The following is a 125449-nucleotide window of genomic DNA, read 5'->3' as shown; positions in this document are numbered from 1 at the left end:
ACTTACTTTGTATCTCAGCCAGAGAACGAGAGTGCTCCATGCTTTTTGCCTCAAGTTGTTGCCTTAGATCTGCAAATGCAAAGTTTGCTTTCCATCATCAAACAGCAAATTCTTATCACGTAAATTCAGAGATCAGAGAAAAGGACAACAACTAGACACTCACGAGTAATTGTTAAAGAAGTCGACAATTTATCGCCAGGCTTTTCCCTTTCTAGTCCTCTGAGTTGGTTGTATAGATCAGTGACTGTCAAAACTGAAGAGACAAACAAAAGGGATGGACTGGATGAAGTTTCAAAGAAATCGTGCAATGGTGAGTGTCAGAACCATGTTGTGTTATTATTTACTCAATCTGGAATTTGTCCGATTCTTCGCATTCAGCTCGGTGACGTGTTTCTGCAGCTCCTCCTTCGCATTGGCTAGCTTGTTTGTAAGCTCTGAGACAAAACAAAGAGTTACACACACACACAAAGAAACACGTTTGTAAGTTTAACTTGATATACTTACGGGCTGCGTGGGTGGGTTGCTTTGACAGCAGCCTCTGCAGGTACTCCACATGACTCTGCAGTATCAAGATTTTCAGCACTGAAGCACAGCACAAGCAAAAAGTCAAAACTGTAGTTTGCTACAAGAGCCAACTGTGATAAGACTGCAGAGAACACCTCTCAAGACTCACTCTCTCCTGTGTATTCTCCATCCCTGCTCTCTATTTCACTTAGAAGGCCATCTAGTCTGTCCTGCAATTCTGAAGAAAAAGCAAATAGTCCTTAATGTAGATTAGGTAATGTCGATAATGTAATGTTTTCTGTTTAAATAAGACTAACCTTCCACATCCCCAATTCTGGACCCATTGGAAGCTTTATTCTGAAGGTCCCACATCTCATCGAGCAGCTCAATGATTGTTAAAACTAAAACAAAAAAATTAAAAGGCAGTGAGACTTGCTACTCCTGAGCGTAATTGTCTCTCACACATTTTTGGTGTCAAGCTGGAATCAGCACAGAATCTCCTTGGTTTTATATTTGCTCCTATTCTGTAAACACCAGATTTTTGCATATTTTAGAAACTACAAATGAGTGAAAAAATGTCCGAGTTCATCTAGTTGTAATTAACCTTATTTTAAGTTGCAGTACCCTGTCTATTAAACATGAAAGCACAGAGTTAATGTGTGCTACACTACAGCTTTCAGCACAGTACATGATTTAATAACTCAGTGGCTCAAAGGGAATGTTTACCAGACATGTTCTACAAAGGAATGGTAATTTAAGGCATATTTCAGTGGTTATGAGCTATATTTAAAAACATGGTTGGGCGCCATGTTATTAATGTCAAAGAGAAATTCGGCATCTCTTAAGAAACAGTATAACAGAATGACTGAAATCATCACACGGTCACATCTACAAACTCACTTGTTCTTGGATTGGGAATCTGTCTCTCTATGTCTTCAGTCCTGGCGTTCAGCTCGTTTTGTTTAGTCTCAACTTCCTTCTGCAGCGCTACAGTTGGAGAGAAGCAGAAAGAACTGAGGAAAGTTGACACATCTAATAAATGTTGTCAAACCTGGTGCAAAGAGGAGATATACTTTCCTTTTTTTCACTTTCGTACAAAGTAACTTGTTTTAAAAAAACTGGGCAGCTGAATCACTGTGACAGAGCCTGACCTGAGATCTTTCTGGGGTCAGTTGAAGAAGAGATCTGTTCCCTCAAAGCCTTCAGCTCATCGTGCAGATTTATCACAATCAGAACTGACCCGGGGAAAAAAAAAAATCAAAGACTGTAAATATGACGCAGACTTTCAGAGTATAAAATAGAAGTGTTTTATGCTCCACTTCAACGTGACTCACTGATTGCTTCTTTATATTCTTCAGTTCGGTTCAGCTCTGCGATCTTCTGTTCGAACTCGGTCTTCACATCTGACAGAAACAGGCAATTCCAAATCAGAAATGAAACTGCAACGCGAGTCGTGGGACGTTCTAGCTGAAACCAGATTTCCAGCTCACCCTCATATGTTCCTTCACGTCCAGAACACTCCTTAGTCTTCAGTCGCAGCCTCCTCTGCAGATCTGTTGCAAGAGAACAAGTCTGGTTATGAAAACTCTTAAATCTGAAGTCATGCTAGGAAGAGTTCACAAAAACGTTGCTCATAAGAACTCACCTATTATTTCAGTCTGAGCTTTGGCATATTCCCTTTCTTTGGTTTGAAGCAGAGCGCCAAGAGCTGATGATCAGGACATATGTGCACGCAGAACATAATAGTAAAATAAATGAGAGGATGATTTTGTGATTATAATTACACCATATGATAAGAAGCTGCCATACATTTGTCTTTCCTTGGTGTACATATTTATCACCGGTCCGTAGGCTTTCACTTACTTGCCAGTCCATTAGCTACACCACTGAAAATAAATACATTCTGACATAAGAGTACTCCACTAAATCTCATGACTGTCGACTAGTGCAGGGGTTCCCAAACTTTTCCATGCTAAGGACCCCCCCCAAACAGCATTCGCTTCTGGCCGAGAACCCCCTTTGCAAACCCACATGTTACAAAATATGTAAAGAAACATCAACTTTTAGAATCTTTTTTTCATACTTCTATTCACTATATAATAATATAATAATGATTAAAAATAATTAGATTTTATTTTTTTATTTTGCAATTTTTTTTTCTTATCTTCCCTCCAATTGTCTGAGGCCCCCCTAGCGCCCCCTGGGGGCCCCCACTTTGAAAACCAATGACTAATGTCAGAAAGGTGTAGTTTGTTGTGCTGTTAAACTGGATTGAGTCAGTTATATAATGCAAATACCGAATACCATTACCTTCATGAAGCTAAGATTTAGTGCAGGACTGTTATATTAGAATGCATTCGTTTTCACTAGTGTCCCAAATAAACTGCTTTTGTGTGTAATCTTAACAATAGAATAAGTAGAGGGGGACTCACTGGTGGCTTGACCTGTTGGCCTGGTCTGGTATTGCTCTCTCACCTCCTCCATTATGGTGATGATTTTCATGACTGGTCAAGGGAGAAAGAAAAGACCTGTTGGCCGCGTGGAACTTCTGGAGGCAATGTATGCGATATTGTTTTCTTATTGTGCAGTAAATACACCATTTTAAATCTGTTGAGACTTTAAATCCTCTGGCAAGTATTGGGATCGGTCGGATTGTACTTTATGACTCACTCAGCTGGGCCTGGACATAATCTCCATCCTCCAGTCGCTGCTGTAAAACGACTTGCCGCTTCTTCACTTGCTCCAAAATAGCTCTTAGCTCTAGGAGAAAAAAGGGCAAAAAGGGGATAAAAATCTCTTAATGCATTTTTTCCCTTGCTTTGCTAAGAGAAGTACATATGTGACTTGACTTATTGACTTTAGGGACATGAAGTTTCATACAGTTATAGGGTCATTCACCTTTAAGTTGGGGATCAGTTGTCTTTTTGGAGTTCACAATTAATGACGCAAGATGATCCGCCTCGCTCTGCAGCCGCAATATTTCCCTGGCTGCAGAAAGAGGAAAGGGGTTGTGTAGATTACATATAAAAGACAGACGCAGCCCCAGTTACATCACTCATTTGTATCTGGACTACTATTCTGAAACCTGGCTGTCACAGTTTTCTGGGGGGTGGTGGTGGGGTGGCGGCAGATGTGACTAAATCTTGGTCGGATCTGATTATAACAGCTTGTGAATTACCCCTGCCCTGGTTTGTCCTCAAACATAGCTCTCTTTGACAAATAATATCTATTTGCGATGACTTATGAATTATCGATTTAATATCTCATGGAAAAAGATTTTGCTTTTCAGACCTGGTGGCTACCTATGCCTTTTATACAGTGTATAATCTATCAGAGACTGTCAAAACTGCATGCTGCTGAGGTGCCCACATACTAAGTTCTGAGTTATTCTCATCGTGAGCCAACTGCTGAATCTTCTTCTTAAGGAGCTCAACCTTTTGCCTCCATTGCCTCTGGATGTCTGAAAAAGAAACGAGAACGAATCAGTGCATCTCTAGATTTTCAGTGCAACACAATCCAGAGAAGAGAAGATCTGAGCTCTGAACACTAAGTACTCACCAGCAGTTCTGACTCTGTATTGTTCAATGTGGACTCTGATCATCCTCTGCATGATTGTAATCTTACTCTGCACAAACATGAGCTCCAGCACTGGAGGACAGGAAGTGTTGGGTCAGGAGCATTTGACATTGTCGACTATAAAGGAAATATTGGTAGACAGAGACGCTAGCGTACTTATTGCTGAGCTTGTGTTCCCACTGCCTTGCAGCAAACTGATCTTCTTGTTGAGTTCCTCTTGTAGAACTGCAGGAAATTAGTAGAAAAAAATAAATAAATGAGCAGAAAATGAACTATGAATACAGAAAGGAAACATTACAAGAGATATAACTGCAAAGGAATTAACTTAATAATTTGGCTTCACAGATACTTGATCAGTCTGGGACCCAGTGAATTTGGAGGCACATGGTACATGTCTAAGTAACATCCACATGAATGCCAGGTCCAAAAGTTTCCCAAAATTGAATTGTCACAAGATGGTCAATGTTATTTACTTCCAGAATGTTGTGGCTGATCACTGTAGTTCATTGTACTAAATTGTGTAATTTATAAATTGATCCTTTTATTTACTTTTTATTTTTAAGGAAATTATGTGTCATTTCTTCTGCGTTAATCATGGACAGGCTGTTTCCATATCTTCATATGCAGATAGTATTTCAGGCACAAAGACTGCACATTACCCTGAATTCTTCTTTCAGACTGAACACCAGTTTCTCCTCTCCTGGATTCTTCCTGCTGAACATCCCAGATCTTATTTTGCAGTGAGATTATCTGAAGAACTGAACACACACAAATAACAATCAACTAACCACTCTGTACTTCTTAGAGGCTTTCAATTTGCACGAATCCTAAAAGCACAGGCATCTCCTACTGTTTAAGGCAGTAATGTGCGTTTGAAAATACACATACTGAAGGTTGAGTTTGTGTGGCTTCTTTCAATTTGCTGCCTCTTCTCATTCAGTTCATTGATCTTCTCTTGCAGCACTCTCTGGAGCTCTGTGGGACACAAGTTTAGACATGAGACATCTGACAATATCAGACAAGCGGATCCAGGCGCAAAGATTTTTAGTTAAAAACACATACTGTATAATGTACACTACAGGCCAAATAAAAGTTGCCACCTGGATTTAACTTACTCCAACTTTATTGGAGAATTACTATGGACGATTATCTTTCAGCTGACGACAAGTTATTTAACCCCAACTGATGCAATGAGTAGCTTCTCATTTCTTAAACAACCATGTCGAAAGACACATCCTGTGGTCATGGAAAAGATGTTAGTCAGTTTGAGAAGGGTCAAATCACTGGCATGCATCAAGCAGAGAAAACATCTAAGGAGACTGAAGAAACTACTAAAATTGGGTTAAGAACTGTCCAACGCATTATTAAAAACTGGAAGAATAGTGGGGAACTATCGTCTTCGGAAAAAATGTGGTCGGAAGAAAACCCTGATTGATCGTGTTTGGCGATCACTTAAGCATTTGGTGAAATCAAATCAAAGAAAAACAACAGTAGAACTCAGGGCTATGTTTAATAGTGAAAGTAAGAGCATTTCTACACATACAATGAGAGGGGAACTGAAGGGATTGGGACTGAACAGCTGAGTAGCCTTAAGGAAAAAAGGCTTCAGTTTGCTAGGGAACATAAAGATTGGACTCTGGAGCAATGGAAGAAGGTCATGTGGTCTGATGAGTCCAGATTTACCCTGTTCCAGAGTGATGGGGGCATCAGGGTAAGAAGAGAGGCAGATGAAGTGATGCAACCACGGACGTAATTTGTGGGGGGGGCACAGGGGACATGTCCCCTGCACTTTTTCAAAAGGCCGTTTTGGTCCCCTGCACTTTTTACTGTCCAAAAACAATGTTACGCTATAGTAAACAGAGACTCGTCTAGCACTAGGACCAAGCGGAAAACGGCCGCTCAAGCTGAAGCCTGTTTCCCTTAGTTTAGACCCACCCCCAAGCTCTGTAGTGTGATTGGCCGTCCCCGCTGTCACTCCACCTTGCTTGCACACCGGTCTGCTAGTCTGCGGTCAGGAGTCCTTGTTAACCTGCTACTGTAAACTGGGCGTTTGTTCTGCCTGGGTCACGTCAGCTAGAAGGATTGTAATATCAGAGGTTTCATTTACATTAACGTTTGAATCGGTGTCCATGTGCGTATCTGCGTGCCGACATTTTATTCAATTTCTCCCCTGTGATGCCAGTCTGACCTGCCCGCCACTGGGTGGTGCTATGTAAATGAGCTCTGTTTACCAAATAATCCATAAATAAGTGTAAATTGGTGGTACTGAGTTGGAGTGACGTTGACTAACAAGGTGAAACACAGAATTGGGTGATAATGTTTTGCTACATGCTTTACAACCAGTCACACCAAAAAAAAAAGGAACATTACAACTTAAAAGTAGCTACAGAAAACTAGAAGAACTACTAGAAAACACAGAGAACTGAAAGATTAGAGTTTTCTTAAAAATACTTGTGTCCCCCACACTTCTGAAATCAAAATTTCGTCCTTGGATGCACCCATCGTGCCTAGTGTCTACTGTACAAGCCTGTGGGGGCAGTGCTATGATCTGGGGTTGGAGGACTTGTTGGTCTGTGCAGTTGCTCAGGTCTGGGTTCAGCAACATCATGTGCCCAAAGAATGAGGTCAGCTGACTACCTGAATATACTGAATGACCAGGTTATTCCATCAATGGATTTTTTCTTCCCTGATGGCACGGACATATCAATACATCAATACAAGATCTTGGTGAAAAATGAATGCAACACTGAAAGGGAATAAATCTGTAGAAGCTTATTGAAACAATGCCACAGTGAATCTGTAATCAAAGCTAAAGGTGATCCAACGAAATATTAGAATGTGTGACCTTTTTTTTGGCCAGACAGTGTATATTATTCTGAGAGTGATAGGACTGTGTCACGCCAAATTGTAAAGACTTTAGTCAGCAGATAAGAAGTAAATATCTCACCCATGATCTCAGCTGCAGATTCAGTAGAATTAGCATCAAGTTTGACCTTCTCCTGTAAACTCTTCACTTCCCTGGTGAGTGCCATGGTTTTCAGAACTACAAAGAAAGTTTGGATTGGTTCTAAACAAACGAATATCGCAGGCAATTTAAGTCCATTCGAAGTAAACTTACTGAGAAATGCTTCACTATCAAACGTGTCCAGCAGCTGTTTCATTTTGATCTGCAGCTGGCTTTGATACGCTGTCAAGAAATCACATGTACATGTTCATGCATGGTTGTGTAAATCATCTCCACATGTCAAACACATGAAGGGCAGGATTTACAAACTTACAGCCAGTAATAGCCGAGGCCGCGGAGTTGCATGTAGCAAGCTGCACTTTCAGCATTCGGACCTCCCCCCTCAACCCAAAAGCTTCTCCATCTGTAAGATAGAGTACAGATTACAGTATACCAGAGCAACATTAAACCTACCAGCACCGGTGGTACATGTCTTCATGTCCTCGAAGGATGTGAACTTACCCAGCTGGCTGTTACGAAGAGTTGCCTGCTGAAGCCGCTGGTTCAGCAGCGTCAATTGTTCTTTCATGCCTGAGAAAGAAAAGTATAAAGTGATATGGCATATCCTCAGCCATTAAACCAATGGTAATTTTTACACTGAAGCTACAGCTCGGTCCATACTTACCATCACAGGTTTTGATGTGAATTGTCTGTAATCGAACAAAAGATATTGCATTAGTAGGACTAAATGCAAAAATTTGATTTCTCTTGAGTCGTTTTATGTGTTAAAAGTAAGTGACAACAACAACAGGATGCACACAGAACAATGAAAAGTGCTCCTTACATACCGTTATATTCACATTTTTGGGATCAATTCCTTCTGGTAAGGTTATCTGAGGTAAATATTGCAGAAGACAGCATATATCACATTTAGTCTTGCTCATATTTCTATATGTCTCTATATGTTTGTCACATTGTTATTGGAACTCACCGGGAACTTTGAAAGGACCTGGTCCACCAAGGAATCTCCTCTGCTGGTGACTACCTGAGTGACTGAGAAAACACAGAATAATCATCACTGACAATCCCTTTTAGCGGAGGTTAAGTACATGAACAGTGCTCCTTACCGAGTCTGTTGTCAGCAGAATGAAAGACACAGGTGAGAAGGAGGGGAATCAGAACGAAGAAAGAGCCGTCAGCCATTGGGTTGCTTGTTTTGATCAAGAAACTTTCCTCTTCTATTGACGGTGATGCTGCTTCTTATAAACCACTGAACAATCAATATGGGACTGTTGTTGGCTTACCAGAAAAGGAGGAGCAAAGGAAGTATTAAGTAAACATTTACACGCTGTATAAACACCATGGTTAATTACTGGGAATGTAAATGAATAAATGTGAAACCAACACAAATATTATTTAACAATGTTAAATAACATTTGGTCTTTTGTAAAAAATCAAAATGTCCACCAAATAAGGATGAGGTTACATTACTTACGGTACTGCAGACATTTTTATTTACCTGCAGCAAACATTGTGGAGACACAACAATCAATCAGGTTCAGAGTACCAGCTGGCACTATTCAGTCTGGCAACTGCATCTCGAGGTCAACACTGGTTTGCATTAATGGATTCCCGGATACGATTTAGTATGGTGAAATCTGTATTTTATCTTCTCATGGCAGAAGCCCAGTAGTAAATGATTCAATTGAACTTCCAGTAACTAATGTTTCAGGACAAAAGTCTAAAACAGTAGGACAAGTGCCCAGTTTATTAAGGCTTTTACAGGCAGAAATGTGTGTTGACTGAAGCTGAGGGTAATAGTTTATTTAAATATCACAACTTTTCAAAATGTTTTTCTTAACTAAATATACATGAATTTATTTTGTAAAGCATAACCCAGGTGTTCATTTCAGTCTAAATTTTATTAAATGAGACCCAAAGTTTCAATGATAAACTCTGAACTTTGATCACCCCCACCTTCCACAGTCACTCCGTCCACGCTGCTGCAGACAAGTGCAGTGGAGTAGTGGTTACAGGTGCAGCTTGGGACTGAGGGGTCCCCGCCGTGTCCATGGCTGAGGTGCCCTGAGCAAACATCACTCTCAAATTGCTCCCCGGGCCTTAGAGGCTGCAGCACATGCTCCGACTGTAAACGCTGTAAACGTCGGACTCTGTCACTCTTGGACAAGGTGAATGCTGCTGTGAGGATCACATGTTGTTTTACTTTTCCAGCACATTCAACACCATCCAGCCCGTTACTGAGGGATAAGCTAACAGAGATGGGAGTGAACTCACACCTCACTTCCTGGATAGCGGACTATCTCACTGGGAGACCTCAGTATGTCAGATTGGGGAACTGTACGTCCGGAATTATTGTCAGCAGCACCGGAGCACCACAGGGGACTGTGCTCTCCCCTGTCCTATTCACCCTGTGCACCTCGGACTTCAAGCACAACACAGAGTCACGTCATGGCAGAAGTTTTCAGATGACACTGCAATTGTCGGTGATGGACAAGAGCAGGACTACAAGAATCTGGTGAACCACCTTCTGTTCAATACAGCTAAAACCAAAGAGATGGTAGTGGATTTTCAGAATTGCAGGCCCCACCTGCAGCCTGTAACCATCAACGCGGAGTGTGTAGAGGTGGTTCAGACCGATAAGTACCTGGGTCTACAGCTGGATCACAAACTGGACTGGTCAGTTAACATGGACTCAGTATACAAAAAAGGTCAGAGCCGTCTTTATTTCCTTAGGAGACCAAGATCTTTTAATATCTGCCGGAAGGTGCTGGACATGTTCTACCAGACTACCATTGCCAGTGCCCTCTTCTCCGCTGTGGTGTGCTGGGGAGGCAGCACTAAGAAGAAGGGCACCTCACGGATGAGCAACCTCATACAGAAGGCGGGCTCCGTGGTAGGGGAAGAGCAGGAGTCACTGACATCAGTGCCAGCGGCAGAGGCAAGGATCTTGAACAAACTCCGCTCCATCATGAACAATGTCCACGACCTCCACACGACACCATCGTCAGGCAGAGAAGCTAGTTCGGTGACAGGCTGCTGTCTCTGTCCTGCTCCATGGACAGGCTGAGGAGGTCGTTTGTCCCTCAGGCCATAAGACTCTACAACGCCTTCCTGTGAGGAACCAACTGGACTGTGGTCATTGCTGATACCACCGTACTTTTTTTTTACACAGCATTTTATATTCATATTATTATATAACTTAAATATCTTTATATCTGTTTATATCTGTAAGAAGGGTTAGCAGTTTATAATAAGGAATGACCTACATCTTTTTTTGACACTGTTATAGTTAATTTCTGAAAATGACTCATTCTTTTGTGATTAGTTAAGCCTTTTGGTTCATTCAACGTTCTGTTTTTACTACTAACAATTAAAAATAAGCAATACTTCAGAACAAGCCAATAGATTTTCATTTTTATTTCCTACAAACACTACTTGTATGTGGATACAATCTGTCAAAAATAACCTGTAATTAAACTCTGATCGCGACCTGGTTCAAATATTAAATACAAAGGTATAAAGTAGTGCACAAATGCTCGTCTTTCTCATCCTTCTTATTCTCTGTCCTTTAGAGAGTTGATAGTTTGGAGCTCTGCAGAAAACCTCTTGCCCAGATCTTTGTTGGCCTGCAGGAAGCCACCCAGGCTCTTCAACAGCTCAGTGTCCTAAGGAAGAGACAGAAAGTCATGTAACATATTTATTTTCATGTATTATGTGTACATCTGTACTTGTTCTTCCTACCTGTGTCTTTGTGTCATCATCCTCAGCAGTGTGCAGACACTCCTGCAACATCTCTTGTAGTAACTCAGCTTCCCATTGGCTGACTAACTCAGTGCTGGTCCCAGAATGACTGACAGAATCAGACGTTATTCCATCCAACAAGTCAGTACAATCCATTTGGTCTGCGCCATAGACACATATTGACAAATCAAGGGCCAGCATCTAGATAAAAAAAAATGTACACAAACTGTGACAAAAGAGCGCTTCCTGTCATCATGTCTGAGGCCCGATTCAGACATGATTCCTGGGTGACATTTTAATACCAGATAAGAACACACATACTTAGAGAGTTGTCTACTTGTGATCGGATCACGTGTGATAGTGGCAGGTGTAAACACGGCTAGAGAACACTAACTTGCTCACTTTGTCTATTTGTTGTCCAACTGTTGCCATCTCCGGTACGTGGCTGAACTGCTGCACAAAGTGTCTCACAGTGGACTGGAAGTGTCTCATCCATTCATCATTCACACGAAACTCACATGAATGCATCAACTCATTCCTGAATTGGATCACCTGGAAGCACACACACGTTACAGATTACCTGTAGGATTATTTTTACATACTACTGCCTTTAAAAAATTGTCATTAATTTGAATTAATTATCTGATTAAAAATGATGAATTTGGGATGGACAGATGGACGAAACTATTAGATCAACAATCAATTACATCTATACCTGCAAGGGCAATTTGAAGGTTGGAGAAAACTTCACAATACCACTCTGATAACTATTTCTTCAATAAGAAGCTATAGAAGGAAGGCGGTTAGCTCAGCTTAGCATAGGCCGTCTAAGGTTGTACAAAATTGACGTACCAGCACCTCTACTACTCACAAAGTCTGATAAAGGCTAATCTAGGGTCCATCTAGACTTCATATTTTCGAAAATGTCAAACTGATCTCCTAGGAACATAGAATAGGATTTACTCTCTTCCAGTTAAATAGTGAGGGGGATTTTACCAATCTATGTTCAGATATGCTGTTAAATGTTCCCATGTCATAGTCATCCACTTGACAGGCACACCCTGGACAGGTCTCCAGTCTATCGCAGGGCTAACACAGAGAGACAGACAATTCACACTCACATGCACACCTATGGTCAATTTAGAATCACCAATGAACCTGGGAGGAAACCAGAGTACCCGGAGACACACAGACACCCACGCAGACATCAACGTGAGCCACACCACTGTGCCACCCGTCTATGGAGGGTTACATGAGTGACAATTCAACAAGCAAATAATCTTCTGGCAGTCAGTCATTCTACATCTCCTGTCCCCTGAAATGGCTGTCATGGTTGATAAAGGTTTTCCAGAAGATGAATTTGTCTCAGGCAAATCTCACCAGCCTGCCTCTGTCTGAAAGAACCAAAGGTCAGGGTTTTAAGGTTTTCGAGTACCAGCCCATCCAGCCTTGTGATGGTCCACGTGAAGAAGTTATTGAGGAGGGTCCAAGACAACTAACTGGTTGCCTGCAATGTTCCTTTCTGTGTGTCAGGGAGCATCAGTGAACTCTGCACAGTTCATCTCATACCCTTCACCCACAATTTGTTTAAAGTAATGACTAAATAAATAAATAAAATCGACCATCTTGTGACAATACAATGTTTTGCTGGGAATCTTTTGGGCCTGGCATTCGTATGGATGACCATGCACCCCCACCCCATAGCAATGACACTCTTTGATGACAGCAGCCATCCCCAGCACGATGCAGCCTGACACAGACGCACACACAAATTGTTTCATTACTGATCACAAACCTATACAAAGGGAGCTACTTTTTTTTTTTACGTCTTCTTAAAAGGATTTGCACTTCCTTCATCCTGCATCAGAAACACATTTGAACCCAATTCACACTCTTAACTTTAGTCTATGCCTGATCTTAAACGGTATGAAACACACCCTCAGTCACCTCCTCCGTCTAGGTTTTTCGGGTGTGTTGCTGAGCATCGTGGTGAAGCCTGGTGCAGAGAGACCCGGTTTCCTGCTGGTGCTGGACGCCACGAAGCTGACGGAGCTCGCCAGGGCCAAGGTCAAAGCCATCATCCTGGTTACCTTGCACGGTACGTACAAACTGTGATTTCCACCTGGAACACAGCCAGACATCAGAAAAGAATTAATAAGGTCGACAATACATGGCCCAAGGGTATTAAAAGCATCCTTGAGGAGACGAGGTGGGATGCTAGCGAGGTGGCAGTATGATGGCTGCAAATGCTGAACTATAATGTAAGAAATTCTTCAAAAAGCTTAGGTGAAGACACAATACAAGTGCAGTCACAGGGATTTATAAGAGAGAGTGTTAAAAAGAAACTGAGGTTTGTAGCTAATATTGGATACAAGATTTGATAAAAACTGGGATTTTGGAGCTTTAACGGCTCTCTGGTTCTGTAGTAGGCTGTTTCTCTGAATGTTTGAGGAAACTTGAAGATCAGGTCTGACTTCAACTTTTTTTTCTCCAATACTGAGTTTCGTTTATCTTGTCTCCAAATTAGTTGTCTCCATTTCCACACTGTGATTCTTTGTGGGACCCCTGCAGTCACTTGTTGCCCAGCTACTAAACACAGTGAAATATACAAGGATGATCAAGTCATAGTACTATAATAAAAATGCATGGAAATTTGAAAAACAAAAAACAAAAACAACTATTTCAGTGTGTTGTTGTCATGGCTCTCAAGTCACACGCATTTTTAATAAGTTCACACGCTCACACATGACATGATAAAGAAGTGATAATACTTGCTGCACATCAGTAACATAACTGTTTAAAAAAAGCGACATATCAGCCAGTCAGAAAATAGTGTTTTTTTGTTGCCTGGTGAAATAGCAGCTTTTTTCGGTAGGCAGAAAAATAGACTTTTTAAAACTACATCACGAGCCAATAAACTCCTGTGTAGATCTCATGTTTTTAAAGACTGCTTCAAGTTCCGGTCAGGTGGGTGTAATACAGGAGCATTTAATAGACCGGGAAACTGATTAACGACAGCATTCTCTCACAGTATTTTTAACAAAATTTATTACTAAATGTAAAACACAGCTGTCGCCTAAGAGTAAAAAAACGGTATAGCTAATAAAGTTTGAGATCGTATCACACCTTCACATATTGTTTTAGTGATAATCAATTCACGATAACAGTAGGCTATATAAATAAAGAAATAAAATCTCTTCTCGCGTGACATTGTCTTAATTGATTGTTGACCGTCGCTGATTCGTCAGATTAACTGACTGCTGTGTTTTTTCTCTATTAGTTCAGATTCACGTTTGAAAAATAAAAAAATAAAAATGTTTCCGCCATGTTTGTGCGTTTGAGTGCGCATGCGTGGGAATTACGTTCTGTACGTTCTTTGTGACATCAAAGCCATTCCATTCTTTGATCTAGTCATGTGACGTCATATTGGATTTCCTTTAAATAGGATCTGGTCTAAAAAAACATTTGTAGTTTTGGTTCTTGATTTCCAGGCCACACGCACAGTGATTATCTAGAGCTACTGAAAATTAACTGTTTCCCAAGTTTTATTCAAACTTAGCAAAACCCCCACGTGAAAAAAAATCAGTAATGTCTTCAGTGGAGATATCCAACGTCCAGATGGACAGCCCTGTCATTATTACAACAGAGGATGTTCTGCCCATAGTAATTACACATTTTCAAAGAATCTCTCCAACACAGTGGAGCATGCTTGCTGAACAGACTTGTGACTCTGGCACGCAAGCTGCACTGACTGACATGATTGTGGAAATCATACAGAGTAGTTCTGCACTAGTGCTGAAAAACGTCCTTCCAGTCGTTCAGCAGCAGTGCATCGCTGAGAGGGATTCTCTGACCGACGTACCTGCAGCTGTAGAGACAATTAACCTAACCATGGGAGACTCCTTCTCTAACAGCTTTGCTATCGCTCTCAACGACCCACAGTTAAAATGTGAGGATGCTAAAGAGCTGACAGCTCTGGTTGAGAGCGAGGTTTCCCAGAAAGTAAAATCCGCTCTTTCTCTGGCCATCAACAGCTCTGCTGATGTCTCAGAGCCTGCTGTTTATGTCACTGGCTCCATAACAAGTATTGGCCGTCTAAATCAAATGGTATTTCACGCTACCACATGTCTGAAAAGACTTGCAGCCAGTCTGAAACATAAGTGCCTTGGAGCATGTCGGCAGTTAGCGACTTCATTATCAAGCTCAGCTTCTTTACCAAACCTGAAAACAACATCCCCAGAGCGATGTGACTCTCAGGAGGTACAGTCTCTGATCTCTTCCCCCTCAGTGAGAAAAGCTGTGAGTGAAATTCTCGTGAGAGTTTGCAGCGAGTCACCCAACTTGGCAGAGGAGACTGAGGATGGTCTGCATCCTTTTAGCACCTCTCTGGAGGCTCAAGCAGCAGCGAAAAAAATTGTCAGTGTTATACATGATGACCTGCATTATTGTGATTCTAATGAGAAAAGCAAACTATCCACACCTCATTTTAATACGGTGCTCCTGGTCAGTAAGCTAAAAAAGTTTTTCAGCTCACTGGAGTTTCTGTTAGGGCCCAGTCCTGATGCTACTCAACAGACAAAAAGACAGCAGTTTTCTAAGTTTGTCAGAAGACAGTTTGAGAAAATGATGGCAGAGCTGAAGGCTGCCTGTCAGAAATCTGACAATGATTTCCTTGTGAGTGTTGAGACTCCTGAACAAGACGTAGACGAACTTGAATATATTTTACCAGGATCTGTTCCAGAGTATCCAAAATCGACACCTTCTTCTTCTTCATCTTCTTCTTCTTCCATGCTGACACAGAGAAGAATGCTGAAAAAACAATCGTCTCTCGATTTTGACACTATCAAACTCGACATTGACAGTATGCTGGAAAAATTAAACCAGTCGCAAAAACCTGCGAAAAGAGCCAGCGGCACACAGGCAAACATGTACAGCAGGGAAATAAAGGAGTTTTCAAGGGAGCTGACTGATAAAATCTACGAACATCTGATGGTTGGCAGCACATATCAGCTCCCCTATGTTTCAGCGGGAAAGAAAATGTTTGACTCTGTACTCTCTATGTTCAGGAACAATCTTGATGACAATCAGTCGCGCTTTTCTCCTGACGTCCTGTATGCCATGACAGAGGACTCAGTGGAAAAGTTCTTGCAGCAGGTGCTATCCTGTAAGGAGAGGGAGAAAACGCACCAAGAAGCCCACATTGAGGAAATCTCTGATGCAATGGACAAAATAGAAAACCTTGTGAAAACAGTGCTGTCCCCTGTAGGGTCCTCTAAATCCAACAATGAGCAGGCACAAACTCCCCCTGATTTAGGACCTGAATCATACGAAGATGATTCAAAACATGTGGAATCAGTATCCAAGACTGTCAGGTCTCATGTTGACTCGTTACATCCGATCTCACAAAACGGGATTCAAAAGATCCTATCTCCTGACATAAGCATTCCACCTCCACCGACCATCCGTGACGCATTTTGTTTCAGACCCGAACAAACATCTGAAGGGTCAAGAGATGAACTTGCAGCAAAGGCTGTTGGTACTTCATCTGCAACTGAGAGCATGACAGACGACTTGATTTGTTGTCTTATCATGAGGATAATAATGAAATCCTCCAATAGAAGCAAGAGGGCCTTGAGGAAAGACACAGTCAACAGAATAATTGATCGGCTGACAGGCAAAGTGCTGGAGGAGATCAGCTCCACTGACACGAATGTCAGAATAAACAACAAGAACATGAAAAAACTCGCCAAAGCCATGGTGAGAGACCTTCGCAGAGAGTTTGGCTCTCCAGAAGAGCTGCTGTTTACTGCAATGTTAGACGATCCATCTTTTGACGACGCTGTTTGGAAGTATCTGCAAGTCCATCTCCATTTCCTAACCAGTCCGCCACCAAAGAAATCTAAACTTTGCAGATTCTTCTCAGCAGCGTGGAAAGCTTGCAAAAACTCACTGTTCGGCTGTTCCCTTCAAGGGTCGCCACAAGGAAACATCTAGTTCCATCTCACCCAGTCCTCTCTATCCTCTATCCTCTATCCTCTATCCTCTATCCTGAATCCTGAATCCTCTATCCTCTATCCTCTGTCCTCTATCCTCTATCCTCTATCCTCTATCCTCTGTCCTCTATCCTCTATCCTCTATCAACCATAAACCTCCTCTAATGTATTAATTCCTGATCCTATCCATCCTGGTCATACCCAGTGAAAACCTCAACATCTCCAGCACTTCCTCCTGTCTCTTCAACTACTATCTATCTATCTATCTATCTATCTATCTATCTATCTATCTATCTATCTATCTATCTATCTATCTATCTGCATTAAGAAAAAAACAAAAAACAAAACAACAACAAACAAAATAAATAAATAAACAAAAATACTGTCTGTCTGTCTGTCTATCTATCTATCTGTCTGTCTGTCTGCATTAAGAAAAAACAAAAAAGTAGCATTAACAAAAAACATACAAACAAAAAAATAAAACAATGAAAATACAAAACAAAACAAATATAATAAAAATAATAAAAACCAAAAAGCTCTCCACTCCCATGCCCAAAATAGATCTACTCTAGCCGTTTCCTCCGATGGGCCACAAGGATCCAGGATGACCGCGCCCACCCAGAACACTCTCTTTTCACCAGCCTTCCCTCTGTCTTTCCCCGTTGAGTCCAGAGTTACCTGTCTTCTGACCTGGATGATGTCATCTCTGAGCGCCGCAGGTTGTAAAAAACAGTAGTTCTCCTTTAAACACAGCTTCCTTCTTTTTCTCTGCAATGACAAAAACAACTGACTGTGGCCCCAGTAGCTACATATGAACAATGAAATTAAACGATTTGACTAAAAATTAGGGGTGGGACTCGATTAAAAAAATAAAAATAAAAAATCTAATTAATTAGAGGCTTTGTAATTAATTAATCTCGATTTATCACATTTTAATCGCATAACAATATTTGCCCATAAAAGCAAGATTTTTTAATTTAAATGGATTTTAGTAGATGACTGAATCAAATAATAGACACAGATATGTATACTATAAACTCAAGCTATTTTAATGTCTGGAAAAATACATTCAAAGAATTTGCCTTCCATCAGTCCGAGCAACGTGCTTTAATCCGATTCCTCCATTTTGAAAGCCGTTAGCCGAGTTCTGACGTGTGCATCAGTGTAATCGGTGCACCAGGAAATCGTGCACTGACACGTTGTTAAGAACGCAGACTGCGATTAGAGACAAGAGCCAATTAATAACGTCACTCGCCTCCAAGTGGTCAGGGGTGTGAATTGCAATCTGTCAAAATGACAGAAGGCTGTCAGATTTTTCCTTCGGTTAACGCAACCCCTGTTCCCCACTATCCTTCCAGTTTTTAATAATGAGTTAGACAGTTGTTAACCCAGTTTTAGTAGTTTCTTCAAGCTCCTTAGAAGTTTTCTCTACTTGATGCATGCCAATGATTTGACCCTTCTCAAACAGACTACCATCTTTTCCACGACCACGGGATGTGTCTTTTGACATGGTTGTTTAGAAATGAGAAGCTACTCTTTGCATCAGTTGCGGTTGAAGAACTTGTTGCCAGCTGAAACATAATCGCCCATGCAGTAATTCTCCAATAGGAAGGTCGTACTTATTTGCTTAGTTAAATGCAGCTGGCGGCTTTTTTTTAAGAGACAAGGACCTTGAACAAACTCCGCTCCATCATGAACAGTGTCCACCGCCCTCTACACGACACCATCGTCAGGCACAGAAGCTAGTTCGGTGACAGGCTGCTGTCTCTGTCCTGCTCCATGGACAGGTTGAGGAGGTCGTTTGTCCCTCAGGCCATAAGACTCTATAACGCCTTCCTGTGAGGAACCAACTGGACTGTGGTCATTGCTGATACTATTGTATATCAAAAAGTGTCATCTATTTGCACTGAGTTAGTGAGTTTACGTGTAGAATGCCTGTGAGTAAACAAAAGGACTTCCACTGTTTTGAATAGTATACAACCTCTGAGTATGTGAGAGGTGCTTGGAAATAAAATTATTCAGCTTTTCAGCAGAAATAAGCTCCAGCACTGGAGGACAGGAAGTGTTGGGTGGCAGTTTTTCCCACATGCTTATACGATTTACCACATTAACCTACTCACCTGAACCCTATTTTCTTATCTATATTCATATAATCCCCTTTATTTCTATCTGCCACTTGCCAGGTGGTTGTTGTTTTTCATTATTATTTGTGTTATTTAGTTTTTTTCCTATTCACAGTCTTTCCAGTCTGCGTGTGGACTCACAGTAAAGCTGTCTTGCAAGTAAAGTTTGTGCACTGATGCAGCTGGTGTGTTTAGTAACTATGTAAACTAACCTTGACATTAACACAAGTCTGACATTTTTAAACACAAGCTCAACCTCTTCTCACTGTGAAAACTAGGGGTTGAGGAAAGTGTGGATCATCCCACAGATACTTGATCAGTTTGATATCTAGTGAATTTGGAGGCCAGGTCAACACCTTGTGCTGTTCTTCATGTTCTTTGAGTAGTTCCTAAACCGTTTTCGTGTGTGTGTTTGTGTTAGGCTGCATCCTGCCGGACCATGATACAGACTAAAACATGTCACAATTCACCCTAGCAAGAGTAGCATGGAGTTCGGAGCTAATTCAGAGCTCTGTTTCAAGACTCCTTCATATCTGTCATCATACTGATATGGTAATATGGAAACAAGAATATGGTGTATGTAAGATAATATAAAATAAGGCTCAAATCCAAAACATCGGGCAAAACATTATGACCACTGACAGGAGCAGTAAATAACATTGACCATGTTGTGACAATCCAATGTTCTGCTGGGAAACTTTTGGACCTGGCATTCATGTGGATGTTACTTAGACATGTACCACCCACCTAGACCAGACCAGACACCCCCACCCCATAGCAATGACACTCCTTGATGGCAGCAGCCATCCCCAGCAGGATGCAGCCTGACACAGACACACACACAAAAACGGTTTAGGAACAACTCAAAAATACATGAAGAACAGCACAAGGTGTTGACCTGGCCTCCAAATTAACTAGATCCCAAACTGATCAAGTATCTGTGGGATGATCCACAGAGGCCCCTCCCCTCCACCCATAGGACCCAAAGGCCCCCACTAACAACATTCTGTTGCCAGACACCACACAGACACCTTTAGAAGGTCCATGTCCATTCTCTGATGTGTCACAACTGTTTTGGAGGCACAAGGGTGACCTACACAATATTAGGAAGGTGGTCATAATGTTATGCCTGATCGGTGTATATGCTGAACCAGAAAAGCTTTCAAATTAAATTACTTGATTAAAACAAAAAGAAGTACAGCCATAATCCGCTTATCTTCCCACAGATACATAGGGAATAATACCAAGGCTGTTTCCTAAGTACACATTCAAAGGAAGGAAAAATATATACACTACCGGTCAAAAGTTTTAGAACACCATAATTTTTCCAGTTATTTATTGCAATTCAAGTCGTGCAAGTCCAATGAATAGCTTGAAATGGTACAAAGGTACTGAACAGCTGACTGGAAGAAGGTATTATGGACGGATGAATCAAAATTTCAAATCTTCGGTTCATCATGCAGGATCTTTGTACGCCATCGAGTAGGTGAGAGGATGGTTCCACAGTGTATGACATCAACTGTCAGACATGGAGGAGGAAGTGTGATGGTCTGGGGCTGTTTTGCTGGATCCAGGGTCGGTGGCTTGTACAGAGTGAGAGGCACCCTGTGAGCTTGAAAACATGTGCCCAGCACAGTCTCCAGACTTAAACCCTGTCGAGCTGGTTTGGGATGAACTGGGCAGAAGAGTGAAAGCCAAGCAACCTACAAGTGCCACACATTTATGGGAACTTCTGCAACAGACTTGGGAAGAACTTTCTGAAGAATATTTGATTTCTATTGTAGAAAGAATGCCACGAGTGTGTTCAGCTGTTATATCTGCCAAAGGTGGCTACTTTGATGAGTCAAAAGTTTAGAATAGCCTACATTTTGGTCTATAAATTGAATCTATGATTTCTATTTCAACTCAAATTGCTTATTTGTTCTATGCTTTCATTTCAGAGTGCAATGAGACACTAAACTGAATAATTTTCAGTAAAAAAAATGGAAAAAAGTGTGGTGTTCTAAAACTTTTGACCGGTAGTGTATGCTATGACTGCAATAAACTCACAGCAGAAGCTTAAAGGATTAATTTGCTTCCAAAGAACTAAGGCTAGACCTGTCCAGGGTGCACCCCGCCTTGCGCCCGATGACAGCTGGGACAGGCTCCAGCATCCCCAGCGACCCTTCACAGGACAAGATGAATGAATGAATGAATGAACTAAGGCTAAGTGTGCCTTTCAGAAGTCTACGGCGCCATCGTGTGGTGCATTGCAGTTAAACCAAAGACCATCTCGCATCCATGATGCCGCCGTTCACTCATTGTGGCCTCTCGTTATAAAGACACTTGGCAACTAAACCACAACAACCTACAACTGTTTTAAAATAGGAATATTACCTATTAAGCAACTGGCACTATAGCGCATGCACGGCCATTTTAAGTAGCTTATATGCCGTTTACAGTGATATTTGGACGTTGAAAATTGAAAATAGCCACTTGACTGTTTAATCATATGACCCAACACCTTGCGTGAATGTAGCCTATGGAGAGCTCTGGTAAAATCGGCGACGTTAAAACGAAGGAGGAAGTCAGCGCAAGTAAATCCTGGGTCAATCCTGCTTTACCCGGCGTCTTCTCGCGATATTACGGCAGATGGGCGTTTCGGTAACCTTGTAACTGTTACGTTGTACATCGTAGAATCTCGGGGCTATCAAAACAGCAATAACAAGCAGCTGTGGCATCCTCGTCACCGACACAATTCCTTGTGCTCTTCTAAAGAAGGACCATCATCGGAACTGGACAAACCAGATCTAACGCCTCCTGTGCTACAAGGTAGCTGTTTATATTATATTATTAACAATATGTGTGTTTTAATCTTTGTAAAATTACTTTACTTTAAGTTTCATCATTATTATGTTTGTATTTCCTCTACCTATGTCATTTAATAATAGCCTCGCTGTGACGTCAATATTTTTACAGAAAGGGATTTGCATAAAGTCAGTTAACCTAGTTTCTTCAACAACTAAACGTATCACTGTAATATGATACGATGGCATGAGGCTGAATAGCAGTGACTAGACATAATGTAGTTATGTAAGATTTAAAAAAAAAAAAGAAAAAGAAAAATGTCACTCCCTCATACTTCCAGTGAACTCTGGACAGTGGGTGGTGACCATTCATTTATGTAACCGTGTTGCAATCTTTTGAAATTTTCCAGTTAACGTCTCATGATATTTAACCCACACAGAGGTTTCTTTCATGTGTTTTTAGCTCACATGGTTTATTTGATCTAGCTGCTTATTTCGTGTGGTGTTGATTCCTCTCCAGAGAAGATGTCCCTGTCTGGCTATGTGTGTGTAGTAACTGGTGCCTCCAGGGGAATTGGCAAGGGAATAGCTCTCCAGCTGTCTGAGGCAGGAGCTACTGTCTACATCACAGGACGCCAGGAGAAGACTCTGAATCAAACGGCTGCACAGGTGAAATTTAAAGTTATTGTATTAGTCTGTTGTTATTTAAAAAGCTAATTTGGCAAACATATTCGAGGATTCAGCTAGTCTTGGAAATTGAAATTCTTCCCTCTAGCCTTAGAATATGTGTGTTGTTGTAACCCAGTTTCAGTGTCATGTCTTTATCCTCAATGCAGGTGAAGGAGAGGGGAGGAAACTGCGTGCCAGTGATCTGTGATTCAACAAAAGATGAAGACATTGAAGGACTGTTTGAACGGATCAAGCGTGAACAGAACGGCAGACTGGATATACTGGTTAACAATGCCTATGCTGGAGTACAGGTTGGTGCCATTGCTACTCTGACTAAAGTCACTTGTCCTTGCCAGCCTGTCTGCCCAGGCCCTTATAATATACTGTATGTAGTGGAGACTAGGAAGAAATTTAATAAGTGTGTAGCCTGTAAACCAGATAAACTTCCCCAATCACACATTTTTTGTGGCATACAGTTGGTCTGGAACCCCTCTGTTAGGAACTGATTAAACGCCGGCAAAGATCTGCCAAGTTGTTTAGGCGGGTTTTATCTGGTAATGGACAGAAGAGTAGCAGCGATGTAGTGATACATGTCATTTGAGTGTCGTGGAGTTGAATTTGTGAACAACAAAATTACTCAGACTGGTTGTAGGACAATCCACTTCCATCCAGAGGTATTTTTTTTCTGTATCAGTCCAAAGACACCCCATATATATATAAAATGTTCATCATTTTATCATATTAGACATTTGTGTGAAAGTTTGTCATAATTAAAATATGACATGTTGAGTTAAACTCAACCTTGGCCTTTGACCAGTGAGAACTAAAGTCTGATCAGTTTCTACTTGATTCCAAGTGGAACAAATTTAAAGAAGCAAGAAAAAAGGAAGGATATATACATACTGTATGTATGAACAGACAACCTGGCACCACATTGCCTGTCCACGGGGCTCCGCAGCATGGAGGAAACATACTAAACTTATACAAATACAATTTATATGGAACTGATCAAGTGGAATTAACTGTAGTACATTTAGAGTAAAGCCGTGAATAAGGAAACCTATTTTTTTATTCCAGGCTATCTTCGAGAACATGGGCAAAAAGTTCTGGGAAGTCGATCCATCTATTTGGGATTCTATCAACAACACAGGCCTCAGGTACTGTATTCTTCCGTAATGACTAGTAAACTGAGTCACTGTCAGACAACTGTGTCATTGTATCTGATGACAGGTTTCTTGACGTCAGCTTGTGTTTCTTGTCTGTGTTTGTTTTTCCTCGTCTGGCAGGGGCCACTATTTTTGCTCAGTTTACGCGTCCCGGTTGATGGTGGATCAAGGTCGAGGTTTAATCGTGACCATTTCCTCGATGGGCGGGCTGCGGTATCTCTTCAATGTGCCTTATGGTGTTGGTAAAGCCGCAGTAAGTTGAATTCTCATTAAGTCCCACATTTATGTTGTTGAAACCCAGTACATGCACTAAATAATTACATCCAAATATTATACCGTCTGATAGCCTAGGGTATAATAGTGTATTTAAAACCTGGTTTGTTTCCAGTGTGACAGGCTGGCAGCAGACATGGCTGTTGAGCTGAAAAGGCGGGGAGTGGCTTCTGTCAGCCTGTGGCCAGGAGCAGTACAGACAGAGTTGGTATCTCAGTTTGTACAAGAGAAAGATACACCACAGGGCATCGATCCGAAGGTAGACTCTTTTTTTTTTTTCAACAGCAAATTATTCTTCGTGTTATCTAATTCAGTTGTATCCTAAATCTTTGTTTTCTATTGATCAGTTCAAAGATGCATTCGTCAATGGAGAAACCACAGAACTGAGCGGGAGGTGCATCGTCAACCTGGCAAAGGGTAGGATTGCAGAATTTGTCAGATAGTTACATGTAGATTGAAGCAACCGCTCCCATAATATGTCAGCCTGATACTATAATTGCCGAAAAGTACTCACTTGCCCAAATGAGTATTTTAAAAAAAAGCATTGTTCTGTTTTGGTTTCTCTTTTTGCCTGAAAGACAAAAATCTGATGTCACTGACTGGGAAAGTACTCATGACTTGTGACCTTGCACGGCGCTATGGGATACAAGACGTTGACGGTAAATCTGTATTTCCTTCACCTTTCTAAGGTTTTGGAGATAAATACGTTGGAAGTTGCCACTGTTTACAGTCAACCCTAATATTTTTCATATCTGTTTATTTCCAGGGCGGAGTGTAACTGATTACACTTCCCTGAAATTCCTTCTGACGCAAGTGCCATATCTCTCCTGGGTCTCAGTCGTAGTCCCATCATTCCTGCGAGTGCCTCGCTTTATGCTCACCCTGGCAAGCAGCCGCTTCTAAATGTGATCTGTCCTCACATACTGGTGGTTTAAGATCACAACCATTACTAGCAGGTGAAGGATGACAAGAATTTTGACTCATGATGACATTCCTGAATAAGTATTTTTTCTACTGCCCACACCCACATACACACACTAGGGGTTGTACAGACTAGTCGGTTTGTTGACTTCACTGCTGTTGACATGACGCTTTAAGCATCAAGTCGACTAGTCACTGATCACGTGACAATAACAACATAGACGATTCTGGGAAGACAGGTGAGGAGACCAGTGAGTCATATCAGTAAATGAGCTGCGGTTGATCAATTGTGTGGAAATACTTCTCCAAAGATGAAGCCCATACTACCGTGACATGCAAAATACTGCATAAACTGCATCACATCTTACACCACGCTGTGGAGTACTATTAAATGCTAATGATAATGCTGAGTTGCAGCCTGTTTTTATACAGGCTATACATATCTGCAGTGCACAGTATTAGTACATGAGCTGTCCGTTATCACCAAATGTATTCAGGTCAAGAATATATATTTGTTGCAAAGCATTACTTTCTACAGTGTTTTTATTTGTGATGTCGTCAGCGACTAGTCAGTGTCGACTTGACTTTCATCACATAACAGCCAACTTTTAAAAATCTGAAATCCTCTAGCGCACACACACACACACACACACACACACACACACACACACACACACACACACACACACACAAGTACTTAATGATTCTGTTTGAGGTAAATGAAGGATGCTCTCAACTGTTTTCTGAATTTAACATTAACACTACTATTACACAGTGTTACAAGTGTAATTTGCTATTATAACTACCTTATAAAAAAAATTCTTAAGCACTATACACCTAATATATATTTCAGAAACACTATTTTTTTGCACTAATTTGTGCATTTTTACATTTGTATTACATGTATGTACACATACATTATTACTACAACTGTATGTAGCCAAGAAAGTAACACATGGTTAATTAAAGGAATGTTAGTCTGTTGCTGTTTACATTTCTCACTGTTATTTTTGGAAAGAAGACGACTTATTGCTGCCCTCGACTGTGAGAAATAAACGACTCAAATGCATGTGCCTTATTTTTTTATCACTGATATAAATGCAGCATATGCCTCAATGACCCGCTGTATCACTTTCGATTGTACACTTTCATTTACTAGAAAATTTGAATGGTTTCGTTATAAACCACATCTAAACCTCCAACCACTGATGTGGGTTGCTAATTCATATAGTTGCTTTTAGAAATACTTAAGTGTCCTTAATGCAGTTTGAATTTATTTAATTGTTTAGATTTTTCATAATTTATTTTCTTAAATGTTCAATGAAATGTTCTGTTTTATTTCCCCGTGTTTTATTGACCATTGTGGAGCCTCCTCTATTCGACCAGGAATAAAACTCTCATGGAGGAACAGATTTTTTCTATTTGTTTGGCCTAAAAGTTCTACATTAGTTCTACATTCTACTTATTTGTGTTTGCTAAAATGACTATGTTCACGAATTGTTTTGATCTGGAGCTCTTAAGGTTTGATCCTGTGATTACATGGGGAAGTTCCTGAAATAGTATTTGACATTTAATCCTCTAAGAGTAGTGAGATAATGGGTTTTTTTTCTTCTTAATTTATCAAGACGGGGATTTTTGTTAAAAATCCTCTCAGATGTTTGTCGCCCCTGTGCAGGGGGAGCTGGTGGGTGGCTGAAAGTGTTTAGCCTACTGCTAAGGATTTATTATACAGGCGCTCCGTCCCTCCAATCCACGGCCTGCTCGCCCCAGACTGGCACACCCACCGCCCCGCCGTCACTGTGGGAGAGCTGGGGCCTTCTGGGCTTCCTGGTCCTCGGCTCCGCCTCGCCTCGATCTGGCCGGACAGGGGGAAAACACTTCTCAGTTAAAAGAACAAAAGCAACAACGGACCGACGGAGGGGGGACGATCTAACGGCGACGCGGATTCAGACCTGAATCCTCACGGACTGGAGATCTGTGCCACCTTCGGCAGGAATCAGCCGACGACTTGGAACTCCTCCGGCAGGCGACAAACTTGGTCGCTTCGCATCTTTGTATCCCGACGGTAATCCGTGGAGGCGCTTGGTAAATAAGACGAGGGTCAAACAAACAGACGGACGGTATTGTCTGCCCCCCCGGTCTCCCTCGAAACTTCGGCCATTAAAAAAAGCGTAGTGGTAGCGAGGAAACTCTGGCTTTCTTTGGTTTTCCTTTCGTTCAGACGGACCTCAGGGATAAAAGGCTGTTTGGACCTTTTCGGTAAGTTTATTTTTGTGTTTTCGCTGAAGCGTGTCTGGCTGCGAAGTGCGCCTGTGCGGTGTGGAGCGTTTTAGTTAGTACGCCATAATGGGGGGGAGACACTGGACAGCTATTGTGACTGGTACCGTGGACAACTTTTAGAGCTGCTCGTTACAAAGAACACAAAGACAAAACGTATCAACTCAGACCGTGTATCAAACTGAAACATCAAACCCACAGTGGGGGTTACCGCAGGGTCTCATCCCACTGGGTTCAGTGTGTCACCAATGACTAATAACACTGATTTCATAATAGTTAGCTCATGTTTGTGTCACACTTGAACCCTCAAGCGACCTAAATCCTCATCCCTGGCCCAACTTCCAACTAAATGCGCAACATTTCCTCTGTTCCAAATAAGGAATAGCTCCTCTAAAATAAAGAGAACATAGCAGCCATGAGGCTTTTCAACATACAACCTCAAACACCTGATCAGTGTGCTGAGGAGAAATACATCCAACACTGTCCATTAAGTTTGTCCGAGTCTCAGTTCCTTAAATGTAGCCTTCAAATAGATTACCTGTTGTGATATGTCGGAGTGACGGCCGAACACCTGTTGCTTGAGATCAAACTAATCTATATCGGTTTAGATTTTTCAATCCACTCCTCACAATGTAGGGTGTTTTATTGCTGTTTAACTGCCATGGGTTCTTAGGCTTGAGTATGACTAATGCATCTTATTTTCCCCGGCTACAGGGTTCTGTTGTGGTATCTGCCTTTGTGAAGAGGCTACACTTATCTTTCAGGACCAAGAACTTGGAAGTGGAACAAAGCCTGACTGGGAAGGGGTGAGAAAGTAGACTGTGATGGATTTCTCATGGATGCCCGTTCCTTCTGCTCCCACCCTTTGCGACCAATCCCCCAACTCGCGCAAAACAAAAGTCAGTCACCACACTTTTTGGGGGAGGGGAGGCCCAGTCTGGGCCGGGTATACAACTAGTTTCATTGAGAATTCAGAGTGAGGAGAGCAAAGTAGGGAGGGAGGGGAGGGGAGGGGGAGGAGGGGAGACAGCTGTCAGATAATTGACTTTGAGAATGAATGAGAACGGAAAGTTCCTAAAACATCAGAGTGTGTTAACTTCAGAAGAAACTGTCCTTCTCTTTGCAGTCACCTTATCTGTGATGTTAAAACGGTTGAGACAAGCAAAAAAAAAAACAACAACAACTAAATCACTGTTTTTGTTTCTCCTCTAGGGGAAGGAACCTATTTTGATAGCCCAGATGGCAACATACACTGAACATAATGGCAGGAATGGACTACTTGTGGGCCTCAAGGAGCCTTTACAAGGAAAGGTGACCAAGACAGAATGTGAAGCAAAGATTGAAGCTAAACGCTCCTCCAAAGATTTGTGCCATTCTGCCACCTCAGCTGAAAGTAACACAAGTGGCGGGCCAAGTTTCACCACCAACAACAACTCTGTCGTGTGTCTTCCTCTGGTGTCAGAGGGACTTAAACTGGTATGGACACAGTCTGATCAGACCCGTGAACTTGACTCAATCCCAGAGCTGGTCCAAGCTTTTAACTTATTTCCATACCCATCATCCCATGAGGTTAGTGCCCTAGCTCGGGCATGTGCCTTGCCCCTGGACAAAGTAAAGGTTTGGTTTATGGTGCAGAGAATCAAATATGGTATTAGCTGGTCCTCAGAGGAGATTGAGGAGACACGAAGGAAGCTGGCTGTTCCTGAGATCTGTGAAGACACTGCTGAAGCAAATGAAGAAGCCAACGTGAAGACCAAGAGCAAAAGTTTTGAGGAGCTGGTAATTGACGATAAGGAAACCGATGAAGAGGAGGGGGCTTTATCGAGCCTCATCCCCCAGAAGAAGAAACCAAAGTGTGAATCACCAGATTCATATAAACCAGCCAAAACCAGTGCACCGTGTTTCAGTTCCACCCTTCCACCTCCTCAGGATTCTTACTTCTACCGCCCACCAGCAGACCAACCTACTAGCACAGCAACTGATGTCTCCCTTGACCTTTCTGACTCGTCTTCACGACAGCACCGTCATGGACGCTACAAAAAGTCTAAAGTTCAGCTAGCTGCCCTTCGTAAAAGTTTTCTGAGGGAGAACTGGCCCGCTGAAGCAGAGCTTAGACGTTTGCAGGAAGAAACTGGGCTGAGCCGTAACGACATACGCAAATGGTTCAGTGACAGTCGTTATCAGTTAAGAGTTGGTCGAGGCAGCCTGGCAGCAGCCCAGTCCTATTCTCACCACAGTGTTGTAGTAAGTAAACATGATCCACAACCTCTTCCTCTAATTACCCAGAAGTCTCGTCAGCTAAATGGGGCAAAAGGCCTTGAGGGAGCACGCAGCAACGGGATTAGAAATGCACATTTCTTTCAGGCCTTTCTGACAAACAGCCTGGAAGCATTTGGGGACAGGGTCCCTGACACACAAGAGGGTGATGTTGTGGAGGAACTTTCTGGTGATGGGGACAGTTTTAAAGATGAGGAACAAAGTGAAGAAGTACCCTTACAACTGACCAAGACCTGCAAGATTGAGGTAGAACTCCCCCAGGAACCGCCAAGTATATTAAAATCCTCTCCCTATTCTTCCCCTTCCGGCAGTCCACCACTGACTGCCTCACCTAATAAACCACATTCAAACAAAACCAGCACATCAAAGAAGTCAGCCTACTCAGCCAAAACCAGTCCCTCACAAACACCTGTGAGCTTCTCAGGGGCTTCCACATCTATATCCACATCCACATCCTCTCCCCTCACTCCTGCAGGGCGACCAAGAAAAACCAAGGAGCAGTTGGATGTATTAAAGCAGCACTTCTTGCGCTGCCAGTGGCCCAAGAGTGAAGACTACACTGAACTTGTCAAGCTTACAGGTTTACCCCGGGCTGATGTTATTCAGTGGTTTGGTGACACGCGATATGCTGTCAAAAACGGCCAGCTACGCTGGGTGAAGGGGGTCCGTGACCAGTTCATGGCAGAGCTCGCTCTCCAGCAAAGTAGCAGCGGCGTAACAAATGGAGGGGGAACATCCACTCGGCCTGGTGGTAGCCGCAAAAGAAAAGCTCAAGCAAATGGTAGAAGTACAGATTCCCCTGATCTCCAGCCTTTGGCATCATATTACCTTTCAACAGGCACACTTCATGAAAAAGACCTTGACACTCTATGCAAGAAATCAAGAATGAGCTACCAGCAGGTGCGAGATTGGTTTGCAGCTCAGGATGTTGCGGAGACTGACCAAGAACATGGTGATACATCAGAACATTTCTAAAAGTTGGTGAGGGACATCTCAAATCTTTTGCACCAACAAGCATAATTATTACTTTGGTTTATATTGCTTTAACTGAGGCAGGTTTGTAACATCTAGTCTTCCTAGTTCAAGCCCAAAGTGAGGTTTGTGTTTTTTATATATGCTGCATTCCTTGCTTATCCTAATATATTTGGACTTGAATTATAATTGTTCTGCATGTGTTGCTCTAAATAGGACAGTAATTTGTACACTGGTATGCTATATTTTTTTAGCTTATTACTTTTGTCTAGATATCACTACTACAGATTTTTTTTTTAGTATGCTATTGTAGCAGTATAATTTAAACTGCTTGTACTTTTTTGGTACCTGGCTGATGAGCAGATGATTTACTGCTCCAGAAAAAAATGTCTACATTGAATTTGTTGACTGATCACTGTGTGTAATCATTCCTTTACAGCCAATAATTCTTTGTCATGAAATGCACACTGGACATCTTGCACTTTGGTTTTGGAGCCTGCTGCCATTATGTTGATTAAGTCCAATTATTTCACAAAACCTGCAACCTATTATCATGCTTTTCCTTTGAAAAGCGTAAAACGGAAAATGCAGTTACATCTAATATCTACAGCATTTCTGAAATACATTCCCTTGTTCCCTTTTAAACTTTGTGCTGTAATACTTGACTTACTATTTCAATAGCCATTTGCATTCAACTGCACCGCTGTAGCCATAAAGGTTAACAGTACTGAGAAGCAGCAACCACATCCATCATCTGACATTAAGAAGATGTGATTCAGTCAGTATTTTTGTCTCGTCTTAATAGGTATAGGGTGTGACTTCATGCTTTATAATATAGATAAACTAGGTTAAGATAACTGATGGAGGTCCACATATTGTATAAGTAGGATTCAAATCCAAAGAAAAAATACAATTATGTCTGTCAACTCACATTGTGAAATATAGCACAATTATACGTTGAGGTTATCAGTTCCTGTATTTATTAGTTATTTCCTACATTGCTGTGTTTTAAGAACTCCGCACTCTTAAAGTACTTTTCGTAGTTGGCCTACAGAGGTTAAAGTGGGCTTTTAATGGAGTGAGAGTTGAGTTACTTAGAAATGTCTGGACAAAGGTTAGCACGCTACAAATCTGACAAAGCAGTGTGCAGCTTTTTGTTCTGTCTTCCTGTTTAGTCATGAAAAGCTAATTCGAGTGTCATGCCGTGTGGAAATGTCCATAACGTAGTGTCTTCCTTTGCATATGTTTTCAATGTATTTTTTTTCTCTGTTTGAAAAACTTCTCATTTGCACATTTGTGTCACTGGAAACCAGTAAAAGATTTGCCTTTACAACCGTGTATGCACGCAGTTATTTTGGTGCGCTAGAAAGAACCCAGTTGTTAATGAGAGATTGTATTTATTTTTAACTTTTAACAAAAAAAGCAAGTGGGTGTGAAATGAATTTAAATGCTTTTCAGAGAAAACTGCTGAAATACATCTCCAGAATGAAGAGATAACCACAAAGCAGAACAACAACAAGCTATTTTCAGTTGAACAGTCATGAATATTAAACAATCTACAAGACAGGGTTCAGTTTTTGGGCAAAAATAAAACTCAAGTTGTATCTGCTGCAAGAATGCGGTCAACAGATCTAAGACTGCTGACTTCTTAACCGACAAACATGTCCTCAGAAGAGTAGGCGTCCCCTTAATTAGTGCCTGGGTGACTGTATTGATAATCCACTTAGAAACTGGAACTGGAAAGCATTAGAAGTCTGCGCTCTGAGGATGACAGAAAAGGACCAACTCAGTTGCGTGAGAAAATCTTCGCATGGAAAGTATTTACGAACAGGACAATTCTTCGCGGCAGAGGTTATTTGCAATGCATTCCTCACCTCGTAGGTGTATTTAAGGATGTTGGTGTTCCTTTTCAAAGCAGAAAGATTTTGACTGAGGTTAGGATGCATTCAGTTTTTAGTTTGATGAAGCAATGTAGCCCATTTAATCCCAGCAACCATGGCAGAGGTACAAGCTTGAGTTTACAGCTATACTTACTGTGTCCATGAAGAGAACTATGGCTAGAAATGGAGGTAGCTGACCCAGGAGTCTGAAAACAAACAGGTCAAAGTGTTTGGTTTCATGCAAGGACGGTTAAAAACAAATTAAAAATCTCTATAAATTTATATATACTCAGTTGTTAACAAGAAAATCTTTTCTTGATGTTTGAATATTCCAGTAATAATGTCAAGGATCCAGTGCATATTTTTGTGATTATGACATGACTGTATTCTTGACATTTAAAATAGTTTCACCAAAAATATTATTAGGCCCTATTTACAAAGTATTGGACCATATTTGTCAGCCTTCAATAGTGGACAGAGTTTGATCATTTGTGATGGGAGATGCCATCTTCAACAGAAAACTTAATCCACAGAGGAAGACAGCGAGTTGCAGATTATACTAACTTTCTGTGTCAGTTCAGTTTTCAGTGGCATTGCATTTGTCATTTAGGTCTAAAACAGTACATTGAGTGAATTTAGTGGAGACTTACAGTGAGAGACAGACTAGGACCCCTCTCTCTGACCCACCGCTGGGACTCTGTTGACCCTATATAACTGAGACCATATATTTAAGTGTTTATGTGATGTCAAGACTGCAGTCAACTAGAACACATGATAATAAAAGACAATATAATGCATACCTCATAGGCCTTGAGCGAGGCGTAACTGTTAAAAGAAAACATGCAGAGACGCATTATCAATATTAAATAAAAACTGTGAAAGTGACAACCAGTACTAAAAACTCACAATTCAACTTAAATCTCTGTGGTTACCTGGGGAGGTGACAGCCACAGGGAGTGACATCCTCTGAGTGCTGTGAGAGAGACAGAAAACTATGGATAATTTAAAGACTAATACGCAAAACTTTGTTATCAAACATGCAAATTGATTTTTACCCCTCAGTTTGAAACTGTCCAGGAGAAACCTGTGGCACAGAAAGTTAGATTTCTGTAAGAATATTTCTGGAAGAGTGAACCCATTTTTTTTTGTTTGTTTGTAGACTTAAGGTCACTTACCCTCCTCTGAGAAAGCGGCCTTTTTAAATCTTCAGTTTCTCTTTTCAGCTCCGACAGCTGCTTTTTTAATTCAGCATTCTCTCTTTTCAGCTCTGAGATTTGCCTTGTGTTATAACAGACACATGAAAAGAAAAGGCGCTCTCATCTGGCTGTTTATTTACTCAGCGGCAGAGGAGCGATGGCAGATATTGAAGTCACCTGTGACTCTGCTCAGAGACTTCCTTCAGACGCCTTTCCAGTTCTGTAGACCTATGCTTGAAGTGCGCCGTGACTTTCTCCATCTGCGCCCGCTGAAAAATTGCAATCTGAGGATCAGGAAGATGTCACTATTAAGCATTATTCCAGTCAAAATTAAATGTTCCATAAAACAGCTTAGGCTAATGGATAATAGCTCCCATTCCCAAAAGATGTACTCTGACATTTAACTTCCTGCGAAACATAAATATTAAAAAGAAAAGAGGGCTGATGTGAGTTAGTAATTTTGCTCAAATCACCCATGTTTACATCTTTGTATTCTTATACTGATATTCATTCACCTTCATTGTCCTTATTAAATAAATACATTAAAGCTTGATGTGCATGCTGCTGAGATGAGACACACCTGTGATATGTGTCCCAGCTGTGACTGGATGATCTTCACAGGCTCCTTGAAAAACACTTTTTCCCGGTGATTCATCTGAGGTAGAAATGTGTCCAATTTAAAGCACTGGCTGTGCAAGAAAGCTCGTCTTATGTTGGTTGTGTCAGACAGCAACCTGCAGTCAATACGTAAAGTGCACCAACCGTGTCTGTGATGGGCAGGTAACTGCAGCTGGACCCACATACACCACACTGCTCTAAGAAACGATCACAAATATTAAATAAAGTGATAAATAAAAAATAATTATGATTCCAGTCATAAAGTAAAAGCCAATTAACTAAGAGAGACTAAATAAATAAAGAATAATTCCCTCACTAGATTGAATGCAAGCTTCACAGCAGATGTGGCCACAGCTGGACACGGCAAACTTCAACCCTCTTTTTGTGAAGCACTGGTTACAATGGAACCAGTCCATCTTTGGCCCTCTGTGTTTCCCTGTATGCAAATTAACACAAAATGACAACACACACGATTAAGATTATTATTAAATATTAAACTTTATGTCCACAAGGATGTGCATAACTCACTGGTCTGTGCTGTACTATAGTCTTGAGAAATTTAATGGTTTTGAATAGTGTTTCAGTATATAGATGTTTATTTTTAGCAGCAATTTGGTAAAGGTCTTTTTGTGTTTTAACACAATGATCTCATACTCACAGCCCGAGTCATGAGGAATTGTTTTCCCAGTCCTGGCCAATCTACTCACAACTATCCAGCTTTAGGAATGTGTGTTTACATATGGTATTAAAATGCGTCTCCAAATGTGTCTCCAGTCAGCTCTTCAGATCCGATTTCAGTATGCAAATAAACACCGACATATCTGGAGGTGCAGTCGAGTATTGTAACGGCTGCTATGTCGAATGGATCACTACCGCCGTTTCAGAACCAAGAACAGCGCTGTTTTGTGTGTGTTTGTGTGTGCATCATGACACACACACACACACACACACATTAAGTTATTTATTGATCTCCACCCTGACATTAGTTATTTTAGAGACCTGTACAAAGCATAGATTATAACTCCGACCCTGGAAGTTTCCATGTGCACTGTAATTTCCTGTTATACAGGTAGATAAAGACATCAGTGATGAAGGAAATACACAAGGCTCCTTATACTGTACATCAACATGATTGCATTAATAATAGACCACATGCTGATATGTTACTTGATGCCAGCATCACACTTGTTTACTCATATTAAATACCTTCAATTATTTATTATTTAGTTAACATATTTTAAATGGCTCTTATTACTAATAAACAGACATCATTTATGGGGCTTTTTCCATTTCATTTATAACAGTGGTTGCGTGTTTTTCCCTTAATGAATGATGCAAATCTTCCCCTGTATAGAAGGTGGTCTTTAATGTGACTTGGGATTGTGTTCACCCACACTACCAAAGTAATGCGAACAAATGCAACCCAGACCACCTCCAAATGTGGTCAGAGATCGGATCCCTCCACTGCGACGTCTGTGTATCCTGGGTGTGTTAACATTCACACCTGTACTTTAAGTTGGTCACTTGTGATCAGATTTCCCATGGTGGATGTTAAATCAAGGTGTGAACGGGGCCGAGAGCAGAGTATCAAGACGTTTTCAGAGTCATATAAAGCTGCAGTCCGTTTTCATACTACTTAAGAAAAAACACACAAAATTGTTTCCTCCACAATGAGTTATTGCTCCCTATGATCAGCTTCATGCACACAACTAAGAGTTAAGGATGAAAACCAAGTTACACATTTAAAATGGAAAGTTAGCCATAAAACTGTTAGCTAGCTAGCTGAAATAGCAGAATTTTGTTTGGCTGGACAAAGTAGTGTAGACGTCGGTCACTGACCAAACAAACAAAACACCTGCAAAATCCATCATTACATTTTGTTTGTAAATTTTCTCGTCTTCCATTTTTGTTTTCTTGCCAACATTACCTGTGCTCTGGTCACAGAAGGTATCTCGAGCCGGCTCAACAGTTCCGCCTCGTGGGTCCCGTTCTCTCTTCTGATTGGTGGGCGGCGTTACGTAAGAGACGTCCGCTTTAACGCGCTCTCAAAATAACAGCGGTTAGATTTAAATTGAATAAAGTTTTAGAACCAATTTTTCCAGACATAACATTAAAATATATAAATTTGAAATGGAGGTTTGTACATTAATTTTCAGATTTAATCTAAAGAAAACTATTTTACAGGTCATGGGCTTCCACAACCCAAGGACACATTTGCACTACGGACCAAGATGTTTATAGCATCTTCATTTAATATTAATTTATTTATGCCAGTCTGAATTAATATGAATGGCATTGAGACATGTCAATCCTGAAGAAAGTTTGTGTCAGTGGGATTTGAGAAACAGTCTGGAAAGATTTAAAGGTCTCAATCTTTCAAACGGTTCCTCATAGAAACATCGGAAGTCCGTTTTTCCTTTTCCTCCTGCTGCTGAAGTCCCAGCCTATAGGAGGAATTGTTTTCACACAGTCTAACCACAAATATTCATAAACAGTCAAGTGAAACAGGCTTTGGTCACACCAATACTGAAACCAATTATTCGATCCTTCTAATGACATCTTCCAGGCGTGTGCACATCTGAGAACATAAACACTCGGATTCAGACTGATTTGGCTACATCTTTAATGGCCACAGATCTGAAATGCAAAGACAAGCAGGCAACTAAGCTCTTAGAAGCTTGCATAACCCAGAATAAAAACCCAAGTCAGATGAAGGAGCCAGTCCATTAGATGGATCCAGTCCTGTTTGGAACAAAGAGTTTTAAAGAGCAGTTGAGGAAACATTGTAGATTATATAGATTTCTACTTGAAGTCGTGTTTCTCGCCTTGATCTGATGACATTTCAGGAATCGGTGATGGTAAGTGGCCCGAGGACAGCTTTCTGCGCTCTATCGGTTCCTACAAAAACAAAAGGTTTTAGATCAGAACAATGAGATCCCTTTATCACAGCAGACATTGTGCAAATTCATACTTAATGCTGTACTCCTTATTTTCCTGGACCCGCAGCTGGATTCACAGCAGTTGCACAAACTGCTATAAGCAGGGTCGTCCAGAAGCTCCCAACTGATATGAGAGAATCAGCGATTAGAAGAGAGTCAAGTTCTGGTACTAGTTGGTCTAAAGGTTTGATTCTCTATATACAAAAATCTTTTGAAAATATACAAGTTCTATTTCTTTTACCCCTCATCTTCGACATAATGACAGGCCTTCTTAGTGTTGTCAAGACCATTGGGGTCCCAAGCCACAAGGTTGCAGTGGATAAATACCTGTTGGATGAACAATATTCCAGCATGGTCAGATGTTTGAGTCAGTTTCCTATACAATGTCTTACATATGAACATGAATTAGAGATGAAGGCTTATTTACTTCCGTTTGCTGGGCAAACCTAAAGGCTTGAAGGGACAGGTGGATCTCCGATGACTTTTGCCGTGGTTCAAATTTTGACTGTGACATCTTACTATCCACAAGACATCTGTAGAGAGGAACAGACATTTTACTGTACGGCAAATAGAAATCTGTAAACTGATGCGTGTAGCTGGTGTAACGAGTGTACCCCTTATTGGTGATGATGGGGTATATGTTGCTTTCGTGCAGCAGCTGAGGAGTACTGGAAGCAACGCATTCCTCAAGCAGCAGCAGCAGTGGCTGATGGGATTGCTGCTCCACGCTAGCCATGATGGGAATGAAGGAGCCCAGAGGAAAACTGGTGGATTCAGCAGGGCCTGAGAAGTCAGCTAGAACCACAAGTACAGATCAGTGAGCCCAGGAGTCACCGTGGGAACGCTGCCACTTCCACTGAAGTAATTATTTTGTCACTTACCGTTCATTATTCCAAAGTGGAACACTAGATCTTCTTGACCGTAAGTATTAAACACTGGGTCATAAATCAGAGGGTACCAATCTTTGGGTCTGCACAAAATAAGGCATAATCTCAGCAGCTGATACTCAAACACATCTGCAGATGTTTGATTCAAGATCCTTTTTGGTTTATTTTTGTTTAACAAGTCATAAAATAAACACCAACCTCTCATATTCACAGACAACTGGGAGAGCGTAGGGACGTATGACAGAATCAGGAGAGGAAATGTAGGTCAGATCGTTGGTGTAAATCAGCTGATTCCCAGAAACCTACAGGAAACAAGTGTATCACCAATGTGCGCGAACGTTGTTAACTCATAAGCACAGGTCTGGGTGACTCACCGTTCTCCTGAAGTCACAGTCATTGAGGTCCACGCTGAAAACAGCCTGAGTAGGCGTAAGGCTAGTGGGCAAGCAGCTACCCAGACGGAACAAGGAAGTGTCAGCCTCTGATTCGCTCTCCCTCCACACCAGCGTCACAAAATCAGGCCTGCAGTCCAGTTTCATGTCTAAGGAGACACAACATGAGGGACTCACATTCCTACTCCTGTTGTGTGCATGAAAGATATGCCATCTTAACATTAAAAACATCATTACCTGCACTTACTGACATCACTGCTGCCAAGATCAAACTCAGCAAACAACACAAAAAGAAAGCCATCATGACTGATCACGTGCTCCTAGCTCTGAGGGTGGTTTTATTCCCTCTGACTGGAGCACATCAATCAGGGAAAACTCTTTCACCTGGGCTGTGTCTACACCTACAGCTGCAGTGGAATTGCAGCAGGTCTAGAATTCCCTTATGGTGTGAATTGATTAGTGCATGGAAGGTGTAAATGATCAGTCACTTTACTGGTCTTCATGATCAAGAAATGACATTACGAAGCAGCACATTAAAAAGAAACATGTTTATGATTCATGACGTTCCAGAGTTCAACCTCCTCCTGTTATCGTACTACAGGCAGGAAATACAGATCTAAGTACTGTGAGAACAAGTACCACATGGAGTATGTCTCATTATAGCAAAATTACACATTTAGAAGACTAAGACTTCCTTGAACACATCATTCTAGTTACATTTGAAGTTATTAAGGATTGGTCATGACTCCAAGATGACGCTTAGCATAGATGTAAGAAAGACCTACACTGCCTGCCCCAAAAAAAGTCACCACCAAAAAAAAAAGGTCACACTCTCTAATATTTTGTTGGACCACTTTCAGCTTTGATTACAGCACACATTCTCTGTGGCATTGTTTCAGTAAGCTTCTGCAATGTCACCAGATTTATTTCCATCCAGTGTTGCATTAATTTTTCACCAAGATCTTGTACTGATGATGGGAGAGTCTGACCACTGTACAAAGCCTTCTCCAGCACATCCCAAAGATTCTCAATGGGGTTAAGGTCTGGACTCTGTGGTGGACAATCCATGTGTGAAAATGATGTCTCATGCTTCCTGAACCACTTTTTCACAATTTGAGTCCCATGAATCCTGGCATTGTCATCTTGGAATATCCCTGTGCCATCAGGGATCAGAAAAAATCAATTGATGGAATAACCTGGTCATTCAGTATATCCAGGTAGTCAGCTGACCTCATTCTTTGGGCACAACCCCAGATCATAGCACTGCCCCCACAGGCTTGTACAGTAGGCACTAGGCATGATGGGTGCATCAGAATTATTGTACGACTACATTTCTTCCTTGAGGACGATGGTTCCCCACCATCCTTCCAGATTTTAATAATGCGTTGGACAGCTCTTAACCCAATTTTAGTAGTTTCTTCAATTTCCTTAGATGTTATCTCTGAAATGATTTGACCCTTCTCAAACAGACTAACATCGTTTCCATGACCACGGGATGCATCTTTTGACATGGTTGTTTAAGAAATGAGAAGCTACTCATTGCATCAGTTGGGGTTAAATAACTTGTTGCCAGCTGAAAGATAATCTCCCATGCAGTAGTTATCCAATAGGAGGCTCGTACCTATTTGCTTAGTGAAATACAGGTGTCAACTTTTTTTTTGGCCAGGCTGTGTATGAGGGATTCAGTAAAAGAATAAATGACCATCTTAAAGGAGTGGTTTGGTTTCTTAAACCTCAGCTTTGACTGGTTAGTGTGGTTTTGGCATGAACAATGTGTGCACTAGAGTCTCACAGAGGTAGATCAGCAACACCTTTGTTCTGCAAGGTAAAATCTCAGTTTTTTTCCAATGGAGTCTGGTTACTTTGAAGGAACATAAATTACTATAATGGCATTGTCAGATATAGCCAATGGCCAGATGAAGTAGAGATAATATTCTTAATATAGCACACATTAAACCAATATAAGTTTTTAAAATATAGTTTGTCACTGATTAGCATCCTCATACAACCCTACAATTCTGTTCATTTAGGACCTGAATCCTTCAAATATTTTCTTATGTTCTTGAAGGCCATTTGAACTGATCCTTTAAATTTAAAAGCAGTCTTTTACAAGTCAACAGCCAACAAAATGTTACTAGTGACATGTATTTCAAGTCAGGCATCATGTGAAGACTTTATAAAAAAAAAATAAAAATAAAAAAAAAACGCATCTTTGATAATAAGTGGTTGCACCAGAAGTAAAGCAGCAGTATCAGGTGTAATTAGGTGTAATGTTTGAGAGGATACATTCTGTGGAGGTCACCAAACGTTTATTTAAAATGAGATTGATGTATAAAACTTGGGACAGTCACTGCTGAACACTAAAGAATCTGCCAACAAAAGCAGAGATAATGTCAAGTTTATTTCCCTGTCATGTATTTCAGAAAGGTTGAGGTCATCTGTTGTGCAGGAGTCTCCAATCGGCTTTCACTGTAGAAATAAAAACGTAGAAACTTAATCCTTTATGTCCATTCAATAGGTCAAATATGTAGACAAAATAGCGTTTACTTGAGTAGATCATTAAGCCTTCGAGTCGACTGCAGTAGCTGGCCACAGCGATGTGTTGTTGGCCCTCGAGTCAGATTGGTCTACTATGATGAGGGGTCCCAACACAGAAACATGACTCAGACTGTGAGATTCTGCAAAAGTGAACAAAATTCATGAAGACAAAATAAATAAAAATAAGCACAATCTTAAAATGTCCACATAAGCTGGCACAGAAATTGTACCCCATTGAGCTCCTCTTCTGGGCCGAGACTTGCAGGTTGAATCACAGCAGCTACAGAGGGAGCTCTGGAATGGGTCATCGAGTAGTTCCCATCTGGGACAAGAGCAATTTGTGATTATGATAAATTACTGTTGATAAAATACTTTATATACAGAATAAAGCCATGCCTGCATTATATTTTACCATTTCTAGACATAACTTTCTATATTTACTGGTGCAGTCAGTAGGCTGCAAGTTAAAATGGTTGAAATGGTTAATGTAAAATGTGGTGCAGTCAAAGTACAATTTTTGGAAATGCACTTCAACAAGAGTTACTTTAAGAGATTACATGAGGCTCTGGAACTATAACTTCTCCATTTAACAATGCTTTTACCAATTCAGTTTATGGACAGAACAATTACATGAACCCTTCCACTTAACTTTAGGAGTGTAGATATTTGCCATTTTACACCTTGGATAGAGTTAAGCTAACTAGTTCCCCATTTTTTATGCTAAGCTAACCACACCAGCCGCACCATACGTCGCACACAGTCGTTTTCATCTTTTCATCCAGCTCTGCAAGGTGACAAATGCATGCATTACAGTTTCACTGCTGAACTCTTCGCAACCATTACCTCTCATGTTCCTTCACATAATGACACGCTTTCTTTGTTTCATCAAGAACTTCAGGATCCCATGCAACAAGTTTACAGTGGATGTACACCTGAGGAGAACGAAAGATAAAATTAATATATATATATATATATATTCCAGAGCAGTCATTTTTTAAGCTCTTACCTCCCCTCCCAGACCAATCTTGAAAGACTGCAGGTAGAGGGTGATTGCAGATGAGTGGTACCGAGGGAGGAACATAGAGTTTCCCTTCCTGCTTCCCAAAAGACACCTTAAAGAAATTTAAATATTTGATTATGAATTAGATGTTTCTACCAGCACAATGACTGAAGATGAACATTATCTGAATCCTACCCTTTGTTGTTAATGACAGGGTAAACCTGGCTGCCAGGCTGCAGCTCTGCTGTGGTGGCTGCCACACATTCCTCCATGAGTAGCAGCAATGGCTGATGGGACTTCTGCTCCACTGATGCCCATATTGGCATGAACGAGCCCAGGGGGATGACATTTGTTTTCGCTATGCCCTTTAGTTGGTCTAAGAGGAAGAGAAAATGAGTCTTTGATTGTGCCAATTTGTCATTAGGCTGTGTGAGAACTTACCATCGAGAAGCGCCATGTGAAAAACCAGCCCACCACGACCATGGGAAACACTTGATCCAGGGTTCATGAAAGAGGGAACCCATCCCTCAGGTCTGAAATACAACAGTCAGTGTCTTCAGCTAACATTTCATTAAATAAATAAATGTAGCCATGAGGATATTCTACCTTTTATAAACACATTTAATGGGATACACAAAAGCTGCAGGTTTAGGCCTTGCCTGTGGCCTGTAACTCAGTTCATTTTGATAAATGAGGTGCTTTCCTTTAAGCTGTAGAAAAAGAAAATAGGCAATTAGAATCAATATGTGTCTGGAAGTCGTGTTAGTTAAATGTTGCAGGTACGTTACCAGTTTTTTAAATCTGCAGTCGGCAAACTTGTAGTTGAAATGTACTTCCCCTTCTCCAGTTGGCAGAACTTTAAACTGGGATGCCATGCAGTTTCCAAAGAAGAGTCGTGCCGCATGCGGCACCATCTCTGCGCTAATCCTCCATGTGATAGCTACTGAGCTTTTCCCACACTGTACTTTGATATCTGCAGACAAATTTGAGTGATTAGCTGTTAAAAAGACACCAAAGATTTGCAAATGTCTACATGCACGTTTGAAGAATACCTGCATTGGCAATGGTTGCTGCAAATACAGACAAGATTGTGACACCTAAGTAGAGATGAGTCACCATGACTGAATGATCCAGACACACTGGAGCTCATGGACTTTATAGACTTCCTCCCTAATTATCTGAATGATCAACATCTGTGTGAAAGCAGGCCATTGTTTCTCCAGAGTTACTACTCACGCCGCACTGGTTTTGTGTATTCTCATAACTTCTGTCATTTTCAAATGGAGAGATGAAGCATAATTAAACAGTTTTGATTTATGTGAACTTTTATTTATATATGTATATATTAACAAACATTTCTACTGTCTCACAATCAGATATAAATTTTGTGCTTTTGCCCCATTAGATTTTTTACTCATTACATTTGACAGAAACGATTTTTACTAACACCTGTGATACTGACACTGTGATATTGGGTAATGTCTAAATATTTCTGTCCACATTAAATCCGTAGTGAAGCAGCTGATTTGTTGCTTCTCAGAGCGGAACCATTCTGCTGGTGTGATGTGACGCCGTCACGTCCGGAATGTTAGCCTGCTACACAGGAAATAGCGTCAAGTTAGCTAGGCGAGCAGGTATTGGCTAAATTGCCTAGTGTTTTGTTCACTAAACAGTTTAAACGATTTATAGTAGCTTTATATTGTTTATTCAGCATGTTGATCAAAGTCAAGGTAAGGAATTTCTATATTTTTTTTTAATTCTGGCTTAAATTCCGTCAGAGGTGCTACATGTTTTCGCTGTTGTTGGTCAGCCCGCTAACATCACTGACCGGGTCCGCTCATGTATTTCGGGGCCTGTTGGTACGAAAAAAACCTAACTCACATGGAAGTTAATGTATGTTAAAACAGCTTTAGCATCTGCCGACTAAAGAGAAGGAGTCCGTTTTCTACTGACTTGTTTTTATGTGACTTAGACAAACACTCGTCGTCGCCAACCATTAGCTGTAACTTCAGTTCATGAATCAACTAAGCAGAAGCTTAGTTATTAGATTTCATTAGAATCAAATCTAATATTGACAATTGAGGAAAGTGCCCTGTAGACATATTATTCACCATGTGTCATCAGTATCATCGGCATCAGTATTTATTACTGCTAGTGATTTATCTGTCCGTTTGAGGGATAAATAGCGTCACAGTTTTGTGATTAAAAAAAAAGTCAAAATGGCTGCTTTTTTAGTTATTTAGTATTAGAGTAAAATTATTTGAGTTCTGGTTAATGGTGACACTCAAATTTGCTAATGTCTGATGTTTTACAGACAATCTGTAAATAATAATAATATATATATATATATATAAATACGGTGGCCCTAGTTATTCAATGCATGAAACTATATATATTTTTTAAATTTATTTTTAATCCAATTTTATTTTAAATGTGGCTGAGGCTAACTTTGGCCAAATTACAGCATTTTTTCAATTCTGCCATTGTAATACAGCTGGAATTGCCTTGCAGGTTTGCATTAACATGTGGATTTGCTTTGCAGTGCTTGTGTACTATAGACTACTGTGACATTTCAAACCCTCTTGCAAAGTCGGTGTTGTAATCACTTTCATATTCTGTTTCAGACTCTCACTGGAAAGGAAATAGAGATCGACATCGAGCCCACAGACAAGGTGACGGGTTCAAATGCATCGTCTCTGTAAAATGCTGTTCACCAAATGCAAACCTCAGTGCTGTTGACTCACCGGGCTCTGTGTTGTTTGAATCAAGGTGGAGCGAATCAAGGAAAGGGTGGAGGAGAAGGAAGGCATCCCGCCGCAGCAGCAAAGACTCATCTACAGTGGAAAACAGATGTGAGCGATCTCTCTGCGTAGTAGCCGGAAGGCAAGTCTCTAAGCCGCTCCTCTTAACCTTTGCGTCTTGTTTTGCCTCAGGAACGATGAGAAGACGGCAGCAGACTACAAGATCCAGGGAGGCTCGGTGCTCCACCTTGTGCTGGCGCTAAGAGGAGGATCAACACTCCACAGTTGCTGCATACACCTCTCCTCCTTGTCATGAGTCGCTGCTGTCATGGGGCCAGTGGAGTGCCAACGCTTTAGGTGTCTGTCACCGTCTCACCATGTAACAGCACAGAAATTTAGCACGCTCTTGGGCCGATGCAAACAAACCAACAACAACAAAAAAAAAAGAAAACCCAGAAACAACAGTAAAGGACATTCAAATTCCTTTGTAGATTATTTTTTTTCTTTTTGTAAACCCACATCGGCTTTCTGAGCTTGACCAGTTGATGCAGGCACCCATGCAGCACAACAGACAGTTTGAGAACACTGTGGTCTATTTTGCTTGTGAATAAATGTTTAAGTTGATTTAAGTGTCGTCCTGTAATGAAACACACACATATTTGAGCACAAAAACACAGCTGAGGATTCTGAAAACCAGTTTTTTTTTTTTTTTAATTAGAAAATGTCATGAGATTGAAGATTCAAAGACAATCGAAAACAGCTGATATGAATATTCCATCTGCTCTTTACATTTTAGTCAAGGTAGTGATATGAAACAGTCTTGATATCAATTTAGAGCACCGTTGCTGACCTCCAGTATCCAGAGTCAATGATTATGAGTTGTTAAATGAATACGGTAATGTGCTGTTTGTTTACAGCCTTTCTTCTACAACAAAGAGTTGTATTTTCCAGTAAATTTAAACTCCTAATTCTTTTTAACATTTAATATCTAAAATATACATCTTGTTGGCAGAATCATGCCTGTTTTTCCTCCTTCATTATACACAGTCTAAAGGAAATAAATAACCTGGGAGCATCTGTAAAACAACAGACAAAGAGATACTGGTCAGAAAACGTGTGCAAGTGTTGCTTTCATGGGAATGATAAAAACATGTTGAGTATAATTTACATTAAAATATTCTATGGCCTCCAAAGAGGGGATGAAAGGCACAGGGAAATGGATTAGGAGATGGACACTTTTTAGTTCAATGAGGCAGGGCAAAATGGAAATGCATGAATGCAGCACATGAGGTTGTGTTTCCAATTCTCCACGCTTCAAACTCAAATTCATTCATTCAGATAAGGTCAAGTGTATCAGATAAAATAATTTCCTAGTAGTAGTAGTGGCTCATCTGTTAGTGTCCAGCTCTTTTAGACAGTGTAAAGACAAATATCTTAAAAGGGAAATCACTGAGAGGAGTATACATGGAGTGCTGTGTGGAAGAGGTTGATCTGATGGCTGAGAGTGACTGACAGAGGCCACGAAGAGTGATGAACTGTGGAGTGAAACACTGAATACAATCAGCTGTTATACGCTGTAAACAAAACCTGAATGGTATCATTTATATGTACAGTTGTCACTGCACCCCCATCACTATTTATCACATTAATATTTCCATTCCACAAGAGGGTCAAAATAAGCAGCTCCATAAATGAGGCTGAGAAACAGCGGTTTGGTCTGAACAGAGGAGGGTGACAGTAGATGGACACAGCCGACGCCTGCTGATTCATCCGCAGACTTGTTGTTGTAATCCTGTCGGGCTGACTACCCGCTGTCAATGTCCGGGGAAAGAGTCGACCTGGACCATATCCTGAACAGCTGATCCCTGGCTGGTGTAAGAGACGCGGATCCTCATTTTCAGATTAACCTGAAAGAGGAGACAGGATTTAAATACACGCCACTAAACTGGGCTCTGCTTGATCCATGATTAGAGTAAGGACACGGGATCTGACACTTGAGATGTTTTTACAGTGAGGTTTTTCTGCTCGATGCGACATCTTGTGTTTGAGAGAGTCATTCTAATTTAGCATTCACATACAACATTTTCTGAATAAAGTCCAAAGGGCCGATGGCAGTTTTCTTGCTGATAAGATTTGATAAAAATCGACTTGTGCTTTACAAAAGGATCAGGAGGACATATCAATCAAACTGAGAGGGCTGGAGTAAACCACTGATAATCCGTTCAATAGGCAAATATTAGTCTAATCATTTCTCTCTGGGTATGGAAAAATCCACTCTGTGTATGTTTTCTCCATGTGGTTTTGAGGTTATGAGGTTATGAGGTTTCTGAGAGGGAAAAAAACACGGAGGTAGAATCAAGGCAAGAGACGTGCTCTGTCTTTCACACCTTTTTCTACTGAATGAATTCAGTGTTGTCAATAAAGCTGGAAAAACAACTTTTCAGCAGATTTAACGCTCCAAAGCAGGCAGAACCCTTTAGTCAATAAATTTCTATTCTTATTGATGCCATAGGGCAGCTAAATACAGATTTTATTGGATCATTAAATTTACTCTCCATGTTAGAATTATTTCAGGTTGAGGAAGTATTGTAAACAAAGCCAGTAATCGTGTCACTGTATGTCAGTACAGTGACGTTAGTAATCTTGAGGGTGTGGATCAAAAGGCTTATGTCAGAAGTGGGATTCGAACCCACGCCTCCAGAGGAGACTGCGACCTGAACGCAGCGCCTTAGACCGCTCGGCCATCCTGACGTCGGACACGTGCGACAGCCTTGACAAATTGCGTCATCTGAGCTGTGTGTGTGTTGCATTCTGCTATCCCACCTTGTTGGGGTTGTTGAGGACCACCATCTGGGTCACTTTAGCTGCCCCTCGAGCAGGAAGGGAGTCCCCGCTGGGGGCCTTCATGTGTAACTGGACGCTCTGGAAGGAGATAAAAAGAGGCTTTGAAGTTTGAAAGCCCTAAACCACACACACATGTTCGGTTCCATTTGCTGCACTGATGTTTCCCGACGAGGACACGGCAGGCGCTAAACCCGACACCTACCCACAGGACTGGAGCCGAGGTTTTAGAAATGTGGAAGTCATGTGTCAAATTCCACCACTGCAATGCAACCCCTTGAAGAAATGTCACTGAATAAATTAAGCGTTACACTGTTAATTCTTTCTATACATGTCCCCATATAGTTGTCAACTTCCTTTCTTCCTATAAATATTACCTTGGATGTCTAAATTTGGCCCCAACTGCTACAGTTCTTGTGAATAATTACTAAAACCTTCTTAATGTAATTTATTAATTATGACGCTGCCATAAAGAAGCACAAACAGGTGACATGTGGAAAAACGACAGATGCATACAAGGCTTTCAACCAATAATAAAAATGTTTTATTAGTCACAATATCTGATGTGTATTTTATATAAAACTACATTTGTAGAACAAATGTAAGTAAAGTGCCAGCCCTTCCCATCTGAATCTTGTGCGTGGATGACTAACAGTATGAACACAGAGGGTTTTATTAGTGGCCGTGATACGAACCTTGGGCACAGCAGCCTGCAGGGTGAAGCTGCTGATGTCTGAGTCTGTGGAGTTGGAGGCTGTGAGCGTGACCAACAGGCCTGTGTCTGACTGTTTCTCACAACTTAGCGTCATAGTCACGCCGCTCTTATCATACACCGTCACTGCGGGAGCTGAGGAGAACAGGGATGGTATAAAATGTTTCATTAATAAACAATAATGAGTAACTGAAGTTCAGTATAATCCACCTGTTATCTGGTCTTATTCTCATCTCTCTCTCTCTCTCTGGCACCTGTGGGTGCAGGTGTGAACGAACCTAAGACGTGCCGAAGGTGAAATGAGATCCGATCACTCAGACCCCATTTGGAGGTGGTCCAATTTGTCCTGGTCACAGACTGCTGCTTATGTCATGTCCTCTGCTTAAGCTGACTTTTACCCTACTAAGCTAATACGTCTAAATAATAACACAATAATAAATGAGTAAATATGAGTAGGCTATGTGTAGGTCATACCAATGGTGTTTACAGAGCACAGAACTGAGATCTGGTCACAAGTGGTAGGAAGAATTTGGAGACGCACTGTAACAGCAGGTGTGTGTGTGTTTTTGTGTGTATATCTGAGGGTCAGACCTGGCGTCAGCGGAGCGGGCTCTAAACCTCCCAACAGATCCAGTAGGTCTCCTCCAGCACCGCCTGTTGTACTGACGGGCAGGATAGGTTCTGTGTTGCCTAGTGCCGGGCTGGGCTGCGGAGGCTCCTCGGAACTACCCAGCAGGTCCAGGAGATCACACACCTGAGGGAAACCACAGAGAGCAGGGGAAAGTCAGCTCGTTCAACTTTCGAATGCATCCATTCCACAGAAACTGATCAAGTGTAAAGTGCTGCAACACAACAAACATAAGACTGTCAAAAAGAAGAAGACACCTTCTACAACATCAGTCTTCAGATCTTCACCCATATACACCTTGTGCACATCACTAACATCGTTAAACCAGTTAGCTTAACTAAAATTTAATTTTGATAAAAACCACATGCAGGGAAAAATACTAACAAAACTCTAATCAATGGAGAAGAAGTATCATTTGCATAACAACACAAGACCTGATATCTAAAAATAATAAAAAAGTCTTAGTGACCAAAAAATATGATCAGGTGATTTATTCAAGAGCTGGGATAAGCTCCAGTAGACCTCGCGACCCTTCACAGGAACAAGCGCTTACAGAAGATGAATGAATGAATAATTTATTCAAGAAGTCCTACTTGTGTCATGATACATGTTTTTTGTCATGCATTTTTTACCTGGTTAGCAGGCTGCGGAGGCAGCAGTGGCTCTCCCTGTTTTACTTTGGCAGGTTTGATCTCCTTGACGGTCTCCCCCGTAGATTCTCCGTTGGTATGACCCGGAGAGTTCTTTTCAATCACCGGCATCCTCTCCAGCACTGCTGCCCTGTGCAGATAACGACCATCTCAGTTTCTTTTTGGCTGGAGAAGCGTCTTCTAATTCATGCTATCACTGGAAAAATTCCCTTAACTGCTGTGATCACAAAATGTTTTAGGCAAAAAAAAAAAAACTAACACATTGCACAAAAAGAGGAGAAAAAAAACTTGGTTTCAGCATTCTCTTGTGTACCTCATGTGGTCATATTTTTTGAAGAGAGCATTGTATTCAACCGCTCTCTGCTGGAGCTCCACATCTATACAGCTGCCGTAGATGCTGACGGTGCTTCTGATCCGACTGTCAGGAGCAAAGTAATGAAGAGCAAGAGCATTAAAAAAAGCTGCAACTACTTAACTTATGTTAGTGAGGAGAATATCCTTAAAAATATCTGTTTATTCATGTCTCACAAATCTAAACATCCCTATCCGATCCATATCAATGCCTACATTTGAGACACACAAACATGTTGCAAACATCTAACACATGAACATGTAAGTCCTGAATAATAACATATCTTAGCTAGTAGGGAAGAATTAGTAGAAACTGTGGCTTGTTTATACACGTCAGATCCATGTGGTCACTGGGTGCTGTGAGTGTTTCTTACTCCACATTATCAGTGATGCGTGTGCTCAGTTTCATGGTGGCCGTGAGAGCGAAGCCTCTGGTCGCCGGGGAGGACATGTGAGACTGCAGAACGGTTTCCAAGGCATCCAGGACGTCGTCCTCGGAGACCTGATCAGGGCAAGAGTCAAACACAGCGACAGTTGTTTTATAAAACCAAGGACTAGAAAGGAAATAGTGGAAATGTATTCACTTAGCAGATAGAAAGTATTCTAGTTAAACAATCTTTCACATTTACTGTGATGAATCTACAAAAAATGTGTTTATTCAGTAGCAGTAGCAGCAATATTATTAAGATTTTAAACATTCCCATAAAACTTTGCCAACATCAATTTTTAAGTTCTCAGGCTGTCTCAGTCTCACTTTATTTTACTGTTGCAAAATGAGACTGTTGAGCAGACTGACCAACTATTACCTCATAAAAACCTGTTTCACATGTTCCATGACACTGGCAGCACCGTTTATAATACAGTTTCGGGCAACTACACTGCTTGCATGTGTTGCAACAGCACCATCTAGTGGGCTGAAATAGTAATGATTTTATTATTCAAATACTAAAAAGCTCACATTTGCAATTTATATATTGGTACTGGCATCTGTCAGTTGTTACAACATTGCCACACAAAAATGGTAATAGTATGCTGCCCTGGTTGTTCTCCTCCACCTGCACAGGAACTGACAATAGTACAACTACTTCTGTCTTTCAAATTGCTGTTCAGTTGATAAAGAAGATACATTACATTACATTACAATGAAAATATACAGCAGTGTTTGCTGTGCTCCGTGTACCTGCACAGGTTCAGTCTCCTGACACTCTCCTCTCAGCAGCAGGTCTCCATACTCTCCTATACACCAGCAGGCCACCTGGACCAGAGATTGCTGCACACACAAACACACTCAGTGTCCACACATTGCACTTTTAGTGAAAAGCAATCATGGAATAATATGTAAATGATACGTTTTTGGCTTGAAACATCACAGACAGTTTCCCCTGATTTCACAGGGAGTTAATTTGGTGGAAGAATGGAAACTGCACCATGCTGCAGATGAGTACGTTGCTGCTCATCTGACTTGGATCCAAAAATAAATCTGGGTGCATCAGCCAATTTCAAACTGAAAGCCTCGCTATTCTCACCAACTCTGTCTGGATCAGGACTGTCGCCAAGCTTTCTCTGCCAGGAAAGATATGTTTATTTCTAAAAAAAATTGTAGTTCAATGAGTCTGGAGCATAACTTTTCAAAGTACAATCTGTCTTTTTAGACAACAATAAATAACAGATACATTTGGATTTTCGTATCTAGACTGGATTATAATTGATGAATGACAAGAAGTGGGTATCAGGTTCAATTTTTTAAATTGTTTGGCTTTGATTTTGTTTTAAAGAAAACATAATCATTCTTTTTTTTTTTTTTGATTAGCTTAATTTGAAATTGCATCAGTGGAGTGAACTGGTCTGCTTTCACTCAAATCAGACTGAACTAAATATCACTGTTTTATTTGCTTTGTCCTGACAAATGCTACATGGGTAGTGACATTTTTTAAATGACAGTGGTTCTCAATATTTTAGGGTAAACCCGACAACAACTTCCCATGCCGACCAGCCCAGAGCTCTGCTCTTTTGAGACTGGAAACTACCCAGATACACACACAGACCTGAGAGATGTCTGTAAGCAGAGCCCGGTACAGCTTGTGGACGGTGTAACAGTGCAGCTCTGAGGTATTGGTGATTAGCTGAATCAGGTTGGGCACCGTTTCATCTCTCACGTCGCCCCCTGCCTGGCAGAGCGAGAATCACACACACACAGACACACACACACATGCACACACACCAAATTCCATTAGCCAAGTATTTGGGTCAGCCTACATTTTCTAGCAGACACAATGACCTCACTTCAGGGACATTTACATAACAATTCATATGCACCATAGAGGACATTTACTATAGGCTGGATTAACTTTTAAGTCACGCCACATTTGTCTGTCCTCCATCATTAAAGTAAGCATGTACAGCCGCTGGTATGTGCATTCACAGTGCATTTAAAAACGTTTTGTGAAGGAGGAACTCATACAAGGGTCAGCAGAGTGAGTGGCTGAGTCTGTATTTACCGTGGTGAGGACATGCAGGATGGTGTCAATGTGCCAGCGCTGAGAGGGTGCATACCTGACAGAGACAGAGACACACACAGCTAACTCAGTGGCCTGAAGGTGAGCAACACACACACAGACATTATTATTACACAGAAGTGTATCAAATCGTCAAATGATAAATAGTAGAAAAACAAACGGCTATTTAATGTCACAGTGCCAATAAAACAGACAGGAATAGAGTGGAGGCAGAGACACACAACACATGTGGCTACACACAGTAAAATTCAAGCAGAATCTTTTTTTGTTACAGCCTCAACACTTCAGAGGCTGTAACAAAAAATTGGGAATTGGGATGCACCCTTAATTTCCCAATTTCAGCATCTTTCTTTACTCCACCACTGATCCCAGCTTAGCACAAGACAGCACATTTAAGTGTATTCACATGCAAGAGTGTACAGTATGAGCGCTCGTATGCAAAGACACAGTATGCGTATACAATCCTGTATGTGTCGCCTGCATGCAGCATTTCACTCACCTTTCAGCAGCATTGAAGATGCCGTTGGCAGCTTGGGCCTTGAGCTCGGGGGGGCAGGAGGAGAGGAAGATGAGCAGTTCCTTCATCATGGAGCGGATGTTGGAGGCTGACACCAGAGCCAGGGAGAGGTCCAAGGCACGGCTAGATAGTTAGGAGAGGGAGACTAACGTTGCTAATTGTCTATACTGTACACACGCTGAGGCTACTGTGAGACGAGGTCAGTGTTCATATGTTTAGTCTCTATTTATGTGGACCTCAGACACATCTGAAAAATCTATCCACACGGATGAATAACATAAGACATTACTATTGTACTAATCAGTAGGGTGATTCACAATTTATGGAATGAAATGCAACTAATTTTACAGGTATGTGACAAAAATCTCCACCAGCAGAGAACAAAAAGATCAGCACAAACAAACCACAGGAGCTGCTGGAGCAACCGTTTCAAAATTAGATTGGTTTGAGTACGTGGATGATGAAATTAGAGTTAGCAAGCAAGTACAGACTTTCCTGCAGTAAAAGAGCTGAATCCTGCTGCTACGCAATCACAATGCAGAACCCTGATGTTGCAAGGTGTGTGGAAGTGGTCGCAACAGCCCAAACTTGTCGCCGTCCGAACGCTTCTATGCACAGCATTTTTTAAATTGAATGATATGAAGTCAGACCAAGTGATGATGAAAAATCTGTAAAGAATTAAACTATTTATTCCTTTATTTATTACTTACTGTGGGCCATCAGAAAAAAATAAATACACTGTTGTTGGATTAGATTTAGATTTTCCATTTCAGGATCATTTCTGACTTCCTTTTCAATTTAGGAGGGAAACATTTGTTTCATGAGAAACATACGAAAATGCCTGACATTGTAAAATCCTGACCCCAAAGTGTTACATTTACTGAATATCTGTGGAGTAACAGCTGGGCCTGTCAAAAGGAGGAGAGGTAAATAGTCACCGCTTGACAGAGGCGTCCTGGTCCTTCAGGCAGTCCACTATGGTTCCCCGGTGGCGCTGCACTGCATTATGGTCCGTCCCAACTATCTTCTGCAGAGAGGTCATGGCAATATACCTGCACACAGGACGGTAGAAAATAAGACATTTCATTACCATAATAAAGCTGTGAAGTTGAATTTACTGAGGTCTACACCAAGGTCAGTCAGACTGAGAGTGTAGTGAAGCAAAATAAATGACAACTATAAGATTCAGTGGCAGTGCTTCTGTACAAATGTCAGTTTTTCAACCTTCCAGGATAAATAATTTATCTTTCCGCTTGAAATAACTCATGGACTGATCAAGTATTTATGCGGGAGCAGGAGAGATGTTATCTAGTCGGGCAGGTCTCACAGGAATAAACCAGTTCTATTACAGTCACCCAGACACTCAGGGATTCAGGGAGCCGGTGAGTAAAATCCAGACAAACCTGTCTGCCTACGAGTTCCTGATGGAGACAAACTCAAAAAAATAGCAACACAGCAAAAAAAAGAAATAAAAAGAAAGGAGCCAGTAACAGGCCCTACTCCACCTGCTTAAAACTGCCCTGGCCTGAAATTTGAGAGATCATAATGATGACACAGACAATGGACTTCTGCTGTGGCTCTGGAGGAATGATTCAAAGGAAAGCAATTAGTCAGCTTAGACCGTTGGGTGGTTTCTGTTTGGCTGCAGTGAGCTCAGCCATGTGGAAAGGTAAAGGTGAAATGACCCTGAGAGATAAGAGAGGAGGGGTGGAGGGGTGGAGGGGTGGAGGGAGGAAAAGAGAAACAGGAATGTGGAAAGGGAAAGAGAAACAGCACTGACCGAATGTTCCTGTCGTTGTTGAGGAGAAATCTTCCCAGGATGTTCACAGCCAGAATCTGCAGCACAAGTATATCAAAACATAAGACAACAACATTCCCGATGTAAAGATGTGGTGGAAAGTAAGACTGGTCTCTCACCCTGAGGCCACTCTCTGACTTGATGTCTAATACAGTGAGAACAGTCTCATAGAGAACAGCATTGCCCACAGTCTTAGTGCTGTCCGTGTTGGTCGCCACCTGTGTGGCAAATCACGCACACACATTAGTACAGTGTATCAGTCACACAACAACATATACTGATTCATTTGGAGCAGATATCAAAACATCTGTGACGTTATAATAACTATGGTTACTGATAGATCACAGAGCTGTGATTCAGTCTTTTAATTCTGCTATTTTTAACATGCAGTCTGGTACATCCTTCCAGCGGAAAATACTCCGGCACACAGGAAGCGAAGTGCTCTGAATGTTCCATGTTGTTTGGAATAAAAACAAACATCTGTAATCTGTCCAGTCATTGCAGTGAGCAGCGGGAAAGAACAGAAAGAAGTGACAACTTCATCAACAGAAACTGAGAAGTAGGCAACGTTACAGCATCAGACTACTTTTTCTTTCCTAGGCTTAGAAAGAACGAACAAAAATCTAAATAAAAACATGTAATTATAAATGCTTTGTGGAACCTGAGCTAGGAGGTCGTTCATGGCGTCACTGGCCGCTTCGTTGTTGCGGCCGAGGATTCTCAGCAACCTCAAGATGCGTACCTGCGGGCAGGGGAGAGGAAACAGATGGACGACAAGTTTATTTTGGTACACTGAATCAGCAGAAACAGGAGGGAGGACGAGATGATAAACCTGCGTGTGTGTTAGAGAGAAGGACACAAACTGAAAGAAGGAACAAGTTGAACATTAAATTGTGCTGACACACACATTAAACACAAAGTAGTTCTGCAAACAATAAGTCACATTTAGCTCTTAACTCTGACTTCAAATCATCAGCCAAGTCCAAAAAGTGTCAGAATAACAGAAGGAAGCAGAGCTACCCCACTACATGTGCAGACCTTCAGAGCTATATAAACAAAATGGGAAAGGATCCAATTCAGAATGAGTATGTAGGTGACATGAAATGAAAGCTGACCTGCAGGAAGGGATCACTGATTCCTGCCACATCATGCTCCGGAGAATAACCTGATATGACCAAACCTTTCATGATCTGCACCAAATCAGGCACCGTCTGGAATACAAACAGCACAAACTCATTATAATACACATATAAAGATCAGACCAGATAAAAATGTGAGTGTGTGTGTGTTCCTCACACCTTTCTGAACCGCTCCAGTGTTTCTGGGTTCTGCTCGCACAGCACAGTGATGAGGACTACAGCACCGTGTAACACACCTGGGGACAAATGGAAAAAACAACAGCAACATGGAGATAAACTGTATTTGTGACACACTCCTGTCAAATGTGTCATTAAAAACTACTAACCGTGGTTCTTCTCATTGAGGAGGGAGCGGGCGGCGGGGGCGAAGAGCTCTCCAAGATCATGGACCTTTCTCACAATGTGAACAGCGCACAAGGCAGCCTGAAAGATCAGTGGAGCACGTGATCAGCAGTATTACAACACGGCAGCAGTGAGTTGATGAAGGTGGGATATTATTCATTTCACTGGAGAGGAAAGAGCTCAAATCCAGGCACTTTTTAATAGCCAAAAAACTAATAAGTAATATAGTCTAACTGTAGATTGTAAATTTTACTGAATGACTGAGCAAATGGATTATAAATACAAAAATCATCACCCCCAACATAAGTGTGTTTTAAGTTCAGGGAGAAGGTGTAGGTTTTCAAACAGGCTAGCTAAAGCACACGCAGCATAATACTTGATGGCTTTTAAATTGCACCATCACTGGTAGGAATATTAATATCGCTAAGTGCTGCTGAATAAGTAATAAATGTCCCAGTGGGGGACTTCCTCACCTTCTTCTTTATGTAGGAGTTGGAGGCTCGGAGCAGCTTGTCAATCTCTGGTGCCAGATCTCTGCACATCTCGGCCGAACCCATGCAGGCCAGCGTGCACAGAGCCAGAGACTGCACGTACTGGTTACTGTGGCAAAGGTCACTGGACGACGCACAAATTCACAAAGACATGCACATGAAAAGGTAGGTTCATGTGCATTACTAAAGAAAAAACTAATCAACAAGGAAAATGTTGAGCATTTTTTTTTTGTGTAATATGAAAATATCTTCAATTCTGTGAACTCTCTGCCAAGTCTCTGTGCCCCCTATCTGTCTACTGGAACTACTATATGGTTTATTCATAGCAATTACAACAATTTAACACGGTCTAACATGTGATATTATGGTATGTGGAGATACAGTACAGTGTCATGTAACTGTAACCTGAAGACTGTAGCCTTCCCCATCCCTATATGATATTTTTATCAGCAGACTAAGGACACAGCATTTGTCAGCACCTTCAACTCCCCATATGAATTACACAGGAAGACAAGGAAATACAACAATGGTTTAGTTTAGTTTTCCTCACTTCTTGATGGAGTTCGTGATGAGTAGGCTGGCGTCCTGCTTCTCATCCAGCAGCATCATGGCTCCCAGGTATCCCACGCGCTTCTCATTGTAGCGAGGGCTGGCGATCATCCGCACACACTCCATCTAGCAGCGAGAGCAGCGACAACTCTTTAAAACACAGAATCGCTTGAAATACCGAGTGTACTAGTGCCCCTGGGCAAATCCTCTGCTCTTTAACCGCTCCTAGTGGACGTCCAGAGCTGCTGCTGTCGAGCTGAGAAGGATTCAGTGGCCTAGTTCCAACGCCACGCTCACAGACTCACAGACTTTGACAAACTTTTGCTCAACTGAATTAATGTGAATTAACCACAGTTCACAGGAAACTACAAAAGAGCAAGACATTCAAATACATAGGAGCAGTGTTATTAATATTGTAGTTACTATTTAGCATGTGATTTTCATTTCTCTGCACTCTGCGCTCCGTCATGCACATTTTTTTACTTGGCACGCAGATGGCGTTTCTATCAGGGTGCTTAGCATGTAAAAGAGGTTGGACATTAGAACTGCCTGGGCCAGTAAATGTGATGAAGTGAACCCAGGCCCCCCAGCTGCCGGCGGGATGGTTTTGTCAGCCTCTGACCCCCAATTTAACGAAAGCGAACCCATGACAGGCATTAGCCAAATCCCCTCACCTGACCAAAGTGAGCGGGGTAGCCCAACATGTGCACGTAGAGCAGCTTGGCCAGGTTGTGCGATCGCCCCCCGTTGTCGACTTGTCTGAACTGTGCTCGGATGGCAGCACACTCCCTCTGGATGACACCCCGCTCCTCACACTGAGTCCTGGCTGATCTGATGGCCCGGATCATCTCCTGAAGGGGCACTGATGGAGACATGTCTGTGTGTGCGTGTGCGTGTATATGCGTGTGGGTGTGTATGTGTATGGGTGTGGGTGTGGGTGTGTGTCTGTGTTGTAAAAGAACGGTTATTAACAGAGAACACATTGCTCTACTGTACAGAGTGGCATTGTGCTGGTTAGTATCTCACTTCCTGTATCGAAACCTCTAGGTGTGTGTAAGCTGTTACTACACTGTAATACACATTCAGAAGCTCTCTACTGTCAACACGCCAACAGGAAGTGTTTGTAATTCAAACCCACTTTCAAACAACTTCGACTACAAGTTCAATTAAGCGACTGTTGTTTCTGGTGTTAGCTGTTATAATTCACTCCTGAAGTTGGCTTAATGGAAAGTCACTGTCGCTTATCTTCATTTATATTACACCGACGAGGTAAAATACATTTCAATACACGACTTAACCAAGTAGTTAGCATCACACTCGATGATGCAGGTCAATGAAGCGAGCCAGAGGCTAGCCAACTGCCCGGACAGAGCTAACCTTGCAGATGCTGTCAAGCCGGCCGTTTAGGAAGCAGCCGAGCTAAAGCGCTAGCTAAGTTAGCATGTCAGTCTGCTTTTATACGGTCTGTGCTATGAAACAAACGACAACGTACCTCTACAGCGTACAGAGCTGCCTGTATTTAAAAAGTAAACCCGTTCGACTGACCCCCTTCCAACACACGACAGCAGTCAGGTCCCTGGAAACACAAATATTGTATATCCATGTAGGTAATGTCAATGGGGCAAAAGTAAGCTTTCGATTTCCGGTCGCGATTTTCATAATAAAACGCACGTAACCCTTAATGCGTTTTTGAAGGGAGGTAGTTACACTCTGAACTTAATATTCTCAAAATGTTTATTTTATTTCAATAAAAAAAAACCTTATTGAAATGAAACATGTTATCTCACTTAATGCAAACAACTTAATATTGTTGTATTTTTAGAAATTTGATTGCATGTGTCCCATGCTGCAGTAATTGTGATTTAACATGTAGGCAGACTATCAAGCAGGAAAACGGTCAAATTACCCATCTACTTAAAGCTTGCCTCTGACTTCATCGTCAATCGTGGTTTGATAAGATCAAAATGTCGAATTCACGTCAAATTTTGACACACGCATTAAGGCTTTTATTGTGAAGGGAAACCTCTTGGTCTTTGTAATGTCACATGGGCTCTTCATGCCTACCTGTCCATGACTTCCGCAATTTGATCACTCATTGTGGATGAACTCCACCCCCCTCCTGCCAGGCGTCCCAACAGGTGGATGAAACATTGATAAGGTGCAGCAGGGAGCAGAATACTGATAAATACCACTCAAGTATATGCAGCACTGGCACCTTGGAAAGACAACGGATTGTGCCATTTCTGTAAAACACAAAATGTGTCCCAATATAAGTTGAGAGATAAAGATTCTTGAAAAATTAAATGAAAAAAAAAAATCTGGTTTATTGCCACTGTATTATAAATATGCATTCCAGTAACAATAATGAATATAATAATGGATGAAACCTAATGCAGCTGCTTTTCAGTGTAACCGACCTCGTGTATGTTTTGTTTTTTTAATTCTTCAGTCTCAACGCGAGTAAGGAAAATATTTATACAGGACAATTAATGCAATTTAGCAGAAAATACAGTGTTCACAGTGAGTCCAATAAAATCTAATAAACCGACAGGAAATTTCCATTTTAGTGTTCCTACAGTGAGGTGAAAGTAAACAATACATTTTCCATTGCCTCCGAGACACACACAAACAATTCACAATACAAAACACACATAAGGGAGGTGTGAGTTTAAAAAAAAGAAACGAAACACAGTGATTCATAGTTCTTCAAGTGACACCTCAAGTAGCCATAGTCCACACAATGACATAGTGGAGATCAAGCCCATTCATAAACAAATTAAGTCCAGTGCTGCAGAACATTTTGGAGAGTTAACGTTTTCTTTAAGCATTATGCTCGTCTTTCTGAGAGTCAGTTTCCAGGAGTCCTGCTTCCCCTTTCAACCGGTGAGGAACTGTTTATGCACATGTTGAATCAGGCATTAAAGGGCTTTTTCCACCGTCCCCATCTGCATCCTTCTGAGGCTCTTGCGGCTCTGGGTTCCCCTCCATCACTGGGTAGACCACTGAACAGAGCTTTTGGCACAGATGTGTAATTTTACCTGGATACAGTTGGAAAAGAAAAAAAAAACTGCCTTAACATCTCGACCATTCAATTATTAACCACACAGCAGTTGAGCTGAATGTGTCTGTAGCCATCTGTGAATTTAAAATGGATTAATTCTGTAATTTTAGCATACTATAACCAACATTGCCTTACCCATAGCAACATCAAAGCACGGTGGCTTGTTTTCCCAGTAGACTCCCAGAAAATATACAGGCACACCGGTCATCATAATGGCCAGGCCTATACCACAGACTAAAGGCTCAGAGTAGAGGGAAAAGACCAGCAGGAAGGCCCAGAATAGCAGGTAGATCACGGGCCATACCAGGCTCACCTGGAGGATGAGGGAACAGTCAGATGTAAAATCTTATTCAGTTCAACACAGAAATAAAAAAGTTTATTCAGTATTAAACATGGAACCTCATTTCTTTCCCTACTTAACTTTTTTGTTGGCTTTTCACAAAAAAAAAGACTTCAAATTTCTTGTATTTTATTTCATTTCAATTATTAGAAAGTAGAAAGTGTTAGAAATTAGTGATATTGATTTTACAGTACTCATGAAAGTAATGAATTACTGATCTTGTGTTGTCAATATTACACAGGAACAAAATCTTTCCAAAGTCAAACTTGAGTTTGTCTGTGTCTCTACCTTGATGGGTCGATACATGTCGGGCTCTTTTATGCGCAGCACAATCTGCCCGGCGACAGTGACGCCGTAGAAGAGGTAGTTGATGAAACCCACGTAGTTTATGAGGGTGTAAATGTCACTGGTGCACAGCATCAGCAGAGTGGAGATCAACTAAATGTGTTGTGAGAAGGGAAAGTAGATAATGTTTTTACACAGGGAGGACGCCAATCACAAGAGGTAGACATTGTGATTTTGTCAGGACTCACAGTGAACATCAAGGCTGGGATGGGAGTGTAGCGCTTGATGTGAATCATGGCCAGCAGACGAGGCAGATGACCTTCCCTCGCACCGGCAAAAAACAGCCTGAAAGCAGAACCAAGACAGACAGTTAAGCAAGCTCCATCTGGCTCTGCTCTCAGGACTTAATGTGTGCACTTATCAGACAAGCAAACAGCTCAGGAAATGCACCGTTCAAGTGGTTATGGACGCACCAGTGGAGAGAAGAGCAGCAGCAAACTGCTCTGTGAAAAGTGAACCATCCAGGATAAAATGGAGCCTTCTTTATATGAACGGGCTTCTAAAGAAACTAATACAAGATGTTTCTCTCTAGTATGAAATCCAGCTTGTGGTCCCAAAGGTGCATGTTGCATGCCGTCAAACTCTTCATTTGCACACCGTTTTTTGTGCACATCTACAGCTAAAAGGGTCAAATATTAGCATTGCATAATCAAGCACACAGTACAGCAACCACAGAAGCTCCAACTAGAAGACATGGAGGACAGAGGGAGGGGGGCAGCAGGAGAGGACAAACTGACCGCGACGACGTGAAGAGGGAGCCATTGACCCCACCAAATGTGGAAAGGGCCACAGAGATGGGCATAATCCATGACATTACTCCTAGAAGTTTCTCTCCAAATGTCTGGGAGAAACATTAGGAGCAGAGAGAGAGTAGGAGGAGAAAATAAGTTTAGCCATCAACTACATGCCTTTTGAACATGCAGAGCAACACAAACTTCAGGCTGGACAAACTGTGGGTCTCCTTTCTTACCACTGCCACAGCATTGGAGGCAAGCAGCTCCTTAGGGCTCATGGCCGTGACGTAGGCAACATTGGCAAACACGTAAACGAAGGTGACCACAGGGATAGAGATGTAGATTGCGCGTGGTAGATTCCTGGAAGAAAGAATTAGTGGAAATTATGATGTGTTATATTAAAATGTTTCAGATATTTTATGGTTAAAATAACTAAAAATATAAATATGCTGATGTCTCGTCTCTTTGTACCCATCTCATATTCATATGTCTTTATGGAGCATCAAAAGTGCCAAAATAGAATATGAATAATAATAAATGTAGACATTAATTCATTTAAAAGTTATAAAAATTGTCTTTGTCGTTAAAAAAAAAAAAAAAAAAAAAAGTTAAATTTGATTCTTTATATATTACCTTGCATATTAATTCCCCTCCATTAACTTTCTCATTTAATTTATTCATTATATTTCTCATATTTCTGTCTTTTTTTATCTTTTCCATGGTGCCAATATTTTGTCTGTCATACAGGTCAATATACTGTATGTTACATAAATTAATTACTAAAGTTATTTTGGTACATTTAATGGCAGATTAATTACCTATTGAGTATTTTTAGTTTGTTTTAGCACATTTGATCCTCCTGGTTGACAAATTACATTTTTTGTATTTGCACAAAAAAGCATGATAAAGCAAACATTGCCTCATATGGTCAAACTTGATGGGCGCACATACGTGTACGGGTCGACTAACTCCTCCGTGACGTAGTTGAGGAAATTCCAGCCTCCGTATGCAAACGAGCCTTGCAGGAAGGACAGAGCTATCAGACCGACCTCATAGTCACGGAAGGTCTCGAAGGCGTGTACGGGCTCCAACCAGTAATAGTGACCTGGAAACCAAACGACAGATTTTACTCAACCGAGGACCAATTTCTGCATTATTCACCTCCATGCGCTGAGCTGCAGAGGGCACCAGACACTACAACTACAGGTCAGAGTTATCATTTGTTATGGATGCATTACTATACATTTAATCTGAAGACTTTTATGAAAAAAAAAAAAATCTTCATATTTAGAAGACTGCAGTTGTAGTATGACGGTATTCAAAGGATTTAATTTGATAAAATATACGGTACACACTTGTACCTTGCTTTAGGGACTCTCACACTAGCACTTTAATACTGAATATAATTAACCACATTCAATTATACCCTCCTGTTAAAGATCAACAAACAGCTACCACCTTCTTATAAACAAGAAACATTAAACAAGACTTCCATCCCACCCAAAGTGAGATGTTCAGAGGCATTAACACGAATGAGTTTAGTCGCTGGACTGTGTGTGGATTATGAGTGGGATGAAGAGCTATGAGTGACTGTAATCCCTCTTTCAGGTGAGGATCACAAATCCTCTGAGAGTCACAAGGGTATATTGTGATGGTAGCTAAACTGTTGGTACTTCAAAAAAAATAAAAATAAAAAGGCTTTCCTAAGCCATCAGATCACTCAATTTCACATTGTCAATTTTAACATCACTTTAACATCACTACTCTCATTCAATGATTCGTTTGCCTGTGTTCTCCGAGCTGATCAGTTCCAAGTCCCTCTTTCTTCAATTCACCTGTCTCTCTATCGTCTGTTGTTCCTTCCTCCACCTTATCCTTTTTGTCAAGGAAGTCCGAACCTTAGTCTCAATCAACCTATCTGCTCCTCCACCAGCAGCATCTAGACTCTGAAGGGCCCAGTCCCCATCTATTACCCTAATCTGGGACTCTATGAGGTCTCTTCACATACAAGTCACACCACCAAGATATTTATTCTCCCACACATGCAAAATTTAGAGTGAAAACTGACTAAAGGAACAAAACTCTTCAAATTAACTTGTAACTCAGACATACAGTATGTAGTTGTGTACATCAAAGTTGAAAAAGGCTACATGCCAAAAAGACTGGGAAAACCAGCGCTAAGAGTGACATGGGACATGAAGCTGCAGCAATGAGGGAAAAAAAATTAAAAATACTACCTTTGCATATTTGGACAAGACCCATGATTATGATGAGTCCCAAGGCCAAAAGCTTCCCAGCGGTGAAGACATCTTGGACAAACGTGGCCCAGCGCACACTGTGGCAATTCACCCACGTCAACAACACTGAGGACAGCAAGAGAACACATCACGCTAAGTTAGAATGACATTAGTTGGACACAGGAAATGTGGAAAGGAACAGAGCTCATGCATTAACAGGACAACTATTACATTTAAACATGACTCGATAACTGCAAGAAAATATCCTCCCAATATCAATCTTAATTAAAATGTATTAAAATGTACTGGATTTCAGGAGCTGCTATAATTTAAAGCCAGGGTAATGTACATTTAAAGATGCTCAGTCTTTAAATACATAATTAAGGCACAAAAACAAGTTACAAAAAGTGTTTTTGTTCCTTGACAAAAAATCTAATTTAGAAACAGAAGATAGACTTTTTATACAGAGAAGAAGGCTCATGTAAAAAGACCAGATTGGTTTCAATGTAATGTATGTGGTTAACTGTTCTACCTTAAACAATTTTCATATTATTTAATATTTTGTCTACTGAATAAAATGGGCTGCAGGGAATCGCACTAAAAAGCCTTGGAGGAAGGTGAAAAACATAAGACGAGACGTAGAATCCATGCAGGTGTAGGATCTGACCTTTTCTAGCAGAGATGGGAAGAGACACACCAGGCTGGCGACAAGACCAACATATGCATTCTGACAATTTATGTCAAAATTCATAATGTGACTCTACACATCCATCATCCACCTCATCTATGTCAAACCCTAATGTCAGGTAAATATAAGACAACGCCTAAAAATTTATTCATACGACTAATATTCCCAGATTTATCCAATGGAAAACGTTGACTTATCTAACATAACTACACAAGAAAGCATTTGATCTTCCTTGAAAACTGGTCAATTAAAAAGGGTGACAAACAAATGACACACCAAACTAACATTTTGTAATTTCCATAATTCAAATAAATATCAGTCACATGGAAAACGCAAGTACACCTTGAACAACCTGCTTAGGAAGTGAAACCTGTCTTACTCAGAGCTCTGACATTTAAAATCTGTAGCCTGTGAATATCTACGAGGCTTGAAAAGAATGCCAAAAGATATCCAATGCATTAGTCAATCAACTGCAAGCAAAGGATATACAACAACTACATTTTAATTCAGCACAGATTAGCTGAAGCGAAGAGAACTCATTTTATCAATCTGTGTAGTTTTGCCACTGATCATATTGGAAAGACAGAGGTTTTTGGTCACAGTAGCAGCTGACATGATTGGCGCAGACCATCAGAACGCATCTTCTGGCCTCCTTCAATAATCATCACTAGCCAGTCTTATTTATAACTCACGCAGGCAGACGGCAGCCAGCAGACGTAGGCCAGTCTCTGGGGGAAGGCAGGAAGGAAAAAGTGGCTGCAGGACGTAGTTGGAGAAGGTGAGGGCGATCACGGCCTGATTGGTGGGGTAGATAACCAACACTGCAATCCACAGACGCAGGAATCTGGGGGACAACACAGGCATGTAGTTAATGAGGGATGAAACGAGTGAACACAGCATCACACACACACACACACACACACACACACACACACACACACACACACACCAGACTGTGGGAGAATACCAGCCTGCATACAGCATTATTTAATGGTAAACAACAGAAATTAAGCATATTAGCCAGGAGCATTATTCTAATTCACTGGAGCATTTGTTAGACAGGAGAGAGATGAATGGAACTGGGTCAACATTGTGAAAACAAGACTGAGAGGAGGAGGACGGGGTGGAGGTTTATGCTAAAATTCTCATTACTTGCATACTGCTTACTACAACCATGGTATGTCAATTTTTAGATCACTTATGCATCATGTAACACAGATCACCGTTAAGCCGTTCTTTTAAGAATTACCTTGCAGTGAATTATTTTATGGTGTATTTAGGTCAATATATATATATATATATATATATACACACTCCTGATCAAAATTTTAAGACCAGTTGAAAAATTGCAAGAATTTACATTTTGCACTGTTGGATCTTAAGAAGGTTCTAAGTAGTGCTTCAAAATGCAAAAAGAAGAAATGGGAGTGAGACAAGAAAAAAATTTGAGTAAGCAATTTATTGCAAACAACCATTAAACTGAAATAGGCTGTTCATCAGCTGATCAAAAGTTTAAGGGCGTATTCACACCAGGAAGGTCCGTTAGTTCACTTGCTTTGGTCCGGACCAATTTTTTTTTTTTTTTAGTGCGGTTCGCTTTCACACTGTGATTAATTGCAACCGGACCAGAATTTATAAACAAAAACACATGTGCTAAGGTCGTTCAGCCATTGGCTGGTAAACGTATAGGCGGGGTAAAGAAGGAAGCCAAATGTCCCACGTAAATCGGCTACAATGGAGACTTTGCGTACTGTAGGTCTACTTGTTATTATGCTAGCAATATGGTTTATAAACTGAGCGCTGGAATCCCCTCTCTCTCATTTGTTTACTAAAAATCTTATATACTTCTGCATTTTTATGTGTTTTCTCCAGCATTTGAGATATCTGGACATCCGCCCAGATATCTAGGAGGCAGCGTGTCTCCTCAGAGCTCGGTTAAGCCACGGCTCATCTCTACCTAACCTACCTGCGTTTGTTTGCTTCACGTGTCTCTCTCTGTTGTGTGTGTCACTGGGCTATCCTACATTTCCCATAACTAGTGCAGTGCCCGTCGGAAGTATGTATTCCTATAGTGGGAGCTGAAGAAGATTTTTCAGTTGTGACCATTGTCGTGACCCATGTCTCCTCCCCACAAAGACACCTGCCCAGTTTCAAATCAGCGTGCCACAGACAGACAGACAGACAGACACAAACTCACCAAATAAGTTAAAAGAAATTCTTGATTTATAGATAGATGATCAAATCACTCATGTTTTGTCTGTAAACTGTAAAATAACGTTGAGTCTCCGTTGCCATGGTTACCATCTAGCGTTTGAGCCAGCGCAATAATTTAGAACTGTCATCAGGCAACTGGAAATATTAGAGCGGAGAAAATCTATTTTACATTTCTTATCCAAACAACGTCAAACTTAGCAGTGCACATCTTCGTGCCCGTAGCGAGACACCTGCCCAGTTTCAAATCAATCGGGCCAACGGTTCGCGACATATGCGTGCCACAGACAGACAGACACACAGACGCTTCTTGATAGATGCGTGAAAACTACGGGAGCTCGTCAAATCCAAAAAGGTAGATTTTTGCAACTTGGGTCGGATCGAGGTCGGGCTGCTTTCACACCATAAAGGAACCGCACCAGGGTTCGGTAGGAACCGCTCCGAGACCACCTCCTCAGCTGGGTCTCGGTCCGCTTGTTTGGTCCGCACCAGAGTTCGAGTGATTGTATTCACACCAGTCAAAAAGGTCCGAACCAAGCAAGGAAACGAACTTGAGTTCGTTTTAATCGAACTAAACAAGGCAGGTGTGAATACACCCTAAGACCACAGCCTTTAAAAGCCCAAATCTTCGCAAAAAAGTGGATTCAGTGTCATTTTCTGTCAGGTACCCACACTGTCATGACCTCCTGATGGCAAAGGCAAAAAAGCTTTCTCTCTTTCAACGCGGTCGGATTGTTGAGCTGCATCAGCAAGGCCTCTTGCAGCGTGCCATTGCTGCTGAGGTTGGACGCAGTAAGACAGTCATTTTAAACTTCTTAAAAGATCCTGAGGGTTATGGAAAAAAAAAGTCAAGTGGTAGACCCAAAAAAATTTCCCTGAGCCGGAGGATCCAATTGGCTGTCCGTCAAGACACGGGACGATCCTCGGCCCAAATTAAGCTTGTCACTGGTGCCAACTGCAGTGCCATAACCATTAAACGGCATCTGCGACAGAAGGGTTTTAAGAACAAAAAACGTCTTCAAAGACCTCGTCTCCTTCAACGGCACAAAATTGCCCGTTTGGAGTTTGCACGAGAGCACAAAACATGGGACATTGAAAGGTGAAAGAAAGTTTTATTCTCTGATGAGAAAAAAATTGGACCTTGACGGTCCTGATGGCTTCCAACGTTACTGGCATGACAAGGAGATCCCACCTGAGATGTTTTCTACACAGCACAGTGGAGGGGGCGCCATCATGATCTGGGGGGCTTTTTCCTTCAATGGAACAATGGAGCTTCAGGTTGTGCAGAGGCGTCAAACGGCAGCTGGCTATGTGGAGATGTTGCAGGGGGCATCCCTCATGACTGAAGGCCATCGTCCTTGTGGTAATGACTGGGTTTTTCAACAGGACAACGATGCAGTTCACAATGCCCGCCTGACAAAGGACTTCTTCCAGAGAAATAACATCACTCTTTTGAACCATCCTGCGTGTTCCCCTGATCTAAATCCAATTGAGAACATTTGGGGTTGGATGGCAAGGGAAGTTTACAAAAATGGACACCAGTTCCAGACAGTGGATGCCCTCCGTGAAGCCATCTTCACCACTTGGAGCAACATTCCCACTAGCCTCCTGGAAACACTAGCATCAAGCATGCCAAAACAAATTTTTGAGGTGATTAACACGAATGGCGCAGCTACTCATTACTGAGTCCTTTTTGGAAAATTTTATTTCTGTTTTAGGGGGTTTGGGTTTTTTTTGAGATGTGGTCTTAAACTTTTGATCAGCTGATGAACAGCCTATTTCAGTTTAATGGTTGTTTGCAATAAATTGCTTACTCAAATTTTTTTCTCGTCTCACTCCCATTTCTTCTTTTTGTATTTTGAAGCACTACTTAGAACCTTCTTAAGATCCAACAGTGCAAAATGTAAATTCTTGCAATTTTTCAACTGGTCTTAAAATATTGATCAGGAGTGTAGGTCAATTCTTTTCTGTGATGTATAGTGTAATCAGGTTGTTGTACTTGTACTGACACCATGTAAGCCAGGTTAGGCTAAAAGTAATAGTATGTGATTTTAGGATCTTTTCAAATAATTACCTTCCAATAAGACAATCCCATTTAACATGACTACACATTTTTTCCCCCACCTTTTCACTCTCAGTGTCCCCACATGAGATTGTGTAGCAGATGCCAAAATGTTCAGTCTTGCACATTGAGAATTTAATCTTAGCCCTACAGAGAGAAACACCATCTGTTCTCACCCAGCCAATCCTCCAAAGATGTCCTTGACGTAAGAGTAGTCTCCTCCTGACTTGGGGATGGTCACACCCAGCTCTGCGTAGCAGAGGGCGCCGATGGCTGTGATGACTCCAGTGGTGACCCACACAATGATGGCCACACCCACTGAGCTGGCATTCTCTAGGACCCCCTTAGGACTCACAAATATCCCTGATCCGATGATGTTGCCTGACACAGTGAAACAGAAGACGCATGGAAAAAAAAGAAAAAATTAAAATAAGCAAACATTAATTAAATCCACCATCTTCTATAATAACTACAGCACATCCAGAACATATTTATCTTCAGTGACAGAAAAACCAACAGGAAGAGTCCACTGGTGCAGAATGTAGGCCACAAATGGAAATGTACTCTGAAGACTAATTTCCTGAAACATAATGTCCAATTTCCCGTAGTGCTCGTGTTTTACTATCTGATAACAATTTCTTCTAACATAGAATTAACTCCCAGAGTGGAGAAAGCACAGCACTCCATAATTACCACTTCAAGTAAAAAGATCTATCTGGTTTACACACTGAAGTCATTTCATGAAGAGGTGCTAACTGAATGAGGAGGAGACCAAGATAAGAGGCCAGCTGCGTCCCATTTAGAGACTGCCACAAAAGATCCTATTTTGGGCCCCTTTGTGGATTTTCTACAGACATCTTGCAATGAAATTTATCTAAAAGCACGCTCTGGGACATAGCAGGTGCATCCATGACAATTTTTCCATCTGGGCTTCATGTGGATGCTTTCCATCTTCTGTCCATGGTCCTCAGTGCATTCAGTCCGTGTGGACCCACTGTGTGTCAACAGGCTTTGAGCAGCCAAAGCCTGCACTTCAACCAGCCAAACAGTTATCTCATACAAGCTCCCTGATCAAGAGCCCATATGGGGAGAACAGTGAGCTTGTTTGAGCTTAATTTCGCCTCGCTGTGTAGTTGCCTAGAAAGACTACAAATCTGCAGTCAGGTCATGATTTCCGATTTACTCTACGCTGATAAGTGACTGAAAGCAGTGCACGACGGTTGCGGTCTTTGTTTTGTGTCTGAGGAGATGGCAAAGTGAGTTCATATCCTGTGACTCCTAGGAGCAACAGGAAAAAAACAATCCAAGCTTGAAAGAACATGCAGTGCTCAGACTGGAAAACACCCAGGCTTCAGGAGCTGGGAAACTGATCCTTTCTGAATCACTGGAGGGTGAGGAGTAAGAAAGGAGCTCACGGATGAAATTTATTATATTGATCTTGGAGAATTCAGTTAGTTACCGTGAAGGGTGGTTTGAAAATTAGACTCAAACAGTATCACTTGCCCCTTACTGTACTGCGTGAATGGGCTGATAAGCTTGTGACTAAAAGCAATCTGGAGAAGTTGATGCCAAGTTCGAACTTTATGGTTCAGCATAATGATGAGTCTAATACCAATTACTACTGCTCTTACAGTTGTTGATCAAAAGCAACAATTTGCCATGTTGTGCATTTTGTGCAGCTTATTGAAATGAATAACCTTAAATCTAAACATTGTTGTTCAGATGCCTATCTGCATCTAATCTCAGTATACACTCAAAATATGTTTTCAACACACAGCTAAACAGAAGTCCAAAAAAAGAGCTTGTGCTCTGGGTAGCTGCAGCCAGGTGTTGGACAACTCATGGATTTTAACCAGAATAATTCTTACAACATACTGCAACCAGCACAAAATATAAGGGTTACTTTTCTTCTTGTCATTTGTGCTGCAACCGCACACCAGCCACCATGATGATGATGGAAACTGCCAGCTTAGCAATGGTGGACAACCATTAGTGGGATTGCTTTGCATCGACTCTTTCCCCCTCTGCATGTACGCTAGACAGGCAGGCAGGGATGAAACGCGTTTCAGCTCAGCCAGCTATACACTTGAAAAGCGAAGAGCATGTGCAAGACGCATGGCGGAGGGAGCACACCCAGACAGAGACAGAGAGACACTGAAGATGGAAATGGAAATTCAATAAGAAAGGTAGAGATTTCAATTTCAGGAATGATCAGCCCACTTGGTGCAATGCAAATGGCTGCACTATTGAATCAATGCGGCTCGAAAATGGTTCATTTTCATCAAAAATAAAAAAAAAATGACAATATTGTTTGGGTTTTAAACATGCATACACACTATCATCCCTGTAATAAATTCCATGGTATCTTTTATTTCTTCTTCATTTTCAAACTTTTGCTAATGGCCTTTTAAGTTACTTTAATAAATGGAGAAAATCAGAGCCCAGTCTTGGTCTATTGATTAAACTCAACAAATCTTTAGTGATACAGAAAAAAGCCATATGATCTATAAATGGCTCTTTATGCCTGAAATGACTGACTTGGTAAAAACTGGCGGGGGTCTCTCTTACTGGGAGTAATATAGTTTGTATTTGTTCAGCAGGGCCTCAAATTCACTCACCCACTATAATGCCACAGGCGCTGACCAGGCCGATTTGTTTTTTCAGAGCCACCCCTCCTGCATCTTTCCCGGCACCTTGCAAGGAGTCTGCGGGCTCCCCCGACTCACTGTCCCGCCTGATGCTGCTGCAGGTGCTGCCCCGCTTCCTCGGTCCCCCGGTCATCCTGAGCACCTGTCCTGGGTGTCCCCCTTCTTTTGTGGTTCAGCTCGGCTTAAGCGGAGGCAGCTTCCTATTAAGCCTGTCAAAGCAAAACAAATAAAACCAAAAGAGGGATTAATGCAGCATCGTTTTAAAAAGTTAAACATCCTAATTTATTCAGTATGTGTCTACAGAGACCTTTCTCCACCACTTTTCCTTCACAAGTCAAAACGCTGATGGTAGTGGTTTCCACCTTTTCAGTTAGCCACACTAGAGCTAACATTAGAGACACAACACAAATTTAATAATTCACACTGCAACACGATAAACGACTCGGCCGCTGTATCTGGAAAGTTTATCACAAAGCCTACAAATAGGCTAAAATATTTGTTAACTTAAATAACAAGCTAGGTTTAAGTTTGACACGAGTTGCGGCGGAAGTAATACGAGTTTTCTTTCTGAAATTACTGCTGAAGACAGCTGGACTTTGCAATTAACCCCTCGTCGGGGACCTCACGGTTCTTTTAAAAAAAAAAAAAAAAAAAAACTCTGTAAAGTGGTGACCCACCTTTCCAGCAGCTGCGGACACTTTAAAACCCTCTGAAAGCTGCCTCTTATGTGACTGACTTCATGTTTGACATTATTCCTGCCGACGAGCGGATAACAAAAGACTTCCAGCTGACAACCTCGATATATAGAAAAGCTGGTTAACATCAACCAATCCGCGCAGCGCAAATTGTCAATACGGCTCAAGCCCCGCCCATCGTAGTGAGGCCACTGTAGGATCCTCCATTGAAAAAAAATTTAAAATAATAAAGCCTATACTACCTGATGAAAGACAACGTGCAGCCTCAACAACTGATTCAAATAGTGAAGTTAAGCTTTAGATAGTTATATAGGCTTCAATTATATTTTATTTATTAAATTGTTTAATTAGAAATAAATAAAACTTGGAGTAGTGTTAAATATGCAGAGGGCGTGTTATACATCGTCAAATAAGTAGCCCTATTACCAAACACTAATAAGTCAGATTATGGCAAAAAATAGTTGTGTAAATGTAATGCTCTGTTACATGGATGACTATACCATTTATCACCATGCTGTTTTTTGCATGTTAGAATAGCATACATGACATTTAAATCCTCCTGTGGCCCCAGCTGTTTGTCTCTCTCGGGCAGCTGCAGCCAGTGATATGCACAAAGCAGTGCATGCTGCGTGATAAGACCTGACGGGGTGTGTTTAGGCACTTACACTTGTAGACTCCATGTAATGGTAAAGACAGAGACAGGGAGGATATAGAATACATGACTATCAGGTGGTGGAGTTACATTGATTGAGCAGAATGAGTATCAGCTGTGCTTTTGTAGCATCTCAGAGGTGAATTGGTTGCTACAGTTGCACTGATGCAGTCGAGGCTTTAGTTTTTAATTTAGGACTCACAGGTTTGCGAGTATCACCTACCCGGATAACACAGGTATAAGACTTGGAGCAATGGATTTCTACTTACACCAAAATAACGTTACATAGGACACCTGCCAGTTGCACCTCTTAGATCTACCATTAGGTTCACCTGTGACCCAGCAGATCATCTGAGGGTGACACCTGCTGGATAAATCACCTTCATACAGCTTTCTTTTAATTAAATTATTCTCTTGCCACCATTCTATTTTATACACACATTTAACCATCATTTACAGTCCATTGAAAAATCTTGCAGAGCTGATGGAGAATATTACAGTGTCTTTATTGACATGGTTCAAACATACAGAAACGAAAAGGTACGAATAGACAGCCCCAAACAACATAGTATGTGACCTGAAAAAAGTAGCCTCCGAAAATCTTGTGTTGGGGAGTACGGTGTGTTGTCATTACACAAGTATGGAATGTGTGTTTGATAAGGCATAGGTCCAGTAGGGATAGAGTGTGTGTATATCTGCAACACCTGATCCAAACTGTAAGGGGGGGGGGGGAAACTTAAAAAAAATAAAGCATGAGGAACCAGTGGTAAGGTGTTTGATGTCAATGAACCGACTTCACAGCATAATTCACTGTGTACAGGTGATATTCTGTGCCTGTTCAAACAGAAACACAAACACAAATTTGGTTTATCCAATCAGCCTGGCAGACTCAGAAGTGCCCACCACCAGACTGCACTGACTTCAAGGGAACACCACTTAAGTCCAGGTTTTAACTTTGTGTACAAAAACTGTCAGATCACCCCCACTCCACCTCCAACAGACTCTTTGAGAAACATGAGTGAACTCCTGTTGACGGGTGTACTCATGTGTCATCTTCACAGACCGATGGTGTAGGAACGGCCAGCAGGGTTGTGGATGGCAGAGCAGGAGGGCTCGGTCACAGCCCATTCATACCAGACCTTCTTCCCATTGTTGCAGCGCCAGAATCTCACTGTCACATCATCACCTCGGGATATGGAGATGGGTTGCTATTGGAGACAAGGCAAAAGACCATTAATCTGAAATTTGGACTTGTGCATTTTACCGAGTAAAGATTGTGAGACTTACTTTGAGGGGGAAAAGGATGGGGAACCAGGAGAACATTCCGGGTGAATGTGTATCTGGTTTTATACCTGCCACACAGAGAGAGAATTGAAAAGTTAATATTTAGACTTTAACCTGTGCACAACATGACTTCCTCTTTATTCAAATTACTTACTGAGTGTGACATCTTTATACAGTGTTGTCTCGAAGTAGCCCGCAAAGCCATGGAGCACTGAGTTGCAACCAACTGAGAATCTGAGGCACTGATACCGGTTGTTGTTCATATCTGAAAAGAGGAGAAAAAACCTGGTGAACACATTCAAAATGGATCATGTTCCAATATATGGTGTACATATTTATTCTGTCTACCTGTTGTAGGGTGTGTGAAGGTGAAGCACGGCTTTGGCTCAGCCAACTGGTGGAAGTTATGGAGGCGCACTACGTAGGGCGTCTCAAAATGGCACTCAGGGTCCTTGTCACGTTCCCGACACCCACGGACTTCGTTGTAAAGCTTGGAGGAGGACAGAGGAGCAAGGAAGGACGTGTAGGAACAGGGGATGCTCACTCCACCATCTAAGGTTGATGTGAAACATACAAAAGAGAAAGTGATGTGAGATTCAAGGAAGCATGGAAGCTAATGGAGGATAATAAATTGTTTCTACATGGTGTTATGGCAGCTCTGCAGCTACAGTGTTTCCATGTGGGATTTTCTTTTAAAAACAAGCACCTTTGAGAAAGTGCTGCGCTCCATCTAAGCACTCTGGGGAGAGTTCATTGTCACCAAAGGATCCAAGCAGCTCGCTGACAATGATGTCAGCTTTCTCTGGTGCTGCCCACTCACGCATGTCACATGACACCACTGTCACCTGATCACCCCACTCCTCAAAGCGCCAGTTCTCTAGTCTGAAAAACACACACCAACAACATTCAGTAAGTTTCAGGTTTCACTTCATTCAACTCAGAAAAAAAGCTATAAAACTAAATGTAATGTCTGAAAACTTCAAATAGGTTACAAATGTGCAACCGTGTGACTTTAGAATAGACTCCTAATTCCACTTCACATGTTTTGTAGCAGTAGTTAACACTAGAAGTCCCAGAGAGCAGCCATTTGGCTTTTCTACCTATAAAACCCAGAGGGCAGCCGATCGGCTGGAAGGCTTTTAGCTAATATCCTAAATCACCTGTGAACCCTCCTTTGGTTATGTAAACGAGGCAATCACTGGGGCACCACAGGAGGGGACATGCTGAGCCACTTCAAGGAAACTTGTGGGGAGGGGAGGGGGAGTGGGCCCAGAGAGCTTATGGGGGACGGGGTTGGTACACAGAGCAGTGTTCACTTCTAACCTGGCAACACCTTGGCTGCGTTCAGACTGCAGACGGATCTGATTCAAATCTGATTCCTTCTCATATCCGATTTTTAGGGCTGACTGTTCACACTGCCTTTAGCAAGTGTCCAAATCGGATATGGTTCTGTTCAGACTGGGCCACATTCTTCACCGGTCTGATAGGTTGCTGTAGCAACGAGCGGAAGCGTCATTCAGCACGTGTATTTGTCAGACGTTATATAATTGCGACAGCGACAAGCAAAACAACAACAAACAACACATGGATGTACGTCACGTCAGTGTAAAGATTTATAAGGCATGCAGTTTCTTCCTCTGTCCAAGGCGAATTGTTTTCAAAGTCCTCCTCCATTGTGATAGCTGTAATATCACTGTCCGTGGCCGTAACGTGGCTCCTCCACAACGGAAATAGGCATCCAGTCTGGCGCATTGGTTCTGGCCTGGCGTCGCGTAAGTGACGTCACGGACAGTCAAAACCCATCTGAGTGTTGGGAGCTGTTCAGACTGAGACGCATCTGTCCATATCCGATACGAATGCGATATGAAACTACCTCTGGATGTGGTTTGCAACCGTTTGGCAAAAATCGGATTTCATGTGATCTGTCACTGTTCAGACTTCAAAATCGAGATCCGATTCAAATCTGAATGGGCTAAAAATCGGATTTTGGCTGGCAGTCTGAACGCAGCCCTTGAGACAGAAACTGGTTCATCCCAAAGACAAAACACCTTGACATAAAATGGGGGAGGGGGGAATCAGAGAGGAGCAGGATTGCTGGGGGTTTGGAGGCCAGAGTGTGTGGGGGAGGGAGGCACACCTGAGGGCTGTGAACTCATTTGCTCTGTCCGGGCTGCTAGTGACTGTCTTTCTTTCACCAGTTTCACCAGGTGGCAGCCTGGGCAGAACAAATGAGCTGAATCAAAATGTAATATATATGTAGAAGGATGTAGAAGTTATCAGGACCCTACAACACTGGGCTTCCAACATCCCCACCAGACACATAGGAAAAGTAAAAGAACAGAACCACATAAAAAAAGCACTCAAAATCTGTGGTTATCCCAACTGGGCCTTCATGATATTTACACATATTTACAAATAATAATTAAAAAAAATGCATTATCAGGATACAGTGTTAGAGAGTGGAAGTGAGTGAGACTTAGACTTAGACTTAAAACTTTATTGATCCCTTTGGGGTGACTCCCTCAGGGAAATTTGAGTTTTCTGCAGCAGCAAGCACGCAGAGCAGTTTGCAGACAAACAACAGCAGTGGTTTGCAAATAGTTATAGAAAAAGTGATTGAATAATAAAATGGTGAACATTAAATAATGAACGGTGAACTTCCTTTGAGTGGGATTAAAATAAGCTGTAGTAAAACTCTAGTAGGGAAAAATAAACAGTAAGTAACAGTAAGCTCGGGTGGGGACTGACCGGACAGAGACGGGCGAAAGATGGCACAGTGTAGTGTGAAGAACAGGTGGGGACAAGTCTCCATTTCACCCCTCCATCTCCATACGACGCAGATGGAGAGCCAACGGCTAAGGCCAGGAGGTCCATCTTGAGTCTTCTTCAGAGCTTCCTGTGTTTTATCACTCTGGAAATGCTTGGTTCCATTCGAGACTGTACTGTTGAACACACACAGCAAACGGAGCATGTGGACTGGTTCATGGCCCTCCTTGAACTAATGGCATTTATTGCTATTGTCATCTTGCGGGGGCTGACCAAGGTTCCATCACTGCGTGACTGCTGGTCAGCAAACCTGGGAAACCCCCAGATCATTGCAACTATGTCCCGAAATCGTTTCCAAGACATCATGCGACACCTACGCTTTGATGACAAGGACACCCGCAGTGAGCGAGCAAAGACAGATAAGTTTGCTGCAATTTCCGGTGTGTGGGGATCGTTTGTCACCAACTGCATCACATCCTACAACCCTGGTCGACACATCACCATTGATGAACAGCTTTTCCCGTCAAAGACTCGCGACAAAACCTGACAAGTTTGGGATCAAGTTTTGGGTGGCTTGTGACTTGAAATCCAAATACATCTGCAATGTCCTCCCATATCTTGGAAAGGACCCCAGTCATCCCAGTGGGGAGAGACTGTCCGAGAATGTAGTTATGAGGCTGATGGAACCATTCCTGGACAAGGGCAGAAATGTAACCACGGACAATTTCTTTACATCGCTGTCACTTGCACAATGACTGCTTAGCCGGAAAACCACCATTATCGGCACAGTCAACAGGATTCGGCGAGAAATTCCACAATCAACAAGACAGAGGGACCGCGATGAATTCACCACTCAGGTATTTTCAACCACTGGTGCCACGCTGATGGTGTATGCGCCCAAACGGAAGAAGACAGTCTACATTCTCAGCAGCATACACAGCGTGGTTCAGACTGAGAATACCACCAAAAGGAAGCCAAACACTGTCACCCTTTACAACACCACAAAGTGCGGCGTTGATGTGATGGACCAGATGGTGCGGGAGTACACTGTCCGCACAGGAACACGGCGCTGGCCAGTCGCTGTGTTCTATAACATGATTGATATGGCAGCACTGAATGCATATGTGCTCTATCAAGCATGCACCGGGAGGCATGCAGAAAGGAGATGGCTTGGCAGTGCTAGCATTGTGCGTGATTATTGAAATGTACTCACCTCACTCACTGTTACTTACTGTTTATTTTTCCCTACTAGAGTTTTACTACAGCTTATTTTAATCCCACTCAAAGGAAGTTCACCGTTCATTAATGTTCACCATTTTATTATTCAATCACTTTTTCTATAACTATTTGCAAACCACTGCTGTTGTTTGTCTGCAAACTGCTCTGTGTGCTTGCTGCTGCAGAAAACTCAAATTTCCCTGAGGGAGTCACCCCAAAGGGATCAATAAAGTTTTAAGTCTAAGTCTAAGTCTCACTCACTTCCACTCTCTAACACTGTATCCTGATAATGCATTTTTTTTATTATTATTTGTAAATATGTGTAAATATCATGAAGGCCCAGTTGGGATAACCACAGATTTTGAGTGCTTTTTTGATGTGGTTCTGTTCTTTTACTTTTCCTATGTGTCTGGTGGGGATGTTGGAAGCCCAGTGTTGTAGGGTCCTGATAACTTCTACATCCTTCTACATATATTACATTTTGATTCAGCTCATTTGTTCTGCCCAGGCTGCCACCTGGTGAAACTGGTGAAAGACAGACAGTCACTAGCAGCCCGGACAGAGCAAATGAGTTCACAGCCCTCAGGTGTGCCTCCCTCCCCCACACACTCTGGCCTCCAAACCCCCAGCAATCCTGCTCCTCTCTGATTCCCCCCCTCCCCCATTTTATGTCAAGGTGTTTTGTCTTTGGGATGAACCAGTTTCTGTCTCAAGGTGTTGCCAGGTTAGAAGTGAACAGCCACCCTCTCCCCCATAAACTCTCTGGGCCCACTCCCCCTCCCCTCCCCACGGGTTTCCTTGAAGTGGCTCAGCATGTCCCCTCCTGTGGTGCCCCAGTGATTGCCTCGTTTACATAACTAAAGGAGGGTTCACAGGTGATTAGGATATTAGCTAAAAGCCTTCCAGCCGATCGGCTGCCCTCTGGGTTTTATAGGTAGAGCAAAAAATGCTGGGACTTCTAGTGTTAAATGTCATTTGGGACCACAAACAAAAAATCTGTCTAATATACAGTACATTTTCTCTATTCTTTTGGTTCATCAACTTTGGTGATATGTAAGTGGTTCAAATTCACACCTACGACACAGTAAGTAAACACACTTCTTGAATCCACCTTTCATTACAGTCCCCTGAGACATCCTCATCCAGCCACATTCAGTTGGTCAAATTGGTGACATGCAATTAAAATTTTATGAGTGTACCTCTACCATACAGACATGCAGCTTGGTATTCTACTTACGTGATTACAGCATTAGGATTTTTCTCCACAGCGTACACCCTCAGCTTCCTGTCTGCCTGTCTGGCAGCACGCAGGGAGGCATTGACCAGGGGACCCCTACCTGCTCCCAACACCATCAACACCCTGTGTAAAACAGACACAACTTTAAACAGGACTGCCATTTAATGACTGTTACAACCTTTGGTAACTTTTTAAAAGTATGTTACCCTGTTCTCATACAAGATGTGTTTCTATGAAGGGTAATGTCAATGGAGAAATGTGCTGGTTTCAAAATATTATCTCAGGGTATGAATCATAATATACAGATCAAAGTCTAACTCTTGTTTGGGTCCAGATACTCACTGAACATTAGTGTCTTTCTGCTCCTCTGGAACTCTGTCTAGTAGACACTTGTATACAGCCTGCACAGAAAGACAAAAACACTTGTGTCAATGTATTTTTCATTTGCAACACTGGCATTTCTCCAACCTTAAATCCACACAAGTGAAAACTGCCTTGTCCATAAAAGCTTCCGCTTCAGTTACAAATAAAACATTCACTAGACAGCAGATAAAAGAACTGTGAGCTCCGTATGGAGTGAGGCCAAACGGCTACACAGACATTTTTATATCGTCTTGTCTACCATCAAATCACTGGATGTTTTTGTTGATAAAAAAAAAGCACACAATGAGTACAAATTCAGTTTATCCAGCAACCTGAACATTAACTTAGACATAGTGTGATCTTCATTCTTATCAAGGGTCTACGACGGAATTAAAAAACGCTGACTCAATCATAAAGACAATTGTTGGGAGAAGTTGCAGCTAACTACTTGACAAAGGTGCCTTCAGGTTTCAAGGAAAATTAATGGAACAGACATGTTTGTTTGAGATGCTTAATGAGATAATGTGCTATATGTAATTTAAGAGGATGTGCATGGGCATAGTTGAAGTGCACTCCTGCAGCCAGTTAAGAAAATACAGAACTGTTCAATGAATGAGCACAATTCAGGCAAACTCTGTTGGAATCTGCACAGACAGAGCTGCAGATATGACTGGAAGTGATTCTGATTATGAAGGGTTGCAAAAACATGTGCCCAACATCCACTTAAATGGTATGATGCTACTGACCAATAAACTGGATTAGAGACCCCAGTTTTTCTGGTCACCATCTCCCCTTCTTCTTGGGTAAAAATTAAGAACCTAGCCCAATGAAAACATTTTGTTTGCAGGACTACTGGACAACAGATTTCTCTCTGTGCGTGCTCCACTTAATTGCTGTGGTTTTCCAATACTTTACAAACATTCCTAAAGTTGCAGGTCTTACTGTGTCTTATGATTTTACCTGTTGGTACTGTGAATACTTAATAGGATCCTTCTCAAACACTTCATACGTCTGTGACTCCAAGTTGTCCATGAGGGGCTAAAGAAAGGAAACCAGAGAAAACTCTTAAAACTTGATCATCAGAAAGGTAAAAACTTCGAGCACCAATGTCTGAGTGAGCACTTCCTCACCTGCAGAGGTGACTGCAGGTAGTCTTCATAGCCCTTGGCAAAGAGCTCATAGGCATTGGGTGCAGGCCTGTTCTGATTGAGGTATTCCAGGTACTGCAGGTATGATCGGAAGTCCTTCTCAGTGTGACGGCTGGTGCCTGTGAAGATGAACTGGGCTTCCAACTAAGAAGAGAGGTTGTGGTCAATAAAATAACTTTTCTGCATTTGGATGTTTTTTAAAAAAATCAGTGGAGTCAAACAAGTTGCAATAATAATTATTATCTTTATTATTACCTTGAAAAGACGGAAGATTATTCTCTGATGGGCTTTTGACAAAACAGGGAAGCCTTTCTTATTAGTTAGGAAGATGCTGGTGGGGAGTATAGCTGCTTTGATTGGTTCCCCAAGCCATTTATCAATCACAGCATCCGATGGCATGTCTGCTCCAACTTCAATAGCTTCAGGGGTACAAAAAGCACATTTTCAGTAGCAGGCAGGACTGTGATTATTTCTTAATGCACTGATTTTTCCCCAGGTGGTTGCTTTCTACTGTGCTCTCTCACCTAGACAGATCCTCTTGTTGTAATCACAAAGGGTTCTAAATGAGTGCCACCTGAAAAAAAGAAGACGACAAAGAAGTACGTAAACAAAACAAGTCACGATTTTAAAGGAAATCAATAACAACCGTTTTAGCATGCAGACAGCACTCGGCTGCTGAGGAAGTGGACTGGCAAGAAACTTACCAGCTCCAGGTCTTCTCATCAATGCTTGTGTCATCAATACAAGCAGCCGGTTCATTCTCAATCAGATCTTCCCGCATGTCCTCCGATGCCATCAGCGGAACACGTATCCAGAACTAATCAACAGAGGACAACAGCGGTTAAGTGATGCCATCTACACAGGTTTATTGGGTTCCCATTGCAGTGCGTCTTACATTTGAAGTGTGGTGTCCAGTGTGGATGTGGTTTAGCAGCAGTCGGGCTAGATTGGCATTACGGGAGCCCTTAAGAGGGATCATGAAGACAGGCAGACCCAGGTAGGCCGAAAAGTTTAGCTCTTGTGCCAGAGCCTGGAGGGAAACACAGAACAATGGAAAGACGGATCAAGATGCATGGTGAGGAGAGACTGGACGAGTTCACCTATGCACTAATATCACAGAACCTTAACCAGCAACATAAGCGACAGCCTCAAATAAAACATCAAAGATTTTGTCCAAAGTGAAGAACTTACGGCCTCCGAGTTTCTGCGCTCTGTCTCGATTTCTGAATCGGCGTCGATCCATGAAGAGAGCTTCCCAACTATGAGAGTGTTCCAGTCTAGAGAAAGCATAACGTCATATGAGAATCCCTTCTGAATACCTCAAGTCATTAAACAAATCAGTCGCAACATCCATGTGCTATACGGACCCTACAGTTTGCAAACTAAGCGTGAAAAAGACTTTAACCAAGGATTTTTTCATTATATGTTAAATCTGATCTGGTAGCACATTAGATAATCCTGCAATTAATTAACAATAAATAATTAACTATAATTTTATTTTCAACACTGATATTTGAAAACCAGTGATAGGTGTTCAGTTTATGTCAAAACAGCGTCAGAAAGGTGGTAATTCAAACGGATGACCATTTTGGAGGATGTAGCTTGTGGTGCTGTTAAAGTGGACTGAATCTCACACTAAAGTGTTTCTGTTATTTAGCCTAGTCCTTCATTTTCACCAATGAACTTGCAAGTGAGTGTACAGTACATAACAGGGAAAAAAGGGAAATAAGTGCAGATTCTGATCTGTTGAACTGGTTTCACCAAATACATGGAAATGTAGTAAGTGATCCATGCATAATGAGAAGAACATATTCAGAAAGATAAATTATAACGAATACACATTATAAAGTGTTCCATAATACACAGCACATTAGTGTCAGTATGATGTGGTACTGTATAGCAAGGTGCTGATCTTATTTTTCATTCATTATATTGGTTAAGTACAACATGTTGAAGATGTTTGTGAACAGGAACCTGACTTAAATAATGTTAGGAAGTTAGTCAGAGTTGTTCAACAAGATCCTCTGCATCCAAGAGAACCACCTTTCATGTAATTTAACTCTTGAGGTAATATGAGCAATCTCTTCATTTATATCTGTATCTACCTTATAAGGCCTGTTATCAAGGATACAGTAAGCCCTTTTCTGGAGAGAGTCTATATTTACTATATTAACGACACCCACCCGATATGAAAGAAGATACCTAAAATGGGAACACTAACCTCTGCCACACAGCAGCAGATCTGAGCGGGTATGGGCACCGGCTCGAGATTTAGCGGGCTCCAACTCAAACTCCCTCCTGAACCTCGGATGGAACAGGGGCATGCACAGGAAGTCAAACCTGGACACCAGAGAGACAAAAAGCAGATTAATTCACGTTTATATGATTTGTTATGTCAACCAGAAGCGAAACATAGCCATGTTTTCTCCAGACGGTTCACAAGTATTGTACAGTGTGGCCTGTACGAGCATCAGAAACACTTCACGTCTGTGTCAAGCATCGCTGTGATTGGGCACGTGCTGGTAATTCACCGGCTAGCTTAGCGAGCATCACGCACTGACATGCTAGCAAACCAGCGAGTCCCCGTCGTACGGTCATTTCACCGAAAAAAAACAACGAGCACAGTTTGGCATTTTTCTCACCCAAGTTTGGCGACTGCAGCTAATGTGTCAGCTATCTCCGGTACACAATTTAAATCTCTCCCGCAGGACACTCTGCCCCCCGTACTGACGGACGCCATGATTCCAGCCGACTGAATGGAGCGACTGGGACCATGTTGCTCTGGCTTTCGTTGAAACTGACGCCATCTTGGATCTGCAAGGACGCACTCTCATTTCGTTCAAAGTGTTTTAGAGCCGAAATGGATTCGAACACTAGGCCAGTTGCATTCTCGTGAATTACCGCGATAATTGTCCATTAATGGTTTTTCAGTTTATGAAGTTGACAATTGTAGTTTGGATGTAGACGTCTATTTTTGGTTTCCCAACAGAGATGTTTTGCAAGACAAAAAGTCTACTGTCAGAATAATAAAAAATAATAAATACAAAACGTTACAAAAATTATTCATTCTTCTATTTCTCATTGGTTGTAGCGGTTCATAATGATCTGTGTCATATTTTAGGCATTTTTACAGTTTGGAAAGCACGTTTGTCAGTGAGGAAACTTACGTTCGTCACCTTAATTCTTTATCGACAAATTGAAACTGATGAGAAAGGTGTAATGATGTAGATGAGCATATAAAGTTAGCAGAAATGGGCTTCCGTGGATATCAAATTCACAGCATGTAGGCTAAACTATCACTTGCATAAACCTGTGTGTGCATGTCCACATTTGTGCAAGCTGTCATATCTGCAAGAGCTATAAAAGGGTCAAAACTGGGCAGTATAAATAAAGTAAAAGTCAGTGGCAGCTTTCCCCACTACAAGCACCGATGGGAATTGAGCATTTTGCACATATTTTTGCTCAGCTTACCAGTGGATGGATTCTGTTCTGACCTGTGTTTGAGGAGTACTTTTTACTTGCTTTTTAAGAGAAAACATTGTTCTGATTTTGAGGTCAAGGAAGTCATCTTTTTCTCATCTACACCATTATGGCTTTGGAAGATGTTTGTTGCTTCAGAGACAGGCCTGCACATCACAAGTGCTTTCTTTTAGAGGATACAGCCACGTCTATTCATATGCCTGACTATCACAACCTCAGATGGAGAAGGACGACATCTACAGTAACATGTGGGGTTCCTATTAACTTTTTCATACCACCTTTGCCCCTCTGCCCGCCAAGACATTCACTGACAGTCCAAAGGCCTTTCCCTTTGTCTCATGGCACAACAACCCTGGGTTTCATCTACCAAGGTGGGGTGATTGCAGCTGCAGACACACGTGCCAGTGCTGGGGGGCTTGTTGCATGTCCGGCTGTTCATAAGATTACCCCCGTTCACTCCCATTTAGTGGTCACTTCCTCCGGTAGCGGTGCCGACTGCATGCTGTGGGAGCGGATTCTGATTAGAGAGATTCGACTCTACCAACTGCGGCACAGGCGACGTCTTTCGATACGTGCTACTGCCAAGCTTCTTTCATTCATGCTGCATCCCTTTAAAGGTACTGAAGTGTGTGTGGCTCTCACTCTGTGTGGCTGGGATAATGAAGCAGCTAACTGTGCAATGAATTTGGAGGAATCCTTTATGACTGACGGGAGCTCCTCAGCTGTTGGTAGTAACCAATATGTGACTGCAACAACACATTTGCCAACCCCTAACAGTGGTCCGAAGGTGATATATGTGTGCAGCGATGGAGCCCATTTGCAGGGAAATATCTTCTCCGTGGGCTCAGGTTCTCCATATGCTTATGGAGTACTTGACGGAGGGTTGAGGTGTAACCTCAGTAAAGAAGAAGCCATCTCCTTGGCGAGAGAAGCAGTGTTCAGAGCCACTCACAGGGATGCCTACTCAGGGAACAATGTGGACCTTTTCCATATCACAGCCCAGGGATGGAGCCAGAGAAAAAGGGAGGACCTGAAAGAGGAATATTACAGAGACATGGAGAGGAGAGCTACAGATCCAAAAAGAAAGAAAAAGAGTGGCAAATCTAAATGTTCCTAAATGAAGCACAGCATTTATGTGTAAACTGAAAAAAATATGTAAAGTTTGATTATTTTTAGAGTTCAGCCACTTTTGTCTGCCTGAAACATCTATATTACATAATTCCATTAAATCACTAATAGTAAGAGACTAAAATGATACGGCAGCCTTTGGATATTAGTTTTTCTTTAGCTGAACAGTCACTTTTTATTTTTGTCAAATTAATTTACCTTTTGTTTTTTAACTTGTAATTCGTGCCTCCACAGACACAGGGGGCGCTGTGGGAGTTTGGCGCCATCACGCAATAAATATTCTTAGTTTTCCTCGCCGGAAGTTGCTTGTTCATCATACATTTTCAAAGATGGCTCTTGCTAGTGTGTTGAACAGTGATTGTGCGGATTTTTCATTTGATAGTTGCCAGCCTTTTGCTTTTGGTTGCGAGCCCGGGCAGAGCGGTCTGGGACTCGAGCCTACACCGGGGGACAACCTCAGTTTTTCCGTTAAAAACCCGCTGTGTGCCGTAGACGAGGACGGCGTCGAGAGGAAAATAGAGTTTCTGCACGGAACCACCACGTTAGCATTTAAAGTAAGTTAACGAGTCGTTCATTGTATCCAGCTGGTGTCATACGGTTAATTTAAAATCCGCAGCTGTCCATATTGCCGTTTGATAAATCAGTTGAACTTTATAAGTCAAGCTCGACGGTTTATATGACACAGTATCTCCAACGTTAGCATGCTAGCATGGCTACAAACCGCTTTCTCATGGCAGGCGTCCTCAGTCGTTTGTGATTGTTTCTGACATTTCTAACTTGAGAGCGAATTAAAAAGGGCCTGTGTTTGTGAAAGTAGCGTGCACTCTACTTAATGGTTTTATTTGCATCTGAGTAGAACATTAGCCCTTCAATGTACAACATCCATAAGGGTACATAAAGATGTATTTTTTAAATAAAAGATAACATTGTTCTTCTAATTTACACTACAGGTGTTTCCTTTATATAGTGTTTCTGAAAAGTGAAATGTGTTTTGTCAATAATTGCATCCTAAGGACATTTTGAAAAGATAAATAAAATGTATATTGAAGGTCAATTTAACAATACACCAAAAGGTGTGACAGGTTAAAATGTAAAAACCGCATGTTTATGTGATCAGTGAGGAATTTTGTTTAAAGCTCATCTCCCATGCATGTCCATATGTCCATTTAATTAATTAACTGATGTACTTTGTGTAAAGGTTGTTCCTTTCAAATCAGATAGCAGCTGTGGATTTTCTATTAAAATTGATGCAGACTACTCATACTGGGTATGATCAAAATACCAACCCTCAAGTGGTGTGTTACAATCATGACTCATCTGTTTTTATCTCACACACGCACATAATCAAACACATTAAGAGGCGCATACAAAATAGGAATTGCAAATACAATTGTGGAAACACTTCTTGGATCTTGTAGGAGCAAAGAACGAAGTAACAGATGCAGATGCACTGATGAAAAGAGAGGTACTGGAATGCTAGAAAGAAACTCAATGCATTTGGTTTATTTGTATTTAGGCAAATGCAGATAAATGTGTTCAGGTGGTTTTACTGTTCACTCTGTATTTTGTTTTTCAAAAAAGCCCATTAAAAACACCAATTAACTGATGTCACTAATAAGAATGTATAACAAACTGATAAAGATTCCCCCAACTGATTGCAAACACATAAAAAAACACATGAAAGAAGCACCCTGTTTCTCTGGCTTGATATATCGTTTCATTACAATGAGCCACTAAAGCTTTTGCTCCCTTTGTCAAACACAGCGGAGGATCGTAAATACGGAGCCATATCCCTGCGGCTGTTTTTTTTGTCTCTGTGGGGGGATTTGTTGATAAAAATAATGCCAGCCTTATCCCTTAATCCCTTAATGAAAACCTCTCCAGCAAACATCTTTCTTTGACTGTCAGAATCTGGTGTCTTCACTGTAGAACTTCACTGCTTTTGTGACTGTCAGTTCAACAATAGAGGATTTTGGAGGAAAGAGCAAAAGTCTTTCCTCTTATCCAGCAGATTTCTGGTAGAGTGGAACCATATATTACACCTCTGACTCCTACGCTTGTAGAACAGCAGCTCTTTCCTTGTTTAGTGACAACTACTGAAAGGCTGACTACATGGTAATAGATAATCTATACATGTATAGCAACTAGGGATGTCCCGATCAAGTTTTTAGCCCCCGATCAACCAATACCAATCTTTTAATATTCAGCATCAGCTGATCCGAGTCCTGATCCAATCTTAAAGAAAATTTCCTCCCGTGGAGATTCATGAAGGCTTTTCTTATCTTACTTGTATGCCCTGTGTGACAATTCCTGATACCGCTCTCCCGATACAGATCAGGACATCCCTAATAGCAACTGACCTTATTAGTGATAAAATAAAATAAATGTATTATGAACTGGCCAGTAGTGTCCCAAATGTATGCACTGAGCCTAAAAGAAATAAAAAGGACCCATACATCAGTGATGTTGAGTTCTGTTTGGGTTACACTTTAGTAAATGCACTCGTGCACAACCTGACCGATAAGTTTACATGCAAGCAACATGCAAACAGTTAAATTAGAGTCTCTAATCAGAATGATTGTGGTAGTTAACAATGTCTATGTAAGCCACTGACAGATGTGTCTGACTGTGTCCCACTCCCTCTGTGTCATCCTTCACCTACGTGTTCCTTCCCCTTTTTTGCCTCTTAGTTCCAGCATGGAGTTATTGTTGCAGTGGACTCTCGGGCTACAGCCGGCGCCTACATCGCCTCCCAGACAGTGAAGAAGGTGATCGAGATCAACCCCTACCTGCTGGGTACCATGGCCGGAGGAGCCGCAGACTGCAGCTTCTGGGAGCGCCTGCTGGCCCGCCAGTGTCGCATCTATGAGCTACGCAACAAGGAGCGCATCTCTGTGGCCGCAGCCTCCAAGCTGCTCGCTAACATGGTGTACCAATACAAGGGCATGGGACTCAGCATGGGAACCATGGTGTGTGGCTGGGACAAGAGAGGCCCAGGTAAATAAAACATCATTATACTGTATATTATGTGTTTATGCATTAATGCAAAAATATATGCGACTAAAACGTTTATAAGGAGTCATTTTAATAAGTTTATTTGAGAACAGAACCATTCATTTATTAATCACTTACTTGGCTGAGGAAAGTGGCAGCTAATTATATTAATAATTTCAAGAAAAGTTTGATGGTTTGTCAAACAAAAAAGCAAGCAATCTGCAAATTAGGGCAACAGTTTAATTTTTTTTTTACTATTTTCTTAGTCTTAATGATTAGTCAGTCAATCAGCCAAAAATATCAGCATTATCAATGAAAACAAATTGTGTTTTGAGTCTCTATGTGTGATATGTATCCAAGTACATTTTCTGTTATTTGCTTATCAGATATGTACTGTAGCCCCAAGCCGAATGAAAATACACCGTGACTCAGGTTTTGAGTGACAGTCTCAAACACACTGTGTAGAGAGCGTCTTCTTGGCATTGTGAGTCTGTATTTTTAGCCGATCCAGGTTTTACTATTGGGTTTTGTTGAGCAGTTCAACATTAAACAGTTTTGATGTAGGGTTAGGAGTTATTGTTAATAATAAAAATTGCCTTTTCATACATAATTCTGAACTAATTTAAAGAAAGACTCCAGTTTTCCCCATCAACCATGAGTACCGTTCATGTGTTGTTGGTCTCAGAGTTATCCACTAGATGGTACTGCAGCCTCTCTTTTGCTCTTTCCCTTCCCTGTACTTAAAGCTGTGGCTTTTGGATACCACACAGTGTGAGGCTGTACATCACACAAGGTGTGTTTAAAGAGGCCGCTACAGTGACACAGTAATGGGAAATCGATGAGGCTGGGACTGCGGGCCAACGGGATGATGGACGTCGGGTCTCAGCCCTGGACAATTGGGTCGCATACATAATGCCCGTACACCTGCTTAGATCGATCCCAGCATTGTCCGGAAAGCAGAGGCATCTTTGTGAACAATGCGTGTCTGCTGATACACCAACAAATGCAAATGACGTGTTAAATTCATTACAATCTATTGGTGAAATAATGATCCCTGTATAATTTCAATAGGTGTGGGAGCTTTGCCATTGCTCCAACAATGTCAGTGATTGAATGGAGAGGTAAATGTCATGTAAATTAAATCAATCACGATTAGGCGGGAAGCTCATTAACCAGCTACAATCATGTCAAGAGCACTTATTCCCCTGATGAAGTGTCTTAAGCTGTCTGCAAAATAAATCGAATAAAAGCGACGTGGAGGACCTTGACAAATATGGCTCTTTGCAATAACATTAAATGTTATGACACTTGTAATCAGTGTATAGTTTTAGCTTGATAGCTCCGTAGCAGCTATACTCTGACTGTACTCTGTGTGGCACCCTCTAGTCCTCCGTACAAGGACTTGAAGGGTTTGTAATAAGGGATATGTGATTAAACAGGCTGTAGCCTCATAACAAAAATATATAATGCCTCGTCAGAGAAGACCGCGTGGCAGTCAGCATTCCAGCCAGTCCTGAGAGAGTGATGTAATGACGTTATTGTCCCCCCTCCGTACAACTGCTGCTCTCTTTTTAAATTCCTGAGTCAGTTGTGAATTCTAGTGGGAAGGACAGATGACAGACACTGACCCATTTGATGCTAGCCACCCATGCATCGCGCTGTCCTCCTCACCTACGGGTAAACGCTGTCATTCCAGCCAGCTGCACAGGCTGCTGTTTAAAGAAGGCTCCTTAAGCACCTGTCAGTAGATTGATGGCGTGGAAGGAGCCTCTCTTGGCCGTTACTGCTGCAGCTCTCCACCACACAGACGACATGCCCCCATTTCCACATTAATGTGGACCTAAATTTCATTTTTTTTAGTTTGAGTACTCATCACCGCCTGCATGTGTTTTTTTTTTTTTTTTTCCTTTTTTGCGTCAGTGTTTCAGGTGTAGGGAGCGGTGAGCAATATTGCGTTGAGCTCTACAAAGGCCGCAGGTGTGTTTGGAAAGGAATAAACGTGGGAAGTGTTTTTGGGTGCCGCTCTGGTTCTATACTTGGACCTCCTAAAGAGTCCTCATCCACCTCCGTCAACTGTGCTACTCAACACAAGAGGCTGCCTTTACAACTCTCGCTCCCTGCCTATTATGTTTTTAACGAGTCCCTCACAGTTTTCAAGAGGAACAGGCAGGACTTGGAATGGCAAATTACCCCTGTGCATAGGCAGGCACTGGATGATTATCATGGCAAGCTAACGACAGGCTGAGGAAGCTGCAATTTGCCAGTTGAAAGCAATGGTAAGCTATTTTTTCAGAAAAGCAAGTGGCTCTCTATCCCTAATAGACTGTCACTAGTTTAGCTGAGAATCTGCGCAAGCGAAGATGTGCAATCTGAGGGCATTTTGAAGTGTTTTTGGGGAGTGGGAGATGAGCGATAGTGGTGGATATTAAGCCATTTTATATGCATGTGTTCCTGCCCTTCTCTGTGCGAGTATCGTTTTCACAGATTTGGCTTGGTGAAAGCGCTATGAAAAACATGCCTTTTAGCAGGCTGCCTTTTTACCATCTGCGGGCCGGCTGTGGGCGAGCTCGCAGGCTGGTGCTAGTCACCCGTTCCACGTCACTCAGGGATCAGGCCTAGTGAGTGTGTCATGGTGCAGAACAAAATGTCTCGCATGTGTCCACGAAGCGTGGTGTGGAGCAAACTGTCCCTCACGGGTCCATCAGAGCATTGTACGTCTGCAGTGCATATGGGATTACATGTGTGGTGGTCAGCTATGGTGTGGGGTGTGTGCATGGTGTCTCCATGTGATGTTCAAGTGTCCCAGTGACTCGAACGTGTGTATGAGCGGAAGGCTATCAATGCGCTTTTCTTGTCTGGTGTCCGCAGAATATGTGCACGCTGTTGTTGTTTTTTTTGTCATCCCTTGTGAGGTGCGAGATGCAGTTACCTGTGCAGCTCAGGTTGTGGGTCGATAGTTAATTTTTGGCCTGTTTGCAGGGATCAATAAGATCCAATGCGGGGCCCCTGGGCACAGAGCGTTGTGGCCCTTGCCTTGTCAGCAGGTTCCTCGGCCGGCTTCGGTTTACTTGAAGAGGATGCAGCTGTTCATATCTGCCAGCCTTACTTCACTTGGAGAGGTTGCAGCTGTTCATATTCTCCCTCTGGAGGGCATGGCGTGTGTGCAATTACAAGATTGTGTGTTTGTTTGTGGGAGAGCGGTGGTGTTAAATATACGCCATCTCAGGTTTTAATGACGGATCTCAACACCTGAATCAGGAGAAATTCATCTCCTTTTGCACTGTTGTTTCCTCCCACCCCTTGCCTTCCCACCCAGTTCACCTGCCTTTTGTCTTCTCTCCTTAGGATTGTACTACGTTGACTCGGAGGGGAACCGAGTGTGCGGCGACTTATTCGCGGTGGGCTCGGGCTCCATGTACGCCTATGGTGTGATGGACAGTGGCCTGCGGCACGACCTGACCGTGGAGGAGGCCTGCGAGCTAGGCCGTCGCGCCATCTACCAGGCCACGTACCGTGATGCCTACAGTGGAGGGCAGGTCAACCTGTACCATGTTCACAGCGAGGGCTGGACCAGGGTCTCCCAGGAAGATGTTCTCATGCTGCACCAACAGTACAAAGATCAGGCATAGCTGAGAAAATTAAAAGAGGTGTGAGGGTGGAGCAGAATTGGTGAGGGGTAGGAGTTTATTGTAGTATCCAGTGTTTAAGTTGTTCTGAAATATCAGTAGAGTTGACCTATAATAAAAAGGACTTATCTGCCAATTGACTTCCACTTGCATCACTTCTGTAACTTGTTACTAGCTTAAAGCTTTATATTGTACATTTTTAACAATGTCAGTGAGCTCCACTCACCCTGCATGGAGTATGATTTGAGGGGCTGCAGAGAGGTGGTGCAGATGACTCAAACATGCTTTTAATACAGTGTGGGAGTAGTGTGTTGCTTGCCCTACATACATTTCATTTGGATCATACCCTGGGAAACTGCATCTTCTTTCTCAATAAAACCTGTGATGTTCTTTTTTTCCAACAGTGTCGTTTTGGTATTTTGCTCGACAGCTGATTCCACCTTTACGTCACAAGATGGTGAAAAGCATTTCACACAATTGACTCTTCGCGTGTACGCAGTTTTATCTTCATTTTAATGTAGTCGCTTTGTCTCCGCTTGTGTTTACATTTCAGTCATCTGTTCCCCCAGCTGTTGGGGTTGTTAAGATACATCCGAAGCTGATTTGTCTCCTATATGTTGTGCGTTTATTATCGGGGACTAGCACTGTCTAAATAGCGCCATTTAATTGCACAGCAACAGCCTTGGTAATTGTGCCTTCTGAATTGTAACAGTGTGTTTTCTTCCCCTCATTGATAATGTTTCCTTCCTCTGCTCACGTCGCACAAATACGTCTTTTAATTGGAAGGGGAAATTTATTCTTTAATTCCTCCCTGACACACTTAGCTTCTCAAATGTGCAATGTTGTGTGCCACCCTGCCACGGTGTTTTACAATGTAACGACCTGCGCAGGCAGTGCGTGCCCCTCCAGCGGCTTTTATGGTTTGGAATAAACACTAATAAAGGGAATGGGGTAGACATCCGAAGCCAGTGCACTTCCAAACCATGGTTAAAAACTAGTTTCACAGGTGACTAGATAGCAGATGGAATAGAAATGGGATTTCGATAAATGGAAATGAGCGGGTCTCATCTGTGATGCTGCTCTTGGTAAATGAAGTGCTGGGAATTGCAACATCAATAGAATCGGATTCTGACGGTGGCTGTGCACATGTCTATGGAGATACATTAAAACTGAGCAGATGTGTACAAAAGCGTTAACAGTTATAGAAAAATCGAACCTCTTAACTGTCCCCCATACTTGAGGATGAATTTGAGGGCTGATTTTTTTTTTAAACAATTTTTTACTGACATTAAATATGACTAAACTATATGCTTATAATAATGGGTAAAGACTAGGTACTCTAGCACCATTAAATAACCAATGTACTTTACTGTTGTTAAGTATTGTAGGAAGGCTTTTCTTGATAAGTATAGCCTGCTTTATAGACTGCAATTTTGTTCATAATTGCTTGATGAATTGCCATTTGAACATAGCATAGCGGAGAATGTTTTTCACATGGAGCACATTGACCCAGGAAAGTGAAATCCTTTCTTTCTCAGAGGTCCATCATTTGTACCGCATATTCAACCAACATTCTGCTCGGGAACATGTCAATTTAATCTGTCAGTCAGTTGAAAACCGTCATCAGGGAAATGTGCTTTTTTTTTTTTTTTTTTTTTTTTTTTTTTAAAAAAAAGCCTTTCTTTCAGAGTTGTACCGCGCTGGTTTGTATTGGTTTCGTAAAGTCGAATGATTTGCCACGATAGATGCAATATGCTCTCTTGACAGATCTTTTTGCTGATGCTGGAGCGCACACGGTTACAGTAGTAGTTCAGTCATGAGGTGATGATGGTAACAGTTTGGTGTAATTGAAAATTATATCGCAGAAGAACACATTAAACCATATATTTAATATAGCCTGAGGGTGGAATCAAAGGACGACACCCACGTTTCCAGGATCCAAGCGTGCACCTAGAGCATTTGATTTGTATAATCGCCCTGTGCGGACCAGCGATTCCAGTCTCTATCATATCACTGTTTAACAGGAGGAGAATTCAAAGAGGGAAATGCCAGTTAAATTTTTATTTTTAGGCTCGAGGCTTTGAGATTAAAGTGGTTGGCATGCTTCAGGTTAAGTTCTAGTAAATTAGTCAACTTCGTTTGTCTGAGTATGAAAGGCAAAGACAACTTTTGCGTGATTCCGAATTGGGGACAGTCTGATAAACGCGTCAAATTCATGCTTTTGTCAGTCGGTCCATAGACTGAAATATCTTGACATTCATGGTCCCCGGGAAAGAAACCTACAGACTGATGATGCTTCTTTGACTTCTCTTCCAGCACCACCAATCTACACCAGATCTGAGTGAAGTAACTACAGATGAATGTCAGGATTCATTGTAATCACTTCAGTGTTCCTCTTGGTTTTCTCAACATTTCAGTTGGTCTAATAATTGTATCGAGACCAATACCTATAACATTCTTGGCTAATATTGTGTAAATGTTAAAAATCAGTCAACATACTAGTCATGGCATGGCTGTAGAGTCTTATGTGTGCAGATGATCAGAACATCAAGATATCTGTGGAGGTTCTCAGTCATCCAGGCTTAAACAAAGACCACTGGACCAAGTAGCTTCTTCAGTTCTGTGGGAGCTACTTGGATGAGTGGTCAGATGTCTTCAAGAAACTATAAGTCCAGTGGCCTTTGTTTCAGCTTGTTTTTTGGATCTGTGCATTTGAAAATCACATGACTAGGGTCTGTAACAACCAGATACTCCCTTTTAACGGGTTTGGGTTTGGGTTAGGGTTAGGAGTACCTCATATGAATGCAAATCCAACGATATCCTGTAGTTGGAGGAGACTTTAACTGTTGCTTTGAAACAGACACTAGTCCTACAAGTTTCTCATAACAGTTTCTGGTGAGTAACACCCACAGATGTTCCTATTTAAAATCCCAACTCACCACCAGCCCTTTAGAAGTGGCAGAACATCTTCAAGAAACTGCATGTCCAGTTGCCTGTGTTCAGCTTTTCTGGATAAACCATAACCTGGATGACTGAGAACCTTAACAGATAACGATTCATTACCAACACCAGAAACGAAGTCTGAATAGGGGTTAAACTTCTTGTAAGTAGTGTCTAAACCTACCCCCCGTGTTAGGTGTCTTCTGTATTTGACATACATGGCTTCCTTTGTTGCACTTGTTCAAAATGTGTACGCTGCTGTCCTGTAACCTCAAGAATACTCTGAAAACAAAAGTGTACTTTCAAGACACCATTAGTAAGAGTCCCTCTTTGTGACAGTGGGGTCAGCCACTCAGTGCCCACCCTCCTGTCACTGCGTCACTTTGGAACTTCTCTCTTCTATATGTAGTGAAAAGTCACTGCGTGTGACCTTGGTCATGGAAGCATGCTGAATCTTCTAGCAGTTCTCGTTTTGGGCGTGTGATTGTGTTTACTGCTTCGGGGCTCATAAACTTGTTGTCGCTGATGTGCATGTTCCCGTCTGCCCTTTTGGCCCATCTCATCCAATGTGGAGGAAACATAGTTTTTCCACCCACTCCGTCTGTGTGCATGACCCTGGCGTTCGACCAGCAGACTCCTGACAGCGCCCGGTGCCACCGTAGACAGTCGTGGACGTCTGGCACACAGATTGCAGGTTGTCAACAGGTATTTCCAGAATAGCTGCTATTATCTGTACCAGCTTCAAAATATTTTCGCAAGGCTTTACACCCATGGCAAGATGGTGACACTCTTGGGAGACATGACAAAATTAAGAAAACAGTTTGTTAATTTTTTTTTTTTTTTTGCCTAAATTAAACTGAATGCTATAAAAAAGACCAGCTGGCAGTATTGAAAGGTGCCAGGACTATGATTTTCACACTGTCAGAAAATAACCCCTTTGCCCACATTATGCCATCTGTCAGGTGGTCATGTGTGATTTCACTCCCAGACACCAGATCATATCTGATCACAGTCCTACAGGGAGCTCTGGAAACCCTTTTTTTTTTTTAGATTCACAGGCACACCTTGTATATGAAGAGTTATTTCCCATGATTTGCTGTGAGGACTTTGTAATTGGATCTTCAAAAGGAAAAACACCCGCTGCAAGAGTGCGCGCCTTTGGTGATTGAGTGTCTCGCAGCCATTGTTTATTCCTGTTGATGCTTTACCCCGACGGAAAAACAAATGAGAAGTCTATTTGGCTTGGGTAATGACTCCCGGCTGGCTGCCTCTTGTCCACCCCGAAGGCTCTCCGGGTGTCATATAATCAGTACACCCAAGTCCTTAAATGCGTGCCAGTTCTGACAAACAACAAAGCTGGCATGAGGATAATTGTGTTTGTGGTCTCTGCGCATCCCCGTTTTCTCGCTGGCGCAAGAGGCTGCCGCTGCCTCGCCTCGTTTGAGAGGTGCTGTTTTTCATCCCTCGCGATGACAGCCACACTCTTGTCATTCCCGCCGCGTGCTTGCCATGGCCGCCTCGCTCTACTCGAGACTGTTCTTTTTTTTTTTTGCTTCGTGCACCCCCCCCCCCCTTCCCCTTCTTTCTCCAGCAATGTTTTTGGGCAATTGCTTTTTTTTTTGCCTTTCTTTTTTCCCCGTCTCGATTAATTCAGTGACATGAATGAATACAGCCCGGCAAAGTAAACAGTGGAGCCCTTGAGTTCTGTCCAATCTGAGTCAGTACTTGTCCATTTCCCAGCAGGCGCTTAGGAGCTTCTGCCAGCGCCGCTATTGCTGCTCTTGATGATGGTGATGATCATGAGGGCGATGGTGAGGATGAGGAGGATTATAGCCTCCACTATTAGTGCAGCCCGTGCCTCTAGAGGCCCGAAGCGGTCCGCTGTTTATCCCTTGTCATGACACCTGACTGTATAAATGGGGCCTGTCTGTTTGTTTTATCGTCAACAGCGCCAGGCCTTGCCTCCCAGGCAAACAGAGACAGGGTCAGGGAGACTACAGCTAAAGACGTGGCAGAAAGAGCGATGGTGGCTGCCACGGTCACTCCACTTACTCCCATGTGGCTCCTGGCTTTTTTTTTTTTATATATATATATATATATATATATGTGTGTATTGCACTGCGTCCTTTAATACGTGGTGACCGGGTCCCTCAGGGCGATGAGAAGTGAAATGCGGATTCTGTTGTTTCGCGGTATCAATGTTGCTCTTTTTTTTTAGTTTCCCACTATTTTAGTGGCAGCTCAGTTCTGGTAATGTGAACACTTACATTTGTTTAGCTGACGTTCCATTAAAGCACATTGTGTTTTTATACTGAAGCAATAGAAATGCTATACTTTGCTTATTAATCCTTTTATGGTGATAGTTTGAATTGTGCTTTTTGTGTTTCTAAATCACTGACAAGTACAAGAACTATGAACTATGAAATGCGGCTTTGGATTGCACATTACTTTTTCCTCTGGATGTCTCTCCTTCACAATTCTACTAGAAGAGTACAGAACTACAGTGTGGGTTTTATTTTATTTTATTTTTTTTTATTGGTTTGAAGTGTCACTCAGAGCTGCAGGCTTTTTGACAGAGTATCCAGCCCCCAGCGGAAGAACCATCTCAAGAGGAGCCACTCTGCCAGGCTTGTAGCCTTCCCTTCTCTCTCCTTCTTTTTCTTACATTCTCTTTCACCTTTCCATCCATCCATCCCCTTTGTCTGTTCCACATTTTGACTTAATCCTCCCCGTGGTGCCCTCTGCCTGTCGCCTCCTTCCCCCCGGCCTGATCCCGCTCTGATCAATGCCACCTCCCTCCGCACAGCCGAACCAACGGGGGAAATGGAGGCATTAATTACCCACCCCAGAGCTTGTTACCCGGGCTCAGCCCTCTCAGCTGCACGGCTCTTCACTGACTCTACAATTGTAATTCAGCTGCGGGCCCAGGACGTGAGGGTAATAACAGAGGGTACCCGTCCAAGCGGACGATCGCCCACTGATAAATGATCCTCTGGGCCGCACGTGACGGAAGTGGCGCGACGGGGCCGGGAGTGACTCCGGAGTGATTGACACACGGCTCTGGCACCGGGATTATGCGTGAGAGAAATAATTTATGACTTTCTCTTCCGGAGCTGAGACGAATGCCAGAAATGAGTAATGACCTCTTGGAAGTTCAGCTTCTCTGATCGCAAACAATAAGCCCGGGTTGTCACTGCTGTGGACACGACAGAATTGATGGTGTTATGAGAATGAGAAGCTAATGGGCTACATCATGGATGTTTAATTAAAAACAAGACGCCAGCTACAATCAACATTTTAGCATCCGAGAAGTCCTCTCTGATCAGGATTCCTCCTAGTTGAGGTGGAATGAAAATTAATGTAAATTGCTCTTTCCTTTGCTTGCTACCTTTCTTTTCTATTCCCCTCTGTCTTGTAATTGTTCCTTCTCTTTGCCCTTTTGTGTCCAGTTTTTTTCTTTCTGACAGTTTGAGTGCCTAAGTGTTGAGTGCCCAGCGGTTGGCCTCCTTTGTGTTATTCAGCCTCTGATGTTTTCATGTAAGCACTCCAGCGGAAAAACACACAAAGTCTTTATTTGCTTAGCCACAGTCTCTCCTTGAGCTTCCCCGTTCTTTGCCATAGTCCTAAATCCATTTACCATCCGTGCCTCTATCAGCAACTTTTCCTTATCCTCCTGTGCTATATTCTGTATTTGCCTTTCGCCCATTTTCACTTTTTTTCCTCTCTGCCCCACTGCTTTCTACCATCCTCCCTCTGCTGCCTCTCCCCCTCTCTACTTTCCCCATTATCCCTCTCTCACTGTTTCTCCTTGCCTCTCTCTTCTCAGGACCGATCTGCTCTCATTACATTGATGGCTCTGATGATTCACTTGAATGGTGCACTCTCTCCCCGGTGCCTCTCCAAGGCCTTTCTCCGCAGCCTTCTCATGCAGCACTGCTCCGCAGTGACAGCCGGCTCAGCTCTTTCTCTGTGGGAACCATGACAGCGTGGCACCTGCTAGTCAGCCGTGTGACCTCCTGATATTATCGTATAGGTCATAGGGGTGATTTGTGTGCCGACATGCTCTTTATTTAACCAGGACTCTGGAGGTGTAACTGTTGTGGATGTAAGGAGATAGAGCAAACACTGAGACGCGATGGAGAATTGAGAGGAACCTGTTGTGTGGCGGTGTGTGTTTTTCCGATAGACATGCGCGAGGGACTGTCTGGACGTATTTAATAAGGTGGGTGTGAATTATTGTTTGGCCTGCTCATGTCCAAGAGTTCCCCTTTGATCTTGGCACCAGCCAATGAGTGCAAGTGCCGCACGCTACCTGAAGCACAAGCACCTTCTATTATTCATCCCTAATGGTGCATGGTTCACGCATTGAGAATTACCTGCAGTGCTGCTGACTCTGATTTGCCTCCACTCCAACCGACTCACCATTACCGCTGCATGTTGCTGAAATGCAAATGGTGCAGGCTCAAACCAAGCCTTTGTCCCATTTCTTCCCTCCTCCTTCCTCAATATTTCCCTGTGTTTGTTCCTCATCCTTTCCTCTGACACATTATTCGGATCGCTATGGAGTTTCAAGCCTTGGCAAAATGTAACAACAAGATTATTTTGGGACAAAAAAAATATATTGGAAAAAACAGAACCAACACCCGTGGCCAGCAACATCATGTTTCTGGGTTGTCCACTACGTCTCAAGAACATATTTGGCACATTTGGCACAAAGCATCGGTTGTCAAATGTCCCCGCAAAATACGTTTTTGACCATAACCCAAAAATTCATATACTGATTACAACAAACAATTGCACAAAGTAGGAAGTTTTTTTAATTTTTTTAATCCAAATATGTAACATTATAATTATACTTTTGATAAATACCTTCAAAGGCTGTAGACAGAGAAGGCAGACTGGACAGAGAATCTATAATCTTGTCAGCTTAGTCCAACTTTATTTATATCGCATCAAAGACAATCCAAACTGGCTCAAGATGCGTTACCTAACCCAGAGCACCGAGGTGACAGTGGCAAGAAAAACTCCCCTTTAACAGGGAGAAGCCTGAAACAGAACCTTGAGTTCATGTGTCTGCTTGAGGTTAGCCGGGTGGAGACAGCAGACGCAGAGAAAGCCCATGAAGGAAGTTCTGGAATACAAGCCATAGAAATGCATGAACACAGTTTTGTTGCCCATAGTAGGAAAGACGTAGAGCCTAAAGCTTCCTGGTTTCTGTTCGTAGTCCAGGTAGTATTTACCAGTCGCATCTGAGTGGGTTATTGCTGCACTAGCTGAAACACTGTATTTTCCAAGCCTCAGTCAAAAACTGTTATGTGAGTGTAAACTGGCAGCCGTCCTGTACTGTAGTTCTTGTTTACCCACAGTGCAATTTGACCACCAATAGTTCAGTCAAACTGTAGCGGCCAGTATAGCATGAAACTGCTGTCCTCATTTTATAGCAGAGAGAAAGAGGGGGATACAGAGGTCTAATAATTCTTTCTCATTCCACATCCACAGGTTTTTTCTTTTTCAGCCCCAACCAACACTGCCTTAAGTAACAATTCTTGACGCTTGACGAGACATGTATCAAACTTGACACAGCTCCCTCTGGAGCTACAAAAGGCTTTATACTGCAATTCTTTTCAAATGTTCAGTAGACAAAGCATAGCATATAGCCAGACGCAGTTCTTATCAGAATTTGAGTTTTGTGGGCGGAAGAACTCTGGGCTGGCTTCCAGGTTACAGTTGACAGATATTGATGTGCATCAGTGGAGGCCCTTTAAGGTTAGAAAAATTATTATTTCACATTACCTGACGGTATATAGTGCAATCCAAAAGTCTGAGACCACCAATGAAGACAATTATAATATAATTTTAACCATCTGAGTTTAATCTCGGAGGCTCAGTATTGTTCTGCTTCCTTTTGTCTTTCTTCATACACCCTTCTCTTCACATAAAGTACTCTCACAGATCTCTAACTTGGATTCATCAGTACATTTTTGCAGTCATCCACTGTGAAAACATCTTATCCCTCCCCAAGTGTCCTCCTTTCCCCTCCTGAGAAGTAGTTTAGAGACGCTACTCATCCTTTGAGTCTCTACTACACAGCTTTCTTTTGACAGTTCTTTTCTGACTGGAATCTTGTGTTCTTTGTTGAGCAAATTCTGCATCTGTGATAAAGTGTCTTTTGTTTCTCTCAGTGAAAGATGTATTGATCCTCTTTGGTCTTCCTGATCATTTGGATGCAACGGCTCCTGTTTCCACAGTGTGTTTTCGTAGTGCCGTGCACTCTTAGAATCCATCAGTCTATTGGTGGTGAGAAAGCCCCTCTTTTCTTAGGGTGGCTATTTGACTTCTGATTCTTTTACTCCACTGTGAGCATGTTTTCCAAGTATTGCAATGCCACTCAATAACTGCACCATAAGTAATATTCTGCTGAAAACTTGAGGCCATTTATATTTATGACTAAGGAACTCAGGAGCTTCTCTATTTTAGCCTGGGTGTAAAATAATGGAAAAACTGTGTCTTTCCAGAAATTCTGTCTTTGCTTCTCCGAAATGTCTGCAGACTTCAGTGTAAACTGTTTCCTAACAAAACTATAGCCTGTGCGAAGAATAAAGTGGTCTGTTCAGTAGGTGACCTGTCCAGAGAGCCATCTGATCTTCGAGGTCAGTCTACTGAAAATAGCACTTCCTAAATCAATTTCTGATTTTTATCTATTTATCCAAATTAGGAATATAGTGTAAATAACAACTACGACAGCAGTTTGTTTTAATGGTCTCTGTGTCTCTTGCAGCAGAACTGCAAGCAGTTGATTCAGCTTTGATTAGTTCCCGACCACTAGAACGATTTCTTTAGACAAAGTATGCAGCATGCTTATACTGCAACCTGACAACATTTCAAGCTGAAAAAGAAGTCTTTTAATGTGAGTGCAGAGAATTATATCATGGCCAAGGATACTTTTTTACAGTGTATTGGCTGATAGATTTTATGCAGTGAAGCGAGGGAGGAGCAACCAATGAGAGCGTCGGAGGCAGCAGCTGCATTAGACCATGCATTTCAGCGTGGGCTGTTTTTGTTGGAACAGCCAACAACCGCTGCCCCACCTGAGGGAGACTGTGTTTGTGTGCATTGCAATAAATATACGTCATACTTAACTGCTTGGATAAAGGTGTGCTGGAGACCGTCTGCAAGATCCAAAAGATCTTGATGAGACAATCAAGACCAGTAAGGAAGAGAGGCCAGATGACCATTGGGTAAGTTCAACTGTTGTTTTTGCCATGTACTGTTTTCATGGCCACTGAATAATTTATGTTTTATTTGTGTTTCCAGACCCATGTTCACTTTCTGGACAAAGACGCTGATTAGATTTCCACACGAAAAGTGGCAAATTTTCCCCTTAACAATCAGAGTTGTTAAATAAAGCCCCAGAATGTGCCGTAAAGCAGTGAGCACAGCTTGACAAATATCTAAGTGTTTCATCTCCATCTGCGCTTTCAACAGGTCTTTTTACAGCGATAAAATATTGTTATAATGCGAAAAGTTCTTTTTTTTTTTTTTTTTTTCTCATGAAAACAAGATTCTTATTGGCAGACTTTATCCAGAGCTATAATATAAAGTGAATGGGGACTCTGAGACTACACTGAGGTCTGAGAAATGAGCAGATGAACAAAAGAAGAGAAAATAGGCTGTCCCATAAGAAATAATGCAACATCTTGAATGGCTCTTTGGTGGATGGAGAAATCTCCCTGCAGCAGAATCCAGTCTCTTGTCTTCTTACTACTTACGCTCCCATGCGTGTAGCTTAATAAGAGCACCACGGTGTGTTTTAAGCCCTAAAATTAGGACTTAATGAAACACTCACATGCTTCTGCAGGACAACCACGATAACATTTACTTGAACTCCTTTCTCATTACGTGGGCAAAATGTGAGACGGCATATGTAATGATGGCACTCCATGCTGTTTTTTGGAAGGAGATAACGCTGCAAAATATAAAACTAACAACAGGTAAGCCTGACGTAGGTGAATCAGTGAGTAAGCACTAAAACAACACAAGTAGAAAATGCAACTCTTACAATTCATTTTATGATCTGCAACTGCTGTCCACTATGTGACACCTCTGTGGATTTTTAGAAATCACTTCCATTTGCTGCACAACTTAGCTTTTATTTGAAGCAAACTATTAGGAGGTATCATTTGTGCAGGTCAGAAGTAATGCCTACATATCTCTCCTTAGACGGTGCCAATCTGAACCAAGGTGACTTTGAAACGAGTGGGAGTATTGGGACAAAGCCCGTTACTGGGGGATACCATACAGAGATGCATTCAGTTGCAGGAATGGCGAGCCATATGTCACGGAGAGCCAAGAGTCTGCAGGTGTTTCATTCCAGCAGTTCACTTCAGCAGTCGACGGTGCTTATAAGTTCTTCCTATGTATGTGACAGCACTGACAGTAAAATAACCGCGTCAGTCAACCTTCACTGAAATCTGCGACAGTGAAGAGAACGCAAAGTTTCAGTGGTTTATTGTTTCTTTAGCGTGAATCTCCTGGAGGTGTCTCCGCACGGTATCCAATTAGTTTTCATTTTTGTCCAGCTGTGAGCAGCTTTGTTTGTGCATTTTGCAGAGGGACGATAGCGTCCGTCTGAAGCACGCTGACAATATGCGTACAGATCATTTTTATCGTTTGATATTAATATTTTTTCATAATCATTATTCTTTTAGCGCAAAAGCCGCACAAAGTCAAGGCTGTTTAGAGATGAGTATGTTTTACAGAACTGGGGCGCCGCATGACACATCGCCTTTCGTGACAATAAACACAGGAATTAGATTAAATTTTAATGAAATATGTTGCCAACTGGTGGCACAGTGGCGTGGTGGTTAGCACTGATGCCTCACAGCAAGAATATTCTCCCTGTGTCTGCGTGGGTTCTCTCCGGGTACGCCGGCTTCCTCACACTGTCCAAAGACATGCTTGTTAGGTTCATTGGTGATTCTAAATTGGCCGAAGGTGTGAGTGAGAATGGCTGTCTGTCTCTCTGTGTTAGCTGTGCAATAGACTGGAGGCTTCAGCCCCCCTGCGACCCTTCACAGGACAAGCGGTGTTGCCAACTGTGTTTTGAAGGAAGCCACATTTCTGCATGTGCCACATCGAATACATTAACAGTTTTTGTTATGCGTGAAGTGATAAACTGTCATGTGTGCATGTTTTGCATGTGGTTTGCTTGCAGAACCACTTTGGCTGGGTTTGGTTAAGTTTGGGACAGATGGCGATGTTTGTAACGCATCGAAAAAGGAAAAATCCTGCTTTGTGTCAGCTGACCTCAAATATTCAAATGAGACAACAACCTTGATCAAGTGCTTTTGTTGCTGATGCACATGGTAGTCCAACTTTCATGACTGGATATTAAATTGGAAACAAAAAACGTCTGTGAATTGTTATCGGATTTTCTTTCAAAACACATTTATCTTTTCAAATTCGTAGGGTACAAATGTAATTTTTAAAAGATGGGGTTGCTAGGAATGCAGATTGATCTCCGGAGAGGGAGCACAGGTGTAGGTAATGACATTATTAATGGCTCTGACCCATTTATGCATGCCAGTATTACCACGAGAGAGCTAACACGCAAAATAGCAGAGCCCTGGAACACCAGAGTGCTGTGCACCTGTCATTAATGTTACCAGCAACCGTGCCCATGTGACACTTCAAAAAGCCCGCTGTGAGGAGGGTCTGGAGGCCAATATTCTGACATGTCAGAGCGGGGGAAAACTCAGGTGTAATTAATAACATTAACACTCGCTCAGGCGTGCCAGTTCCAGGTTTCTGATATTGTGCATGCTGCCTGGCTGCCTGCGCTTTACTGGGACACCTCAACGAAACAGAGCCATCATTAATGCAATTAGTTCCACCTGTGCTCCTCTTTGCTACAGCGTCAGAATGTCTGCGAGGGGGGAAGAAAAAGCCTGGAAGCCGTCCCGAATATCCCAGGCCCACAATTATTTTGTGAAGCGAAGTTGGTTTGGCGTTGCTCCTCTTGGAAATATCTGCTGGGCCAGTTAAGTCAATTGGGCAGGCTTCACGTGGTGATGGACAGAAGAGTGATGGTGTGTTCACGATATGAGGTGACAAGCTGACGTCCAGCAAATGTCGGGCGAGACATGCGTCACAAAAGGTGAGCTCTCTTAGAATTTTTTTTGTGTATGCGTTTGCGTCACCTATGGGCGTGTTACTGTCAAAGATAACAATGCTGCAATAACAATGACAGAGTTGTAGCTTTTGTCAAACCACTGTGTGTCGATCCGTAGTGTGAACTGCAGGAAAAGTGGACGCCATGACAGCTCATTTAAAGTAAAGCCAAAGCATGTGAAGCTCCCCCTGGTGGCTGTCTACGGTATAGTCATAAGCTCCACCTTGTCCTTGTTTGTGGATGGGACCTGGGCCAAACCAAACACGCACTATAGTACGTCAAATAATTCTTTTTCAAAGATGATTTCTGTCATTTTAGGTAGTTAGTATAATGCTGATGGATGTTCAAGTGTCCATTTTTCTGAGAAGTTTTTTGGCCAACTGTCACGGACAACTGCTCTGTGAAGTGGTCCCGTAGGAATGTGAGAGTGGGAAAAATACGGAAACAGTAGTGTATAACCCAATATTTCTTTGCAACTGGCAAACGAAAACACTATTGAATGCAGCGGAAGTGTAGGCAGGTCATCGATAATAGAGCCCGACCGATATATCGGCCGGCCGATATTATCAGCCGATATTAGGCATTTTCAAAACTATCGGTATCGGCATTTATAATGGCCGATAAATGAATATTTCAAAAATAAAATAAAAACGAAACACCCTTCAACCATGTCATGAGTGTTGGCGTTGTATAGTTTAGTTTGTCCACCAGAGGGCACTCTACACCGTCCCTGTTGGCAACACTCGTGTATAACTCGTGCTGATCCAGCCAGAGTCGGGGCAGAGAGAACCAGTTATCCGCGAGTAAGATCATCGGTGAAGTGTGTTCATGGTGAGTTGGTCACGAGACATACCGTACATTGCTTGAATAACAATTAAAAAAACATCCCCATCAGTTCTCTTAACTCAAATAAGCATGACAAGATTCGTGACTATCATGTCCAGTTTTGCTGCTGTTAAATAAGCCGAGAGTGAAGCGGAATTAGCTAGTAATTACGTTACGTTGTTACAGTGTAGTTGACTGACTGTCCTTTTAACTTTTGACAATGTGACTGAAGTATTTCTTTAATAGCGTGACAGTTATAGCAATGAGACGTATCATCTCTCCTAGGCCTGTTATATTGAAAATGTATGTTTTACAATTTGCAGTATGACGTTATCCATTGCTAAATTATGGCTCATCATAGACTAGCTAACCACAAAGCTAGCTAATGCCACTATCAGTGGAAGACCGCTAACGTTAACATTAATGAGCTTGGAAACCACAACGAACTTATTCTGCCTAAATAAAGTACTGTAATGATTACTGTATTTATAACTAGCATATCTCTAGTTACAGTCCCTGCATTGTAAAATGTAAGTTAGACTTGCGAGGAGTGAACATTTAGACATAGAGAAAAAGTATCAAACGTAGCTTGTGCATAAAAGTTAGTTTTTCTTTTACACGTGTGTGAAATCCAATGACGCCAAGTGTGCGTTGCAGACTGTCGTTCAGCCGCAGCATTAACGAGTCACATAATGGATTTAGAACTCTGGCTCCAAGCTCACAAGATGGCGCTGCCCATATCCCTGGAATTCTAGAGTGATTTTAACCAATGGAAGGAAGTGGGACACGTCATCCTTTTCTTTTTTTTTTTTTTCCACAGCCCGTGGTATGAACACACCACAACAGCGACGTAATCATACACATCATCTGTCCGCCGTGGAGTGGAATTTGTTGACAATAAAATGGCTCTGGCTAGCTGTAGGACTACCCAGTTGCGTGCAGAAGTGTTTTGGTCCCTGCATCAGTTGAATCGTGCCCCTAAATAAAATCTAAATTGCTTGTTTCCAGGCTGTGCCAAAGTTTCCCTAACCCGGAAAAGACAGTCACAATCAGAGTTCGTGCTTCTGTCTAGACACAACATTTCATACCGCCTTATAACTATTAAGCAGGTAGAAACCAATTACAGGAGACGCAGAGATACCAATTACTCCGCCAGCCGTGGCCTCAATGGACTGGACTAGCAGGCAGCGCGAGAAGTATGTTGTGTTTTGAGTCGGGAGCATGTCTCTGAAGTTTCTTGAAAGCGAAACCTTTATTCGTTATGAAGTAACATTGAACATTGCTTGTTATCACCATTAAACTCTGTCTTTGAGTGTCTGATTGTGGATTTCTCCTTCAGAGGCCAGCGTGGTCTTTAGCTTAAAATTCTTTGTGCGCTGTCTCCTCCGTTGTCCTGCCTGTTTCTTCCAAGCCTCTCGCTCTCTCTTTTTTTTTTATTCTCACGTTACAACATATTGGAGTAAGTCTAGTCTTTGCTTTGCCTCTGTCTGTAATCCCTGTAGTGCTTGTTACTACAATACCCTTCATCTAACTATTCAGTGCTGGGGTTTCTTATTGCTTTAGGGGGGTCTTCCAGTGCTGAGGCATGTTGTGGATATTTACTACTGCGTCTCGCTGCTTCTGCTTCGTATCGTTGTTCCTCAAAACAGCCTTGTAAAACTGTTCAGGTATATTTACGCACCGTCTCCTCCGCAGTAAGTTGCGCTACTTCTGTCCCAGCACATCAAACATTAAAGTGTTTTTCTCACCTCGGAGCTTGGCAACGCTTCATTTTCCACACTTTTCCACCATATAAATGTATTTTTCAAGACCGTAACTATTATCCATTGTCAAACACATATAAACCCGTTCATGATCTCGTGTTTTTATCTTAACCTTTTGCTTATTATTGTACCGGTGTTATTACTGTAAATAAAAGTAGGCTCTCGGTTTAGCTGGGAGGAAAAAACAAGCCAAACGCGTTAAGATGCTCCCAGCTCCACTCCTCATTCTCTGTCCCTCCTCTCAATCTGCAAATGATATCACAATGATTTGCAGCCCTGAATTAAATTTGTTTGTTTGCTTGTTTCGCTTCTCACCTGAGTCTCGATAATCTCCTCTCCCTGCCTGTGATCTGGTGGCACCGCTCCGGCGTAGGCTTTCATCTTGCCTAATTGGTTGTGATGGCCTCGGTGGGGAACTTCAGGAGAGCGGTGCTGCGGCGCTCGCCAGACGCAGGCGGCGAGGGGTTAAAACGCACTGCGTGGGATTAATTACGGGTTAAAGAAGCAGATGAGATGAGAGGGCAGGAGGTCTGACCAGTGTGTCGATGCTGCACAACCCAACTGTTCCTCGTCCTCCTTCCTCTCCCGTCTGTTGCCAGGACCCCAGGCACTAGCCAAGGCAGTGGAGGGGAATCGGTGGCAGCTATGGGGAACAGTGTAACACATTATGATGCTTGTTAACATGTGGGGTGCATTTTGCTCACTTGTCTTCGCCTGTGGTGGTTTCTCTAATTTGTTTGTATCTGGTAGATGTTGTGTGAATTTGTGTGTGTGCAGGGTAGCATCTGTTCATGCTGCTTGCATGTGGCATCAAGACCACTGCTCCCTGTTTTCCGTGTGGCTTCATCTCATCCGTCGAGGGACTGGACTCGGGCTTCTTCTGGCCTTCCACTCGAATACAGTTGGCCTGGTGCCCGGGGCGGCCCTCGTGACCTTCTTGTTTCTCCATCCTCTCCATTGTCTTGCCACACATGAGGTCTCCAAGGCACAGGCTGCTTCTGCCAGGTGTGTCCCTAATACCAGCTCAGATGCAGCGAATACACACAGATCCAGAGTGTTCGTACATTCCACACACAAATGCACCGCTATATAAGGAGTGAGTAATTCTTCTCCTTTGCCTGTGTTTCACATTGTTTTCTGTCCTTTACTGAATATTTGAACAAGCAGAACATCTGAGGGAGTGTCCCATCACTGCACTCTCTATTCCCTCTCCTCTCCCTCAGAAGTCGACGATCACATCTGTGACATAACTCTTCCATCTCTAAACCAAATATCACTGTCTCCGCATCTAAAATGCACAGGCTTTGTGCTGGTGAAGGTTATGTAGGTGTATGCAATATTTTTTAAATGTCAAAATTCTGTTTGTTTTTCAATTTTTCCGCTGTTACTTTACTTGCGCTTAGATATTCATATCAGGTTAAAGCAGCAGGAGCTTGCATAGCAAATATCAGTCTTCCTGTCTGTCATTTTGCCCATCTGTGCATCTGTGTGATTGTCCAGCTTACCTGTCAAGAGTGTCTGCTTTGCCATTTTTTCCCCACTCTGTTATTTTGACTCTTGCCACATGTGTCTGCACCGATCATTCCCCTCCTCGGGCTTATGCCGTTTATCTCCCTCTGTGCCTGCCTTCGGCTCATGGATGTTGTGTGCTCACATGTGTTTGTGCCTGTCCATTGACATGCAGGCTTAAGGTATGTGTGTCCGCACGGTTACGTGGCAGTCTTTTTGTTTGTGTAGGGCATCCGCATGTGCACGCGAGAGTCAAACGTCTGTCAGGAAGGTATTAACTATCTGTGAAGACAAGGTCATGGTGACTCACACACGCAGACGCAGGTAGAGCTACCACTGAGCCTTCAGAGCTGCAGTGCAGTGCTCGTCATTCCTTGGAGGAAGACTTAAAGGGCAAACCACAAGAGCAATAAGGTGGTCCGGTTTGAAGCAAACCTTAAGGTTAGCCAGGTATATTTCGCTGAGAAAACAAAGTCAGGCGAAAAATTATTATCTACAATGTGCATTGTAAACTCTCACCCGATGACAGCTGGATAGGCTCTAGCCCCCCCGCAACCCTTCACAGGACAAGTGGTTACAGAAGATGAATGAATTAATAAATGAATGCATTGTAAACATCCAGCACAGATTACAGACAGGCTTCATCTATCCAGTGCATATTTGTATTCACAGTTTTACCTATAGAATGAAGAAATGAATTTCGGATATACTCAATGTGGCTAAACCCGTGTAATTATCTGAATGCTACTTTCTTTTTACCTTGGTGGGAAAGTAACTGATTGAAAACATGGTCAAATCCTCAAGAACAAAACATAATTTGTAAAAATGTAACGACATAATTTGTCATTACGTTTTTTTTTTTTGTGATATCATGTAATATCATTTCCTTTTTTATTATGTATTTTGCCAAATACATATTTTTTAACATTTTGGTTAAGTCACTCTTACACTAAATGAAGTGATGCTAGATCAAGGACAGTCAGCTTAGCATAGCATAGAGACTGGAAACAGAACAACACAACAGGTAACAGCTTCTAAAACTGAAACCATCTTTAACTATGTGTTTAATTAATTAAAAAGCCATGTGGTGACTTTTGCTGCCTTTAAATAGGGTTGTGTTTATCGCGTTCTAGTCCAAGTGAACAGGCCCCTCTTCTAGTAGCCTATTCATGACACTGTAACTGGAACGTATTGGCAAGGTCTGAGTTCACAAGTTGTAATATGTTTGCTGTCAAAAATGACTGACATGAATGTTAATATACTGCAGCTTTTTGTGTAGAGGTTTTATAATATGTAGTTAAAAAAACTGCGTTATGCATTTCCTACATTAAGCTAGCAAGCTCATTAGCTTGCTATTACTCTCTACTGATTAACGGCTGATTTTACTGAATGAATGCCAAGCACTCTGTATGCTCAGCTTTTCTCGAGTTTTCGAGTTCTATTTGAAGGCAGCATTTATCAAGGGTTATGTTTTTTGTAACTGGTAGCCTACCAGTTTTTTTTTATCTTCAGACAGAGGTAGCTAGGCTAGCTGCTCTCCCTTGTTTCACTGTGTCTGGTAAGATTCTCAATCATCTAGGTCAGCTAAATCATGGCAACTTCTTCAGTTGATTCTTCAGTTCAGGTTTTTATTTTTATTTTATTTTGAACCAGGGTTGGTTAAAAACTAGATATTCACCTACAATTTAGAAGATACCTATCAGATTAGCCTGAGTGGTAACTCAGGGCTCTCAATAAACTCACACGCCACACATGACATTTCTCACGCTGAGAAGTGATAAAACTCGCCGCTCATTAACATAGACTGTATATAAAACAGATTAGTAGGCTAATCTATCAATGGATGAGGCGATGGCAGACTCTGCTTGAATCAGCGACCTATCAGCCAATCAGAAAATAGCATTTCTCGTTGCCAGGTGAAATAGCGGCGCCGTAATCACGCCTTCCACAAATGCGCGCGAATGCTGCGATTGCGTGCTCACTTCAAACAAGAGCTGGGAGAGGAAGCCACGATCAGGTAATCGCTTCATCACTTAATTTATTTATTTTTTGACAGTAACTGCTTATTAAAGTTTTTCCCTGTATTAAACAGCTGTGGATGGGTATGGTTCGATGGGGCTATTTAAGAAGGCTTAAATTAATTGAGTTTCTATTTTTAACTGCCATGTAAACTTCCATGTATGCTGTCTGCATGTTCAGGTTGAACCTTCTAGAAACACAGGAGCTAATGAGTGCAGCCAATGACCAGTGCTGTTCAAGGGGGCCCTTTTGGCCAAATGTCTTTTTTATTCTGAAAGCTGTAAATACAACTATTTATTTGGTTTAAAGGAATTTGTCCTTTATGAGATTAATATACTAATACATTATCTTCAAACACACTTCACCCTGCCCCCTCAAAATAAGTAAATAAATACAAAATCATACCCCAAGCTAAGTTCAGAACTTGAGATCCTCAAACAACAATCCTCTATATGTCAATAAATAAAACTGATTTTGTTAATAAAAGTGTTTACTTAAAATAAGAAAATACAACAAACCAACATCTATTTTAAAGTGCAACAATGAAAACAAAACAGCACTAAAAATAATGCTCATTTAACATCACAGTCTCACACTTATCAGCATAACACCTAATATACTTAATCAAAGTAATATAAAAAGTATGTGTTTACGTCATGGTCCTGGAGCTTCCTGGTCAGGATGTTCTGAAGATCCCTCTGGCTCAACGTCTGGAGCTCCAACATATTTTAGAATTGCTCCTGCAAAGACAAAGCTCCTTAAAAATAGACCATGAGCGCATATTCGTATTTTATAATTGCAGTGATGTTGCAGTAATACAGAAAAATAAAATTAATCTGTTTTTATATTAAACATTGTGATGTACAGTGTACAAGCTTGTACCCAATTACAAAGTTGTCACTTTTAAGAGTTTTCTGCATTGATTTACATTGGACTAGTTAAAGAAATAAAACTAAGATAAATGATCCACTGCCACAATAGTCTAAAATAATAAACACAATGACTCCTATTTATAAATCACTTAAAAAACAAACCTTAAAATATTTATTTAAATCATAAAACAATAAATACACACTAAACTTTTCAAATTAATCCTAAGTAATGCTAAAAAACTGTTACATCTTCCACTGAACATTGACAGAGCAGACTACAACAACATGCCATGTAATAAAAATAACAATAATATGAATAAACGCCTCTGGAGTCAGTCAGTCAATCCCATGGCAGGACAGACTGTCCATTCACATGCGACATATTCACATTAACCAACTTTTATAAAGCAAACACCAGCTAGCTAACATTTATCCAGGGCTAGCTAGCTGGCTAGCAGCACAAATAAACAAACTTGCCAAAAAAACAGCGTTTCACCCCCACCTATCCAGCTCACGTCAAGAACAAATGCCTTACTTTTACTGTGATGCCATTACTGTGTTTGTTTTGTTTAATATTTTCGCAAACGGGAATGATGGGTAGCTGTCAATCATTCCCATCCTATCTGTTGGTGGCCTGGTCCGTCACTCACTGTGTGACAGTGCGGTCCAACGAATATGACCTAATAATGCCACAAAAACATCCTACGTTAATTTTTAAGCATATAAAGGATGTACTAAACACACGAGATATCTACAGATAAAGATAGGACATTTTAATTCTCCTCAGATGAGGCTGCACATCCAGCTTCGGGACCCCCTCGTGCCTTGGGACCCCTAAGCATTCACCTAGTTAGCCTATAACAAGAAACGGCCATGCTGTGTTGTAAGTGGCCGACAAGCAGTGCCTAAATCCATCTTCCCTGATCAGAATGTGGTTTTCCAGTTTAAAATAGCTGGCTTCTTTTACTTCTTTGTCAAACCATCTGTCTTCTCTGGCTGCAATGTGTACCTTGCTGTCTTTAGAAAGTGTCCCAAAAGAGAGAATTGGCTCTTCAGGTCAGGGCTCGGCAGTCCACCTAAAATAGGAAAACCAAAACAGGGAGGTGGACTGAGTCACTGTTTATCAGCCACTTACCTACCTACCATCTCTCCCCAAAGTTTCCCCTACATTCACACAGAACCTAAACTCCCCACTAGCCGTTTAGAACTCAGGAAGCCACTTGGATGAGTGGTGAAACATCTTAAATAAACCTAAGTCTCGTTGCCTTTGTTCTAGCTTTGTTCTCTGGATTGACCCTGTTTTCAGTCTTTAAGCTGAGCTAACCAGGCGCTGGCTGTGTTGTTTGTTGTAAAGACCTGGGAGGGATGTCAGTCTCTTCATCTAATGCTCAACAAGAAACAAATAAGTGTACTTCGCACTCCGTCTAAGTACTACTTTACTACTCGCTGCATATACAGATAAAGCAATCCTGACACAAATAACACACTTTGCACTGAAGCAAACTACATTTTAGTCTATAATCAGACCCTCCAAATGCAGTACTGTAACAGATGGTGGGTGTGCTGCATATGCGCACAGACATATTTGGCTACCTAAGCAGATGTGTACACAGACACAAACACACACACAAGGAAACACACGAGTTTCAAGAAGAGCCGTCGTCAGAAATGGCTTCAAAACGTGGGCATACACACAGAGGAAACCGGCAACCAAACAGATGCGCAGGAATGCACGCAATCATTGCAAGAGGGGAGCAAGTCACCCCCGTGAGTGCACGGCGACGGAAAGGGAACCGAGGGTCCTCTGTGAGCAGAACTTGGATCTCCACCACTTGAAGCACAGAGCGGTGGGGGGAGAGGGAGCGCGACGAAGGTGGAGAATGGGGGAAAGAGAGGGGGAGCAGATGGGTCAGCCATCTGGTGGATGGAGGAAAAGCGATGGAGATGAAAAGAAGAGGGAGGGTGCACCATAGAGAGAGAGAGAGAGGGAGTTGGGGAGATGTGTGTCAGAGTGGGGGGGTTTATGTGAAATATCTGTGGGTGTATGAATGGAGCGTGTTGTGTTTGTGTGGGACTGTTTGTGCGTGCCGAAGGCCCGTTCAGCCGGGACCCAAGTGCCGGCAGACAGTGCAGTTGGATTACTGTGCTGTTGAAAACACTTACGTCTCTCACACCTACTCACAGGCCACTTATATGGATGATATGGAACCTACAGACACAAATGTATCTTTAAAAAGTCATTACATTCCTTTACCAGTGACTCGGCAGCAGCCTTGTTACATTGCTTTCTAACAAAGCCTTCCACAAATCCAAACTATTGATCCTATTTGCAGCGCAGCCTGTGCAGTCAAAAGCTATTACACCTTATTTCTCTATGACATAGAGGTCTATTGTGTGTCCAGAAAATATTAAAAACACATTATTCAGCTACGCTGCTGCACCTGCTCATATGTTCTTCACTACCTTGAACGTGGTCTCTGTAGCTTATTGTGAGTCGATCCCTCATGCACCATGTTGCAGTCAGAAATACTCACTAGAGAACCACATGTGTATTGACTGAAAATAGTTCCCTACAAATGCACTGTTTACTTGTGGCTGAAACACTTTATTGTGATCCAACCACACTATAGGAGCATGCACTGTGAATACAGTTGTGTTGATTCCCAAAAGCAATCTAAACAAGACAAGTCCTTAAGCCATCCCTGTCACATTTTACACGTTACAAAGCTGCATTCATTATTCCCAAACCTTTACCCTGCGTCTCACACACCAGTGAGTGTGTGAGAGAGGTTTGATGTGATATCATCGCACAGCCATGTGGAACTAATAGGGAAAAACTCACAAATATCCCATGACTTCAAGGTGAGTTTATTACTCCTATTACAATTTAATTAGATTTTGCTCAGGCACTAATAAGTCTCTTGCCTGTCCTAATTCTCCTAAGTCTTAATTGCTGGTTGACATGCAAATATGACGCAATTTCTTTCACCGATTAGTTACAATATGGCAATTGATTAAATTCATTCTATATTTTGCTGTTGCACAACGAGAATAATGCCTGATTCTTGAAACATGGTGACGGATTCTTCAGCTCATTCTCTGCAACAGATGTAATTCTTGGCTGTTTGACTGATGTTCTCCCTGCAGCAAAGATGTTGGGAGAAGCTATGAACTGATTTTCAGTCATCACAAATTTATTCCCTCCGTGGCCCCAAAACACAAGGCTCTGAACTCCGATTTCAAACAGAGCTGGTGTCAAAAGTGACTGTTCTGTAGACACTTTTTGTGATGAACGATAGGGGCAAGTGCTAAGCTCGCTGACGAAACCAGCCTGGTATCGTCTAACGACAAATGAGAAGCACTCCAAGTTATGTTACGCATTTTGTGTTTTTGATCTGTTATTTCACACCATGAAAGGTCCTTAGGATTAACCCCAACCATCTCATTTAACCCTGCTTGAAAACTGTTGCCATGACATGCCAAATGTGCCCGAAGTGTCATTCTATTTATACGCAGTTCCACAATTTAGCTCTCTGCGTTCGCATCCAGACATCTGTATAGAGATGATACCAGCAGTAGCTAAGTAATGGAGCATTTTATCCAGGAATGCCACCACATAAACCCAGTTCATGACATGAAAATAAATACTCCCAACACTTTTATCATAGGTAGCTCAGCCACCAATGTGTTACCTCCTTCAGTGACAGTTATTGGCTTATTACACATTTGTTTTAATGAAAATCTTTGCGATTGCCGCTTTAATGTCTGAAAGAAAAGAGATTTCCGAGTTAGATTCATGACTGGGTTACTCAGCATTTTTATGGTAATATAATGGCGTTCTATCTAAATGAGCATTCTTCTCTTTAAGCAGTGTCATGCTGTTAAGGAGGATCATCTAGAGGACATCCTGTCCAGTGTCAGTTGATGAATCCACTGATGCCTGAATGCACCCTTCCACAGCAGAGACACTGTGGGATAAAACACAGGTATGTGCTGTAGCAGCAGCACACACACTTTTCATCACACACTTGGCACAGAAACCAGTGCATAAATCTATGTTTTTACATGTTTTACTTGCATAATGTGACTTGGAATGGTAGTAATAACAGCTCCGATGGTGTGTGCCCAATGTAGTCGACATGGCATCAAATCTAACTCAGTTAAAAAGCCATAGAGATCTGGACGCTGAAGACATTAGGGTGAACCCCTACCAATGACCGTCCTGAATTTAGTGACTCAAGTCACCCTGGCTCTGCCTCTCTTTGGCTCAAATGAATTTTGTCAAAGCCATTATTATAATGCTACTCTTCATTACTAATATGAGAAAGCTTCATTTCTCTTTTCTAGTATTTACTCTCAGCATTCATAGTTGCACGCATGATGAATGACACTCTGGTGCAATAAAAAGCCTCAGCTGCGTGATGAATATTCTGACAATCTAGCACACAAAGGTCTTAAATAAAACATCTCTGGAAGTTAAACATGCAAATATACACCGATCAGTCATAACATTATGACTACCTTCCTAATATTGTGTAGGTCTTCCTTGTTCCCCTAAAACAGTTGTGCAACAGAATGTTGTTAGTGGGGGCCTTTGGGTCCTATGGGTTGAAGGGAGGGGCCTTTGTGGATCATCCCACAGATACTTGATCAGTTTGGGATCTAGTGAATTTGTAGGCCAGGTCAACACCTTGTGCTGTTCTTCATGTTTTTTTTAGTTGTTCCTGAACCGTTTTTGTGTGTGTGTCTGTGTCAGGCTGCATCCTGCTGGGGATGGCTGCTGCCATCAAGGAGTGTCATTGCTATGGGGTGGGGGTGCCTGGTCTGGTCTAGGTGGGTGCTACATGTCTAAGTAACATGCACAAGAATGCCAGGTCCAAAAGTTGGAAGAACATTGATTTGTTACAAGATGGTCAGTGTTATTTACTTCACCGGTCATAATGTTGCAGCTGATCTGTGTATGTTAATGCTTACTGTAAAAACAAATATATACACACACGCGCACACACGTAATGACATAAACACAAGTGTGCTTCATGCTTTTTTATAAACAAGAAACACTGAAAAACAAATGTATGTATGAGAGAAAAACACAAAGCTTGTAGTGGAACATGAGGCGAAAGGCGTGACATGGTATGTTCCAGTTAATGACAGCGGCAGAGCATGAAAGGAAAGTAAAAGAAGATGAAACTGGGTGATGAGTGAGACAAGTGATGAAGAACAGATAAGTAACAGACTTCGGGAGAGAATAGGGGAGGCAGATGATTTGATGAGACAAAAAAAGAGAGAGACAAGACAAGAAGAAAGAGAGAAGGAGGCATAAAAGGTGATGATGTAAAATGGAACACCAGAAAACGTCTGGCAGGCCTGAAAGGATCAAAGAAATCATACTTCCAAAAGCCGGGATGTCAGAGAATGGAGACCAATTTATTGTGGATGGCAGGAAGCCGGGCTCCACCTGTAAATTACACTCTGTCAGCCCAGGCACTGCCGAAACAATACCGGGCCCTGATGAAAGAGAAAGTGAACATGATGAGAGATGACTTTACATGGAGGTACGACAAAGATCCCACTTTCAAATTCCACGTTCCACTTTGTATTCCTCTCACAGAAGTCCACTCCTATCACAGAGTGAAATACTCTAATGCTATAATTATTGGTAATAAGATCACAGGTATGGACAATTTATCATTGTTAGTCGCTCAGCCAACTCAATTCTCTCTGTGCACTGGGTGGAGGAAAAAAATTAACCAGCGTATAATTTGCTCAAACTTTATTTTCTCTCCGCTTGGATGGCCGGTGATTATCATCATTACTGTGATTATCACTCACTTGGCTCTTATTGTGTTTGTTGTTCATCAGCACTCATGTCCAGATATACTGCAGCTCTTTTTTTCCTCCGTCGTGTGCGAGTGTGTACTCTTTGTCGTCTCGTCCCAGTGCTGCTTTTTTCCCATAGGGGCACACTGGCGCACAGTCTTTACATACACACAGAGACTAAAATCTAATATCAGCTAACGACTCAACATTGAGCCCTCAAACCTGTAGATACAAGGTGACGCCACACATGCACGGGTATGTTCAAATCACACATTATCCAACACTGGATGCATTACCAGACTTTTCACACATTAACGAAGCATAGTGAGACGATACTACGAAATTCAGTTTGAAATTCAGAGGAACTCTTAATTTATTTATTGTGGATGAAAGAGCTGCTCTGAAGGTGTTCACTTGTCTTGTTTTTCTTAAACTTTTACTCCGTGTATCGGTGGCTTCTTTTATTTGGGGGCCCCATGTCGTTCTCCCATATGAAAATTTGATGTTTTGATCATGTAAATTTTAGATTACAAGGACATGTCAGATACACACAAGAATGTTCTCCTTCACAAAGGCAAGGTGCCTGAGGTAAATCTGAGTGAACTGAGTCAATTCAACCTCATTTATAATCGAATTTTCAATGCCAATTTGAAAGTTAATAGCTTACAGTGACTACTGACTGTTATGATTACGCGCATTGTGTATTTGCTCCTTCTCTCTGTGACTCAGTAGTTTAGTTGTTAACACTGACGCATCTCAACAGGAAGCTTCTACCGACGTTCTCCCTCCACCTGTGTGGGTTTTCTCCGAGTGCTCAAACTTCCTCCCACAGTGCAGAGACATGCATGCTGGTGATTCTGAATGGGCCATAGGTGTGCATTCTCTCTGTGTTAGCCCTGTGATAGACTGGCGACCTGTCCAGGGTGTGATAGATTTTCCATAAAACGTGATACACTGCAATAAAAATGGAGCTTTCCATTCTTCCATTCTGTCCCTGCCTTGTTGGTTTACATTTATTAAAGAACAACAATGCTGGCTGACACACAGTGTGTCACCGACAGTGACTGACAGAAAATGATTGCTTGTGGTCACCAATCACCGTCTTTGACAGTTGTTTAATTTGGATGCCATTCTTTTTTTAAAACATGAGCATAAAATTGTTGACGACATAGGTTCCAGGAGACAGAAAATGACAATAATGTGCACGAGGCGGATGTTATGGGTCAGTAGACAAAGTGCTGATCAGACTGTCAAACAGCATCTATGACATCCCCTCCCTTTACACCTTTCTGATATTGGAATTACTGCAAGAGCATTTTGTTTTGTGACTGTCTGAAGCAGTTACAAAAATCTGACACGTAAGATGCTGCGACTCTGCCTTGATATGCACATTTTGTTCACACAGTTACAGTGTCAATCAAAAGTTTGGCCACACATTTGGCTTATTTTTTGAAATTAATTTAAAATGTTATTTTCAGAAGTGTTTTTCTGTTGGTTTATCTTTAGTTGGGTTGTTTCATTTGAACTATACTTGAACTTTTCCTCTGTAAAGTTTGACTTCTCTTGGATTTATCCTGCTCAGTGACAGCTACGCCTTTTCTTTTGTAACTTCCATCAGACTGACTGTCTTTTTTGTTTTGTTTTTGTTTTTCCCTGATGGAAGCTTTAGATTCTGTGGTTCTAAATGCTGCCAATGCCATCACCTGGAGTGGTGTTCAGTTGACCGGTGAGTCTTGACAAAAGTTAAATGGTATTCGTCTTAACACTACCAAACACTTAACACACTTGAGGTTGTGTTATGCAGAGATCAGCTTTACTGTTCAGAGGCAGTGCTAGGACACAGGAAACTGTCCTATTTAACTAATGCAGTAACTCATATTATGGAAAGAGCCTTTGCGCTAAGGAAGGGTTTGCTGAATTCAAAGCAAAACAATTGACCATGATCTAAGAATAGCCTTAGCCATAATTACAGTTGCAGTAGTCACTGGGACATGAAGATTGCATGTATGGAATGACCAGTCTAATTAAATCTGCTTAAAGTTTGGAGACTGCGTCCAAAAAATAAGGTTTCTCTTTCCATAGGCTATACTGTTACTACCTACATGCAAGGTTTTTCCAATGCTTAAACAAAAGCCATGTAGAATGAATGCCATGTAAGAGAGCCAAGAAAAAGAATAAGAACACTTACACTTAACCATTCGAAGCTCTCCTGCATCTGGTTGCATGCAGTGATCCACTGTGTCCACTGACAATAGTTTTCATGAGTGTTCCTGAGTCCATGCTGTGATTTCTACTGCAAAATCATGTGTGTTTTTAATGCAGTGCAGCCTGGGGGCCCCAGAGACAGCAAACATTCAGTATTGGTTTTCGGCCCTGTGTACAGAGATCTCTCTGGATTCTCTGAATCTTTTACCGGTATTGTTTACCATGGATGATGAAATCACCAAATTCTTTGCAATTTCACTTTTTTTTTGCTCATGCAGTCTGAGTAAGAGTTGTGAACTCACTCTCCATCTTTTCTACTCTGTGAGATGTTTTTTTGTAAACAGCCAGTCATATTTTTGACCTATTGTTTTTTTTTTTTTAATTCTTTCAGTTTCACCATTTGATACGTTGTCCTTGTACTATTTCTAAGAAAATATGGAGTTTAAATGATGACCACATCCCTTTAGCATTTTTTTATTTTTATTTATTTTTTTTTTCACATTTTGCCAAGCAATAACCTATTTTGGAAGTAAAGCATTATTGTGAGATGCTACTGCAGTAGTAATTATTTGAAACCACATCAATCTCAAATTTATTAGCTTAAAATCTGTTAAAACAAAGTTACAGTTCCCTCATCCTTTCAGCTCCAGGCCGCAGAACACACAGACTCATCTCCAAAGGCCCAGGCTTGTTTGACAGGGAACCTCTCATGCTGCCTGGGTGGCAGTGGTCCTGGAGGCTGGGCTGTGAAGCTTTACTCACTGTGGGAGCTGTTTGTGAGCTGGCCAGGAGGGAGTCAACTGAAGCCACAGTGACTGGCCTGACTCTTGCACAGGCACTGGCTTGGAGCTGCTGCATGATGCAGGGCAGGTAGCCTTTGAAGGAACCTAGCAAACAAGAAATGAGGATGCGGCTATTTAACGGCAAGGAATGGATGATACATCACAAGGTCAGTTCTAAATATGAAAGAAATATACTATATCTGCTATAAAACACTGCAGTTAGTTTACCTTTATCATGTGATTGGAGGTAAGATAAACTGAAGTGACTTAATGAGAAGCCTTGGACGAAAGAGAAGTGTGTTTTCTTTTAGAATAAACAGGTCCATGAGGGAAAATATACTTTCTGGTTGTATATTTGAAATGTTAAAGCTAATGTACTATGATGATCCGACATCATTCACCCCCAGATGTGCATTAATAGGCTCTGATGTAACACCATGCCACTGAGATCTCATAAAGGAGAGGTGTCTGGCAGCGGGACTCAGGAACACTGTGCTCTCTATGCCTGTTGTCTCACACTACTTAACACTCCATTAAAAAAAAACATTAACCGAGTTAGTTTCAGAGGGAAACTGAACGGTCTTGAAACACTGCTTATCTGAGCTGATGCGTTCAGGAGCTGATGCAATGTAAAATGGATCGGAGGCAATAATTGGAAGTTAACAGAAACAGCCCAGGAGAGGATGTGCACTTTTTTCCTGAGTATCGGTCCAGGTTGCACACAACAACAAGCTGTCAGATTCAGTCAAGTGATGTGCTGATATTGAGCATAAAGAAGATTTTCGTTGGATTAGGTCAGTCTCATGCATGATTGATTAAAGAGGGTATTTAATCTGCCACAGGCTCAAGTTACAAGCTCCCTCTAGCCCTAAAGGCCTCGCTGTAGCAGCTTAAATGAGGCTGTTTTACATGAGGACTGCAGCGTTTTACCTGCTTTCGTGCCCTGTTGGAGCTGCTGCTGCTGCTGATTACACACTGTATGCTGCTTGTAGGCTCTGTTTGAGTTTTGTTTGGTTATTTAGCAACTTTCCAGCTGGTAGGCAGCTAGCATCTGGGTGCATGGGCATACTTTCTCTCCGGCACGCTTGCTTCAATTTAATATGCTCACTGGCACTGCTAATATTCATCATGTTATTATCTGCGTAATGTATTGGCCAAGGAGGCAATTGCCGCCCTGCTGTAACATCAACATAATGTTAAAACCGCGACCAGATATGATTAATTATGCCACTGCTGACTTTCTACCAGTCTGTTTCAGTTAAGTGTGTGCTCCTGTGTGTGCTCCTGTGTGTGTATTTGTGCGCTTTTGTGTGATGAAGAGTGTAATGTTCTACAAAGCAAACAGGTTATAGCCAATGGGCTGTTATTGCGAAGCGTTCTTATGATATGCTGCAAAACCTTCTCGCCACTAACCTACGCACACCCGCGTTCACGCACGTGCGTGGAGATATGAATATAAAGGCACAAGTACACACCTTAATACAATGCACCCCACATTCATCTTCCCACACCTCTATAAGCTTTGCCTAATGTTTACATCTAATTTGTTTGTCATTGTTGTTTTTGTCATTACCATACACAGCGTGACTTTTCAAGAAATCATTATAAGCAATTCTGTTCACTTTGCGAGTAGGGAAAAAAAAAATTGCATTTGTGCTTCTTGCGGCTCAGACAAAAAAAAGGTGGTGGTGGTGGTGGGGGGTATTTAAGTTCTGTGTAAACAGATGTTTTCTATCACACTAAAATGATCCCGAACAAGCATTCCTAGAATACTTGTGAATATGCTGTGTAATTGAAGTTTCTGGGACCTTCAGTTACGGGTTGTGAGGTAGCACAAATCCCATCAAGGTCTTGCTTAATTGGCACACGGCGCATTTTTCCAGCTGGTTCTGATAAATTATTGAATTTTAAATATGTCTCCTTGATAATTGTTGTGTATGGAGTAGTCTCAGACTGGTTTGAGATACAATCTGCTAAACTAACTGGTTTAACAATACTCAGAGCATATTCTAGAAACTAGCAGACGATTAAAACTGCCACCACATGCCACTGCCACATTTTTAATGCCAATGTAAAAGCTTTAGTAATCATAAGTGCCCAAAGATTGGGATGTGGGTGGAGGAATGCCTGTAGAAACTTTATTTTTTTACACCGCAAACATTGTCACAAACTGTCCCAAAATCAATAAAAAAAGGAACCACATTAAAATTTATACAATTAAATCAGTTATGCACATAAAACATAAATTATGTGAGTCAGGCTGGTCAGTAATGAATGCAGAATGCTGAGACACACCAAACCTACGTCAAAGATCTACTGGCAAAGAATGCAGACCGTGACGTTACCTTCGGTTGAAAGTGTCTAGCCCTTAAAGTTGTACAGAGCATAAAGACTACAGCCAATGACCAACTTTTTTTTCTGCACCTGCGTGGTAAGAAGTCTCCGAACCAGCAGGTAACAGTAGTCTGTATTCGTTATTCCAAAAAGGGGAAATTGTAAGAGCTAGAGCTGGTCTCTCCTGAACCGTGCTCGTCAGTTGATCTACAGCTTTTCCTTGTGAAAATACTTGCCTATTGGAAAGTTCAGATGAGAAGTAGATGAAAAATGTGAGGAGCCTTCTATGGGTTCAGTTTCTCTTTGCGTCCAGTGGTTTAATCTGAACAGCCAGTCAAGTAAAAGGGTCGCTATCAGGTTCTGCTTATGATGGAGCGTTCACCATCGGCTGACAAGGACCCAGCCAGTGCCAACACCGTGGGACACAGTGCAAAAAACTATGGCTGTAGACAATCAGCCACAGCCCAATAGTTGACAGTTGACTTGCGGCGTCACGCCACCTGCTGGAGGAGGTCTGAGAGGAAGAGGTGTCTGAAAAAACAGACAGACAGACAGACGGGGCATTGTGATATTTGCTTCAGTGTCTAAGCTTTTCCTGTGGAGCCCCTCCAGTTTTTCCTTGCAACTATACCGTTATTTCTCTCTTGTGTTTTCTGAACGTCTCTAATTCTCCTTTTGGTGATCGGGTGAACACTATTTACCGCCGTTGCATTTTTTTTGCGTTGTTGAATTCGTATGATGACAGCTGTAGTTTTAAAGTGATTTTAATTGATCCAGACTTCATAGAAATCAGTCCTGGGCTGCTGTGGTTCAGGTGGTAGAGCGGGTTGTTCACTAGTCACAGTGTTGGCGGTTTGAGGCGGGGTTCTCCGCCTGCTCAAGTGTCCCTGGGCAAGACAAAATTTATCCTCCTTGCATTGATTTAGATGATTTCTCCAGAGACTTTCCATAGTGTTCACAGTGTTTCTTCCATTGACACACGGCAGCATGTTATAAGCTAACAACATAGCTATGTTATCTGTAGACTGACTTGTAGGCAAACCTGTATAAGCCGTTCTCCTTCAGAATCTGTTTCTGGTTCAAACATTCATTTTCCAATATTCCATCTTGCCAGCGTGCAGTGCGGAGCAGTTTTACAGTGTTTGAGCAGAGTCGAAGGTGAGCAGGTACGCCTAAGCTGCAGGCGAGCGGCAGGGGGGTGGAGGATGGATATGGAAGCGGGGACCTATTTGCATATTCATAGATGTGCACATGCTAAATGAGTTAAAGGTTTAGAGTTACATCTAAACCTTTTTAAGGCATGAAGGGATAACATTCATGAAAAAAACTTGTGATTTTGATGAGCAGAGATGAATTTTGAGAAATATTATGAGATTTAATCAATCTCAGAAGGGGAACATTAGATATTCAAGAAATATAATGGCTGAACCTCTATTAGAAATGTTAGATCTATGTCAGTGTCTTTGTGAAGCTTACTCCTGGAATTAAATCATTTCAGTCACTTTTTGTATAGTTTGAAAAATGGACCGCACAGAATCTATATGAGGACAGGAATAATTCATAGACAGGAATTAAAATATACAGCAGAATAATGAAAGAAAATTAAATTCTACATTATTTAAAGTGCTGTACGTTGTGAAGTCTTTTTTGATACATGAGGGTTGCCAGCAAGAACAAATGAATTTGGAAATCAGACACATCATCATTACTATTTAACCTTAAAATAACAACTTCAAAATCATTTTGGACAGCTCTTTCAGTCCCACTGTGTGCCTCAAATGTCTCTTCTTGTACTATGTAACTTTATTTGATCAGGTGTGCAGAGCCACCAAGAATGGTGTAACTAACACTGTGAAGACGCTGGCTCAGTAATCTCAGCACAGACATCATGCAGGGGCAAAGAAACCAAAGTAAGCTGAGAAGAGAAAATGAGACGGTTACTGAGCAAAGAGGCCGGACAAATCCCAGACCGGCTTTCAGTCACGGGTGACAGCTTTGCAAAGTAAAAGGCTGCAGGACAGATGCAGAGCTAGCTCTGTTGCTGTTGGACAAGCATGTAATATTAGCTGACTCGCTGTGTCTTGTGTTACTGCACTTGCTTGATGTTTGCTTGTGTTAGCACACATAATAAGCCAATTTAACCCTTTACTACAAAGGCTTAGGCGCTAGCCAAAAATCTTATGAGAAAGCAAATTGTACTGTGACACTGTAAGGGCACCCAGTCACGAAAATAACAATTCTTGCACCACAGAGCTTTAATCTATCACTTTTAGTTGTGGAGACGGATACACAGTTTCTGCATTAAGAAACTGTTCAGTGTGGTG

The 125449-nt window shown here is 41.9% G+C and overlaps 12 protein-coding genes across 15 annotated transcripts; 5 read left to right on the top strand and 7 right to left on the bottom strand.

Annotated features, from left to right (window-relative positions):
- Positions 1-10482: 10482 nt before the first annotated feature.
- On the bottom strand, positions 10483-15576 carry LOC311489863 (uncharacterized protein CXorf38 homolog; the record flags this gene model as incomplete). Its single annotated transcript, XM_084547174.1, has 7 exons — positions 10483-10710; positions 10787-10987; positions 11189-11338; positions 11494-11501; positions 12167-12180; positions 12734-12908; positions 15513-15576. 7 exons carry the CDS (start codon positions 15574-15576, stop codon positions 10600-10602), a joined length of 723 nt encoding a protein of 240 aa, XP_084403300.1. The 3' UTR covers positions 10483-10599.
- Positions 15577-21307: 5731 nt separating this feature from the next.
- On the top strand, positions 21308-26119 carry dhrs1 (dehydrogenase/reductase (SDR family) member 1). The gene is made up of 9 exons (XM_084545924.1): positions 21308-21713; positions 22209-22357; positions 22525-22668; positions 23435-23514; positions 23644-23776; positions 23912-24055; positions 24144-24213; positions 24375-24455; positions 24563-26119. The coding sequence occupies exons 2-9, from the start codon at positions 22214-22216 to the stop codon at positions 24697-24699; spliced, it is 933 nt and encodes a 310-aa protein (XP_084402050.1). The 5' UTR covers positions 21308-21713; positions 22209-22213; the 3' UTR covers positions 24700-26119.
- Positions 26120-26364: 245 nt separating this feature from the next.
- homeza (homeobox and leucine zipper encoding a) lies at positions 26365-31582 on the top strand. 2 transcript variants are annotated; one of them, XM_084546572.1, is made up of 3 exons: positions 26365-26976; positions 27709-27800; positions 28207-31582. In XM_084546572.1, exon 3 carries the CDS (start codon positions 28234-28236, stop codon positions 30244-30246), a length of 2013 nt encoding a protein of 670 aa, XP_084402698.1. In that variant the 5' UTR covers positions 26365-26976; positions 27709-27800; positions 28207-28233; the 3' UTR covers positions 30247-31582. The 2 variants fall into 2 exon arrangements, with proteins under 2 accessions (XP_084402698.1, XP_084402697.1); XM_084546571.1 differs by having other exon boundaries at positions 27709-27893.
- A 133-nt stretch (positions 31583-31715) lies between these two features.
- LOC311489477 (uncharacterized protein) lies at positions 31716-36003 on the bottom strand. Its single transcript, XM_084546573.1, has 13 exons — positions 35865-36003; positions 34254-34373; positions 34082-34134; positions 33900-33974; positions 33497-33603; positions 33299-33401; positions 33179-33207; positions 33056-33096; positions 32924-32948; positions 32774-32837; positions 32278-32329; positions 32118-32148; positions 31716-32004 (listed from the first exon to the last, which is right to left on the bottom strand). Exons 2-13 carry the CDS (start codon positions 34351-34353, stop codon positions 31935-31937), a joined length of 750 nt encoding a protein of 249 aa, XP_084402699.1. The 5' UTR covers positions 34354-34373; positions 35865-36003; the 3' UTR covers positions 31716-31934.
- Positions 36004-36536: 533 nt separating this feature from the next.
- On the bottom strand, positions 36537-38516 carry zp3f.1 (zona pellucida glycoprotein 3f, tandem duplicate 1). The gene is made up of 10 exons (XM_084546227.1): positions 38393-38516; positions 38138-38304; positions 37962-38065; positions 37758-37846; positions 37491-37671; positions 37304-37409; positions 37118-37203; positions 36909-37000; positions 36763-36835; positions 36537-36679 (listed from the first exon to the last, which is right to left on the bottom strand). The coding sequence occupies exons 1-9, from the start codon at positions 38457-38459 to the stop codon at positions 36780-36782; spliced, it is 948 nt and encodes a 315-aa protein (XP_084402353.1). The 5' UTR covers positions 38460-38516; the 3' UTR covers positions 36537-36679; positions 36763-36779.
- A 1926-nt stretch (positions 38517-40442) lies between these two features.
- Positions 40443-42834, bottom strand: LOC311489242 (zona pellucida sperm-binding protein 3-like). Its single transcript, XM_084546226.1, has 10 exons — positions 42746-42834; positions 42482-42666; positions 42300-42403; positions 42135-42226; positions 41889-42069; positions 41700-41805; positions 41537-41625; positions 40924-41015; positions 40703-40833; positions 40443-40624 (listed from the first exon to the last, which is right to left on the bottom strand). Exons 1-9 carry the CDS (start codon positions 42810-42812, stop codon positions 40715-40717), a joined length of 1035 nt encoding a protein of 344 aa, XP_084402352.1. The 5' UTR covers positions 42813-42834; the 3' UTR covers positions 40443-40624; positions 40703-40714.
- Positions 42835-43294: 460 nt separating this feature from the next.
- Positions 43295-45058, top strand: nedd8l (NEDD8 ubiquitin like modifier, like). The gene is made up of 4 exons (XM_084546148.1): positions 43295-43423; positions 44318-44365; positions 44463-44545; positions 44627-45058. Exons 1-4 carry the CDS (start codon positions 43406-43408, stop codon positions 44748-44750), a joined length of 273 nt encoding a protein of 90 aa, XP_084402274.1. The 5' UTR covers positions 43295-43405; the 3' UTR covers positions 44751-45058.
- Positions 45059-45129: 71 nt separating this feature from the next.
- On the bottom strand, positions 45130-58646 carry ap1g2 (adaptor related protein complex 1 subunit gamma 2). Of its 2 annotated transcripts, XM_084546146.1 has the most exons (22): positions 58461-58646; positions 57643-57913; positions 56970-57094; positions 56402-56543; positions 55913-56009; positions 55746-55822; positions 55563-55658; positions 55109-55189; positions 54567-54665; positions 54430-54485; positions 53588-53701; positions 52632-52772; positions 52115-52169; positions 51662-51784; positions 50797-50886; positions 49991-50118; positions 49579-49683; positions 49248-49395; positions 48579-48741; positions 47971-48122; positions 47258-47356; positions 45131-46341 (listed from the first exon to the last, which is right to left on the bottom strand). In XM_084546146.1, exons 2-22 carry the CDS (start codon positions 57841-57843, stop codon positions 46249-46251), a joined length of 2385 nt encoding a protein of 794 aa, XP_084402272.1. In that variant the 5' UTR covers positions 57844-57913; positions 58461-58646; the 3' UTR covers positions 45131-46248. The 2 variants fall into 2 exon arrangements, with proteins under 2 accessions (XP_084402271.1, XP_084402272.1); XM_084546145.1 differs by lacking the exon at positions 58461-58646 and having other exon boundaries at positions 45130-46341; positions 57643-58206.
- Positions 58647-59513: 867 nt separating this feature from the next.
- Positions 59514-72053, bottom strand: slc7a8b (solute carrier family 7 member 8b). 2 transcript variants are annotated; one of them, XM_084545845.1, is made up of 12 exons: positions 71972-72053; positions 71265-71503; positions 68823-69027; positions 65066-65217; positions 63686-63811; positions 62400-62553; positions 61685-61808; positions 61452-61555; positions 60903-60999; positions 60658-60807; positions 60165-60342; positions 59514-60006 (listed from the first exon to the last, which is right to left on the bottom strand). In XM_084545845.1, exons 2-12 carry the CDS (start codon positions 71425-71427, stop codon positions 59864-59866), a joined length of 1596 nt encoding a protein of 531 aa, XP_084401971.1. In that variant the 5' UTR covers positions 71428-71503; positions 71972-72053; the 3' UTR covers positions 59514-59863. The 2 variants fall into 2 exon arrangements, with proteins under 2 accessions (XP_084401971.1, XP_084401972.1); XM_084545846.1 differs by lacking the exon at positions 71972-72053 and having other exon boundaries at positions 71265-71566.
- A 189-nt stretch (positions 72054-72242) lies between these two features.
- On the bottom strand, positions 72243-83530 carry prmt5 (protein arginine methyltransferase 5). The gene is made up of 16 exons (XM_084547398.1): positions 83300-83530; positions 82879-82997; positions 81849-81934; positions 81553-81687; positions 81362-81474; positions 81182-81231; positions 80913-81076; positions 80640-80801; positions 80470-80547; positions 79489-79547; positions 79147-79269; positions 74632-74807; positions 74274-74477; positions 74080-74190; positions 73929-73993; positions 72243-73849 (listed from the first exon to the last, which is right to left on the bottom strand). The coding sequence occupies exons 1-16, from the start codon at positions 83395-83397 to the stop codon at positions 73697-73699; spliced, it is 1896 nt and encodes a 631-aa protein (XP_084403524.1). The 5' UTR covers positions 83398-83530; the 3' UTR covers positions 72243-73696.
- Positions 83531-83857: 327 nt separating this feature from the next.
- psmb11a (proteasome 20S subunit beta 11a) lies at positions 83858-85254 on the top strand (the record flags this gene model as incomplete). Its single annotated transcript, XM_084547173.1, has 1 exon — positions 83858-85254. Exon 1 carries the CDS (start codon positions 84247-84249, stop codon positions 85252-85254), a length of 1008 nt encoding a protein of 335 aa, XP_084403299.1. The 5' UTR covers positions 83858-84246.
- Positions 85255-85567: 313 nt separating this feature from the next.
- On the top strand, positions 85568-92384 carry psmb5 (proteasome 20S subunit beta 5). The gene is made up of 3 exons (XM_084546759.1): positions 85568-85819; positions 87956-88262; positions 91605-92384. The coding sequence occupies exons 1-3, from the start codon at positions 85595-85597 to the stop codon at positions 91886-91888; spliced, it is 816 nt and encodes a 271-aa protein (XP_084402885.1). The 5' UTR covers positions 85568-85594; the 3' UTR covers positions 91889-92384.
- Positions 92385-125449: the final 33065 nt, after the last annotated feature.

Source organism: Chelon labrosus (genome assembly GCF_963514085.1).
Source record: "Chelon labrosus genome assembly, chromosome: 6".
NCBI classification, from domain to species: domain Eukaryota; kingdom Metazoa; phylum Chordata; class Actinopteri; order Mugiliformes; family Mugilidae; genus Chelon; species Chelon labrosus.
The sequence above is the reverse complement of the archived record's forward strand: the minus strand, read 5'-3'. Positions and strand labels throughout refer to the sequence as shown.

Excerpts from the sequence above, each read along its gene's own strand:
- dhrs1 (XM_084545924.1), top strand. The coding sequence starts at position 22,214 with ATGTCCCTGTCTGGCTATGTGTGTGTAGTAACTGGTGCCTCCAGGGGA. Across the intron at positions 23,777-23,911 it reads ATGGTGTTGGTAAAGCCGCA|TGTGACAGGCTGGCAGCAGA; the intron begins GTAAGTTGAATT and ends GTTTGTTTCCAG. Across the intron at positions 24,456-24,562 it reads TGGGATACAAGACGTTGACG|GGCGGAGTGTAACTGATTAC; the intron begins GTAAATCTGTAT and ends GTTTATTTCCAG.
- homeza (XM_084546571.1), top strand. The coding sequence starts at position 27,819 with ATGGATTTCTCATGGATGCCCGTTCCTTCTGCTCCCACCCTTTGCGAC. Across the intron at positions 27,894-28,206 it reads CCAACTCGCGCAAAACAAAA|GGGAAGGAACCTATTTTGAT; the intron begins GTCAGTCACCAC and ends TTTCTCCTCTAG.
- LOC311489477 (XM_084546573.1), bottom strand. The coding sequence starts at position 34,353 with ATGGACTGGTTCCATTGTAACCAGTGCTTCACAAAAAGAGGGTTGAAG. Across the intron at positions 33,975-34,081 it reads ACCTGCCCATCACAGACACG|ATGAATCACCGGGAAAAAGT; the intron begins GTTGGTGCACTT and ends TTTCTACCTCAG. Across the intron at positions 32,949-33,055 it reads TGTGGCTGTCACCTCCCCAG|TTACGCCTCGCTCAAGGCCT; the intron begins GTAACCACAGAG and ends TTCTTTTAACAG.
- zp3f.1 (XM_084546227.1), bottom strand. The coding sequence starts at position 38,459 with ATGATGGCTTTCTTTTTGTGTTGTTTGCTGAGTTTGATCTTGGCAGCA. Across the intron at positions 38,066-38,137 it reads ACTGTGACTTCAGGAGAACG|GTTTCTGGGAATCAGCTGAT; the intron begins GTGAGTCACCCA and ends TGTTTCCTGTAG. Across the intron at positions 37,001-37,117 it reads CATTATGTCGAAGATGAGGG|TTGGGAGCTTCTGGACGACC; the intron begins GTAAAAGAAATA and ends CTCTCATATCAG.
- LOC311489242 (XM_084546226.1), bottom strand. The coding sequence starts at position 42,812 with ATGGTGACTCATCTCTACTTAGGTGTCACAATCTTGTCTGTATTTGCA. Across the intron at positions 42,070-42,134 it reads TCACATGGCGCTTCTCGATG|ACCAACTAAAGGGCATAGCG; the intron begins GTAAGTTCTCAC and ends TCTTCCTCTTAG. Across the intron at positions 40,834-40,923 it reads CAGAAGAGGAGCTCAATGGG|AATCTCACAGTCTGAGTCAT; the intron begins GTACAATTTCTG and ends TCACTTTTGCAG.
- nedd8l (XM_084546148.1), top strand. Across the intron at positions 44,366-44,462 it reads ACATCGAGCCCACAGACAAG|GTGGAGCGAATCAAGGAAAG; the intron begins GTGACGGGTTCA and ends GTTTGAATCAAG. Across the intron at positions 44,546-44,626 it reads ATCTACAGTGGAAAACAGAT|GAACGATGAGAAGACGGCAG; the intron begins GTGAGCGATCTC and ends GTTTTGCCTCAG.
- ap1g2 (XM_084546145.1), bottom strand. The coding sequence starts at position 57,951 with ATGTGTTCTCTGTTAATAACCGTTCTTTTACAACACAGACACACACCC. Across the intron at positions 50,887-51,661 it reads TGCTTACAGACATCTCTCAG|CAATCTCTGGTCCAGGTGGC; the intron begins GTCTGTGTGTGT and ends TTGTGTGTGCAG. Across the intron at positions 49,684-49,990 it reads CGCATCACTGATAATGTGGA|TCGGATCAGAAGCACCGTCA; the intron begins GTAAGAAACACT and ends TGCTCCTGACAG.
- slc7a8b (XM_084545845.1), bottom strand. The coding sequence starts at position 71,427 with ATGACCGGGGGACCGAGGAAGCGGGGCAGCACCTGCAGCAGCATCAGG. Across the intron at positions 69,028-71,264 it reads CGCCTGTGGCATTATAGTGG|GCAACATCATCGGATCAGGG; the intron begins GTGAGTGAATTT and ends TCACTGTGTCAG. Across the intron at positions 60,808-60,902 it reads TCCCAGCCTTGATGTTCACT|TTGATCTCCACTCTGCTGAT; the intron begins GTGAGTCCTGAC and ends CAACACATTTAG.
- prmt5 (XM_084547398.1), bottom strand. The coding sequence starts at position 83,397 with ATGGCGTCCGTCAGTACGGGGGGCAGAGTGTCCTGCGGGAGAGATTTA. Across the intron at positions 81,935-82,878 it reads TCTGCTGCTGTGTGGCAGAG|ACTGGAACACTCTCATAGTT; the intron begins GTTAGTGTTCCC and ends TGCTTTCTCTAG. Across the intron at positions 81,688-81,848 it reads AGCGCAGAAACTCGGAGGCC|GCTCTGGCACAAGAGCTAAA; the intron begins GTAAGTTCTTCA and ends GTTTCCCTCCAG.
- psmb5 (XM_084546759.1), top strand. The coding sequence starts at position 85,595 with ATGGCTCTTGCTAGTGTGTTGAACAGTGATTGTGCGGATTTTTCATTT. Across the intron at positions 85,820-87,955 it reads CCACCACGTTAGCATTTAAA|TTCCAGCATGGAGTTATTGT; the intron begins GTAAGTTAACGA and ends TTTGCCTCTTAG. Across the intron at positions 88,263-91,604 it reads CTGGGACAAGAGAGGCCCAG|GATTGTACTACGTTGACTCG; the intron begins GTAAATAAAACA and ends TTCTCTCCTTAG.